Source organism: Theropithecus gelada, chromosome 2 (assembly GCF_003255815.1).
Source record: "Theropithecus gelada isolate Dixy chromosome 2, Tgel_1.0, whole genome shotgun sequence".
Classification (NCBI taxonomy): domain Eukaryota; kingdom Metazoa; phylum Chordata; class Mammalia; order Primates; family Cercopithecidae; genus Theropithecus; species Theropithecus gelada.
In genome coordinates this window covers 130,715,136-130,859,314 of record NC_037669.1, presented here as the reverse complement: position 1 = coordinate 130,859,314, position 144,179 = coordinate 130,715,136, and the positions used below count along the sequence as shown (strand labels likewise).

At 39.3% G+C, this 144,179-nt stretch overlaps 1 protein-coding gene across 2 annotated transcripts; it reads left to right on the top strand.

Annotated features, from left to right (window-relative positions):
* Window positions 1–43,462: 43,462 nt before the first annotated feature.
* Window positions 43,463–73,157, top strand: NMD3 (NMD3 ribosome export adaptor). Of its 2 annotated transcripts, XM_025376972.1 has the most exons (17): window positions 43,463–43,602; window positions 44,179–44,234; window positions 47,095–47,229; window positions 49,387–49,483; window positions 53,431–53,511; window positions 54,798–54,926; window positions 55,218–55,308; window positions 58,468–58,546; window positions 59,070–59,166; window positions 61,356–61,473; window positions 62,799–62,944; window positions 66,629–66,741; window positions 67,544–67,616; window positions 69,770–69,876; window positions 70,555–70,625; window positions 71,086–71,196; window positions 73,060–73,157. In XM_025376972.1, the coding sequence occupies exons 2-17, from the start codon at window positions 44,191–44,193 to the stop codon at window positions 73,155–73,157; spliced, it is 1,590 nt and encodes a 529-aa protein (XP_025232757.1). In that variant the 5' UTR covers window positions 43,463–43,602; window positions 44,179–44,190. The 2 variants fall into 2 exon arrangements, with proteins under 2 accessions (XP_025232757.1, XP_025232758.1); XM_025376973.1 differs by lacking the exons at window positions 43,463–43,602; window positions 73,060–73,157 and having other exon boundaries at window positions 43,755–44,234; window positions 71,086–72,598.
* The last annotated feature ends 71,022 nt before the right edge of the window (window positions 73,158–144,179 follow it).

Sequence of the window (144,179 nt, the reverse complement as noted above, 5' to 3'; positions counted from 1 at the left end):
CAAACCTGCATGTTCTGCACATGTATCCTGGAACTTAAAGTAAAAAAAAAAAAAAAAGAGACATGCCTATCACTCAGGAAATTACAAGGGGTTTAGAAGTTCTGTGCCAGGAATGAGGGACAAAGACCAACTATTTATTTTTTATTATATTGCTGTAATCTAACACAGAACATGGTTTTAGAAAGACTGAGGATGATGACAAAGGGATCCCAGAGTGACAGTTATGCAGCAGGCTGGAAAGCAGCCAGCCCAGATCAGAATAAGGATATGTAGGCCTCTGGGATGAGAAGTGGGGTAAAGGGAGATGGAATTGGTAAATTATCTGCTTTGTAGGACCATTTAGAAAATAACAGCAGTAGGTATCTGACACATATGATGGAGCATTTAGAAAACATTAACAATAGATTCATAGAAAACAAAAAAAAAAAAAAGGAAAACAAAAGAAACAATTATTCACTACAGGAGAAAAAAGGCTATTCAAAAAAAGAAACATAATCATAGAAACGTACTTGGCCCTGTAGTGAACAATATTTACACTATATAGTAACAACTGAATGTTGATTTAATTTAAAATTGTGCTATCATAACTATATTAAAGAAAGGGGTGAGAAAAAGTGTGCAGAAGGGAGATGTAAGAGAGTGATAATCTTATCCTCCACTGACAGGTAATGGCTAATTAAAAATAGTATTTGGCAATACAGCTTATTAGCAGCATGGCATATTATTTGATTTTTTAAATGGTATCCACATCTTACACTGATTAAACTAATTTTTTTTATTTTTTTGAATTTTATTTTTATTTATTTTTTTCCCACTGTGAGAAATAAATTTTGTTTTTAGAGACAGGGTCTGGCTCTATGGTCCAGGCTGGAGTGCAGTGGTGCAGTAACTGCTCACTCCAGCCTCCAAACTCCTGGGCTCGAGCAATCTTCCCACCTAGGACTAGGATTAGGACTACAGGTGTGAACTACCATGCCCAGCTAATTTAAATTTTTATTTTAGAGGTGGCCTCTCATTATGTTGCCCAGGTTGGTTTTGAACTCCTGGCCTCAAGTGATCCCCCTTCCTAGGCCTCCTAGAGCATTGGGATTACAGGTATGAGCCACTACACCTGGTCCCTAAAATAAAATTTTTTTACAAAAATAAAAAATAATCCAACAAAAGATGATGAAGCTCAGGTATAAGCCACTATTAAGTATGGATAGAAAGAAAGTTGAAATGTGCTGGAGACTTTCCAAGTAGAATGGGTACAAATTAATATTTCTAAATTATCAAATGATGTACATCATAAGATCATGAGCTCTGCAGATCTGCATAATTTGACTGGAATTTCTATTATCCCCGCTAATCTTTGGTCAATGGTTTTCCCATGTAAGAACAAAATGGAAACAATAATATATACCATCATCCAAGTAATGTATCTGCTTGGTATTTTCCAAACATTTCCAAATACCATGCAGACACACCTTTCCTCTATATATTGATTACTTAATAACGTCTTATTAAGACAGCTTTTTTTTTTTTTTACTTCTTCTGCCTCCTTGAACTTACTAGAATTTTAAGTAGTTTTCATTCATAACAAGAACCTCAAAAAGATTTTTAACCTTATTTTCAACTGGATTATTGACAAAAACTTTTGACAAATGTGTCTAATTTCTATATCAAAGAGATAATCAGCAATGCTATGTTTCTCCTTGTTAGTGTGTCAGAAATTTGTTTTTTTGTAATTAGTAGGCTTGGGGGAGATATTTATCTTATTTTTCTTCTCTTCCTTCACACTCTAGTTTTATTGATTTTTTTGAGTTAATGTCAGTGAAAATATATTTTCACTAATTCAAACTGAGTTTAGAAAGAGTGTAACAAAAAATTCAGAAATTCACTGAAAATAACCTTAAAACTCTGAAAGTAAAGTTAAACATATTTTGTAAAACTCATTTGTTATCTAAATGTTTCTTTTCAGATTCCAAAGATTTGTTTTTATTTTGGAATTTCCAAACATTGTACACAGAGAATATATGAATCATAAACCAAAAAAAAAATCACAATTTTTTACAAACGGAGTAAATAAGAAATAAAACATAGAAAAAGAAAATAGATTGAAAGATGAACATAAAATTGTTAATCATGATTTTCTTAGTTTCTTGGTAGGAGGGACACTCAAACCTGAAATGTACCATCCATCCTTTCACTCACTCAAATGATATTTATTATCACCATATTATTACCTTCTGTGAAACACCTGGACTACTCCAAAGATGTCACTGCCTAAAGAACAATGTCTTGGGAGACAGTGAAATCCCAGGCCCTTGAATTATCCAGGTAAAAACCAGAATATCACTTGCTAGGGTAATGTATGAGGGACTCGAGCATCTGACTGAAAATAGAAGTGGGCAACTTCTTGGGACTCTTCTAAATGTTGAGTGCTGCCTTCTGGAAAATACAACCAAAATAACCTGTTGATAAAACAAAATTGAGTTTATTGCTTTAAATGATAAAGGGTAATACTGCATTAAAAAGTCTTAAGCAGTGTTTCAGAGTGGGGAGGGCAAAGGCAAGATATTTTATGAGCTCTTTTTTAGGGTATTGTGGGCCTTTCACTGCAGGATGTGGTGACTGAAGGAGAAAGTTGGGGACTTTTGGGGATAGGGTGAAGGCTTGATTATGTTTGGCAAGGTCAGGACATAATAATTTGCAATTGGTAGATACAGAGAGGTTAGGGTTAATTATAACTTTTGGGGGGTAAAGAAGATAGTTTATTACATATATACAGTTCTTTCACATTTACTTCCAATTCATGCAGGTTATGGGCAGAACTGTTTCCCTTCACCCCCAAGTTCAGATATTGAAGCCCTAATTTCTAGTACCTCAGAATGTGACTGTATTTAGAGACAGAACCTTTAGAGAGGCTACTAAGTTAACATGAAGTCATCAGGGCAGGTCCTAATCCAATATGACTGATGTCCTTAGAAGAAGGAAATAACATGTGAAGAACAACAAGAAGGTGGTCATCTGAAAGTGACAGAAGAGTGGTGTTAGGAAAACTACATTTGCTGAAACCTTGATCTTGGACCTCTAGACTCCAGAATTCTGAAAAAAATACATTTTAGTTGCTTAAGACATCCAGTCTTTGATCTCATGTTATAGCAGCCCTAGCAAACTAGTACAGTGCAAGCTACATAATTAACTCTTCTCTTCAGTATTGCAATTGAAATCTAAGTCCAGAACTTTCTCACATTCTGAATATGAAGTTTGCCCTTGAAGATCATCATGGAGACATGGTGATGTCCAGAACATGGCTCCTGATCATGATATCTTTAACAACCTTCAGGCAGACAGTTGCAGACAGTTTTATTTTGAAGCTCATCAAGGGAATTCGGGATTTCGACTGCATTTCTTATTTATTTATTTATTTATTTATTTATTTTTTGAGATGGTAAAAAACCTCTGTCACTCAGGCTGGCATGCAATGGTGTCTTCTTGGCTCACTGCAACCTCCGCCTCCTGGGTTCAAGTGATTCTCCTGCTTCAGCCTCCTAAGTAGCTGGGATTACAGGCTCCCACCACCAGGCTTGGATAATTTTTGTATTTTTAGTAAAAACGGGGCTTCACCACGTTGGTCAGGCTGTTCTCAAACTCCTGACCTCGTGATCCACCTGCCCCAGCCTCCCATAGTGCTGGGATTACAGGCATGAGCCACTGCAGCCGGCAACTATATTTCTTATTTGGTTAAACTTACAGATTTTGCTGTGTTACTGAACTGTATTCCATTTTGAAGGAAGATCAATAGTTTCTCCTAAAAGTCAGAAAAGGTCTTTGATAGACTGATGGTCAGCATCTGGTGATAGTCCTTCATGAAGTGTGAATGAGTCATACCTCTCCTGGCCTTAAAAGTTCTATGACCTATTGCAAAAAATCCAATAATTCCTTCAGCCGTTTGATAGCATTTTCTGGTATGTGACAGGCAGTTATTTTGTGCTAGTATTAGGGACAATAAGAAAGACAGCTTTATCCATATGTGGTCATCCATTTAGTGGCTAATATTTACCCTATGTAGTATATACTTGTTTTCTGCAGCTCTATCTGTATTCGTTGGGTGCACAATTTTTGAAGATAATTTAAGAAAATTAGGATTGTCATTAGGTTAAAATTTAACCTTAAATGTGTTTATCAATGCCAACTTGCTACTCAGCTAGCTACTATTAATAACAACATATTTTTCACTTGTCTGGTCATTCAAAACCAAAAGCCTTTGCTAATTTATTCTGTAAAAGTGGTATTTCTTCATTTGATGCTAAATGTAAGATGCATTTCAATTTTTACTATGCTTGATCTTAGCCAAAAGGCCGAGCAATGATTGCATTTCAATTTTTAGATAAAATGTGAATAAAAATAGATATCTTAGGAAAAAGAAATTTTAAAACATCAGGAAAACATAATAAGCCCCAAGCTGAGTGTAGTCATTTGTTTTCTAACGAGGGTGTGGAGGGGAAGGATGTCATAATTCACATCAGCAATATGTCTCCACTTCTGTCTTCCTTCCCCTCAAAGACTGATGGGGAAAGAAGAAGGGAAAAAACTGAAATTTCAAAGCCCCTGCTCGTTTTTCTCTGCAGATAGTCAGGACTCTGGAGCCAAAGCCTGTAATTGTAGAAGGCCAGCATTTAAGCTTCTGGAGAGTGGAAATGTCTTTGATGCACCAGAGCCTGGTAGTGGATGGAAAACTTACTTGTTCTGCATCATAAAATAAGGAAAATTTAGTTTGTTGGGGGTCTAGGGGAGAAAAGTGTCCAAAGGGGAGAAGCACGGAGTGTGAATTTGAAGGAAGTAAGAAACTATGGCAGGAGGCCAGAGCCTGCTGGGAGAGAGGTGCCCAGTGGGAAATTCCAGTCAGTAGGGTGGCCAAAGGACTTTAATCACAAGGATATTTGAAGTTCAACTTTCAGTTGTTTGCCATGTGATGCTCCCATGTATCCTGGCCTTCATACACATCATCCCAAAAGTCAGAAAACTGCTACTGTGCCTGATGTTTGTAAAGGGTAAGAGGTCCGTCACCTCCCCCTTCTCTTCTCAAAGGGTCTCCTGGAAATAGAATGGACCCGAGTTTTTATTGTAACTCTTTGAACATGGATAAATCTCCCCACTGGCTAGAGAACCCACATTTCTTGTTTTACTAAGCAGAGAGAAGTCTCCAAAGTCTAGGCCTCACCAGCCCTTGAAATGTGAACACACACCCCAGGACTTAACCTAAAAGCCTATCTTGAGATATAACTAGTTGTCTCCCAAGAAGGTAAGAGACATTTTATTATTTTTTCTTCTGCTTTACAGAATTAATTGTGTGGAATTTCATCATGAGAGCTTTGGGAGGCCGAGCATGATTTTTGAGGTCAGGAGTTCAAGAGTTGGGCAACATAGACCTCGTCTCTAAAAAAATAAATAAATAAAAAATAAAAAAATTAGGCACGGTGGAGTTCACCTGTAGTCCTAGATACTCAGGTGGCTGAGGCAGGAGTGTTATGCCTAGACTGTTTGTTCCCCAAAGAAGACCACCAGAGACCAGAGTCAAAGCCAAGCGGCAAGGATCTTTACTACAAGTTTGAACCTGGTCCCTCCATACCACAGCATACAAGAGGGCCCCGAACAATGCGAGCGTTTGCTTTTTATAGCCCGAGAGTTACAGGGGAACAAAGGAATTCTTTTGGTTCCCGTGCTTTCAGTAAAACCTTGAATGGCTGTCTCCTTATCGGAGACTTTCCAGGTGGTGTTTGTACTGGGCTCAGGGAGTTTGAGAGATATATGGCGATATGTGGTGGGATGGGAGGATGGGATGTGTTTGTACTGGGCTCAGGGAGTTTTTAGCCCGGGGCTGAGGAATGTGCCCAGCTCCTTTCATTCCCCCCTTCTTTTCAGGCATCTCTAGAGCCAATCTTGGGTCTTATAAGTCTGATTCTGTTTCAGCATTTACAGGTTGGTATTGGGCTCTGAGGACCATGAGTTGTACGGTGTCAAATCTCTCCCTAACAAATTGTAAAATTCTGTTAACAACACAAGGTCCTACGGTAAGCAGAAATAGTAGACTTAGCAGGGGTCCAAGGAAGGGGGCTAACAGAGAAAACATAGAGGAATTCCACCATTGGTCTGCAGCTGAAGCAAACTGCCATGTTTTTACTTCAGTGCTTAACTTGCGTAACTGTTGGACCCGGTCCTCTACAAGCCCTGATTCATTTATGTAGAAACAACAGTCTTCTTTCAGAAACATACATGTACCACCTTTTTCTGCAGTGAGTAGGTCTAGGGCCCTCCGGTTCTGCAAGGTTACCTGAGCTAGGGACGTGAGCTGCCGCTGAAGGGAGGCAAGGGACTCAGCCGACTCCTCCATAGCAACGGCAAATTGTTGGTACAACTTGTTGCTTTCTATGAGGGTGTGACCTAGGGCTCCCCCCGCCAGTCCGGCCGCCATGAGGGATGCGGTGAGGGAGATTCCCGCAATGAGGGGGAGAAATATGGCTCGTGCAGGTCTCAGTCTAGGGACTGGGAGAATAGCAGTACTAGTCCAGTTACCGGTGTACCCTAGGAACTCACCAGCAGTTAGTAGAGTCAACCGGGGAACTAATGTGACAGGAAGACACAGTAGGTTGGTAACAGAGGGACTAGGTAGGTTCTTAGATAATGTTCCATTACACCAGAAGAATATGCCCGGCGGAGCCTTTAGGGTGATATTAGGGGGCATTGCAGTGATGCTGTAGAGGCTGGAATTGGTTCCTGAGAAACAGTAGGGAAACTTCTCCTGACTGGGGTTTAGGTATAAGGGCACGTTTAGGATAGGAGCATATGAGAGGTTTCGGAGGTTGTTAGCTTGGGCAGAGGTAGAGGATCCCCATGGCAGAGGGACAGCGGTTAGCGGTGGACGCCCTAGAGTGGCACACAGAAAGCAGCCAGACAGGCTGTGAAGTCCTGTAAGGTTAGCAAGTTCTAGTCCTTCTTGTAATAATTTAACCAGGAGAAAGGACGTAAGTCTTGTGTTAGTCTGTTTTCCTGTCGTTGGATATTCCCGTGGACCAGGGGCAGTACTTGCACTAGGCCTCGCCACAGATAGAGGTGACTGCTAGGCCATGTGGAGGAGGGGGAGTAGTATACAGCCCCATGTTGAGGCGTGGTCCAGCGGGAGTTCCAGGGGTCTCTAACTATCCATGTATATGAAAAGTCTCTATCCCGTCTACGATGGAAGGGCCACTTAGGGTCTAACTGTTTTTTCTCTCCCCAATAACGGGGTCTATGGATGTTACAATAGTTATAAGGACAGCCGGCATTTTGGTGCCACCAATAGTGTTTACAATTGTATTTAGTCTGATCAAACTCAAAGCATATTATTGGTGTCACAGGTTTGGCTATTTGAAAACCAGTAAAATTTAGTAGAATTGGGCTGTTGCACCCTGAGGAGGGGCAATCAGCACTGGCCAATAATTTCCCGGGCTTATGAGGTTGCCCAGGGTGGGTTCGGTTTTCATAAAGCCAGAATCTCCAGACAAAGGGATTAAGAGCTGGTTTTGTGATTTCTCCAGCGGCCACTAGGGCGACTAACGTTAGGGTTAGACTACCTAACTGCATGTTTGCAGTGAGCTATGCTGCCGGCGCAGGGTGAGTTTTAAGGGGTTGTTCCTAGCTCTGTCCACAGTCCACGTGTCCGGTGTTTCAGCCGCCGCCGTGATTGGTCCCAGGAGGTCGGAGGTTGGGTCCACCGGCTTGACGTGGGTGTAGTGGATCCATGACGCGATGCCTTCTACCTTTAGGGCGGTGGGTGTGGTTAGGAGTACCTGGAGTGGTCCTTTCCACCTGGGTTCTAGGGTCTCTTGTCAGTGTCGCTTGACCAGGACCCAGTCTCCCTGCTGGTACGGATGGGGTGTCGGCGGGGGACCGGTCTCATATAGTTCCTTCAGCTTGGGCCAGATTTCTTGATGAATTTTCTGCAAGGCTTGTAGGGAAAATAAGAATTCAGAGACATTTTCTGTTTCAGACTTGAGCAGATCATCTTTTAGGCTGGGAACTAGGGGTGGGGGTCAACCATACATGATTTCATAAGGGGTAAGGCCCAGTCTCTAAGGGGTATTACGGGCCCGGAACAGAGCGTAGGGGAGAAGGACCACCCAATTAGCGCCAGTCTCCATAGTTAATTTAGTTAAGGTCTCTTTTAAGGTCCGATTCGTTTTTTCTACCTGTCCTGAACTCTGGGGCCTGTAAGCGCAATGTAGTTTCCAATTTGCCCCAAGGATGGAGACCAAATCCTGACTTACCTTAGTGACGAAGGCCGGCCCATTATCTGACCCTATCTGGATGGGGAAGCCATACCTGGGGAGGATATCTTCCAGGATTTTCTTTGCTACAACCTGAGCAGTTTCCTTTTTGGTGGGGAATGCTTCGGTCCACCCTGAAAAAGTATCTACAAAGACAAGTAAGTACCGATACCCGTATTTTCCTGGCTTTATCTCAGTAAAATCTACTTCCCAGTAGATACCGGGCCTGGTTCCCCTGAGCCTTGTTCCCGTTGCAGCCTGGGATTGGGGGTAGGTGTTGTTAAGCTGGCAGACTTTGCAACTGGTCACAATGTTGCTGGCCGTCTCGGCTGTATGTCTGAATTTGAGCTTAGAGCGTCTGATCAGGTCTATCATCCGCCAAGCACCCATGTGGGTGGTTCGGTGGATGTGTTCTAACACTTGTTGTCCTAATTTTTCTGGTAGGATGGTTTGGTCATTAGTATCAGTCCACCACCCATTCTGGATCTGTTTCAGGGGAAGCTTGTCAATCCACTGGAGATCTTGTTCTGAATAATCAGGGAAATATGGCAAGTCCTGGGGGCCCGGGTCAGGGAGCTAGAGTGCAAGGAGTTGGCTGGGAGCCTTCGCCACCTTTCTTGCAGTTTGGTCTGCCAGAAAGTTGCCTTGAGCAGTTGGAGTAGTTAGTTTCTGATGCCCTGGGCAATGCACAATGGCTAACTTTTCTGGCCTCCATAGGTCTGTTAGCAGGGCTAGGATTTCTTGCTTGTTTTTTATCTCTTTTCCTTCAGCCGTCAGTAACCCTCGCTCCCTGTAAATGGCCCCATGTATATGCGCCATTGCAAAAGCATATCGGCTGTCTGTATATACCGTCAGCTTTTTCCCCGCCCCTAAGGTAAGAGCTTGGGTGAGCGCTATCAGTTCGGCCTTCTGGGCCGATGTTCCCGGGGGCAGGGGTTCCGCCCAGATTACCTCAGTCTCTGAAGTCACTGCCGCTCCAGCGTACCTCTGGCCCTGATGCATGAAGCTGCTCCCATCAGTGAACCAGATGAGGTCGGCATCAGGAAGTGGGCGGTCCTGCAGGTCTTCTCGAACTCCGTGCACCTGAGCTAGTATCTCGGTGCAGTCGTGGAGTGGGGCGTCCAGGTCCGGGTTGGGCAGCAGCGAGGCAGGGTTTAAGGTCGTTGGGGGCAGGAAAGTTATCCTGAGAGGATTTAGTAGTAGTCCTTGGTAGTGGGTGAGCTGGGCGTTACTCATCCATCGATTAGGTGGCTGTTTGAGTACACCTTCGATGGCATGTGGAGTAACGACCCGCAATTCTTGCCCCATGACAAGTTTGTCAGCATCTTGCACCATCAGAGCCGTGGCTGCAATCATTCGGAGACAAGGGGGCCACCCGGCAGCCACTGGGTCTAACTTCTTTGACAGGTAGGCAACTGGCCTCCGCCAGGGGCCTAAGTTCTGAGTTATTACCGCCTTGGCGACACCCTTATTCTCATCTACGTATAAGTGGAAGGGCTTGGTAATATCAGGTAGTCCCAGTGCAGGCGCGGAGAGTAGGGCAGTTTTAATCTGTTGGAAAGCCGACTCGGCTTCGTCTGTCCACCTAAATGGCTGCTGCCCCCGTGTTGCCTGATACAAGGGTTTAGCCAGTTCTGCAAACCCAAGTATCCATAGTCTGCAAAACCCCGCCGACCCCAGGAATTCCCTCACTTGTCGGGTGGATTGTGGCCTGGGGATCTGCAGAACAGTTTGTTTCCGGGCGTCTGTTAACCAGCGCTGCCCTTCTTTAAGCAGGTACCCTAGATATGTTACCTCTGGCTTACAGATTTGAGCTTTCTTTGCCGAGGCTCAGTAGCCTAGATTTCCCAGAGCTTGTAAGAGACCCTTGGTCCCTTGGATGCAAGCTTCTTGGGTCTCAGCAGCAATCAGGAGGTCATCAACATACTGTAGTAAGGTTATTTCAGGGTGTTTGCATCGGTACTCACCCAGGTCTTCATGGAGGGCCTCATCGAACAGGGTAGGAGAGTTTTTGAATCCTTGCGGCAGTCTGGTCCATGTCAGTTGGCCACTTATGCCCCTATCAGGGTCATTCCACTCGAAGGCGAAGAGCTTTTGGCTCTGAGGGGCTAAATGCAAACTGAAGAAAGCATCTTTCAAATCTAAAACAGTGTACCATTGATGTTTAGGGTTTAGGGTACTCAGGAGGGTATACGGGTTAGGCACAGTTGGATGTATGTCCACAACCCTCTTATTGATTTCTCTTAAGTCTTGTACAGGTCTGTATTCTCCACTATTAGGTTTTCGTACTGGCAACAATGGAGTATTCCAGGGTGAGTGACATGGGCGAACGACCCCTTGGTCAAGGAGCCGGCGGATATGCGGGGCAATTCCTTTCTTGGCCTCTAGGGACATCGGGTATTGGCGTACCGCACGGGGTCTGTCCCAGGCTTAAGTTCAACAAATAAGGCAGGACGGTGTTTTGCTAGACCTAAGCCCCCCATTTCCGCCCAAGCTTCTGGATATTGCTGGAGCCAGGTTGCTATGTCCTGGTCAGGGGCCGCTTGCTCCTGGTGGAGCCGGTACTCATCTTCTAGGGTTATAGTCAGGACGGACACGGGTTGATTGTGGGAGTTGGTCACGACGGGCCCCTCAGGGAGGAAATGGATCTGTGCTCCCATTTTAGTTAGCAGGTCTCTCCCCAATAGGGGACAGGGGCTCTCAGGGATGACCAGGAAAGAATGGGTTACATTCTTGGCTCCGAGGTTTACTGTTCTTTGTGTTGTCCATGGGTATTTCTTAACTCCTGTGGCCCCTTGTACCCATGAGGACTTGGAGGATAATTTCCCATTAGTTTTAACTAAGACTGAGTGCTGTGCTCCCGTATCGACCAAGAACTGGACCGGGGACCACTCCACTTGCAAAGTTACCCTAGGTTCGGGGAGGGGATCCGAACCCCGTCTTCCCTAGTCTTCATCTTGAGTGACTAGTACGGGTGTAGACCTAGGGGGTCCCTGTCCTCGTTGTTTCTTTTTGGGGCAGTCTCTTACCCAGTGGCCAGCCTCCTTGCAGTAGGCACATTGGTCTTTTTTCAGATTATCATGCCTGGGGAGCCGCCTAGGTTGGGTGTACTCTGGCTGTAGATGCTCTTTCTGTACCACTGCTGCCAGGACCTTGGTCATTTTTTCAGTGGCCTTAAATTGCCTTTCTTCTGGAGTATCTCTGTTATTGTAAACCCGCTGGGCTATCTGAAGGAGGTCCTGAATCCGCTTTCCTTCCAAGTCTTCTAATTTCTGGAGTTTTCTTTTAATATCTGGGGCTGCCTGATTTACGAAAGACATTACAACAGCTGCCTGACTTCCTGGAGTCTCTGGATCTATGGGGGTGTACTGTCTAAAAGCTTCCATTAATCTTTCTAAGTAGGTAGCTGGGCTCTCTGTCTTTCCCTGTAGAATAGAATATACTTTCGCCAAATTAGTGGGCTTGCAAGCAGCTGCCCGGAGACCTGCCATTAGAGTCTGGTGATAAAGGTGTAGCCATCCCCTACCTTCTGCCATGTTGTAGTCCCACACCGGCCTGGTCAGAGGAAAGGTCGTGTTTATGAGGTCGGGGTTGGCAGTCGGTTGACCGTCGTCCCCCGGGACCAGCTTTCTAGCTTCTACCTGTACTCTCTCTCGCTCTTCCGTGGTGAACAAGATTCGGAGGAGCTGCTGACAATCATCCCGAGTGGGCTGGTGGGTGAACATGACACTATCCAGTAAAGCCAGTAAATCTTTGGGGTTGTCTGAAAACCAAGCACTCTGAGTCTTCCAGTTATACAGATCACTGGTGGAGAATGGCCAGTACTGGAGCCTGGGGATTCCTGTGTCATCTGGGGGTCCTATCTCCCAAAGGGGTAAAGCCACCGTGGAGTCAGGTGGCTGGGGGGGGGCTAGTCCGCGAAGTGCGCCCTCGCGTCCGCCCCGCCGGCCCTTCAAAGTTACTTTCCCTTTCAGCGGACCCATGTGTGCCGGCTGCCTCCCGTCCACCTGCTCCCTCCCACGGCTCAGCCCGGGGGTGGGTCCAGGTGCGTCGGCCGCCTCCCGTCCGCCTGCTTCCTCCCGCGGCTCAGCCCGGGGGGCTGGGGCCTGGGGCCCGGAGGGGTACGGAGGGGGTTCTGTGAACAGTGGGTCCCCGCTGTCAGGTACAACAGGTTGGGGGGGGCAGTTGGTTGCTTGGATTTTAGTGGTCGAGCAACCAGTGCCTTAGAGGGTTCAGAGGCTAATTGGAAAGGGGACAGCCAAGGAGGCGGGTTCTCAACAAGGTCCTGCCATATGAGGATATATGGGATATGATTTAAGTGGCCCGCATGCCCAGGTAGGAAAATCTTGGACTTTACCCTAGTGATGACAGCAAGTCGGAAGGTCCCTTCGGGTGGCCACCCCACATCAAAGGCAGGCCATTCGGAGCAACACAGAGTAATTAGCTTTCCTTTCCTGATTTCCATACCAAGATCATGGCCCCTTGCTCTAACTTCTTTGAAATTACTTGTAAGGAGAGATAGAGGAGTGCTCTGGGTATTACCCATCCTGTAATGATTTGTAGTCTCTTCCTGCAAAGGAATGTGGGTTAGAATCCCTGTAAAGGAAATCTGATCTGACTTATTAATGATATCTAGTCACAGGCGCGCTCCGGAAGCCCAGGAACCGGGGCAGTTCAGATCGCGAGCGCGCACCGGAAGCCAGAAGCCCGGGAACCGGGGCAGTTCAGATCGCGAGCACGCACCGGAAGCCGGAAGCCCGGGAACCGGGGCAGTTCGGATCGCGAGCGCGCACCGGAAGCCGGAAGCCCGGGAACCGGGGCAGTTCGGATCACGAGCGCGCACCGGAAGCCCGGGTCAGAGTTAGCTGCCTGGGTCGCGATAGCGCTAGGGCGGCCCAGATCAAAGACAGCTGCTGCCCCGGGAACCGGGGCAGCTCAGATCGCAATTTAGATCAGAGGAGAGCCAGGGGACGTCTCCCACCGGTCTCCACTGGCCGTCCTATAGCGTGTCCGCCAGGACTGTGCCAGCTCCAGTTTCAGACCTCGTGAGTCACAGATTCAGATTCAGAACAGACACACAGACACAGACAGACAAACGGAGACGAGCCAGCTCACCTATCAGTAGATCGATCCTAGCAGATCCGTTGACCAGGGGTCTGGTGGGCTTGGGGAATCCCGGACGGGCCCCCAGATGTTATGCCCAGACTGTTTGTTCCCCAAAGAAGACCACCAGAGACCAGAGTCAAAGCCAATCAGCAAGGATCTTTACTACAAGTTCGAACCTGGTCCCTCCATACCACAGCATACAAGAGGGCCCCGAACAATGTGAGCGTTTGCTTTTTATAGCCCGAGAGTTACAGGGGAACAAAGGAATTCTTTTGGTTCCCGTGCTTTCAGTAAAACCTTGAATGGCTGTCTCCTTATCGGAGACTTTCCAGGTGGTGTTTGTACTGGGCTCAGGGAGTTTGAGAGATATATGGCGATATGTGGTGGGATGGGAGGATGGGATGTGTTTGTACTGGGCTCAGGGAGTTTTTAGCCCGGGGCTGAGGAATGTGCCCAGCTCCTTTCAGGAGTATCACTTGAATCCAGGAGTTTCAGGTTACAATGAGCTATGATCATGCCACTGCACTCCTGCCTGGAAAATAGAGCAAGATCCTCTCTCTAAAAAAAAAAAAAAAAAAAAAATCATCCTGACTTCATAGTGACTCACAGGCAGCCAGTACACATGTACTCTGTTGTGCTTATTCAGTAATAAATCTGTTTCCTTCTTTCTACATTAATGTGAAGAAGTCTTTCTTTGTTAGTAGGAATTTTATTTTCCCAAAACGTGCAAATTATTTATTTTATACTTTAGAAGGAAGTCAAGAAGGAGATTCGACCTATGTGAGAAAGTGCTCTGGAGAACAGAGACAGCATCAACAGGAGGACATCTTTACATGTAAATGGTTCATCAGAAGCAAAAATTTGGAGTCAGAGAAGACAAGGAGAAATGTAGTCATCTCCCCACCCCAACACACTTACAGCTTAACTTGGAATGGTTGGGGGCATGCGAATCAACTGACAGGATAAAAGACAAGGTTTGTTCACAAGGATGGAAGCACACAGTAGGGAGCACCTTGGTGAACAGTTAGGAGTAACAGCCTTTATATCAGTTTACTTAAGAAAAAGTGGGGGTGTTTAGGGCTTCAGTGGGAAAGTATCGAAAGTTCTATCAGGTTTTTTTCATCCTGATACGAATGGACAGTCTCCTTCCTGGTTGGAAACTCCCCTAGAGGGAGATGTATGGTAGCTGAATTTGTACCTCCCCAAAGAGTCAGTCTTCTTCCAAACAGGAAGCCCTCACAGGAAGTTAAATGGAAGTTGTATTTTCGGGAGGCTCTGCTTTAGTGAGCTAAGAGAAGTTCAGGGAAGCTTTTTTTCTGCATCTACAGCAACTCAAATGTTTTCCATTTAAAGTAATTTTTATACTAGTGAGTTTTAATCCCTTCATCTCTTCATAGATATAGTTAGATATACAAAGAAAGAATATACATATTTTTCTGAACCATTTTTTTCCTATGACATTTACCCTAAAATTTCAGTCCATTTTCTAAGAAGAAGGGTATATCACTTATGTGCCCATAGTTCAGTTATCAACTTTAGTAGACTTAACATTAGTATAATACTTTTTCTTAATCTACCATCCATATTCCAATTTTGTCAGTTGACCCCATAATGTATTTTATAGCATTTTTTCCTGTGTCTAGCATGGGCTCCAGTCTAGGATTAGGTATTATATTTTGTTGCCATGTCTCTTTAGTCTCCTTTAATATGGAACATTTCCTTGTCTTTTTTTGTATTAAAAAAATTTTTTTTCTATATAGGATGAACGGATGGATGTATGAAAGGAAAATAAATCTTGGAGTCCCCAAATCACTAAGCTAAAGGGAAAAGTCAAGCTGGGAACTGCTTAGGGCCAACCTGCCTCCCATTCTATTCAAACTCACCCCTCTGCTCGCTGACACAGAGGCATATCTGATTGCCTCCTTTGGAAAGGTGAATCAGAAACTCAAAAGAATGCAACCATTTGTGCCTCACCTATCTGTAACCTGGAAACTTCCTCTCTGCTTCAAGTCTTCCTGGCGTTGCTTCAAGTTGTCCCACCTTTCCAGACCGAACCAGTGTACTTCTTACATATGTTGATTGATGTCTCATGTCTCCCTAAAATGTATAAAACTAAGCTGTGGCCAAGCACCTTGGGTACATGTTGTCAGGACTTCCTGAGGCTGTGTCACGGGCATATCCTCAACCTTGGCAAAATAAACTTTCTAAATTAACTGAGATCTGTCCCAGATTTTCTGGGTTCATAGATTGACAGGTTTTTTTTTTTTTTTTTTTTTTTTTGAGACAGGGTCTGGCTTTGTCACCCAGGCCAGAGTGCAGTGGTGCAATCTCAGTTCACTGCAACCCCTGCCTCCTTGGCTCAAGCCATCCTCAGACCTCAGCCTCCTGAGTGGGACTACAGACATGTGCCACCACTCCCGGCTAATTTTTTTTGTATTTTTTGTAGAGATAGGGTTTCACCATGTTGCCCAGGCTGGTCTCCAACTCCTGCGCTCAAGCGATCTGCCTGCCTCCGGCTCTCAAAGTGCTGGGATTACAGGTGTGAGTCACTGTGCCCAGCCAGCATTTCATTGTCTTTTATGACATTGCCATTTTTGAAAAAACAGTCCCTTTAAAAAAAACTAGAATATTCCTTATTTTGAATTTGTCTGATACTTCCTCATGATTAGTTTCAGAGTATGCATTCTGGCCAGAATAGCACATTAGTGATGTTGTCCTCAGGGAGTCACACCCAGAAGAATACAATCTGTGTGTCATCTGCTCCTTATTTGTGATGTTAATTTTGATCTGCTGGTCAAGGTATTGTCTGAGTTGTTCAAATGATAGTAGTTTTTTTCTCTTATTCCTAATAAGCAATCTATGGGAAGATATTATAAGATCATCCAAATATCCTGCTCCTCATCAAAAATTTATCTCTAGATTTAGCATCTGTTGATAATTTTTGCCCAAATGAATCAATATTTACTGTGTTGGCCAAAAAAAAATGAAGATTTTCCAGTTCAATTCCTCTTCACATTTACAATTCAGCACTTGGCATTCTTGCATAAGCAAGAGTTCTTCTCTCTTTACTTATTTATCTACATGTTATTAGCATGGACTAATGAAATTACTAGGTTTTGTTTTTGTTTTTGTTTTCCCAATGGTTGGCTCTCAAATTGTCCCATATTTGATAAATGGGAGCCCCTTCAAGCTGGCTCCTGTGTTCTTGTGTCATGCCCTATCATTTTGAGCAGTTCCTTACTCCTTGACATAATAAGTTGCTTCAGACTCACCTTGTACCTTTTCTGGCCCACCTGTTTTGTCCAAGAGCCTTTGAAGAAAGGCTCTTTATTAGGGAATGGTGTCAGAATCCAACATCTGAGTTCTACGTCCTAATAACGTTTTAAGGATAGATTCTTAGGATTATAATTTTTTTTTTTTTTTTTTTTTTTTTTGGTCAGCGTATAGTTTTGGAGATTCTTTACATATATCACCAAACTGCTTCCTGGAAATGTACTGATTTGTTCTCCTACCTGCAGCGCATAAGAATGCACTTCTCTCTCCATGCTCACTAACATTACCTTTTTCCTAACTTTTCAGGTAGAAAAGTGTATCGTAATTTTTGTTTCCTAGATGATGATGATGATGATGATGATGATGATGATGATGATTTGAGACACAGTCTCACTCTGTCGCCCAGGCTGGAGTGCAGTAGCTTAATCTCGGCTCACTGCAACTTCCACCTCCCAGGCTCAAGTGACTCCCCCAACTGAGGCTCCCAAGCTGGAAACATAGGTGCCACAATGCCTTGGCTAAGTTTTGTATTTTTTTGCAGAGACAAAATGTCACCATGTTGCCCAGGCCAGTCTTGAACTTCTGGACTCAACCATCTGCCTGCCTTGGCCTCCCGAATCTTTCCTAGATTACTAATAAGGTTTGTTCATTTATTACCTGTTTTCATTAAATTATCTGTTCAGGCCAGGCACACTGGCTCACGCCTGTAATCCCAGCACTTTCGGAGGCCAAGGCGAGTGGATCACCTGAGGTCAGGAGTTTGAGACCAGCCCGGCCAACATGGTGAAACCCCGTCTCTAATAAAAATACAAAACTTAGCCAGGCATGGTAGCCCACACCTGTAATCCCAGCTACTCTGGAGGCTGAGAGAGGAAAGTCACTTGAACCCAGGATGTGGAGGTTGCAGTGAGCTGAGATTACGCCACTGCAACTCCAGCCTGGGCACCACAGATCAAGACTCAGTCTGAAACAAACAAAAATAAATAAGTAAGTTTTCTGTTCATATCATGCCTACTTTTATCAGAGCTTAGAGTTTTATATCTGTATGAAGGGTTCTTATATTTGGGACAATGATGTTTCTAGCTTATTTACATTTAAATTTTCTTTGTACTTTTACTTTACATTCAAGTATTTGATGTTTATATTGAGTCAAATCTATCCATCCTTTGTGATTTTTTTTTCCATTGCTGTAATGCTTAGGGTATATTTTTATAGAGCAATAATAAATATTTTAGTGTTAATTATCTTCTTGTTGCCCAAATTTAAAAAGACTTTTTTTTTGTGGAAAAGATGGAAAGGAAGAGTGTTGATTCGTTCCAAAGAGAATTTCATAGTAACAGTATTACTACTGTAACTGTTAATGAAAAAGATGTGTGTGTGTGTGTGTGTGTGTGTTTCTTAAGAGCTCTGTTAGCATCAAGGCCATTCCTTGACTTTCTCCTTAAGGTCAGGTATAGTTAAAAGGTAAAATAATATTAAGCAAAACAGTGTTATTTTTACAAAAGACTAAATGGGGTAAAGATGCCCTCTAGTGGAAGGTTAGGTCCTCTCTACAATCAAACTGACAGCACAGAAAATCTAGTATCCCTCAATTTATAAAATGCTCCACATATTCAATTGTTATGTGGGGCTTTTGCTTTTTTATGAATAATAGCATCAATAACAGAGTTAAGAAATTAATTTCCTCATAGTTCATATGTTCTTTTTGAAGGGATTTTGCTTACTTTGATTGCTTCCAAGATGCATTATCCTATAAACAGGAACAACCAAATTATCATGGTCACCAAATTCTATTTTCTCTGTTCAAAAAAGATATTAGTTATTCAATCTACTCTTTCTGGTAAGCTCACACAAGTAAATATTGACTTGTTCAATATATAATCTGAATGTGTTATCAGAATCTGCTTTAATGTTATGAAAAATTGCTTTAATATTACGAAAGAAAATATTTTACAAAGTCATCAAGATAACTAATGTTAAAATAAATATCTAAAAAAGGATGAGAGAAATGCTTATTTTATGACTTTCAGAGTTAATGTTCTTGAAAAAGAGATTGCTCTGTAGCCTTATAGGCTACCCCAGCATCTTGTTCATAGTGGAAATCAATAAACATTACTGGTAGGAGGGGAGACAAGTTATTTCCTAATCATCTGATGTAAAATCTCTTTTGGATAAATTATTAAGATGATTGGAGTGGCAAGATATCTGTAAAATGCTAAAGTTCACTGCTTCATTTATTAAAAATATCCTATAAGATTCACACATAGACAGCCCCTTGGTTATGACAAAAGTACAAATAGCACTAAAGTACAATAGTAAAAGCATGGCGTTTTCAATAAATTGTTCTGGGTCAATTGGATACCTATATGGACAAGAAAGGAATCTTAGCTTCTGCATCACACATATACAAAAATCAACTCCAGGTGGATCGCAGATCTAACTGTGGAAGGTAAAACAGCAAAGCCTCTGGAAGAAAACAGCTAGGGGATGGCAATTATTTCTCAAACAGGGCACAAAAAGCACTAACCATAAAGCAAAAGATTGCCGCATTGGACTAAATGAAAATTGAGAGCTGTTTTACATAGAAAACACTGTTAAGACAGTGAAAAGGCAACTCATTCACTGGGGGAAGATATTAGCGATACATATATTCAATTAAGGACTCTTACCATGAGTATGTAAAGAATTCCTACAAATCAGTAAGAATAAAACAGTAGAAAAATGGGCAAAAGGACTTCACAAAAGAAGACATTCTAGTGACCAATAAACTCATGAAAATGTGTTCAACTTCTTTGACTAAGAAAATTCATATCACAATGTGACCACTACAAATAGAGGTGTGCTGGTAAATGTTTAACAGTGGGGTTTTCCAGAGGGGATAGAAAGGTGTGTATGCATGTAGCACAAATTTACAAATAATAATAAAACATATAATATCCTTTATGGTAAATTCCATATAGCCAGTAGCCAGTTAATTCTTCTTCTTTTTTTGTTTTGTTTTGTTTTGAGACAAAGTCTTGCTCTGTCACATAGGCTGGAGTGCAGTGGCACCACCATAGCTCAATGCAGCCTCAACCTCCTGGGCTCAAGCAATCCTCCCACCTCAGCCTTCCCAGAAACTGGGACCACAGGTACGAAGTACCATGCCCAGCACGGGGGGTCTTACCATGTTGCCCAGGCTGATATTGAACTCCTGGACTCAAGTGATCTTCCTGCCTTGACCTCCCAAACTGGTGGGATTATAGGCATGAGCCACAGTACCCGGCCTGCCAGTTGATTCTTATACATGTTTTTGTTGATTTTTGCTGAACCCTTGTATCTGTATCTAAGGTTGCAATTCAACCATGCTTTTACAAATTTTTTATTTATGCTAGCCACAACATATCAGCTACAAACATGGCACTTGAAAGTTTAATCTGCATTATTAACATTTTCTATATCACTTTCTTAAGTCTGCATAAATCAACAAAATAATAAATTAAGCCTTGAAATTAGTAGCATTTCACAGTTTCCATGGTGTAAATACTCCATTGTGGCCATTGTCAAGTTAGCCACATGCCATTGCTGTAGGGATGCAGAACAGCACACCATGATATAGCATTTGCACCACACAGATACGGTTGATGTAAGTAACCTTAAGAGCATAGATAATAGACAAATGTAGCGTGAAGGCAATGAATTTCAAATACTTATTACTTTTGTAATATATAATATAAATAAGTTGTATTATGTATTATTTAACAAATATATTGTATTTTTGTGTATATCTATATTATATATAGTAATATATAATATATAACATTTAAATTTATATAATTTAATTTTTAATAATGTGTTTAGCAACCAGCTCACAGAATTCCTGAAAATGTAAGCATTGGTTCCTGAGGGACAGTATGAGCCAACTCTCACACACCATTAAACCTACCAAAATGAAAAGATAGCCAATACTAAGTGAGGCCATATGACCTGACAATTCAATTCCTAGATATATGTCCAGCAGAAACATACAAATATATTCACCAAAAATGTGTACAAGAATGTTCATAGCAGCGCTATTTGTAATAGCCTTGAAATGCAAGCAATCCAGAAGTTCATCAATAATAGAATAGATAAATTATGATCTACTCAAAAACACGAATGAACAAACTATTGTCACATGTACCAATATGGATGAGTATCATAAACATAATGTTGAATGAAATAAGTCAGACCCAAAGATATACATGATGTATGTTTGTATGTATATAAAGTTCAAAATAGGCAAAAGTAATCTACAGTATGAAAGTCAGGATAGTGGCTCCTTTTGGAGTCAGAGTCCAAGGGGGCATCCAGTGTCCTGGTTATGTTAATATTCTTATTTTGGTAGTTATAGGTATTTCTAGTTTGTGAAAATTTATTAAACTGTAAAATTTAAGATCCATGCATTTTTCTGTGGTTGTTACATTTCAACAGTTCACTTTAAAACACTTAGAGCACCACTGGTTAAATTTTAAAAAATAAAACTGACCTAAATGACAATTCCAAGCTTTAGTTAGCTAATTTAATTATATCTTAAGGAGTAGAAGAGTAGAAACCAGTAGGTTAAGTAACGGGGTACCATTATTTCACTGTGAGACCCAGTACAAAAAATTTTATGCCTTTCATGACTCAATCTTTTCTAACGCAAAACAGCAGTATTGGTGGGCTATACAAACCAGAAAATGGTTGAAAGAAAAATCTTACCAAATATCTTTATTAATCTTAAAATTTTCAGTACAGAATCAATGACAGATAAAAAGAAAATAAAAGAAAAAATGAATCCAAGAAATAGTTAAAACTTTCATGCATCTAAATTGCATCAGAAAGTAATGTATCTAATAAAATTCTACATTTTCCCCATATGAAATTAATGATAAGAATGAAATAGCCTTTTAAAAAATTTTCACAGACATAATGTCTTCATTTTTTTTTTCTTTCCGCCTGAAGCCACAGAGAGAAAACAGCTGCAAGCTAATAAAATGGTGAGGAAAGGAGTGCTTTTTAGTAAAAGTTATGGGTAAATGGTTAAATGAACGGTGGAAATGGAGTGAGGAACCCATCAACCATAAACTCAGTAGAAGGGAAAGAGTAGCTTTCTGCTGAGTAGGAGTTAATTTAACATTATATATTGCAGATAAAAATATTTTCCCGAGATTATTAATTCCCCTAGATCTAGATGTAGGTTTTCAAGTTAGTATCAATTTACTTCTGAAGGGTTTTTCCCTTCATACAGAGTACACCAAAATATTACATACAAAAGGACATTAGCCACTGTTACCACACAATGATCTCCTCTTCTAGAAGCTTTACTGCTACAGCACATTTCACATTTCATAAAGTTTATGCCTGTTTTGCCCTAGACGTTCCATCCTATGTGAGTTACTTAGCAGAACTTAGTTAAAGGATATGTGGAAATGTCTAAAAGAGTAATCATGTTAGATGGATGTGAAAGAAAGAAAGCCTTTCTTCAGGGTTAGCTTTACATTTTGGTTAAGGATGAGAACCATTGCTGGACATCAGCTTGGCAATAAATCTACCTATCTCCTTTGAAAGGAGTCTTTAATCAGCAATCAAAGGTCATAGAATGATGGTAGATATTTCACTCAGCACATATACCATTTTGACAAATATAAAAAATTGGTTCAAATTGACTGAACAGACAAAGACATTACTTGGGTAAATCAAACAAGGTTTACATATCTAAATGTGCAGCATAAAGTCAGATCAGTTAGGATATGTAGCAGATAGATCATTTCTCAATCTTTATTAACAGACATAAGTGCTTACACTCGAGAATCCCTCCGATGGGCCACATCAGCAGATACACAATTATGGATGCTAAGTTTGAGCAAGTGAAGCTCACATTAGACCTTTTGAAGGTCAACTGCCCCTTCAGACCTAGTCTTACATACATGATGCTAAAGCAGTCCTGGTACATGCTGGCAACAACTGCACCCTAGTCAGGTGTATCTCATTCATTGCAGAGTATACATGATACACAATACACTTGCAGGAACAGGTAACAGAGTACTTGTATGCCTAAATAAACTTCTTAGTCTTTACTCTCAACCTCTTCAAGCTAAAGCAGCTTGGGCCAGATATGACCTTCAATACCATGCTGTGAAGTTAGAGCAAGCACCTATTCCCCAGATGGCCCTGGGAGTTATGGTAATGCACCCGTTGGACCAGCTCTAAGACCTAATCTGCAGGCCTAGATTTACTCATTTTGGCAACAAATATGTATGAAATTCATTAGTTAAAAGAAGAACAAAAAAAAAAGCCGTGCAAAATATCTTCCCAGTCATTGACTGTCCAATTACGTAGTCACTTAGCATAAAAAGACAATTCTATATCATTATTTTGTGTGCTGTTTTGTTGTGTTTGTTTTTACCTTCTAAATCTATGCATTGAGATATGAAGAGATTTATATCTAGCCATCTTTCATCACTTTAAGGCATCCTTTCTTCAGGTGAAATGCTTAGTTGCTTTGGACATGTCCTTCCTTTCAACCCAATTTTGAATGATTGGATGCCAAGTTATAGTGTCTCAGTGGAATCTCAACACTTTGGGCCTAACAATGGCTTAATTCATAATATCTGAACCTGCATAATAATGCTAGAAGTTACACATTTCTGCCTAACGCTTAGCCTACCTTAACTACTCTTTCATGATGAAACTCTTCTGCATCCCGGGTCACTCCGCGGAGGCAGAGAGCTGATTTGGGTCAGGAGACAGGCTCAAACCCTGGCTTTAACACCTGCTAGCTTTGTAATCTCCATTAAGTCCCATACACTTTGAGCTTTGCTTCTTTCATCAGTAAAATAGGATTGAGTCTACCTCATAGATTTATAGGACAGTTGAGATAATGTTTGTAAACTTGTAAAGAACAGTGCCTGACACATAGTCTATGTTCAATAAATATCAATTGAGTCTAAATCTGACAGATGTAGTCTGTTGGAATTTAGCATGTGTAAACATTTATTGTCTATAATCTTTACTGCCAATGGGTTTCATTTTAAAAATCTCTAAATTTCGGCAGTAAATTAATTGCTAAAATTTTAGAGGATGGGTTTGTTGTATCCTAAATAGAAATAAAAATTCTTGCAGCTAAAAGCATTTCCTTGTATATGAAATTAAGGCTTGTGACTACATGCCAAGCAATTCGCAAGTAAGTATCTTATTCTGGGATGCCACTTACCCTCTTGGAAGCTTTCTGAGACAATTAATGAGCTTATCCAAAAATTTGTGGAATTCAAGTAAATTTTCACTGGGCTGTTTGATTGCTCACTCTGTTGGGTGGATTACAGTTTACTGGAGGGGGGCCATAGTTGACAGTGCGACAGTGCAGCTGATGTACCAAGAAACAGGGAAAGAAAATCACCCCAAATAGGTATTAAGATTTTAATTGGTTTCACAAGGCATTTGGCAGACTCTATTCAGGAGCTAATGATGAATTTTAAAGAAATACCAGACAAGTGCCATCATAACCATTTAGGGATTTCTATTTTACATTCATAAATATTAATTGGATACATTACCACTGTCTAAAAATGGTCTGATAAATATTTACCACAACAGCCGGCTATTAGACTTCTTAACCTAGCGCTTCCTACTGTTAATTTTGGCAATGAATGTGCAAATTACTAAGATTGCTTGGGGATTCTAAACTTCAAAAAGCAACGGTGGGAGAGTAGGAGGACATTATTTGAAAATTAGCAAGAAAGGAAGAAGCCAGCAGGAATCAGTGACTTAACTCTCTCTTCATCTCTACTTACTGCCCATTATCCTTCATCTGCTCATATGATCTAGGCCCTGCTGAATAGATCTGCATGCCTTGAACTTCTGAGCTAATGATGCAAAGAAGCAAGGACAGGAGAGCCTTACAGTGGTCATATAGGGGCCTCAGTGGAGCAGGGGATGTTGTGCTAGCAGCAGTAGATGGTGCCCGTGGTTCAGGCTGTAGCATGTATCCTGCAAGAGTGATGTCTGCGTGGCCTTGACTGGATGACTTGCCTCTGCAGTGTGATTTTGGGTGCTATTCCTGGTTACATGCCCTGAGTCTTGTTGTCCAATCCTTCTTGGGATTGTGGGGCCTACCAAAAGCGTACTCATGAATTCCTTCTGCTAAATAAGCCAGAATCAGTTTCTCTTGCTTTAACTAAGAACATTATGTGATAGAATGATTAACTAAAGTTCTAAGAAGCGAAATGTTAGGCTTAAAAAATTCCCATGGATTGGATTTGATGCATGGTGCACCAAATTTGAAACCTCCCTGATAAATTATAAATTCCTTCATGTATAAAGTGGGAGAGGAGAAAATATAAACAGAGCCCATACTAATTAGGTTTCTTCATTTTTTTCTCCTACTTATCAAAGTACTACATCATTTTATCTTTTAAAAATGGTAATTTTAACAGAGGAATTTTAATAAAATAATTCTTTGACAGAGTGTTATAGGTTCAGGGAAAAGGTAGGGATCAAGGGTGGAGTGGCTAGTGCATAGGGCACATCTAGTTTGCCTTAGATCTTGACACACCATAACAAGCTGGCTGGAAAATGCATATTTCATAGTACCTAAGACAATAGCTTTCCTGGGGAGAAAGAGCAATGTCTTTCCTTCAGACACAAAGGAACCTTTTTCCTTGCCTTCTTTTAATACTAATACCAATCAGTAAGTTTCTACTTTGGACAAAACATTGTGCCAGAAGTCTGGAGAAAATTAAAGAAATATGAGTCACCTGACTGACCTTAAAGAAAATATATTTGTTCATTCATTCATTCATTTTTCAAATGTTTATGAGAGTCCACTAGAGCCTACAGATTGAAAGACGTACAAGGTATGTCCTTGTCCTCTGGGGCTTATGGTTAATAGGTATTATTACAATTTACCTGACTAAAGACCTATGTGGCCTCATGATACACAGAAGCCTACAAGATATGTTTATTAGATTATTTATTTACTTTTAGTTAACATTTTAAGCATGTATAAACAATCACCATAACCTATTGGATTTTTTTTGTTAAAAAAATTAGTATTCACTTCTGTATCTTGAGTCCACAGATATAAGCAGTATATAATCAGAAAGTTATAAACAAACTCAGATTATATAGGCAAAGGTGTGTTCCTAAAAATGACACATATGCATACATTAATTAAAAGGTTGCATCTAAAATTATGACCAAACTATTTTTAGAATGCGGAAATGTAAAATTATACCTTTAAAAATGAAGACATCATTTATATACTTCAAAAAAAAATGTGATACAGCAGAGATGAATGATCTTTATAGGATTGTATTGGTTTAAGAGAACATGATTTCTAAGAAAAAAAAAATTATCATTGAAAATATATTACCTGTAAGGATGTGAAAGAAATCTAGTAAGAATTTAGGGGAAAAGTTATGAAGTTGAAAGCCAATTACCTTAATATTTTTCTTATTCCTAAACAATAAGAACAACATTAAAGGAAAACTAGCTTGCATTTTAATTGTCTATCTGGCATGAAGGAGGTTCTGCAAAAATGTAATACAACTGGAAGGATTCAACTCCAAATTAAAAATCTTCTAGGCTCAGATTAAAATATGGACTGTTCCATATGAAAAATAATAAAGATGCAATTGGCTTATTGGATAGAATAAAAACTTTCTTTGAAGTTTGGAACAACTAAATTCCGTTTCTCTGAATATTTATTTGTATTGTTTTCTCCCAGTGGTGCAAATTATATTAAATATAATAGCTTACAAAGTTATTGTCTATAAAACACTTGTATCTTTTGTTATTCAGATACAAGGAAAACCACCTTGTGTTAATGATATATGTATTTTCACCAACATTTAATATGACAGATATCTCATCATTTTTCCACTAAAACCGGTATAGTATTTTTGTTCTATCAGTACCGCATTTAAAAAATCTTGGCCAGATGCAGTGGCTCACGCCTGTAATCCCAGCGCTTTGGGAGGCTGAGGCAGGCAGATCACGAGGTCAGGAGTTTGAGACCAGCCTGGCCAATATGGTGAAACCCTGTCTCTACTAAAAATACAAAAATTAGCTGGACGTGATGGCGTGCACCTGTAGTCCCAGCTACTCAGGAGGCCGAACAGAAGAATCGCTTGAACCCGGGAGGTTCACTTAGTTGTAGTGAACTGAGATCGGGCCACTGTACTCCAGACTGGGCAACAGAGTGAGACTCCTTCTCAAAAACAAAAAAAAAAAGTGTATATATACACACACACACATACACACACACACATATATATAAAATAAAAATAATGATGTTAGAGACAAAGAACCATGATTTTATTTAGCAATTCAATATATTTTAAACCTCTTACAAAAGAGAAGGCCTATGAACAGAATGCAGGATTTCTTGAAGTTTAAATGTTGAAGAACTCCAAAAAGGAAATCCAAGCAACTAATTTAGCAGCCTGGGAGGAGGTTAAAGACGCTTAACTATGTTAAAACCTGAGTCAGAATCTGGGCTTCCCTTTTTTTTTACGTACCTTACCTTTACTAAGTAACAACTTCTCCGAGCTTTTTTCTTTTTTGAGATGGAGTCTCACTGTGTCACCCCAGCTGGAGTGCAGTGGAATGATCTCAGCTCACTGCAACCTCCACCTCCCAGGCTCAAGTGATCATCCCATCTTAGCTTCCCCACTGAGTAGCTGGGACTGCAGGTGTGCCCACCACACCTGGCTAATTTTTTGTATTTTTGGTGGAGACAGAGTTTCACCATGTTGCCACGGCTGGTCTCAAACTCCTGAGCTCAAGCCATCTGACCACCTAGGCCTCCCAAAAATGCTGGAATTGCTGGCATGAGCCACCGTGCCCAGCCTTCTCTGAGCTTTAGTTATTTCACCTGTCAAGTGGGGACTAATACCCACCTCTAAGATTGTTGTGAAAATTTACTCATGTGTGTAAGGTGTCTGGCATGTAGTAAGTAACTCAACAAAACTTATTTCTTATCTCTTTTTTCACTTTTTGAGCTCTAGTTGGGAAGATACGCTGTAAACCTATGAAGAGGTAACAAAAAATCCAAGAGTTAAGTCACAATTCACATGCACTGAGGTGGCTGGAGAAGATGATCTCTAAAGCCCCTTGCAGCTCTAAACATTGATTATTCTATGACAGCTGTGTGAGAAGCATCAGGGGGCAGTGGATGATGAATTGGCAATTGGAAGGTGTGGACAGTAAGTGCTCTTAGGTTGAAGAGGGGAGCCACTGCCTTGGGCTGGAATGGTTTAGGAAAACCATTAAAAAAAATTCTGAGCTGTCTGAACTACAACAAAAACTCAATTCAATTAGGAGAGTGACTGGCAAGAGTCTAATTATAATACAAATTCGGGCCAAGCTGAGGAGAATAAGAAACAAAATACTGGTGAGAAAGGAGAAAGGAAAAGGCAGTATCAGCAATTTGGTTTCTGAAACAGACAACATCTGTTAGAAATGTGTTTGCCAACATAATAGAAAACCTGGTCATCAGTGGCTTAAACAAAGTCTTTTTTTTTTCTCTCTCTCTTAACTAGAGAAAACCTAAAGGTAAACAATCCAGAGTTGGTGCTTCTGCATAATGACACTATCAAGGCTCTTTCTTGCTCTTTCTAGCTAGGCACTTTCTGGGTCTCTGTCTCACCATTGTTAGAATGACGGCATTTGCGCTTATACTTTTGTTGCCTTATGCTCATTTGATGGCTGATATACCTCTGAGTATCACGTTTGTACCCCATACTGAAAAGAGACAGAAGGGCAAAGGAGCAGAGAGTGTGGGCAGATGGCATACCCATGAATCTGAGCCTTTTTATTAAGAGAGTTAAAGCTTTCCTGGAAGGTTGCTCAGGAATTGCAAGACTTTCTCTTGAAATTTTCCTCTGACCAAAATTGTGTCTCATGGCTTCCCACAGTGGGAGAAAGGGGATGTGGATAGGGTTAATCAGCCAACCCACACTGGAGACAAAATTGCTGAGGCCTTGTAAAATAATGAGTACAAAAGATAAAACCAGCGAATTGTTTTCCTTAATCAGGAATTTTCAACTCATTAAAAAAATTAAACTTTTAAAAATTTTGAGATAATTTTAGATTCAAATGCAATTGTAGAAAATAATATGGAGCGATCCTTTTCCTCCAATAATAACATCTTACAAACTATAGTACAACGTAAGTACTGAGATATTGACATGGACAGAGCTAAAATACAGAACATTTCCATCACCATAAAGATTCCTCATATTACCCATTCATAGATATAGCTCTCACACCTCCTGTCCCTTCTTAATTTTTGGCAACCACTAATCCATCCCCCTTTTCTATGAATTTGTCTATTCAATAACTTTATATAGGCCAGGCAGGGTGGCTCACCCCTGTAATCCCAACACTTTGGGAGGCCGAGGAGGGTGGATCTCTTGAGTTCAAGAGCTTGAGACCAGCCTGGACAACATGGCAAAACCCATATCTACAAAAAAATACAAAAATTAGCTGGGCATGGTGATGCATGCCTGCAGTTTCAGCTACTTGGGAGGCCTAGGAGGGAGAGTCACTTGAGTCAAGGAGGTGAGGTTGTAGTGAGCTGAGATTGCATCCCTGCACTCCAGTATGGGTGACAAAGTGAGGACTTGACTAAACAAACAAACAAACAAAAGAATTCATGGTAGGGATGTACTGCAGTTTGTTTAACCATTCACCCACTGAAGGATATCTGAGTTGTTTCCAAGTTGTTTCCAGCTTTTGACTATAATGAATAAAGCTGCTACCCTCTTCATGTACAGTTTTTTATGTGCAAGTTTTTATTTCCCTGGGATAAATACCTAGGGGTGCAATTGCTAGGTCATAAGGTAGTTGCATGTTTAATTTTATAAGAAACTGCTAAACTTTTTTCTAGAGTGACTCTACCATTTTACATCTTTGCCAGCAATGAATGAGTGATCCAGTTCTCTGTGTTCTTGCCATTTGGTGATATTAGTATTTTTTATTTTAGCCATTCCAATAAACAGGCAGTGATATTTTATTGTGTTTTTAATTTATATACCTCTCATGACTAATATTGTTGAACATCTTCAATTATGCTTGACTTCTGTATACATTCTTCAGTGGAATGTCATCATATCTTTTGCTAATTTTCTAATTGGGCTGCTTGATTTTCTACTGTTAAATTTTGAGAGTTCTTTATATCTATTCTATTAATAAATACTAGTTCTTTGTTGAATACAGTTTGCACATATTTCTGCTACTCTTTGGCTTGTCTTTTTATCTTTGTAACAGGGCCTTTAACAGAGCAAAAGTTTTTAATTTTGATGAACTCCAACTTGTCAGTTTTTCTTTTGTGGATCTTGTTTCTGAAGTCAAGGCTAAGAACTCTTTGCCTAGTCCTAGATGGTAAAACTGTTCTTTTTTTTTTCTAGTTTTACATTTTGCTTTAAATTCATGGTCTAAGAACTCTTTGCCTAGTCCTAGATGGTAAAACTGTTCTATTTTTTTTCTAATTTTACATTTTTAAATTCATGGTCCATTTTGAGTTAATTTTTATGTAAGATGTGAGACTTAGGTTGAAGTTTATTATTTTGCCTATGTATGTCCACTGGCTATAGCTGAAAAGGCTCTCTTTACTGACTTGCTTGGCACTTTTGTCAAAATCAGTTGGACATGTTTTTGGAGGGTCTCTTTCTGGGTTCCCTGTTCTCTTCCACTGATGTGTGTCTATCCTTTCACCAATTCCGCACAATCTTGATTACTATAGTCCCATAGTAAGTCTTTAAAACTAAGTTGACTAATTTTTCTCACTTTTTTTTTTTTTGAGACGGAGTCTTGCTCTGTCCCCCAGGCTAGAGTGCAGGGGCTGGATCTCAGTTCACTGCAAGCTCCGTTTCCTGGGTTCACACCATTCTCCTGCCTCGGTCTCCCAAGTAGCTGGGACTACAGGTGCCCGCCACCACGCCCGGCTAATTTTTTGTATTTTTAGTAGAGACGGGATTTCACTGTGTTAGCCAGGATGGTCTGGATCTCCTGATCTTGTGATCTACCCACCTCAGCCTCCCAAAGTGCTGGGATTATAGGCATGAGCTATTGCACCTGGCCCTTACTTTCTTCTTTTTTAAAAAAAATGTTTTAGCTGTTGTAGTTCCTTTACTTTCCCATGTAAATTTTAGAATAATCTTCTCTACATTAAAAAAAATTGCTAGAATTTTGATAGGAATTGCATTAAAATGACATCAAATTTAGGAGAATTGACATCTATGATGGTTAATATTAGGTATGAACTTGATTGAATCAAAGGATGCCTAGATGGCTGGTGAAGTATTGCTTTTGGGTGTGTCTGTGAGGGTGTTGCCAGAGGAGACTGACATTTGAGTCAGTGGCCTGGGAGAGGGGAAGACCCACCTTCAGAGTGGGTGGGAACCATGTAATCTGCTGCCAGTGGCTGGAACAAAGACAGAAGAAGCGGGATGAGTAGCTCGCTTGCTGAGTCTGCTTGTGCTCTCTCTCTCCTGCTGTTCGGTGTTAGATGCTTTACTTCCTCTCCTCCTGCCCTTGGACATCAGACTCAACCTTTGGACTATGAGACTTGCACCAGCAAGTGCCTCATTACAACCCTCCAGCATGAACGTCAACACAGACCTTAACTTTCATAAGAAACATGTACAATCTATTCTCTCTAAAGCCCGCTACTGGGACGCATCATCTCCCTGGTAAAACCTAGGTCTCCACAACCGCTTATTGTAATCCAGATATTCCATTCTATTGACAAAAACTTTTTCAACCAATTGCTAATCAGAATATGTTTAAATCTACCTATGACCTGGAACACCCAGCCACTGCCACCACCCCGCTCCCCACGACCTCTCTTCAAGTTGTCCCGCCTTACCAAATCGAACCAATGCAAATCTTACATTTGTTAATTGATGTATTATGTTTTTCTAAAATGTATAAAAGCAAACTGTTCCCCAGCCACCTTGGGGACATGTCATCAGGACCTCCTGAGGCTGGGTCATAGGTGCATCCTTAACCTTGGCAAAATAAACTTTCTAAATTGAGACTTGTCTCAGATATTTTTTGGTTTAAAACTTACTCATTGAGAATCCTAAATCTGAAAACCCCCAGTCTGAAATGCTTCAATGGCCGTTTCCTTCAAGTTCATGCTGGTGCTCAAAAAATTTCAGATTTTGAAGCATATTGGATTTTGGATTTTTGGATTATGGATTAGAGATAGTCAACCTATATACAGTATTATTCTCCCCCATCACTAACATGTAAAGGTTAGAGGTTGTTCAGTGATTACATCTTTTAAAAATTATAATAAAATATTATAAATTCAGTTTCATATTTTGGAATTTGTAATAATGGAGAAATTGCACAAGTATTATTGTAATTTTATTTCATCTTTTCTATTGTATTTACGGGATTCTATGTTAAGATATTATTTGTACTTTTAAAACTTTTTGTTGAAGGAAATACACAGGCAGAAATAGGCACAGATTGTAATGTATAGCTAAATGAATCTGTTACAGTGGTAATTAGGCATGAGCTGGACAGGAGATGGCTTCCCTTACCCACCAGGAATGTCAGGCAACCATCAGGCTGTCTGGCAGTTGTCACATCACCTCTCTAAAAATAATAATTGGTTGCAGGCACCAGGGAGAGGCAATTTCCCAATGGATAAAAACATTTGAAATTGGTAATCAGCAACTTCCAATAGAATCTCAGGAATTGGGTGAGTGGGCTTGAGTAAGTGCATTGAAAGGTAAAATGGCAGACTTTAACTGGTTATATACCTTTCCGGGGGCATTCCGCCAGAAAAGGGAAAAAAGCCTCAGGTGGCCATGCATACAACTTCTTAAACACACTGTGCCTGCTCATCTCTCAAGTGCAAGGACAGCACCATGCATGTGGGCTGCCCACTCTAAGGGAAGAATCGTGAAAAAAGGAACGCAAGACACCCAAAATATGCCAACATATAAAACCCCAAGTCAAAAGGCCAAACACCACATTGGACCTCCACAGTACTTGCTTGGGTCTCTTCCAAGTGTAGCTTCCTTTCTTTCCTGCTCTAAAGCTTTCAAATAAACTTCTACTCCTGCTCCGAAACTTGCTTCAGTCTCTTTTTCTGCCTTATGCTCCTCAGTCGAATTCTTTCTGCCGAGGAGGCAAGAATTGAGGTTGCTGCAGACTCGTATCTATTTGCCACCAGTAACTCAGATATTCACCACCCCTAACAAATTTTACAAAGTGAACACTAAATTTTTATTTCATTTACTAAATGATTTCTTTATATTGTAAATTAAGGGTGAAGCAGAATCGCAGGTGTAATGTTTCAAATTTGATACATTGGCTGTGTCAGATACAAACCATTTCTTATTGCCTCACTCAATTCCTACTAAGGATCTTCACCAGAGAATAACAGGGCCTGCATTCATTATAGTATTTTGCAGTTTACTAAACACTTCTATGTACCTTATCTCAGTTAATTCTCATAACAATTTTCTGAGGTAGGATTATTACATAATTTCAGAAAGGAGGAAAGGAGCCTTTAGAAAGGCTCAGAGTGGTAAAGCAAATCCTTAGGGTCACAGAGCCTATCAGTCACAAATCTCAGACTTGAAACAAGGACTTTAGAGTCCGTGTCTTCTACCGACTCTCCTAGGCACACTGCTTTCTACATGGCGTGTGCTGTGGCTGTGAGATACTGCCCAGATCCCCCTCAAGGAATGAAGTACTTATCCCACAATAGCAGGGAGTGCTGCTGGCAGAAAGCCCTCAGTTTCATCTACTTCTGGGACTGTCTTGGCTGAAGAGAGAAACATCACCCAATGCTGTGTCCTTTTCCTGGGACAGTCACATCCAATGACTCATTGATGAGCAAAGTCCCCCCCGGGAAAACTCAGAATGGTCATTTCAACTTCAGAACTTCCCACAGGGCTAGCTGAGGCTTCCACTAGACTGCATGGCAGCATAGCTCCCCTCTGCCCAATGGTGCTTCCTCTCTTCTCTTCCACAGGTGTTGATTCTAAGATGATACCCTAATACATCTCCCTTGCACTAATCTCCAATATTATTTTGACACCCCCAAATGTGCTATTACATTTGACAGCGTGAAAAATATCACACTATGCATTTGAAAGTTCTGTGTAGAATTTCATTATTTCATTGATTAGCAGAATTTTTTTTTTTTTATTTTTTTTATTTTTTTTGAGACAAGGCGTCTCTTTGTCACTCAGGCTGGAGTGCAGTAGTGCAATCTTGGCTCACTGTAGCCTTGACCTCCTAGGCTCAAGTGATCCTTCTGCCTCAGTGTCCTGAGTAGCTAGGACTACAGGTGCATACCACCATGCCCAGCTAATTTGATTGTTTTGTATTTATTTCTTATTTTTTAGAGGTGGAGGTCTCACTATGTTGTCCAGGCTAGCCGGGCCTCAGGTGATCATACCACCTTGGCCATCCAAAGTGTTGGGATTACAAGGATGAGCCATCATGTTCAGCCAGGAATTCCATTTTAATACCATGGTCAAACACATAGAAATGAAGTTTGTAAACATATACTAAGGCTTAGATTTGAATACAGATAGATATCCTCAGTGTAAGGACTATGGGAGTTGAAAATAATCTCGCCTATTATTTTCAGGTGGAATTTGGGGATTAAATAAAAAGTGCAAAGTGAGTTTCTCTCTGGTATTGTTTGCCAATATTATCCCACTCGGTCCAATCTTAGCAAGCTCATTCAGGCTCATGACAGAGGTAGCTGAAATTAAGAACTTAATTCTGACATCTGGAAATCTTAGCAGAGAGGGCTGGGAGATGAAGAGAAAAATATAGGTGCCCTCTACTGCAGGAGTATTTCATTTATCAAAAGGCTGTGGATAGGAATAGATGGCCTCAGCCTCAGAAGGGGAGGTAGGCTGCTATGGTGAGGGTCTGGGTTCAGAAACAAATTGTATTTCACGTCCCAGTTCTATCAATTTGCTATAGGACTTTCAACAAATTGGCTAATCTAATCCAGCCTCATCTGTAATATGTAAGGTCCATGAGGGCAGGGACCATGTCTGTGCTGTTTATTATCATATCAAGTGCTTAACAAGCCTGGCATTGCCAAATCAAATAATTGTTGAAGGAATGTGTTAAAAAATGAACAGCCTTTGACATTTAGAAGCTGGTCTGGTACTCACAGCTATGCCATGATATTTTCCCATTAGATATAAATAATTTCACAGAATACTAAACTCAGACAAGATTACTTTGAAACCATGATAAAATGAGGCAAAGTAAGGTCACTTCATAATTTTGTTTAAGCACAGACCAAAACAAGTTCACTACCACCCACAAAATACCAAACATTTTCTTTCTTCACCAAAATGAGTGACTGCTACTTCTTTGCTAATTGCAGCTTTATTCTACTGCTTCCCTTTGTGTAAATAAGATTTACTGAGACATCCAATCACAGAATTGCTCCTGCTTTCTGATAGCATCCAATTCATAGAAAAACCCCTATTTTCTTAGGGCCTCCCCAAAAACACCCCCCTAAGGCCCCAATCCTATGATAGGTTTGTTCTAAACACCCACTTACTGAGATATCCAAATGGTCTCCATGGTGTGTGTCTGAGATCACTTCAAAAGATAATAAATAGACACAAACTGCTTAACTACAGCTGTGTTCCTAGTGGTGTTTGGTTGAGGGCATAGGCAATGTGAACAGAAACAATGGGGAGAAAAACACTGTCTCTTCAGAGTTGTCATGGGTATTAAATGGATAATTAATTTGCCAACATATATTGAGGGTCTGTTTTGTGTCAGCTACTGTGCTAGGTGCAAGGAATACCAAGAACAAGACCCGAATTGCTCTACAGGGTTTTGAAACTGCAGGGCATGCAGAGTAGAAAATTTATGATCCAATTCAAAGCACTATTATAGAGGCATATACCTTCTATAAAGGTTTTATCACAGAACCATATATAGAGAAGGAGCATGTAACTCCTCTGGCCCTTAGGGACAGAGGGAGTCAGAAGAGAGGATATATGGTGGACAGGATAATGGCTCTGCAAAGATATCCTATTCCCTGAAATCTGTGAATACATTACCTAACATGGCAAATAAACTTTATAGATGTGATTAAATTTCTTAAGATGGGGAGATTATTCTGGATTATCTGGTTGGGCCCAATGAAATCACAAGTGTCCTTGCAAGAGGGAGGCAAGGGGGTGAGAAAAGGAGACCTGACTGCAAAATGATGTGGGACCACAAGCCAAGGAATGTGGGCAGCATGCAGAAGTTGGAAAGGGCCATGGAATGGATTTTCTTTCACTCACGTCCGTGTGAAGGGACCACCAAACAGGCTTTGTGTGAGCAACAAGGCTGCACCTGGGTACAGGCGGGCTGAGTTCGAAAAGAGAGTCAGCAAAGGAAGATGGGGTGGGGCCATTTTATAGGATTTGGGTAGGTAAAGGAAAATTACAGTCAAAGGGGGTTATTCTCTGGCAGGCAGGGGCAGGGGTCACAAGGTGCTCAGTGGGGGAGCCTTTGAGCCAGGATGAGCCAGGAAAGGAATTTCACAAGGTAATGTCATCAGTTAAGGCAGGAACAGGCCATTTTCATTTGTTTTGTGATTCTTCAGTTACTTCAGGTCATCTGGATGTATATGTGCAGGTCACAGGGGATATGATGGCTTAGCTTGGGCTCAGAGGCCTGACATTCCTGTCTTCTTATATTAATAAGAAAAATAAAACAAAATAGTGTCGAAGTGTTGGGGTGGCAAAAATTTTGGGGGGTGGTATGGAAAGATAAGGGCGATGTTTCTCAGGGCTGCTTCAAGTGGGAATAGGGGCAACGTGGGAACCTAGAGTGGGAGAGATTAAGCTGAAGGAAGATTTCGTGGAAAGGGGCGATATTGTGGGGTTGTTAAAAGGAGCATTTGTCATATAGAATGATTGTTGATGACCTGGATGCGGTTTTGTATGAATTGGGAAACTAAATGGAAGACACAAGGTCCAAATTAAGAGAAGGAGAAAAACAGGTATTAAATGACTAAGAATTGGGAGGACCCAGGACATCCAATTAGAGAGTGCTCAAGGGGGTTCTGCATAGCCCTGCCAGCAAAGATTATTTATTTACTTTAAAAAGGAGTTAAGAGTGGCAGTTTGGGGATAGCACCAGGAGATATCAGCTGTGATGGCTTGGAGAAACAGTGTAAACCGGCAGTGTAAACAAGAGCAGGGCATTTATAACTAGTTGAGAAACGGTGAATACGAGTATGACTAGACAGAAGATAGTAGGGATGACAAGTTTTTTGGGGTGCAGTCCAAGTTGGTCTGGTGTCTGGAATGAGACTGGGGCCTAATAAAAAGAAGCATCTATACAGGAGCTCAAATGGGCTGTACCCTGTAGCATTCTGAGGACAGACCCGAATTCTGAGAAGGGCAAGTGGTAAAAATATTGTCCAGTCCTTTTTAAGTTGGTGGCTGAGCTTGGTGAGCTTGGTGAGGTGTGTTTTTAAAAGGCCATTAGTCCGTTCTACCTTTCCTGAAGATTGAGGATGGTAAGGGATATAAAGGTTTCACTGAATACCAAGAAAACTGCTCGGGTGATTCGACTAATAAAGGTCGGTCTGTTATTGGAGTATATAGAGGTGGAAAGGCCAAACTGAGGAATTATGTCTGACAGAAGGGAAGAAATGACCGCAGTGGCCTTCTCAGACCCTGTGGGAAAGGCTTCTACCCATCCAGTGAAAGTGTCTACCCAGACCAAGAGGTATTTTAGTTTTTTGACTCAGGGCATGTGAGTAAAGTCAATTTGCCAGTCCTGGACAGGGGCAAATCCCTGAGCTTGATGTGTAGGAAAGGGAGGGGGCCTGAACAATCCCTGAGGGGTAGTAGAATAGCAGATAGAACACAGAAGTGATTTCCTTGAGGATAGATTTCCACAATGGAAAGGAAATGAGAGGTGTTAAGAGATGGGCCGCGGCTTGTAACCTACATGAAGGAGGTTATGAAATGATGACAGAATAGAATGGGCCTGTGAGGCTGGAAGGAGGTATTTTCCTTGGTCTAAGAACCATTTGCCTTGTGTGGGAAGAGATTGATAGCTGGACATTTCAGCGGGGGAGTAGGTGGGAGTGACCAATGTGAAAGAGAAAAACCAACTGTAAGGGACAGAAGTTGGAATACTAGCTGCTTTTTTTTTTTTTTTTTTTTTTTTTTTTTTTTTCTACCTTATCAGCATAAGCATTGTCCTGAGTGATGGGATCTGATGCCTTTTGATGGCTGCTTGCAGTGAATGACTCTGGAAGTAAAGAAGCTTTGAGAAGAGTTTTCATTAAACAGGCATTAATGATGGAGGACCCTTGCATAGTAAGGACATTTCTTTCTGCCCATATAATAGCATGGTGGTGCAGGATATGGAAGGCATATTTAGAGTCAGTATAAATATTGACACGTAGTCCTTTTGCAAGAGCAAGAGCTCGAGTTAAGGCAATGAGTTTGGTTTGCTGAGAGGTAGTAGAGGGGTGGGGCAGAAACTATATGCATCAGATGTGAGGAAGAAAATAGATTTTGGAAGTTATGAGAACTGTACAGAGTGAGTTGAGTGTAGTTTGTGATTTTGAGGGCCTCTAAAAGTATTAAAGCCGTGGCAGCCACCACACACAGACTTGAGGGCTAGGCTAAAACAGTAAGGTCAAGTTGTTTGGACAAAAAGGCTACAGGACACAGTCCCAGTCCTTGTGTAAGAATTCCAACTGCACAGCCCTGCACTTCGGCTATGTGTAATGAAAAGGTTTGGGATGAGTCAAGGAGAACTAGTGTGGGAGCAGTCTCTAAATCTGTCTTCAAGGAATGGAAAGAGAAATGGGGAAAAGATTTAGGATCTATGGGGTCAGCTAGGTTTCCTTTTGTGAGTTTATATAATAGTTTTGTTAGGATGGCAAAACCAGGTATCCAAAGACAAAAGTATCCAACCATGCCTAGGAAGGAAAGGAGTTGTTGTTTTGTAGAACGTGTTGGGGTTTGAGATATCAGTCGGACACGATCAGCAGGGTGACCACGTGTTTTTTATAAAGAATTATGCTGAGGTAGGTAACAATGGAGAAGAAATTTGAGCTTTGGAAGGGGATACCTGATATCCTTTGGAGAATAAATGTTGAAGGAGCAGGAGGGTGTCTCGTTGGGAAGATTCAAAGGAGGGGCTACAAAGTAGAAGGTCATCCATATATTGAATAAGGTGAGAAGTGGAGGGGTGGAAAGAAAGTAAATCATGAAAAAGAGCTTGGCTGAAGTAAAGAGGGCTGTCCCTGAAGCCTTGCGGCAGCACAGCCCAGGTAAGTTGCTGGGATGATGGGTGTCAGGGTCAGTCCAGGTAAAAGCAAAGGGAGGCTGGGATGAGGGGCGCAGGGGAATAGTGAAAAAAGCATCTTTAAGATCAAGAATGGAATAGTGAGTTGTGGAGGAAGGTATTGAGGACAGGAGAGTATATGGGTTTGGCACTACAGGGTGGATAGGCAAAACAATTTGATAAGGCAGAGATCCTCACCTAACCTGTAAGACTTGTCCAGTTTTTGGACAGGTAAAATGGGGGAATTGTAAGGAGAGTTTATAGGTCTTAGAAGCCCATGCTATAACAGGCGAGTGATAACAGGCTTTAATCCTTTTAAAGCGTGCTGTGGGATGGGATACTGGTGTTGAGTGGGGTAAGGGTGATTAGGTTTCAATGGGATGGTAATGGGCATGTGATCAGTTGCCAGGGAGGGAGTAGAGATGTCCCATACTTGTGGGTTAAGGTGGGGCTATACAAGAGGAAGATACAAAGGAGGCTTTGGGTTGGGAAGAAGGGCGGCAATGAGATGTGGCTATAGTGCGGGAATAGTCAGGGAAGCACATAATTTGGTTAAAATGTCTCTGCCTAATAAGGGAGCTGGGCAGGTGGGGAAAACTAAAAAAGAGTGCATAAAAGAATGTTGTCCAAGTTGGCACCAGAGTTGGGGAGTTTTAAGAGGTTTTGAAGCTTGGCTGTCAATACCCACAACAGTTATGGGGGCGAGGGAAACAGGCCCTTGAAAAGAAGGTAATGTGGAGTGGGTAGCCCCCACATCAATTAAACACGGGACGGATTTACCCTCCACTGTAAGAATGACCCGAAGCTCGGCGTCCATGATGGTCCAGGGGGCTTCTGAGGCGAGCGGGCAGCGTCAGTCTTCAGCCGCCAAGCTGAGGAGATCTGGGAAGGAGTCAGCCAAGGAATGCTGAATTTGGGCTCCAGGGACTTTAGGAGCAGCGGCGATGTGAGTTGGACAGTCTGACCTCCAGTGGGGGCCCATACAGACAGGGCACAACTTAGGAGGAATCCTGGGCTGCGGGCATTCCAAGGCCCAGTGGCCAGGCTTTTGGCATTTGAAGCAAGGTCCATGATGAGGTTTTGAAGGAGCCCCTGGGAGCTGTGGCTTGGAGGTTCTGAAGTTTTTGTATGCTGGAGACGTGGTTGTGGGTTGTCTTACGGCAGAAGCAAGTAGCTGTAACTCAGAGATGCATTGTCATTTGGCTGCTGCTTCTCTGTTATTGTACACCTTGAAGGCAAGGTTAATTAAGTCCTGTTGTGGGGTTTGAGGGCCGGAATCTAACTTTTGGAGTTTTTTCCTAATGTCAGGAGCAGATTGGGTGATAAAATGCATATTAAGAATAAGGCGGCCTTCTGGCCCCTCTGAGTCTAGGGTGGTAAAGCGTCTAAGGGTTGCTGCTAAGCGGCCATGAACTGGGCTGGGTTTTCATCTTTACCTTGGGTAGTTTCTTTAAGCTTGTCATAATTAACAGCTTTGTAAACTGCCTTTTTAAGCCCTTCAACTAGGCAGGAAATCATGTAATCTCGCCTAGCTATACCTGGGGAATCTGCCTGATAGTTCCATGGGGGATCGTCTTGGGGAACTACTCTAATGCCTTCCCGGAGGTGTGGCTCGTGGAGCTGGCGGTTGTCAGCGTGAGATTGGGCTAGAGAAAAAACTCTTTGTCGTTCATCTGGGGAGAGGGTAGAAGTCAGGATGACATTTAAGTCACTCCAGGTTAAATTGTAAGACAGAGTTAGATATTGGAATTCCTGTATATATTTAGTGGGGTCTGATGAGAAAGAGCCTAAATGCTGACTGATCTGAGACAGGGCTGATAGAGAAAAAGGCACATGTACCCTGACTATGCCTTGGGCTCCAGCCACCTCTCTAAGAGGAAATTGTTGGGCAGGTGCGGGAGAGCTAGTCACGGAACTAAACTGTAAGCCTAAACTGTAAGCCGGACCGGATGTGAGGAGGGGAGGTGACAGAAGGATTACAGGGTGGAGGACTGGAGGCTGAGGAAGAATTGAGACCTGACTCGGCCTGGCAAGGAGCAGCCTGGGGAAGAGGGGAAAGGTCACACGGGTCTGTAGAAAAGGAAGATTGAAAAGACTCAGCAACGCTTGGGGTTGGGACTGAGGGGACAGGCGGGAGGGACAGAAGGAGGATTTGGGAGGAATCGCATTGGGAACAGAGACTAGGGAGGGAACGAAGTGTGAAAAATGCCTGGATGTAAGGCACCTCAGACCATTTGCCCATTTTTCAACAAACATTTTCTAGGTCTTGTAGGATGGAGAAATTGAAAGTGCCATTTTCTGGCCATTTAGCGTCATTATCAAGTTTGTATTGGGACCAAGCAGTGTTGCAGAAGAAAATAAGGCATTTAGGTTTTAGGTTAGGTGTGAGTTGAAGAGGTTTTAGGCTTTTAAGAACACAGGCTAAGGGAGAAGGGGGAATGGAGAGCCGAAGGTTACCCATAGTGAAGGAGGTAAGTTTAAAGAGAAAGGTAGAGACACGGAGAAGGGTGTGGGTGAGCAGCCCTGGGCTGCATTGTCGGTGAGCAGCCAAAGCAGGCGTCCCCGCAATTGACTTGCCACCAAGGGAATGTGGGTGAATGACCAAGGCAGGCATCCGCGCGGTGGTGAGACACCAAGGGAAGGCTGTCTTCCCGAATCCGTGACCGGCACCGGAGTTTTGGGTCCACGGATAAAATGCATCTCCTTTGTCTCTACTAGAGAGGAAAAAGAACTGGAATTGGAAGGACGGGGGGATTGAAGGGTAGCAAGAGAAGCTGGAGAAGAGAGTGAAAAGACCGCTTAACCTGATTTGAAATTGGTGAGATGTTCCTTGGGCTGGTCAGTCTGAGTGTAGGATCTTTCCCATGGAGCAAAGAGCAGGAGGACAGGAGATTGATCTCCCAAGGGAGGTCCCCCCGCCCCCGCCCGATCCGAGTCACGGCACCAAATTTTACTCTAGTCTGTGTGAAGAGACCACCAAACAGGCTTTGTGTGAGCAACGCAAAGGCGAGCTTAGTCCGAAAAGAGTGTCAGTGAAGGGAGATGGGGTGGGACTGTTTTATAGGATTTGGGTAGGTAAAGGAAAATTACAGTCAAAGGGGGTTGTTCTCTGGCGGGCAGGGGCAGGGGTCACAAGGTGCTCAGTGGGGGAGCCTTTGAGCCAGGATGAGCCAGGAAAAGGAATTTCACAAGGTAATGTCATCAGTTAAGGCAGGAACAGGCCATTTTCACTTCTTTTGTGATTCTTCAGTTACTTCAGGCCATCTGGATGTATAAGTGCGGGTCACAGGGGATATGATGGCTTAGCTTGGGCTCAGAGGCCTGACATTTTCTCCTAGAGCCTCCAGAGTCAGCCCTCACCATCTGTTTAGACCTGTAGCTTCCAAAACTGGAAGAGAACAAATTTGTGTTTTTTTAAGCCAACTAAATCAGTGATTACTTGTTAGAGCAGCACTAGGAAACTAATTCAGGCTTAATCTTTACCGAGTCCTGGGTAGAAGCAAAGGAAGACTATTTCCTGTGAGACCTGCCAGTTGGTTTGCATGGTTTGGGAGTACGTGTGGTTGGGAGGAAGACAGGATATGTGGAGATCAGATCCTGAAAGGTCTTCTTTCCACGCAAAGAAACTGGAAATAATGCTGAAGGTAAGCAGAGGCCACTGAAGGATTAAAAGCAGGGGAGTGTGACAGAATCAGAACTGCATTTCAGAAGGATGGATTGGAGTCTGCAAGTAGGGAGAGCAGATGAGAGGCTACTTAAGTATTCTGGGCAAGAAATGATGAGAGGCTTTCTCTGATCACCCTCTACAAAACGCCCTTGCTTATTCCTTGACATTTGGGATGAGGGGATTTAGAAAAAAAAATGGTTGTACTCTTCAAATATTTGAAAGGCTGTCATGAGACCGATTAGACATGGTCTGTGCTGCTCCAAGTTTGAGGGATAAATCAGTCATACGAAGATATTAAGTGTACTATCCGGAATCATATAATTAATAATTTATCTAAAAATCGCATAGACTTCACAGATAATTATGCTTTACATTTCATTCTTTCAACAAATAATCATTTCAGCAGTTAGGGTGTGGCAGACATCAGGCCTGTATAGGATGGTGAACCAGACAAAGGCGCCGGCCTGGATGGAGTTTCTCTGCCTGAGGTACTGTTTACAGATAACTTTTATATAACATAATCGTTTAATCGAGAAGCAAGCTCACAGTCGGGATAGCTGAAAAGAGACTAATATACGGGCGAGGTTGGTTTCGAGTGAACTCCGGCCTGGGAAAATCGAGACGATAACTGAAAAGCAGTCGCTAAAGGCGAAGGAGCCCCCCGGACTGCTCTCCGCGGGCTTTCCCAGCCTCCCGGCAGCTCCCCTCACCCTTCCGCCCGTGGGTGCCGCCCCTTTCCCGCCCCCACCCGCCCCCACCCGCCCCTACCCGCCCCTTTCCGCCCCTTTCCGCCCCTTTCCACACTTCACTCAGGCCGCGGGATTTCGAGCATTTCTCTCGCGAGATCCTCTCTGTGGCGGAGACGCACGGGTTGGCAGCTGACAGGACTGCTGGGTTCTATTTTGTTGCGGGTTTTCAGCAAATCTAGTGCTGATCCGGAGAGGCGAAGTAGGTTCCGGGGTCCGAGACCCGGGCTGTCGGCACGGGCCCCTGAGTAGCGGGCGGGGCGGGCTCCCTGGGCTCGGGTCGTGCTCAGGCCGCATGAGCGCCGCATGCCCAGGACCCGTATGCGGTCGCGCCCCGGGGTTGGGGGTCGGCGTGGGTGACCTGCGGGCGCGGGGACTTCATCCGGGGACTCCTGCGGCGTAGGTCTGAGGCGCGGCGGGCCGGTGCGGTACGTGGGCTGGTGGAGAGCGGGAGGGCCCGGGCGTCCGCAGTCCCGAGCGGTCTGACCTCGCCCTAGGTCTTCCAGGGTTTGGAGGCCAGGTGAGATGGAGGTCAGCGGCAGAGCTGGGTGGACCGAGGGTCTTGCGGCTGGGAAACTCAGTAAATCCCGTGGTCTTCATCTTAAAGTTCTTTTTTCCGAACTTACCCAGTGGAGTTGGCTTTCCTTCTTCCCTGCTTTTTCGAAGTTCCGTGAATATGTTAATTATTCGGAGAGACAGGAGGAAGACGTAAAAAGAGACCAGACAAAGTGATTTAAATTCCAACATTCTCATTTTATTTATTTTTTTTAAACTTAAGGCGTACAGAACGATGGAATATATGACAGAATCCACCGACCGCAGCCCTGGACACATGTGAGTGCCACACTTCTTCCCCCTTGCATGTGAAAATCTTCAATGAGCCCTGGAAACTCACTATGGGGAACGCTTGAGGGTGGGTGGGAAGGAGCTTCTATTGTCATAAATGGGAAAAAATAAAAGCCTTATTTCTGTAGAAAATCGAATTAGTTTCTGGTTATAAAGCTTGTTCTAGTAAATACACGCTCTAAGAGGGTTAAAATATTTTTCATACATTCTTTTATATCGGCCCTGTCCAATATGTAGCCATTAGCTACGTGTGGCTATTTAAATTTACCTTTTACTTACATTTCCTTACTTTTTTTTTTCTGAGACGGAATCTCGCTCTGTTGCAGTAGTGTGATCTCGGCTCATTGCAACCTCCGCCTCCCGAGTTCAAGCAATTCCCTGCCTCAGCCTCCCGAGTAGCTGGGAATAACTTACTGTTTTTTATTGGAGATTATAGTGTGTAATTTTTAAATTTTGGACATCTTAAAACTTAATTATCAATTTTTAATTTATTGCATTTAAGTTCAAATTAACTTTTTTTTTTTTTTTTTTTTGCTGATAAATAGGTTTAATGATACAGTGCTCTTGAAAGAGATGACTACAGAGACTTTTAAACGATAATCTTGGAATCGTTCAGCACAGACCAATCAGCTAAATCTAAAATAAATTGGCATCTTACCACAACTACCCTGTAAACATTGCAGTGCTTCTGTCTAAAATGACCCTAATCTCACAGGAAAACAGTAACTGTGGAGAAACTAGCTTTGTGGCCAAAAGTAAATACCAAAGGAAAAATAGGAATTCAGTGGTTAGCGAAAGCAGAAACTTTGGCCCCCTTCCCTGTGATGCTTTACTCTTCCCTTGTCCCTCAGTTAGCTCTGGGTTTGAATAAGCCATCTGAAAATGTCTTTGGAGCGCAGCATAGTGCTGATCTTCCTTATTCTGTCAGTAGCTTTTAACAGACACTTGTCGAAGGGCTCAGAGCCCTTCACAGAACTCTTTGTTAGAATGGGTTGTTTGACCATTATACTTCTTCTGTGCCAGACAACTAGCACTTCTGAAAGAGCCTGGTAAGCTCTGTCAGGAACTGCTTGCTTTCCAGGTGGTACCGCTGGCTCCACTGTTAACATAAACCCCAAGCAGTTTAAGTTGGAAGTTTCCTAAATTAATTTAAATGAAATAAAATTAAATACTTGGTTGCTCATTTGTACTAGCCATGTTGCCACATGTGGCTCCTGGTGGCTACCACTGGACATGGAAAATTATAGAACTTTTATTTTGGACAATGTTGTTCTACATTGGGGGTTCTCAGACTTTTTGTGCCCCCAGTACATCTCGAATTATGATAGTTCGTCATTTATACTGAGTCTCTAGATGTTGATAGACTTCCCATCCTGTTAAAAAAAAAAATTCTGCTTTGCGTAAATGTTTATATTTTAGGAGTCCTTATGCTTTTTTTTTTAAATTGCCTTTGGAGTATGTTGGTGTCTAATTCTGTTAGAAATGATTTAGATATTAGTTTCTATTGGTGTAATCCAGAGATATACTTGAAGAAATGTTCATTAGCGATAAGTAGACAGCTGTAATCTTTTAGTGTAGTGACACCATACATTTCACCTGTATACCCTGAATAAATACATTTTTAAAGGCTTAGTATTTAGAGATGAGGTGGTTGAATTAAAAAGAGACAAACTGATCTTACATATTCTTGATATAGGATTTTCTTTTTGGTTTTTGCCATCGACACACTATTGCCTTGTTAATTGATTCTTACTTGGTTTTCCAATTTTCAATAAGGGATAATGAATAACAGTGCTTCTCAAATTTTTCCCAAGTTTGTTATTACACTTGCGGTTAGGAAGTTTATCTGTTTATTTGTAAAAGTTAATGTGAATGTTTGTGTCTGCATAGAAAATGTTTGGAAGGATATATACAAATTGTTAATAAATGTTACCTTTATGGATAGTGTTGGTTGGTTGCGGTAAAGAGCACGTTCACGTTTTTTAATTGTATTTAAGTATTTAAAATTAAAATTAGTGCAAGATTTGTATTCATCAATATACCACCGTTTGTTTTAATGTGACAATATAGTTTCACTTGCTTTTAATAAAAAAAGACTTGTTTAGACCCATACTGGCTATTTAAATGTAGATCTGAATTTTAAAAAAAAAGGACATTGAGTTTCTCAGTTGTACTAGTCACTTTTCATGGCCCAGTTTGCCACATGTGGCTAGTGGCTACCTTGTTGTACAGACCAGAATAAAACATTTCTATCATGACATGAAGTTCTGTTGGACAGAACTGACTCTCTAGAAGCTTTAGGACATCGGCCTTGTATTGAGGATTTTTAGAATTATAGCCATTTTTGGTGTTTTTGCCCCTGTATTACAGGGTTATTCTTTATCTACTGCATCTTTGAAGATTGCTTTGTTTCTTTTTTTTAAGACATCGTCTTGGTCTGTCACCCAGGCTGGAGTGCAGTGGCGTGATGTGGCTCACTGCAACTTCTGCCTCCTGGGTTTAAACGATTCTCGTGCCTCAGCCTCCCAAGTAGCTGGGATTACCAGCATGTGCCGCCATGCCTGACTGATTTTTCTATTTTTAGTAGAGATGGGGTTTCACCATGTTGGCCAGGCTGGTCTCGAACTCATTATCTCAGGTGATCTGCCTGCCTCAGCCTCCCAAAGTGCTGGAATCACAGGCGGGAGCCACTGCGACTGGCCCAGGTTGCCTTGTTTCTGTCATTTTTTAAAAAAGGGCAAAGATACTATGGCCTAACATGAAGGCTTTTGTTTGTTTGGCATCTAAAAAAAAAATTTAGTGTATTTTAAAAATCTAATTTGAAAAATGTATCCTTTATTTATTAAAGCTTGTGCTGTGAGTGTGGTGTTCCGATAAGTCCAAATCCTGCCAATATTTGTGTGGCCTGTTTGCGAAGTAAAGTGGACATCAGCCAAGGTATTCCAAAACAAGTCTCGGTTTCATTCTGCAAACAATGTCAGAGGTACGGTGCAGTACAATTTTGCTCTTTTTAAAGTTGGAATTTACATTTAGAGAACCACTGAGATATGCTGAGATTACACGAAGGTATATGGAGTAAAGTGCATGCAGTTAAAGTTTAAATTTTCTGTTGGTTTCGCCAAAGATTTCAGAATTTGCAATTTTATAGTGTACTTTTCTAGTGTGTCCTTCTAATCTGGTAAAGATAGTGTAAAGGTATTTGACTCTGTCCTTCTGTTAAAGGATCTAATAGATTTGATATATACAATTAATAGGTGGGAGTTGATGTTTGTAAGGGTGAGAGCAGATTATTGAGGACATATTCTTGTTATTATGAGGTTTTTTTTCTTTAGTTATTAGAAGCCATGTATGATAAAAAGCACCTTATGTTTGTAGTAATTTAGTAATATGTTTTAAAAACTCTTATAACGTTCACGTGTAATTAAAATAACTATTGTTGATGGAAAAGAAGCTCAGTAAATCATATCTGGAATGGCCTGAAATAAAGATTGTATTTGAAGGCAGAAGACTTCTGAAAGTTAATGTTTCATTCCTCTTGATTTTCTTTGTTGTGATAAATAGCTTACATCTATTAGGCCATTGAGAAACATAAAACTGCTTAATGAGTATAAAAGTATATGCCTGTGATTTCCAAAATGGGTTAAGACCCTAACTTTTTGAGTGTGTATCTCTAGAGGGGTGGTTCATGGACTCCTTTGAGAATTTGAAAACTGTATCTCTCCCCCCAAATATTTGCATATATATATTTATATGAACAAACACATGAAGCTTTGTGTACTTTTTCGGGGAGTTTACAATATACAAGCTTAGCATGTGTGAAGGTTAATCTGTTGTAACTATTTGCTATTATAAAGCCTGGTGGAGTTAGAAAAGTACTGATAAAGAACTAAACAGACTTAGTTTGTCTTGGCTTCCTCACAAACTAGCTGTTTGAAACTCTTGGCCGTTTATCATTTCTGGGCCTCAATTTCCTCATCAGAATGAAGGGTTTTATTAGGTGATATGTGAAGCCTTTTCTAACTCTAAAAGTATACTCATAGGCCAGGCATAGTGGCTCACGCCCGTAATCCAAACACTTGAGGAGGCTGAGGTGGGTGGATCACTTGAGGTCAGGAGTTCGAGACCAGACTGGCCAACATGGTAAAACCCTGTCTCTACTAAAATACAAAAATTATCCGGGCATGGTGGGGCATGCATGTAATTCTAGCTACTCAGGAGGCTGAGGTAGGAGAATCACTCGAACCCAAGAGGCAGAGGTTACAGTGAGCCGAGATTGTACACTGCACTCCAACCTGGCCGACGGAGTGAGACTCTGTCTCAAAAAAAAAAAAAAAAAAAAAGAAGAAAGAAAAAAAACCCAATAAATAAGTAAATAATTATGTACTTATAAACAAAGGGGGACCTGTGTAATGTTTTTGATTGAACCTTGAAAAGTGAAAATCAAAACTCTCTGTTATTTAACAAGCATGGCAAAAAGGCATTCACATAATACGTTTGGAAGTATTTTATATTTAACAAGCATTTATTGAATACCTACTATAAGATGTGTCTGGCATTGTGCTAAGCCCTGGATAGGCGGGACTAAAAACCTTAAAGCACATGTGTGAGATTTAAATTTTGTTTTAGTCAGGTTTTACCTAAGATTTTAAACATTGTTTTACAATTTGAAATTTGAAAAGGACTTGAAATGTAGATGAATAGACTGAACTATTGCGATTCATAGTGTTGTGAGGTACTAATGTACCTTTTTTTTGTGAAAAATAAGCAGTTCTCAGGCATTTTAGAAGTACATGATAAACAATTTTAATGCCATTTTGAGATAATTCTCACCTGTTTTTCAGAGCATAACTTCAAGAGACTCTGAACATTTTAGTAGTGATTTGGTGATTGAAATAATAAGATCACTTTAGTAGGTTACTTCAGATTGGCTTTCTCAGTCAGAATTTTACCTTTTTAGTTAAAGCTACTAGTCTAGTTGAAAGTTTTGGAACCATTAAAGTATTTTTGAGTTATGTGCTTCATATCATCCTTGGGTTTTATTATGCCTGGTTAATAATTTGGGTTATATCTGTATATTCAGATGGAAATTTCTGTGTTTCCTGAGAGATGTTGGATTTCAGTATGTTATCTTCTCTTTTAGGTATTTTCAGCCACCAGGAACTTGGATACAGTGTGCTTTAGAATCCAGGGAACTTCTTGCTTTGTGCTTGAAAAAAATCAAAGCCCCTCTGAGTAAGGTAAGTTAAACAGCTAAAATCAGTATTTATAGGTATGTTTTCATTGATAGTCTCATTTTCAGAAAATTCTTGTGAGTAGGTTTTTCAAAAGTAACTTTTTTTTTTTTTTTGAGATGGAGTCTCACACTGTTGCCTGGGCTGGAGTGCAATGGCGTGATCTCTGCTCACTGCAACCTCTGACTCCCGGGTTCACACGATTCTCCTGCCTCAGCCTCCTGAGTAGCTGGGATTACAGGCGCACACCACCACACCTGGCTAATTTTTTGTATTTTTAGTAGAGACAGGATTTCCCGATGTTGACCAGACTGATCTCGAACTCCTGACCTCATGATTCGCCCTCCTTGGCCTCCCAAAGTGCAGGGATTACAGGCATGAGCCAGCATTCCAGCCTCGAAAGTAACTATTAAATGTTAACTATTGTTACCAGTAGCACCCCACTACAAACAATTTTTAAAGTTATGTATATTATTTTTATGAAAAGTAAAAATATCTTTTTGCTTTAAAAAGACTTACAGAATTTAATTTTTTTATTTGTTATTGAGAACCTCATGTATAATTTGTAACGGAAATTTTTATGTAAAACCATCACTAAACATAATTGAGATTATAATATTAGAGCTATGTTACTTAGTTTCTTTTTATTGTCATTATTGCTCTGGAAAGAAAATACTTGTGCCTGTTACTGAAAGTCAGTGCATAAATGTATTCAACAAACAAACAGAGTTTGTTTAAAGTACAGTTTATTTCCTGATATAAAATTGAAAGTGATTGACACTTTGAGTTTTCTTTATTTTAAGCTTTATGACTCACTTCTACCATGTTTTTAAAATTGACGAGTTAATAGGTGCAGCACACCAACATGGCACATGTATACATATGTAACAAACCTAAATGTTGTGCACATGTACCCTAGAACTTAAAGTATAATAAAATAGAAAATAAATAAATAGCTACATAGATAAATGGAGAGAAATGCCTTCTTTGAAAAGCAATAATAAAATTGAAAATAGCATCAAAAAAAATTGACTCAGATCGAAGACTTTTCTGATTCTCCTTTAAGCTCTAATAAAATTTCATGTAATAGTTTTTTGAAATTTTCTGCCTTTATTTTCCTACTAGGTCCCAGCCAACCCCACAAATTTCTGATGGTCACTTGTTGGCCCTCCTGGCATGAAACTTTGTCTTTTTCCCTTCATATTTTAAAAAACCTTTTTAGTTTTTTTTTTTTTTTCGCTCCCCTGTGTTCTTGATGATTTTTACTTTATCTTCCAATCTTTCTAATGAATTGTTTTTTTTTTCCAGTAGTAATGTTTTTAAGTTCTAGAGTCTTTCATGTTCTTGATGCATTTTGTTTTAAGATTTTTTGAAGATTTTGATAATAGGAATTTTTTTGTTTGTTTCCTTCTGTTCCCTCATTTGTCTGTTTTTTTATGAAGTCAGTTTTTTGTGTATCTTGGTTTTTTGCTTATACTTGGGGTTTTTGTCAAATGTCTAGTGAGTCTTAACAGTTCATTAATTAATTCATCAGATGTTTATTAAGTACTAGCTCTGTGCCAAACTGCTTTTGGTGCTGGGGATATGTGAGTAAGTGAATAAGTGAGTAAGACAATCCCTGTCTTAGGAAGCTTGTATTCTAATTGCACACTAACACGCCAGTGTGGAGCAACATGTTAGTATGCAATGATCAAAATAGGTAGATATATTACATGGTATATTAAAAGGTATAGTCTGTGGAGAAAGGAGCTAGGAAGAGGATAAGAACTGTGCATGGAAGAGTTGAAATTAAAGGTGTTTAGGGGAGGTCTCACTGATAAGGTGACATTTGAGTAAACATTAAAGATGGTAAGGAAGGAAGCTGTGCAGAAATCTGGAAGAAGAGTATTAGGGGTAAAGAAAACAAATGTAGAGACCAAAAGCAAGCACATACTTGTGTGAATAGAACGGAGTGGTGAGGGGAAAAGTAGTTGGGAATAGAGTCAGAAAAGTCATGGAAGGCCACAGTATGTCTGACCTTGTAGGCCCTTAATAGAGGCTGTTTCTTATTCTGAGTGTAAGCAGTATGGAGGGTGAAGGGCAGAGTAGTGAGATGACATGACTTACTAGTATTCCTCTGGCTACTCTTTTTAGAATGGATGTAAGGAGGTAAAGGTGTAAGTCATTGTAATAATCATGAGAAATGGTTTTGGATCAGCAATGGAGGTGGTCAGAAGTGGACAGATTTTGGATCTATTTTTAAGGTAGTAACATTTACTGATGTAGCTGGATGTGTTAAGAATGCCTTCCACTGTTCGTGACCTGAGCAGCCAAGTCACTGGGTAGGGGATATCAGAGTTCCATCTGTAACTGGTATTTAGATGTCTACTAGACACTTAAGTAGAAATATTGAGTAGGCAGATTGATAAATAAGCCAGTGAGTGGTCCAGTCTAGAGATAATGAATTTAGGATATAGATAGTATTTAAGGTCATGAATCGGATTAGATTACTTCAGGAGTTTACAGAGAGAAGGAAACAAACTGGAGAACTGAATCCTGGAATCATTCCTTTAATGGGTAATGAGGAAGAAATAACTAGGTAATGGAGGAATCAGCAAAGGAGATTGAAAGGAGCTACTAGGGAGGTAGGAGGAAAATTAGGTGAGTGTGATGTCCTGGGAGGAAAGGGAAGTGTTTTAAGAAAGGAGTGACTAGCTATGTGATTTGCAGTTCATGAGTCAAGTCATGAGTTCTGTAGATTTAATAATGTGGACGACCTTAATAACATGGACAATTTCTGTTTAGTGGTGGTAGTAAAGATCTCATTTAAATAGAAATGAAAATGGGAGAAGGAAGATAGACAATTCTTTTGAGATTTGCTGTAAAGGAAAACAAAGAAACAGGGCAGTGGTTGAAAGGGAGGTTTGAGAAGGGACACATGTCTTTTTATTTTATTTTTTGGAGATAAGGTCTTGCTTTATTGCTCAGGCTAGAGTGCAGTGGCGCTGTCATAGCTCACTGCAGCCTCAAACTCCTGGGCTCAGGTGATCCTTCTGCCTCAGCCTCCCAAGTAGTTGGTACTACAAACATGCACCACATCTGGCTGATCTCTCTCTCTCTCTCCCCCCTTGTTGTCTAAGCAGATACTTGAGCATCATTCTAGAGTCTGTTCTCTATTTCCTATATCCAGTTACCATTAAATCTTACAGATTTATTTTCTACATCACATGAACTGTGCAGATAAACCTAACAGATTTTTATCTCCTAACTAGCCCTTGAATCTGCTTTTGTTATTTCCAGTACCTCTCAGTTCAGATCATCTACAATCTGCCCGAATGATTACCGCAGCCCCCATTCTTGTTCTCCCACCCACCCCTTCTCCCCAAACACCCATTCTGGCCATTCTTGAGTTATATTCAGATCTTCACATATAGCAAACTGTTTTTGGGCTATGCAGATGCTGCACATTTAGTAATGAGTTATAGTTGTGGATTTAGTATTCAGTGCATTAAACTTCTCTGATGAATGTCAATTCTTAAAAAAAAAAAAAGTCACAGAATATAGAAAGAATAATCCAAGTGGAAACTTTTGTTCATGAAGTTACTAATAGATAATGAGGTCACCAGGTCTTTGCTTTCTTCTGGAAAATATAATTTCCTTTTAAAGGACAGTGTGCTCTTTTTTTTTTTTTTTTTTTTTTTTAAGGGGAAAAGAACTTTTTTCCTATGCAAATACTTTAAGTTTTGCTTAAATTATATCAGTTGCATTAATATAGTCATTGGGTTATCTTTTGATTTGCTGCTATTGTTACATAACTGATGATTAATCTTTTTTGTGGTGATGGTATGTAGTGATGCTGATCACAGATTCCTTAAGCATCTTATGAAATCTGTTTATTGATGATTTGTTCTTTTGCCTTTTTTTTCCTCCTCAGGTGAGAACTTAAGTTTCTTTTTGTTTGTGTTTTATTAAAGGTACGGCTTGTAGATGCAGGCTTTGTTTGGACTGAGCCTCATTCTAAGAGACTTAAAGTTAAACTGACTATTCAGAAAGAGGTAAGCGGTACATAATTTTCTCAGCATGGTTAAAAGTACAGGTAGTGAAAATGAGGACCTAGTGATAAGTTATTTTATGGCTTGAACAGCTTAAAAGAAAAAGAGTACACTCAATTTTAGCTGTTCGTTTTCTTTTGAGCATCTGTACAAATAGATCACAAGTAAGAGTAGTCATTGCTTCTGATTAGCAGACTTACTGATCTTTTCCAGAGTTATTTTTATTAGGAAAAGGACTGAAGTGAAAACATGGGCTAAGGTACTGATTCTCAAACTTGGCTAATCATTGTAATGACTCATCATAACTGAAGCAAAAATTCTCTGTCTGTGAGGCCTGGGAATCTGTACGTAGGTTGAGTATCCCTTATCTGAAATGCTTGGGACAAAAAGTGTTTCAGATTTTGGATTTTTTGGATTTTGGAATTTTGCATTGTACTTACTGGTGGAGCATCCCTAATTCAAATACAGAATGTTCCGGTGAACATTTTCTTTGAATGTCAATTAGAAACTGAAGAAGTTTCAGATTTTGAAGCTGAAATTTCAGGTTTTGGGTTTTTGAATTTGGAATGTTCAATCTGTATTTAAAAAACTTCCCGTGTGATTTCTGATCAGCTATGTTTGGGAACCATTTAATTAGGGAATTTTTTTTTTTTTTTGATAAGTTTTCCTTATTTTTTTCTTCTAAGGATGATTTTTCTATATAAACATGTATAGGCTGGGCATGGCGGCTCACACCTGTGATCCCAGCACTTTGGGAGGCCAAGGTAGGCAGATCACTTGAGCCCAGGAGTTCGAGACCCCGTCTCTACTAAAAATACAAAAGTCAGCCAGTCATGGTGGCGTGTGCTACTCAGGAGGCTGAGGTGGAGAATCACTTGAGCCCAGGAGGCGGAAGTTGCAGTGAACCAAGATCGTGCCAGGCTGGGCAACAGGCAGAGTGAGACCCTGTCTCAAAAAAATGTGTGTGTGTGTGTGTGTGTGTGTGTGTGTGTGTATATATATGTATGTAAAATATACACAGAATATTCTCACAACCACTTCAGCTAAAGAAAAATTTGAAATGCTGATCTAACAAATCATAGGAATTAAATCTATATACCGTTCTTGAAATAGTATAACTGGTTTTTATGACTTTAAATTTGAGGACATTTGATTGATTAATGGTAAAAAAAAAAAAGCAGTAATGGAAAAAGTTTTCAATTAAATATTAAAGGTTCTTCTTTTAAAGAAAATACTCATTATTAAGCAAAACCAAAAGAATGAAGGAGTGTGATTGTTTTCTTTATCAGGTGATGAATGGTGCTATCCTTCAACAAGTGTTTGTGGTGGATTATGTTGTTCAGTCTCAAATGTGTGGAGATTGCCATAGAGTAGAAGCTAAGGATTTCTGGAAGGCTGTGATTCAAGTGAGGCAAAAGGTAATGAGAGAAGATGATGAGTGAGTCCTACATCTTGTATTTCATCTTTGTCAATTATAAGATAGCTAGTAAAACCTCTTTCCCTTCTTTCTACATCCTGTGGGTACCAGGGATAGTCTGGTTCCCTGAGCATTCACCTTTGGAAATAGATCTTTATTACATTTTAGATAATCTTTAAAGATTGTTATTGTTTGAAAAATCAGTGTGCTGTATCTGTAGATGGTATGTGTGTCCTATACCTATAAATGGCTTTTTGTGGGGCATTTATTGATCAAATAATTTATATTTTAGACTTTGCACAAAAAAACTTTCTACTATCTGGAACAGTTAATTCTGAAATACGGAATGCATCAGAATACGCTTCGTATCAAAGAGATTCATGGTGAGTTAAAACTCAAAAGCATTTGAAATGATGTCGGATTTTTATTTCAACATACCTAAGTAATCTTATTTTTACTGATAATATCTGGATTAATACTGTCCAAAAGAACTTTCTGTTAGAAAAAAAAGAAAAAAAAGAAAACTTAGTTCTTTATCTGCATTGTCCAGTATGGTATAGTCACTAGCCATGTGTGGCTGTTGAGTACTTGAAATGTGGCTAGAGCAACTGAGAAACTGAATTTTTAATTTTCTCCTAATGTCAAACATAGTTATCTTTTTGTGTTTCATATCTAATAATATTTCTTGAGGTTTCTCTTCAAGCCTGTAATCCCAGCACTTTGGGAGGCCGAGGCGGGTGGATCACGAGGTCAGGAGATCGAGACTATCCTGGCTAACACGGTGAAACCCCGTCTCTACTAAAAAAAATACAAAAAAAAAAACTAGCCGGGCGTGGTGGCGGGCGCCTGTAGTCTCAGCTACTTGGGAGGCTGAGGCGGGAGAATGGCGTGAACCCGGGAGGCGGAGCTTGCAGTGAGCCGAGATCATGCCACTGCACTCCAGCCTGGGAGCACAGCGAGATTCCGTCTTAAAAAAAAAAAATAAATAAATAAATAAATAACATATATATACATACATACTTCTGTCCAATCTTGCTCTCAGTTATGTGAGTGACATTGGAAAGAGTTAGAAAGCTTGCCTTCTTTCTACCTAGCGTTTAATTAACCTCTTGAAGTTTTTTAAGAACTTGCCCATTAAGCCATCCTATTTGATATCTCTTAGGGGATGTCTTTTCAGTTTCTTTTATGATATTCACCTCTCGAGTATTCTACCCTTTGAGTCAATTTTAATACCCTTTTCCAAGAAAAAACATTTCATCTAGCTTTTTAGATTCTTGGTATAAAATTGAACAAATGTAATAAATCTCATCTGTAACTGTAGTTATGTCTTCTTTATTGTTCCTAATGTTTATCTTTTCTCTTTTTCTACTCAGCTCACCTTAGACTTGCAACTTTTATCTATTATGCTTTTTCAAAACACTATTTTTAGTTTTATTTTAAACAATCTTTTTCTCAATTTTGGTTTTTAACACTAATCCCTTCAACTCTCTTTAGTTCTGTTTTGTTTTAATTAATTGAAAGCTTAGTTTATTTTTAATTTCTAGTAAATATGTTTAAGGTCATAAATTTTCTTCTGAGCACCATAATGGGTCTGTAGCTGGTACTTATAGCTACCTTTTTCCACTGCCCATTGTGTATTTTATTTGACCTCAGCTGTTTCATGCTTTTGGGTACATACTTAGGTGTGGAATTACCAAGTCATATGGTAAATTTATGTTTAATATAAAGAAACTGCCAAACTGCTTCAGAGTGGCTGTACCATTTTACATTCCTGCCAGCAATATTTCTCCATATCCCCCTCAACACTTGTTACTATATTTTTGTTTATAGCCATTCTAGAGGGTGGTATGAAGTGGTATCTCATTGTGGTTTTAATTTCCATTTTGCTAATGACTAATGATGTTGAGCATATTCTGGATACAAGTCTCTTACTGCATATATGGTATGCACATATTTTCTCCTAGTGTGTAGGAGAAAATTCACACCGGATATTCTTAATGGTGTCCTTTGAATTGCAAAAGTTTTAAATTTTGATGAAGTCCAGTTTATCAAGTTTTTTCTTTTAATTGTGATTTTGGGGTTATGCTTAAAAACTGTCTAATCAAGGTCACAAAGATTTTCCCCTATAGTTTAGGTCTTATATATTTAGGTCTTATTTGAGTTAATTTTTGTGCAGGGTGTGAGATAAGTGTCTAAACTCATATTTTTCTGTGTGGATATTCTTCGTCCCAATGAAAACTCTGTCCTTTCCTCAGTGAATGCCTTGGGTCTTCTGTCAAAGATCTAGTGACTGTAAATGTAATGGTTTATTTCTAGAATCTCAAGTCTACTCCCATTGATCTATATATCCATCCTTATATTAGTACCATGCTGTCTTGAATACTTACTAAAGTTAGTGAGTTTTGATATTAAGTGTGTAATGTTCATTTTCTTCAAAATTGTTTTGGCTATTCTGGGTACTTTTAGTATTGGCTGTTTTGATAATTGTATTTAGATGAGTTATTTGCAAGAATATGTTTAATATTTCTCAGCTAGGTAGGTTTGCCTTTGACTATTCCTTTCTCGATGATTCCTAGTGCTACTGCTTTGTGATGAGATAATGTTGTCTTTAGTAATTTCTACTGTTTAGGATTTGTTGAAATTGTTTTTCTGTTTAAAATCTTAATACATGTTTTTTAAATGAATGTTTTATGAATGTTTGAAAAAATATGTATTCTTTCTTAGAACTGTGTTCTATAATCTCAGTTAACTCGACCTTGATAGTTGGTTATTCAAGTTCTGTGAATTGTTACTATTTTTTGTCAATTTTATCATTTTGGTTTTGAGAGAGTCCTATTCTAGTCCTTCACAATGATTGTATGTGTTAATATGTGTTAATTTTTTTCTTTTCTTTTTCTAATAGTTTTTGTTTTCTGTATCTCAGATAGTTTCCTGTTATCTTCTTGGTAGATTAATCCATTTATTACATAAAATAACTTTCTTTTTTTTTGAGACGAAGTCTTGCTCTGTCACCCAGGCTGGAGTGCAGTGGTGCAATCTGGACTCACGGCAACCTCCGCCAGTTGGGTTCAAGCAATTCTCCTGCCTCGGCCTCCCGAGTAGCTGGGATTACAGGCACGTGCCACCGCATCTGGCTAATTTTTTATATTTCTAGTAGAGACGGGGTTTCACCAGGATGGTTTTGATCCCCTGACCTCATGATCCACCTGGCTCAGCCTCCCAAAGTGCTGGGATTACAGGCATGAGCCACAGCACCCGGCTGTTCATAAACTTTCTTTGTTGTTTTTCTGTCCCCCTTGGCCTTGAGTTTTATTTTTTCTAGAATTAAAATTATGAGTTTTATTTTCATTTGCTGATTTATTTTGTCTGTCTTTTTGCCAAAGAAGTCTTAAGTGATATCTCTAATCTGTTGTGACTACAATAGAGTTTTCTAATAATTTGATTTTGTTTAAAACAGATATAATGTATAATATAGTCATGTTAGTAGAGGAGAATTCTATTTTGCATAATTATTTTCATATGGCTTTTTTTTTTTTTTTAAGATGGTCTGGATTTTTATTATTCCTCAAAACAACATGCTCAGAAGATGGTCGAATTTCTTCAGTGTACAGTTCCCTGTAGGTATGTTTGGGACCTGATTGTGACTAAGTCTAAGGACCCGGGAATGGATGTGGATCACATATATTCTTCAGGCTCAGACAACTTCTCTTTAAAATTGTAGTAGAGATGATACTTACACAATCAGGAAGCATATATTGGGTTAACCACACACTCATAGAGGAGGTAGGACTTGTGCTCCAAAGATCGGGAAATTTTCATAGCTGGAGTTTATATTGAAAGGTACTATTAGTGTGAACAGACTTGCAGTGGGCATTAGTGTGACTTTCAATAATGCTATATAGAAAGTAGATTGGTCTGAGCCAACAGCGTGTTCTAGAGGTTTGGTAGAAAAGGTAGGGCTTAGTCAGAATGGTGAAGGTTTTGAAATGCAAGTGGAGGACACTAGGTTTTATCAGAGGAGGCGTCAGGAAGCCATTTTAGACTTTGGACAATGATGGTTTGATTTAATGAAAATTGATATTCCTGAGTCTATACAAGTTAATGACCTTTGTCTTTATATTATTACTAACTTTTTTCTTAATAGATACAAAGCATCACAAAGACTGATCTCTCAAGATATCCATAGTAACACATACAATTACAAAAGCACTTTTTCTGTGGAAATTGTTCCAGTATGCAAGGTATTTTTTTTTTTTTTCATTTAATCCATGTCTGTAAAAGAGTACAATTAATTAATTGGTGTATATGTAATTTGTAGCTCCTGGTTTTCGTCTAGGGTTGGTTAAAAATTTAGAATAAGTTCCTTAAGTGATTTCTAACATATTCAGCCTTGTTAAAAGATATATGTTTTTAAAAAAATCATGCTTATAATTATGAATTGACATGCCTTTTATTTTGGTGTATTAAAATGAAAAGACCTGGTTACAGTTGATAAAAGTCCATATTGTTTAAAATTTGTGATCCCGTGAGCCTATGTGATAGCTCAGTGAAATTGAATAAAAGAAATGACATTAAAATCATTATTAGTGAGCCACTTTGTGGAACATATACAAACTAAATTTTGGCAAGAAATTAAAGAATATTGGGATAATGTGAAAATGAGATCATAAAATCATTTTTATGATTTTAAAACATAAGCTGAATAAAACATTTAAAATGTAGATTATTTCATTTTATTGTACTAAGATAAAACTCTGCTTCAAAAAATATACGAATTACAATTCAATAAATAGTTGTTGAGCATCTATTGTATAGAAGGCTGTGTACTGAGGATTGTATAACTATAGGTCTCTGCCATGTAAGAATTTATATGTCAGTATTAAACCACTAATAATAACTGCCATTATTTATTATGACCATTCTGCATAAAGTTAATGTAGATACTTTAGTGTCTTTCACCTCATTCTCATCTCATAATAACTGAGGTAAGCTATATCATTTTGAAGACGAGGAAATTGAAGTTTGAAGAGGTTAGACAATTTGCCCAAAGTTACATGATCACAAAATGATGAAGCTAGGATTTGCACCCAGGTCTGTGTCTCTAAAGCTTTAAAGCTGCTATTGCTGTTTTATAGTATGTACTAGGGATGAAATGATAGCTTAAAATAGGGTCAGCAAACTTTCTTTGTAAAGAGCCAGATGGTAAATTTTTTTAACTTTTAGGCCGTATAATCTCTTTTGCAGCTACTCAGCTTTGCTATTGTTGTATAAAAGTAGCATGGGTAATATGTAAAGGAATGTCAGGGCTATGTTCCGGTAAAACTTTATTTACAAAAACAGATGTTGGGTCAGATTTGTCCTGAGGGTGGCATTTTGCCAACCTCTGGTTTAAAACAGTGAATGTTTCCCTGATACAAAGCTTGAGCAATATGAATTTAGGTGTGAGGGCATATTTAGGCCTTGTGTAACTGAGTTTTACACATGTAAAAGTTAACATATGTCTTACACTATGTAAAAAAGTATATTTGTTTATCTTTGGAAACTCATGTATTAAAAAACAAGGACTGGACTAATAGCTGTTATGATTGTGAATAGATACACCTTAAAATATAACTCAGATCTTTTTTGTATTTTAATTCAGTTTAAAAACATATGTTGCTGCTTCATGTCTCCCAATATAAATGAATACGTGACTTTTTTGGGCTTAAATCTTTGATTGTATATTGGCACATGTAGCCATGTAAGAGAAATATGTTCCTTTGAAGTTTATTTTTAATGGAGATTGAAAGAAGTCACAGGTGGATTTATAGAATCACTCTCCTCCTGATGTTTATAGTACTCTGTTTAGAATGTACGCTGTATTAACATGTAGAGTGATGAGGCATTTACACTGCAGTAAAATGGAAATAATAATAGCTTGGCGAATAGGCCCTGGATTTCTTTCTTTTTTTTTTTTTTTTTTGACACAGTTTTGTTGTCACCTAGGCTAGAGTGCAGTGGCACCACCTCAGCTCACTGAAGCCTCGCCCTCCTGGGCCCAGGCTGTCATTCCACCTCAGCCTCCCAAGTAGCTAGGCCCATAGGCATGTACCACCATGTTTGGCTAATTAAAATATATATATATATGTGAAAACAGGGTGTCCATATTGTCCAGGTTGGACTTGAACTCCTGGCCTCAAGGGATTCTCCCATCTTGTCTTCCCAGATTGCTGGAATTATAGGAGCGAGCCACCGTGCTCAGCCAGGATTTTTTTTAAAGCATTTTTATTAAGACAAAATGCCTGTCATAATTAAGGTCTGATTCTTTAGTCTCTTTGTTGATTGGTAAATTGAAAATAACGTTTTGGTTGATCAAGTGCAATTGGATTGGGTGTTTATTGAACTGTTATTTAGGATATGCCTCATTCTAAATGTTAGTTCTTATGCCTAGGATAATGTTGTCTGTCTGTCTCCAAAACTGGCACAAAGCCTAGGAAATATGAACCAGATTTGTGTGTGTATTCGAGTAACCAGTGCCATTCACCTCATTGATCCAAACACCCTACAAGGTAAATTCTGGAAATGATTTGCCTTGACAATTTTGTTCTGTATGATGAACAATAATAATTCGTGTTGTTAGTTTTTCAGGCATTCTTGCTAATATTGTTTTGAAACGTTAGTTAAAATTTGTGCTATTGTTTAATACAAAACACTGTGGAAATACAAGACTTTGATTAGTTACTCTTGTATTTTTTATTTAAAGAAACAATTCTGTTAACTTTTACATATTTACTGGTTTATTCCATTGATTTTTACTGAAATTGACTTTTTTTGTTTTTTGAGATGGAGTCTAGCTCTATCGCCCAGGCTAGTGTGCAGTGGCGCAATCTTGGCTCACTGCAACCTCTGCCTCCCAGGTTCAAGCGATTCTCCTGCTGCAGCTTCCCAAGTAGCTGGGATTACAGGCGTCCACCACCACGCCCAGCTAATTATTGTATTTTTAGTAGACACTGTGTTGGCCAGGCTGGTCTCGAATCCTGACCTTGTAATCTCCCTGCCTTGGCCTCCCAAGGTGCTGGGATTACAAGTGTGAGCCACCACCTCCAGCCTGAAATTGATTTACTTACCTCATTTAATTTTTGGGACTATTAAGTCCATTGCCAAAATTTGGTGTCTAGCAGTTATTTTAAATTTTGGAACATTTGGCTTTTTGTGGCCCATTGGAACATTTAATTTGAATATGAATTTTAGCTGATTTTGTTATTACTGTAGATCATTTTTTAACATTCTCTATAGAGTAAATTATTTTTTAAGACCACATTTTAGTAGGTATCTTAGTATTTGGATGTATCTTCTACTTGATCTTTTTCATGTATTTTCTGTAATATAAGTTTCCTTTATGCAAAAAGTGAGTTTATTTTGATATTTTTCTGGAAAGTCATTCATTATCTTTATCAGTTAGGATTCCTAAGTTAAAGATCTGTTTGCAATATTGAGATGGACATTCTTTACCTATCTGGTAGAACTAGGCTTTATTTCCCGTAAACTAAGCAGCTAAGATGACAGATATGTTTCTAAAATAAAGTGCCAGCACATGAAACAACTATACCACTGATTGGATCTGATCTTATTTAAAAGGCACTTAGCCCTGTGGCATTCTGGTTATAGTAACTATTTAAGATATGTTTGACATCTGATATATTTTTCTTGTGCTTTGAGAAGTTTGTGGTTGGTTTATAGGAGTAATTGATGACCCTAAGGAGTGAGTTGACACTAGTTCTGTTGACCTGCCACTTCCCAGTTGGCATCTACCAGTTTCTTCTTAGTTAATACATTTGATGACTCTGAAATATATAGTTTTTCTTATGTTTTTGTGTTCTATCCTTATTTTTAGTTGCAGATATTGATGGGAGCACTTTCTGGAGTCACCCTTTCAATAGTTTATGTCATCCCAAACAGCTAGAGGAGTTTATTGTGATGGAATGCAGCATAGTCCGAGATATAAAACGTACTGCAGGTGCTGGAATGATATCAAAAAAAGTAAGCTACATCCTACCTGCCAGTGAATTTTTTTTTCCTCAGTTATTATTGTTTCAGTCCCTCTTTAAAATAAAAATTTGTTGGTGATTCCACAGTATGGAATCCAAACTTAGCACCACATTAGGACAAAAGTTCTTTCTTTTTTTTTTTTTGTCTTTTTAATGTGTGGCCTTTGTGGAAATTATTAGACTTAGAATGTTAATTTATTCTCTTTTGTGTAGGAAAATCTTTTAAATGTTTACTCCGTTATATAAAAAAGAGGCTTTTCTTTGCTTTATTTTTATAGAGGAGGACCTTTATTTTTGTAGTGGTTATCTTGACTTTTAAAAAGTCATCACCAAATACTAAATACTTAAGTGTGCATCTCTCACACACAGAAATATTTTTCTACATAATGAAAATATTGTTACCATACCTATAAAACATGTAGTCTACACAGTATTCTGCTCTTATCCAAGGGGATACTATCATTCCAAGACCCCCAGTGGGTTTTTGAAACCACAGTAGTACCAAACTCTACGTATATTGTTTTTTCCTATACAAACATACCTATGATAAAGTTTAATTTATAAATTAGGCACAGTAAGAGATCAACGATAATAATAAAATAGACCAATTATAACAATATACTGTAATAAAAGTTGTGTGAATGTAGTCTCTTTCTCAAAGTTGTCTAATTCTACTCTACCAACCTATTTTTGGATAGCGATTAACTGTGGGCAGATGAAACCTTTGAAAGGGAAACTGTGGATAAGGGGGGATTATTATATTCAGATTTCCTCATTTGTCCCGAAAGTGTCTTTTATGCCTTGTTCAAACAGGTATTCAATTGGAGATCACATATTAAATGGGAATATTATACCTTTTTAGTCTTTTTTTTTTTTTTTTGAGATGGAGTCTCGCTCTGCTGCCCAGGCTGGAGTGCAGTGGCCGGATCTCAGCTCCGCCTTCTTTTTTCTTTTATTGGTTATGATACCAACTTCCTTAGACAACTAGTGCATTTATCTTGTAGAATACTCCACCTTCTAAATCTATCTTGTTTCCTCATGATGCCATTTAACTTGCTTCTTAATTCCTTGTATTTCCTCTAAACTGGAAAGTTGATCTAAAGGTTTGGTTAAGTTTACGTTAAATTTTTCTTGCCAGAACAGTTCAGAGGTGATGCATGTAAAAGAGACAAGTAATGTCTGACTGTTTCACTTGTTAACATAGCGATAGATTCCTCCGTTGTAATGTTAGGATTTTTTTTCCTTTTGACCAGCAAGCAATCTGTGGCTTAATACTGTAATAATATGCAAGTATTGAGTTCCTGTTATCTCTCTTTTTTTTTTTCTGGCTTTAGCGTCTGTTGATAATTCTTGCCCGTAAATTAATTATTTTATTTAGGGTTACAGAATCGTGCATTTTCTATTTGTATTCTACATTTATTAGCTGTCATTCTTAAAGAAGAGCTTTTCATTATTAACTAGGGGCTATGTAGCATTCCTGAAATGCTCATCTGCATGCATTCTTTTAATTAATTATGATCTTGCCATGTTGTTTCGGCTGGAGTGCAGTGTGGCTTCATAACTCGATGTAGCCTCAAACTCCTGGGCTCAAGTGATCCTCCTCCCTCAGCCTCTGGGCTCAAGTGATCCTCCTCCCTCAGCCTTGTAAGTAGCTGAGACCACAAGTATGTGCCACCATGCCCAGGTAATAAAAAATTAGCTAATTTTTTAATTTCTTTGTAGAGATGGGGTCTCCATGTTACTCAGGCTGGTCTCAAACTCCTGAGCTCAAGCAGTCCTCCTTCCTTGGCCTCCCAAAGTGTTGGGATTACAGGCATGAGCCACCTCCTCTGGCCTATGCATAAATTATTAATTCTTTTAGTAAATATTTTTAGAGTAAAGAGTTGATCTAGGAGTCATTTCCAGTGGTGAATATTAGCTTACACATACAGGTGGTGTCTCTGTGACTATCATTATGATCTCATGAAGTATAAGTATTATATATTTACTGTATTTTCTTTTGTTTTCTTCTTCTCCCCTCCTCTCCCTTCGTCTTTTCTTTTCCTTTTTTTTTTTTTTTTAAAGACACAAGGTCTCACTCTTTCTCTCAGAGCTGGAGTTCAATGGTATGATCATAGGTCATTGGGACCTTGAGCTTGTGTGCTCCAGTGATCCTACCACCTCACACCTCAGCATGCTGTCATACCTGTCTAATTTCTATTTTTTAATTTTTTGTAGAGTCGGTCTCACTGTTTTTTCAGGCTGGTTTCAAACAATCCTCCTGCCTCCCTTATAGGCATGAACATGAGTGCCTGGACTTTCTTTTTTTAAAAATCCTCATATTGCCCCAAATTTTTTCAATGGGAGCCCCCTCAGAATGGTTCCTATTGTTGTTTTGACATAACTTTCCTAGTCTTTGAAAGCATCCTTGATTTCTGGCACAACACAGCATTCAGGTGTTCCAAAATCACATGTATGGTTTCTAACCCATATCTGAAATCAAATGTTTCTTCAAAGATGAAAGTCTGGCTTCTTTTAGTGTGAAATAGTATCTAGAGACTCCCAGGATAAGCGTGTGTGTGTGTGCGTGCGCGAGCTAATAATGCTTCTTGAGACAAAAATAACTTGTGATAATTTGGGGAAAATCAATGGAAATGGAAGACAGATGACTTTCTGCATTTTATTTAAAAATTAAGGTAATATACTTAAGGGCAAACTTTTCATTTATAATAAATGTAGAGTACCACTTCCCCTCAGGCAGACAGAAAACTAGATGTTATATTTTCTTGGTTTTTAAAAGACAGCTAGAAGAGGTTAATAAATTTCTTACAAGTAGAAGAAGTCTAATATTTAGAAAGTAAATCCTGTTAAATAAAATTTAGTTTCCCTATTAATTGACTTTTCTTTTGCAGTTCTTAAGTTTGAGACTTGTCTTTTATTTCAGTTTCTCCTTCCACTCTATTTCTTCTTTTTTTTTTTTTTATTTCTTTTTCTTTGACCAACTGCAATAAGAAATACTGATTCTTTTCATAACTTTATTTTGAGATTCCTTAATTTTATTTAAAACTGTTAGTATTTTGCTCTTGATCTCACTTTAGTTGGAAAGGTAATTAATAGTTTTCTAGTTTAAAAATTGGGATGTTGTTTCTGCAATATGTGTGTATATATATATATATGAATGATTGTACTCTACACTAGTAGATACTTTAAAAACTAATTCGATAAAGATTTGGCTTCTCTAGTGGTTTACTACTAGGATTTCTAGGCTGTCTTGTCTGAACCCTTGTGTCAAGAAAGAGTTTGCTTGGAATACTTTCTTGCTTTAAGATTCCCCTACCTTTTCACTTATTTTGTTCACTCTGCCTATATTGGCCCATCTTCCTGTGAAGACATTTCTTTTCAAAATTCTACATATATATACATTTTTAGGGAAATTGTTAATGTTTCATGAAAGTCTTGAATAAAATCTTAGAAAAAGTCAATGATTTATTTTTATGAATTGCTTGTGAGTCTGTCTGTACTCATGATTCAGTAATTTGTTAATTTTGACTGTGTTTCACGTATCAGAAAAATAAAAAAAAAATTTCTGTCTTTAAAAATTAGAAAACCAAAAATCAATATTGTATTTAACTTTTCTCTGAGATGCTTTTAGAGTTACGTTTAGATTATTGAAGAGTACATTTTCTTTCCTCTTAAGCATGCCCTCGGGGAAGTCTGGGTACAGAAGACATCTGAAATGAATACAGATAAACAGTATTTTTGTCGTACTCATTTGGGACATCTTCTAAATCCCGGAGACCTGGTGTTAGGGTTTGTATTATTTCATATTTTAAACTGCCAAGTGGGATTGCAAATTTCCTTTGGGAACCAGCAAAACTACCTAAAATACTAACATTGCTTACTCTAAAAAGATCGAAGGGTTCTTAGGAACCTTATAACTCATTTTATTGTTGATAACTAAATTAAACTGCGGGTTGGACAGAAGCCCATAGTTACTCCATTTTGGTTATAATCTTAAAGAGTAATTTGTTCTAATATTTTGTTAATTGAACCTTGAAGTTATGTGGTTATATCCATATTTAGAGCTGCTTTTGCAGATTGGGTTGTTTTTTATTGTGCATTTGCTACTGATCAGGTAACTCACTTTTAAGATATGGCAACTATTTATACAAAGGCTTGTAAAGGCATACATCAGTTCTTTCTGAATCAGAGCTTATCAGTGAGTGTCTGATTAAATCCTCAAATATTACTTTTGCTTTTAGGATTTCAGTTTCTTTTACCAGAGAATGAAGTTTTTTTCTGTTTTGTTTAAAATAAACTAGAAGGAAGCATCTAATTGAGTTCTAAAGTTGGACTGATATGTAAGTCTGTTTTGCTTTTACAGATGTATGGCAAGGTGGACAATAATTGATTATAAATGAAACTTGGAGTTCCTTATTATCTTTACCAGCATCTACAGAAGCATGTTCATTGTGTAATAAATGACAGAACTTTTAAAGTGGGAAGCGTATTAAATGTTTGATTTTTAGGAAGTTTTAGGTGATATCCATAAAATAAAAAGTTACACACAAAGGGTAAATGGTCACTGAGTTTTTCATTGTTTACATTTCAGGTTTGATTTGGCCAATTGTAACTTAAATGATGAGCATGTCAACAAAATGAACTCAGATAGAGTTCCAGATGTGGTAAGGCTTTAGATTTTTCCCTTTTTTCCTGTGTTAAAGAGGATGAATGTAACTCTTAGGGGTACGAGGTAGGTAGGAGTTCATTCACACTTTTGAAAATAACAAATCAATTTAGAGATTTCTGAAACTGCAGATAAGGTATAATAGCAAAAGTCTTTTTTTTTTTTTTTTTCCTTAAAGAAACGGAAGGCTGGGTGTGGTGGCTCAAGGCTGTAATCCCAGCACTTTGGGAGGCCTAGGCAGGTGGATCACCTGAGGTCGGGAGTTCGAGACCAGCCTGACCAACATGGAGAAACCCTGCCTCTATTAAAAATACAAAAAAATTAGCTGGGCATGGTGGTGCATGCTGGTAATCCCAGCTACTTGGGAGGCTGAGGCAGGAGAATCACCTGAACCCGGGAGGCAGAGGCGGAGGTTGCAGTAAGCTGAGATTGTGCCATTGCACTCCAGCCTGGGCAACAAGAACAGAACTCTGTCTCAAAAAAAAAAAAAAAAAGAAAGAAAGAAAGAAAGAAACGGGAGTCTTGCTTTATTGCCCAGGCTTGCATGCAGTCATGATCGTCACTCACTGCAGCTCAAACTTCTGAGCTCAAGTAATCCTCCCACCTCAGCCTCCTGAGTAGCTGAGACTACAGGCACATGCCACCACTCCCAGCTAATGTTTAAAAAATGTTTTGTAGAGACGGGATCTTGTTGTGTTGCTCAGGCTGGTCTGGAACTCCTGGCTTCAAGTGATCCTCTGACCTCAGCCTCTCAAGTAGGTGGAATTACAGGTGTCACCTATCATGCCTGGTTTCATTTTAAATAATTTTTCTTGGTGGGGTAAATCCAAGATTTATTGTGATTTTTTGTTCCTCTTCTAATCACATTTGCATTCTCTCTCAAAATACCTGATATTATCTGTAGAGCAAAAATAAATTTAGCCGGGTGCGGTGGCTCACGCCTGTAATCCTAGCACTCTGGGAGGCTGAGGTGGGCAGATTGCTTGAGCTCAGGAGTTTGAGACCAGCCTGGACAACACAGTAAAACCCCATCTTTTAAAATATAAAAAATTAGCTGGGCATGGTAGCATGCACCTGTAGTCCCAGCTACTTAGGAGGCTGAGGCAGAAGAATTGCTTGAACTTGGGAGGTAGAGGTTGCAGTGAGCCAAGATCACGCCACTGCACTCCAGCCTGGGCGACAGAGCGAGACTCCATCTCCAAAAGATAAATAAATAAATTTGCAGCTAAAAATGGTGACATTTAGCATTTATTCAGGTTCATTTTTATTAGGCTCACTTCGTTTCACATATATTGTTCAGTTAAGAAGGCATTTAGAGTTAAGGCTGTTATTCAAAGCTGAATAAAATGTCAGTGAAAAATAATCTTCACAGTATCAAGTCTTCGAAAAAGACTATTAATTCTGAAAAATCTGTTCTAACATGATGAGGTTAAGGATCATGAGAAACAGTGAATGAAATTAGTGTGAAAGACCCTGTCTTCTATACTTGCTTAATCTTTTAGAATAAACATTGATATCTTTAGCAGTGAGCAAAAAAAAAAAAGAGCCATGACAAATCAAGGACTCCGACCACCTGCCCAGTTGTGCTTTTATTAGTTGATAAATTAGGAATAACAGCATGGTTGGAGTGTAAGTCTAAATAGGTATTTCTAACAAGGTCATGAGAGGAGATCATGGCAATCTTACAAGATTTTGTGTTTTGTAAAATTATTTTCATTCTATAAGCATTCTAAGATACGTTGTGAAAGTTATATATAGTTTTGTAAATGCTTATTGGTGAGAATAAGAGAAAGAAAAAGTATCTACTTGTGATATTCAGAATGATTTATATGAATGGTAGCTGAAAGCTGAAGTTTGAGTTAAAAGAAAACTGCAGTTTTTGTTATTAAGAAAAATAGTATTCAATCACTGAAAACCTTTAGTAAATTTTAACAATTATACAAATAATGCTTGAATCCATTCTCATAAAAAGTTAAAATACATGGAGAAAAATTTTAAAATTTTTCTATTGACACTGCCTCAACATCCCTTCCCCTTTCTCCTGAGGTGTAACCACTGTCATTAGTTTGGTCATTTTTTAGCTTTACTGAATTTTGTGGCCTCACTGTATAGTTCCCATTCTTTATAACTTTACAAGTATTTATCTTGCAGGTATTAATCAAGAAGAGCTATGACCGGACCAAACGTCAGCGTCGTAGAAACTGGAAATTGAAAGAGCTTGCGAGAGAGAGAGAAAACATGGATACAGATGATGAGAGGTCTCGCTTTTCTTTAAATCTCTTATGTTGTCTCAAAGGAAATATTTATGATAAATACTTTTTATGTTGTAAAGAAATAGGCATCACATAATTGATCCTTGCACACTATTATAATCTTGGATTCTTATCAAGGTATTAATGGAATCAGTATAAGATGATGTAAAGACATTTAACACAGATTTAGTAATTATCTCCTGGTTTATGACCTAATAATTGTAGTGTTAATGTAAAGAATTCATTTGAAAAGTTAAAATATAGTCATACTTTGCTTAACAGTGGGCATACCTTCTGAGAAATGCATCATTAGGTGATTTTGTTGTGTGAACATCATAGAGTATGTGGCACATGACTTTATAACAAATAATTACATTATGAATATCACAAATAGCAGATGAGTACTTCTAGCTTGAGATAAAAAGGAAACAGCTCATTGATGCCAAGTGTGTTATTTCTCAAATAATTTAAGCAGAAATGAAGACAATGTTCTAAAACAGTTTATTGAATGATTCAAAAAGTGGCTTTACTGATGAAGATGCCAATGTCTAAAAAAAATGAGTTTATATAAAATTGTATCATGAAATGTGAGTGGGAAACAGCAGTATGTCTACATAGTCCTTAAAATGAAGAAAATGTAACTGTATATTTTTGCTGATGAAATATTTAAATGTTTATTTAAAGGCAATACCAAGATTTTCTTGAAGATCTTGAAGAAGATGAGGCAATTAGAAAAAATGTCAACATTTACAGAGGTTGGTGTTCTAGGAGTGTTTAAGTCATTTGTTCTGTATATAAGTATACTTCCTAGTGTGAATATTTTGGTATCTTAAGCTTTGATTCTCATAAATGTCTTCAATTGTTTTTTCAACTACTCTAGTCAGACTTCTACAGAAAAAAAACTTGCAAAACAATAAATAAAACTTTATAAAATACTGTTTTGTATATTACAGTTAATATTATTTGCATTCTAGCCTGATCGCTTAAGTTGCTCACTCCTATAGTGGTGGAAGTATATTCATACAGTTATTCAGTTCATTTGTTCAGTGAATATAATTTGAATGACTGCTGTAAGAGACAAGAGCTTCTGATACAATATAGTTACATAATAATGGTAATGGTAGATATTTGTATATTTTCAAATATACTTATTTAATACTTTGTATACATATAAATACTTTGTATTTATTTTATTCTCTTTGTATTTTTTTTTAGATTCAACCATCCCTGTGGAAAGTGACACAGATGATGAAGGAGCACCTCGAATTAGTCTGGCTGAGATGCTCGAAGACCTTCACATTTCCCAAGATGCCACTGGTGAAGAAGGTGCATCAATGATGACATAATGAGATGTTGTAGACTGTTTCCACATACATGGGCTTAAGAAGTTGGACAAAATTACCTTAAGTGTCTACTCTCTATGCCTCCAGATTTCAAGAGGAGAAATTTAGTTTTAAACCTGAATAAACATGATTGTTTTGAGTGCTCACTCAAACCACTGAAAAAGATGGATGACTTTGAAGTTTTAGATAATAAAAGATTATGGAGAATGTAATTACTATTGATATTTAGGCTATTTTACATGTGGAATTTTATCACTGTGCTTTTTTATATGAGGCACTGTAGTATTTTCACATAGTATAGTACTCTGGATGTAAAAGCTCAAAAATTGTGATTCCTTGAACATTCACTAAATATTCAAGCAAAAACACATTTTTACATTATTTTTACATTGATTACTTTAGTAAAAAACCATATGAAGAAGCATTTTTAATATTAACTTGGTACATACTTTGATCCACTTTACATCATTTTTATGTTCTTAAGATAGGAAAATTAGGGTTCAGTTTATCACTGGACATTCAGGAGGCAAGTCAATCTTTTTTATTTCCTTACGAAGTTAACTCTTCAAAAGCTGTTAGAGAGTTACCTTAATTTTTATTGCAGTAGGAGGAAATACATTTAAAATGTCTGTAGATTTATAGCAAATAGAGACTCATTATTTAAAGGTTAAATAACAATTTGTTCTTTTGTTATTTTTGCCAGTTTAGGGTAGTAGCTGCTTTTCTCATATAAATATATTCCTACCACATCAAAAATGCTGCTTTTAAAATTTTTGTTTATAAATTGAGAAGGAATTTTCTCTCTATAAATTTCTGTCATTGAACACATCACCATCAAAAAGAATATTAGAATCCAGCATGAAGATAATGACTAATAAAAATGAGGTACATACTTTATAAAACCATTATTAATCAGATTTGAATGAGGAATGCTTTCCACATCCTTGAAAGACAAACTGGCTTAGGTTTTAAAGTATTCTGAGAATGAATTATTAAGATCCTATTTCTATAAGTAAGATCAGACTTACTAAGTATGCCACAACTAAGAGCTAATTCATTTATTCTGTGTGTGCCATTAAATAAAGAGATTGAGCAAGTGCCACTGTGTGAAACATTTTTCTTTTTTTTAATACTGGACTTTCCAATTTTGAAATTATGAATAAAGGCCTAAGTTTTCTATAGTGGCTTCTTTTCTGTCTGCATATTTTGTTAAAATTGTGGATCTAAAAGCCATATGCTGTCTTTGGTGGTGGCCTAGTAGGAAAGGCTTGTCCTAGTTCTTGAAAGGTAAGATTGACCAAAGCAGGTTCTCATTGGTGGTCTGTGTTTACATCTTCCATGTCAAGATATTTTAAAGCATGAAAATAAAGCCATCCTTGCCCTTTTTCGTGTGTTTGAAATGGTTGCATCGTTGTCATATTTACATGAGAAAGCATGCAGTTTTCCAGAGTAGAATTGTTAATGTTATTTGAGTACTTTTATAATCTTCCCACTGAAAAATATAGTTTCCCACTAACCTTATTGAGTCTTATTTAGTCTTACTCATTTTGATGCTCTACTAAGTATTGAAATTTTTCGGTTGAAAGACTATGACAGGCAAACGAATGTAGCTAGGAGAAAAACTCATCCAAGAGCTTGCACAAAGTTAAATAACCTTGATAAATCTATACTGTAGTAAGGTTCCCATACTCAAGAGGCTTGTGGGTCACCCAGTATTCTTAATCATGTTCCACAGTTGTTATGGCTTGGGAAGGCTGGTATTAATCAAATGCACAAGAACATGATTTATAACCAATTTATAAATACAACTAATTTACAAGTCAGTATGGTCATTATTTTTTTGTAGCCAAATCTGCACTTGAAGCTGCTGATTTAGAGTCAAAAGTCACTGAGGGGCCAGGTGCGGTGGCTCATGCCTGTGATCCCAGCACTTTGGGAGGCTGAGGAGGGCGGATCACTTGAGGCCAGGAGTTCAAGACCAGCCTTTCCAACGTAGTGAAACCTATCTCTACTAAAAATGCAAAAATTAGCCGGGCGTGGTGGTGCACACATGTAGTCCCAGCTACTCGGGACACTGAGGCAGGAGAATCGCTTGAACCCAGGAGGCAGAGGTTGCAGTGAGTCGAGATCTCGCCACTGCACTCTAGCCTGGGCGACAGAGTGAGACTCTGTCCCCCAACTCCCCCAATAAAAAAAGTCACTGATGAGCAAGAAAAGATCAGGGGTAGAGTTGCTTGTGTAACTGAGATGTTTAACAGCATCAAGCTAATTATTTGCCTTAGTAGAACCCAGAAGCTCTGGGCCGTGTGCCAGGAAATGCCTCCCTGGTCAGTACTTAGTACCAGAGTTTCCCCTAGATTCTTTAATTTTAGTAAATGTGCTCACATTGAGTCAGTCCTTACATAACTGGGTATGTTATTTCCAGCCTAAGGAATGTTTATTTTTAAAAATATTTTTATCCATAATTTCAGACTTACAAAAAGGTTGCAAGCATTCCCGGATACCGTTTATCCAGATTTGCCAAATGTAAACAATCTACCTCATTTGCTTGCTTTCCCCTTCTCACTAATTATTTTTTCCTCAACCATTTAAGAGTAAAATGCAGATATGATGCTGCTTTATCCTCTAAATATTTCCCCCGTCCAAAAAACAAGGAATTCTCGAATCACAGTGCAGTGATCACTATCAGAAAATTAACATTGACACAAAACTGTTATCTGATAGGCCATATTGAGATGTTGTCAGTAATCTCAATAAAGTCCTTCATAAAAATAGTAAATCTAAGATTCCGTGTTGTATTAGGTTCTCATATCTCTTCAGTCTTTAATCTGGACCAGTTCTGAGTGTAATGTTTTATGTAATTGACATTTTTGAAGAGGCCAAGCCAGTTGTTTTGTAGAGTGACCTCAATTTGGGTTTGTCTGATGTTTTCTTATGATTAATTTTAGGTTATGTCCTTTTGGCAGGACTATGCCAGGAGTGATGCCAAATTCTCAATGCATAGTATCAGGAAGCGTGTGCTGTTGATTGGTTCAGAAGTTCCCAAACTTGGTCATTTGTTGGTTTTCTGTTGTAAGGAAGAGCTATCTCTTTTTTCATATATTTGCTTATTCAGTTGTTTTTGATGTCATTGTGGACTCTTGAATTTTTACTTTAATACAATGGGATCTTGCCCTTTGCAATAGTTATTTTTACTTGATTTTTTAAAAATGTATTTTCAGTGTACAGTGAAATTTCTCTTTGATGTACAGATCATGGCTTTTAACACATAGATCATGTAATTACTACAGTTCAATTATAGAACAGTTCTATCACATCCACCCCCAAAAAATGTCTTTTTGTTGTTGTTGTTGTTTTCAAATCCTCACATCCTTAAACCCTGGCAATTTCTGATCTGTTTTCTAACTTCATAGTTTGCTTTTTTCAAAATATATAAATGAAATCATACAGTATGTAGCCTTTTAAGTCTGATTTCTTTCACTCAGCATGGTGCACTTGAGATTCATCTAAGGTGTTGTGTAAATCAAAGTCCGTTCCTTTTTGTTTCTGAGTAATATTGCATTATCAATATCACAGTTTATTCATTCCTATGTTGAGGTATGTTTGAGTTTCTAGTATTTGCTGATTAGTAGTAAAGCTGCTATCAATGTTTCTATACAGGTTTTTATTTTACTTGGGTAAATAATCAGGAGTGGAATTGTTGCATCCTATATTTAACTTTGCAAAAACCTGTCAAACTGTTTTCAAAAGTGGCTTGTGCCATTGTGCTTTCCCACCAGCAGTGTGTGAGTGTTTCACTTACTCTGCATCCTTGTCATCTTTTGATATTGTCAGTTTAATAGGTGGATGGTGGTGTCTTTTTGTGATTTTTAATTTGTGTTTCCCTAATGGCTAATAATACTGAACATCTTTTCATGTGCTTGTTATGTATAGCTTTTCGTCAGTAAAATGGCTGTTCAAATCTTTCATCTATTTTTAAGAACTGAGTTGTGTTATAGTTGGGGTTGCTATAACAGAATACCATAGACTAGGTAGCTGAATAAGAAAGCAAACGTTTTCACAGTTCTGGAGGCTAGGAAGTCTGAGATCAGGGTGCTAGCTAGCATGGTCAGATTCTGGTGAGAGCCCTCTTCCTGGTTTGCACATACGTGGCTGTCTTCTTGCCATCCTCTCACATGCAGAGCGAGAACTCTCTAGTATTTCTTATCTCTTCATAAGAGACATCCAGTCCATAGCAGTTTGGTGGTTTTCTTGTTTTTTATTTTGATGTTCATATTGTTCCAGAATTGGCCAGTGGGTACCCCTTCAAGCTGGGGCTTACGTCCTTTTGACAGGTGCTTCTCTGTATTTGATCTTGTTCATATGCTGATATAACTTTTTGGGCAGGATTTGAATTTTTCTTGTTCAGGCCCCACATTACTCTTAGCTTATTTTGCATCATGAGGAACGAATGTACTTAAAAATAGGGCAGTTTGAATTGAGTCATCTGTGATTTAAGGAATCATGAAATGGCTTCATAAAAAAAACACCGATGTCAGTGTTACGCATTCTCAGCTTATCAGTTCTGTCACATGTTGAAATAACTTGATCAGTGGGGTAGTGAGCCTTGATGACAGCAAGAAATCAGTCTAGGTATCTTTCTGTACTTCAAAATAATGTGATAAGAAAATTGAACTTTAGTTGATTGACTTGGTACATTTTGAAAACTGCGTTATTGTCTAGGGAAAAGACATGATTCAGGGTGACAAAGCAAGATCTATAGTAATTAAAGGTTATTTGGAATAGGTTGGGCAGCCACTACGTTTCTGTAGCAATGTTGCTTGTATTGTTTTATGTGATGGCAATTTTATTTTGTTTTTGTTGGAGTCAGCACTTCAGTGGTGCCTGTTAGACATTTTCCTTCTGACACAGTTTCACATAAATATGGTCTTTATCACCTGCTTCACAGCATTGTTGTTGTGAAGTACTCTAAGGTAAAGTATGTACTAGAACTAGTTTATTAAGTGCTAGACAATTCTTGGGAGCTGTATGATGAAAATGAAAATGTTTTGGAATCAGCTTACCTGTCACTTATTAGCTACATGACTTAAACTTTCTGAACACCTGTTTCTTCAGTTTGTTAAAAGGGATTGCTAAAATTCTTAGCATAGTCAGTGTGCAACAAATTGTAATTCAATAGTTTCTGCTTTTAAAATTTTTAAACAGTTTCAGTGTTTAGTATTTAAACAAGTTGAGAAATGACTTGTTACTTGTTGCATTTTGTATGCATACACTTTTAGAGCAGCATAGAGTCATAGAGTTTGTTCTGGAAAATTCATGTGGTATAGAGAACCATAAAGACAAATGTAGAAATTACACATAATCCTACCACAGGGATTCACTGTTAACATTTTGATATTTTTCTTTTTTTAATAGGCATTATTTTCTATTTAGTTTTACATTTAGCAGAAAAATTAAGAAAACCCTACAGGGAATCCCCATATACTCCATACCCAGTTTTCCCTATTAACATTTTATATCAGTATGATATAAAACATTATTATATGCTCATTATAATTAATGAGCCAATATTGATACATTATTACTAACTAAAGTCCATATATTTAGAATTCCTTAGTTATTATCTAATTTTCTTTTCCAGGACCCCATCCAGGGTGTCACATTACGTTTAGTTGTCGTGTTTCCTTATGCTCCTCTTTGTAGTGGCAGTTTCTCAGATTTCCTTTGTTTTTGATGATCTTAACCGTTTTGAGGAATACTGCTCAGATATTTTATAGGATGTTCTGCTATTGGAATTTGATGTTTTTCTCATGATAAGACTGGGGTTATAGGTTATTGGGAGAAAAACTGCAAAGGCAAAGTGCCATTTTCATGACATAATTTCAGTGGTATTTACTATCAACATGATTTCTCACTGTTGATGTTCACCTTGATCACCTGACTGAGGTAGAGTTTGTCAGGTTTCTCCACTGTAAAGTTACTCTTTTTTTCCCCGTTTCCTTACTGTACACTTTGGAAGGAAGTCACTGTGCACAGCCCAGAGGCGTGAGTTATACTGCCCCTCCTTAAGCATGGGATATCTATGTAAATTATTTGGAATTCTCCTGGATGGGAGATTTGTCTCTTTGTAATTTGCTAATTATTTCAGTCATGTTTAGCCATATGGAGTCATGAATATTTATTTTATACTTGGTGTTATAATCTGATACTATTTTAATTGTTTTGTTCGAATTGTTCTAGCTTTGGCCGTTGGGAGCTCTTTCAGTTGTCTCCTTTGGGTGTATGGTCCTTTGACATACCCCCATCATTGTGTTATGATGTGTGTGTGTTTGAGCATTTCCTTACATTCTGGTACTATAAGGTGTTACAGACTCATCTTGTGTATTTATTGCCCTAGAATTGGTCATTTTTTTTAAGGAACTCTGGTTTTATTTATTGGAGAATGGTTATGGAAACCAACATCTAAGTGCTAGGTATGCTTGCTGCTACTGAGAGGTTGTTTCATTTAGTTCCTCTCAGCTGACAGAGTAAAAAAAATGCTGTTTTACTAACCTATGTATTTATATATATTTATAAATATTTCTATATGTATCAAATATATCTCCATTAAAGTACACATGAAGTCATACTGATGTCTCCAATTATAATTAATTACTACATGGGTCAGTCTAGCTACCTGTCCTTGTTTATCTGTGAACTCTCATTCCAACAGTGTAAAACCTGATTTCCACCATCTGCCATCCATTTATACTGATGTCTCCAATTATAATTAATTACTGCATGGGTCAGTCTAGCTACTTGACCTTGTTTATCTGTGAACTGCCATTCCAACAGTGTGAAACCTGATTTCTACCATCTGCCATCCATTTACTTATTAAATTCCAGTATACAAGTATAGTAGTACGAGAATTATTAACCTACATCCTGTAAAAAATAACTTTATTAACTACAGCAAATGTTTTATGTGCAGTTCCCTTTCACCCTTAGTCTTACAGACTGTTCTCATTTCCAGAGTTATTTCGGTCAGCACCTTCTCCCCATTCCCTTTAGTGCAGTTGTTTCATATACTTGTAAAAGAGTTAGTCTTATCATAGTCTTCATTTCTTCCTGGGATGACCTGACCTCCTAAATGATTTTTTTAAATTTACTTTTTGTGTTGTAGATTTCTACGGTTTTGACAGATGGGTAATGTCTTGTATCTGCATTACAGTATTAGATAGAATTTTACTGCCCTAAAAATCATCTGTGTTTCTCCTATTCATCCTAAACCCTAAACTCTTAGCAACCACTAATCATTTTACTGTCTCTGTAGTTTTGCCTTTTTCAGAATGTTGTATAATTGAAATCATATAACATGTAGCTTTCCGTACTGGCTTCTTTAACTTAGTAATGCATTTTTAATGTTGTATGTATTTTGTGGCTTCTTAGCTCATTTCTTTTTATTTGCTGAATTATATTTTATAGTATGGATGTACCATAGTTTGCTTATCCATTTATCTATTGAAAGACATCTTGAGTACTTCCAGCTGTTGGTGATTATGAATAAAGTTGCTATAAACATTCATGGTCAGGTTTTTCTGTGAACTTAGGTTTTAAAATCAATTGGATAAACACCTAGAATCATGATTGCTGGATCTTATAGTAAGATTGTTTAGCTTTGGAAGACACCACCAAACTGTCTTCCAAAGTGACTGGATCCTTTTGCATTACCACCTTCAGTGAATGAGAGTTCCTGTTGCTCTGCATCCTTGTCAGCATTTGGTAGTGTCAGTTGTTTTTAGATTTTAGCCATTCAAATAGGTGTGCAGTAGTATCTCATTGCTGTTTTCATTTGCAGTTCCCCAATGACAAATGATGATAAATATCTTTTCATATGCTTATTTGCCACCTGTATATCTTGGTGATGTATCGGTTCAGATTTTTGCCCATTTTTAAATTGGGTTGTTTTCTTGTTTTAAGATGTGTATTTTGGATAATAGTCCTTTGTTAATATGTATTTTACAACTGTTTTCTCCCAGTCTGTGGCTTGCCTTTAATATATATATATATGGGCTGAGTGCTGTGGCTCTTGCCTGTAATCCTAGCACTTCAAGAGGGGGTGGATCACCTGAGGTTAGGAGTTTGAGACCAGTCTGGCCAACATAGCAAAAGCCCATCTCTACTAAAAGTACAAAAATTAGCCAGGTGTGGTGGAGGGCGCCTGTAATCCCAGGTACTTGGGAGGCTGAGGCAGGAGAATTGCTTGAACCTGGCGGGCGGAGGTTGCAGTGAGCTGAGATTGCACCACTTCACTCCAGCCTGGGCAGAAGAGTGAGACTCTGTCAAAAAAAATTAATAAAAAATAATATAATAAAAATATATATGAAAATAATTTATGTGAATTATTTATATGTAATATAACTTACAGATGATTAGTGGTGAGATCATACTGTATATATAGTTTTTGTGCCTTCTTTATTGTTATAAAATAATAAGCCCTTTCAAAGCCATTGACAATTCTTTGTAAATATATTTAATAAAACAATATCACATTAGTAGATCACAGAATATCCCCAATTCATCACTCTTCCCTGTATCTAAGTCTTTTATCCTGTAACTTATAGTAGGATCAAATAAATATTTAAGGCTTTGGACGTTATATGGTCTCTATCACAACTACTCAGCTCTCCTGTTGTGGCATGAAAGGGCCATAGACAATGTGTAAATGAGAGTGGCTGTGTCCTAATAATGTGTTATTTTAAAAAACAGACAACAGACCTGCTGACCCTGATGTCACTTTGTTTTTTGTTTTTAATTTTTAATTCTTATCTGTATGTATGTCATTGATATATATATTTATGGAGTATATGAGATATTTTGATATGGACATACAATGTATAAAAATCAAATGGGAGTAAGTGGGATATCCATCACATCAAGCATTTATCCTTTGTGTTACAAACAATCCAATTATACTCTTGATTTTTTTTCTTGTTTCACTTAAAGTATCTTGGTTGTTTTAAAATGTACAATTAAATAATTGACTATACCACCCTGTTGTGCTATCAAATACTACATCTTATTCTTTTTTTTTTTTTTTAACCCATTAAAACCATCCCCTCCTCCCCATTACCCTTCCCAGCCTTTGGTAACCATCATTCTCTCTCTGAGTTCAATTGTTTTAGTTTTTAGCTCCCACAAATAAGTGAGAACATGTGAAGTTTGTCTTTCTGTGCCTAGCTTATTTCACTTAACATAGTGATCTCCAGCTTCCTCCATGTTGTTGCAAATGAAGGATCTCATCCTTTTTTATGGCTGAATAGTACTCCGTTGTGTGTAAGTGCCACATTTTCTTTATCCATTCATCTGTTGATGGACACTTAGGTTGTTTCTAAATCTTGGCTATTGTAAATAGTGCTGCAGTAAACATGAGAATGCAGATATCCCTTTGATATACTGATTTCCTTTCTTTTGGGTATATACCTAGCGGTGGGATTATGGGATCAAATGGTAGCTCTGTTTTTAATTTTTTGAGGAACCATAGTGGTTGTACTAATTTACATTCCCAACAACAGTGTATGAGGGTTCCCTTTTCTCCACATCCTTGCCAGCATTTGTTATTGCCTGTCTTTTGGGAAAAAAAAAGCTATTTTAACTGGAGTGAGGTAATATCTGATTGTAGTTTTGATTTGCATTTCTCTGATAATCAGTGATGTGGGGTACCTTTTAACCTGCTTGCCATTTGTATATGAAATGTATATTGAGAAACGTCTGTTCAAATGTTTTGCCCATATTTTGATTGGATTATTAGATTTTTTCCTATAGAGTTGTTTGAGCTCCTTATGTATTCCGGTTATTAATTCCAGATGGATAGTTTGCAAATATGTTCTCCCATTCTATGAGTTTTGTCTTCACTTTGTTGATTGTTTTCTCTGCTGTGCAGAAGCTTTTTAATTTAATGTTATTTGTCCATTTTTGTTTTGGTTCCCTGTACTTGTGGGGTATTACTCAAGAAATCTTTGCTCAGGCCAATGTCTTGGAGAGATTCTCCCATGTTTTCTCTTATTAGTTTCATAGTTTGAGGTCTTAGATTTAAGTCTTCTTTTTTTTTTTTTTTTTTTTGTATGTAGTAGGAGATGGGTCTAATTTCTGTCTTCTGTGTGTTGATAATCCAGTTTTCCCAGCACCATTTATTGAAGAGACTGTCCTTTCCCCAGTGTATGTGCTTGGCACCTTTGTTAAAAATGAGCTCATGGCAGATGTATGGATTTGTTTCTGGGCTCTCTTCTGTTTTATTGGTCTGTGTCTGTCTTTATGCCAGTACCATGCTGTTTTAGTTACTCTAGCTCTGTAGTATAATTTGAAGTCAGGTAATGTGATTCCTCCAATTTTCTTCTTTTTGCTTCAGATAGCTTTGGCTATTCTGGATCTTTTGTGGTTTAATGTAAATTTCAGGATTTTTTTTTCCATTTCTGTGAAGAATGTCATTGATACTTTGATAGGGATTGCATTGAATCTGTGAATTGCTTTGGGTAGTATAGATATTTTAACAATATTGTTTCTTTTAATTAATGAACATGGGATATCTTTCTATTTTTTTGTGTCTTCTTCAATTTACAAACTACATCAACTTTTTATAGTTTTAATTGTAGAGATCTTTCACTTTGTTTAATTCCTAGGTATTTAATTTTATTTGTAGCTATTGTAAATGAAATTACTTTATTGATTTCCTTTTCAGATTGTTTATTGTTGGCTTCTAGAAATGCTACTGATTTTTGTATGTTGATTTTGTGTCTTACAACTTTAGTGAATTTGTTTGTTAGTTCTAATAGATTTTTGGTGGTCTTTAGGTTTTTCCAATTAAAATATATCATTGGCAAACAAGGATAATTTGACTTCTTTCTTTCCGGTTTGGATGCCCTTTATTTCTTTCTCTTGCCTGATTGCTCCAGCTAGGACTTCCAGTACTATGATGAATAACAGTAGTGAGAGTGAGCATCCTTGTTGTGTTTTAGATCCTAGAGGAAAGGCTTTCAGTTTTTTCCCATTTGGCATGATACTAGTGGTGAGTCTATCATATATGGCTTTTATTATGTTGAGGTGTGTTCTTTCTATACTCAATTTTTTTTAGGGTTTTTATCCTGAACAGATGTTGAGTTTTATTAAATGCTTGTTTTAGCATCAATTGAAATAATCATTTGTTTTTGTCCTTCATTCTGTTAACATGGTGTATCACGTTGATTGATTTGCATATGTTGAACTATTTTTGCAGCCCTGGGATAAATTTCACTTGGTCACGGTGAATGATCTTTTTAATATGTTGTTGAATTTTGTTTGCTAGTATTTTGTTGAGGATTTTTATATCAATACTTATCAGTGATACTGGCCTATAGTTTTGTGTGTGTGTGTGTGTGTGTGTGTGTGTGTCTGGGTTTGGCATCAGAGTAATAATGGCCTCATAGGGTCAGTTTGGAAGTATTCCCTCCTGCTTTATTTTTTAGTTGAGTGGAATTGGTATTAGTTCTTCCTTAAATGTTTGCTAGAATTCAGCAGTGAAGCCATCAGGTTCCAGGCTTTTTTTGCTGGGAGACTTTTTGGCTTTGATCCTGTTATTTTTTTATTTGTCTGTTCAGATTTTGGATTTCTTCATGGTTCAATATTGCTAGGTTTTGTGTGTCTAGGAATGTATTCATTTCTTCTAGGTTTTCCCATTTATTGGCACATACTTGCTCATTGTAGTCTCTAATGATCCTTCTAGTTTATACAGTATTAGTCATAATGTCTCCTTTTTCACCTCTGATTTTATTTATTTGGGTCTTTTTTTTTTTTTTTTCTTAGTCTGGTTAAAATTTTGTTTATCTTTTCAGAAAAACCAACCTTTTGTTGATCTTTTGTATTTTATTTCAATTTCATTTATTTCTGCTCTGATCTTTATTATTTCTTTTCTTCCACTAATTTTTGGTTTGGTTTGGTCTTGCTTTTCTAGTTCTTTAAAGTGCATTGTTAGATTGTTTTTACTGATGTCACTTTGTAGTGCCCTTTTACTTTTGTTCTGACCTTTGGAGATTAGAATGAGGAGCAAGTTCTGAGCCTGAGCCTCAGAGAGATTGCATGTTTCCTCTCGGGCCTCTGCCATTGCTGTAAGAACATGTTTAGTTAAATCTGTTGGAGGAAGCGAGGGAGAACAAACACAGGTTGCCGTAGCTGAAGCCAGCTAACCCTCAGACATGTGAGCAAGCACAGCTAAAATCAGCAGAGCTGCTAGCAAACCCCAACTCACCCCAGACACAGGAGCAATAAACTTGTATGCCCCTGATGATTTGTGGTTGATACAGAGCATTGTAACATTAGACAATTGATGCTCTGACATACCAATACTGAATTAACAATTTTTGTAGCTGGGCATTGCTAGGTTTTTCCTTTTTCTTTTTTCCTGTAAAAATTGGTTTCATTTCTCATTATTTTCTCAGAATATATATGTAAGATTGAATTTACTGTGTCAAAGAGCATATAAGAATCTCAGTACACAGAAGAATCCTTTTCAGAAAGGTTGTACCTACCATGTAATGCAGTTTATGAGATTGTCTCTTTTACAGTCTTACTGTTCTTGATGTTTGGCATGTTTTCTCTTTTAATGTTTTCTAGGCTCATTTCTGGTGAAGCCCAGTCTATAGTGATCTATTAGATGAACTTCTGTAGCAGTTATAATCTGTCCTTCATGGTTAGGTTTTGTAAACCTCCTGAGTTATCATTGCCATTTTTATATGTATGTATGTCTTTCTCTTCAACTAGGCTATATATTTCCTTAGGGCAGCACAAATATAGCACAATGCCTAGGTCCTCAAGTATGTAGTTAGTAGTACAATCGGATTTGAGCTACATTTTGAAAAATGAGTGCTCTTTTTGGTTGGGTATTGCTTTGCTTTAAATAACTCTTTGAGAGTCCATTGATGAAGCAGGAAGTCAAGCAGATTTTTAAGGCTTTGGAGATGTGGTAAATAGAACTTGTAGAGAGAGTTGTCCATATTGATCAAGACTTTACTTTGTTTATAGAAGCCAAATCTGCATCTAATCCTATATATTGTTAAATTTTATATGAGTAGTGCTGTGTCTGGAGTTGGTTCCTTCTGATGGGTTCATGGTCTCGCTGACTTCAAGAATGGAGCGGTGGACCTTTGTGGTGAGTGTTACAACTCTCAAGGATGGCACAGACCCAAAGAGTGAGCAAGATTTATTGTGAAGAACAAAAGAACATACCTTCCACCGTGTGGAAGGGGGGCTGAGTGGGTTCCCACTGCTGGCTGAGGTGGCCAGCTTTTATTCCCTTATTTGTCCCTTCCCATGTCCTGTTTCTGTCCTATCAGAATGCCCTTTTCTCAGTCCCCCTTGCGATTGGTTACTTTTTGAATCTTGCTGATTGGTCCATTTTACAGAGTGCTGATTGGTCCATTTTACAGAACATTGAGTGGTGCATTTTACAAACCTCTTGCTGGCTATAGAGCACTGATTGGTGCGTTTTACAATCCTAGCTACAGAGCGCTGATTGGTGCATTTTACAATCCTCTTGTAAGAAAAGTTCTCCAAGTCTCCACTGGACCCAGGAAGTCTAGCTGGCTTCACCTCTCAGTGCTGGTCAACCACAGAAGTCTGATATTGTAGTATTAGTACAGACTGTTCAGTTTTAATGCACAGTAAATTATTTTCTTTCTCCAGAGAACTTTATTGCGTATAATGTCACATATGTTATTTATAAATAATGTGAACAACCACAAATGACCTATACAGAGAAGAAAAACTATTGGGGAATATTCAAGAACTAGAAAATATGTCTGGTAGTTTTCCTGTGTTTATGAATTTGGACCAGAATAATGCTAATGGGCTGACTACTCAACAAAGGACAAGATAAATCAGTGTACATCTAGATTCAAGAATGTTCTATACTAAGAGGGCTGTAGAAGTCTCCATGGAATGGTACTAGATTCCTGGGATGGTGATACTGAATAGTCTGGAATGTGGCTTTCTTTGTCTCAAAGAGAGTCTTTAAAAAAATCTGTGTTCTGATGGTAGAGTTCCAATTTTGGCATTTTGCCTTCTGTGATAATAGATGGACTTTGACGCTAGGCAAATTTGTGATGGAGCAAAAGTTCGTTTGGGGGTTGTTTCATTTACCCCTTACTCTTTGCCCTCCCTAGTCATGTTTGTCTTCTTTTCTTTGTTTATAAGAAATGGACTGATACTCATAGTCAGGAATAAATAAATAGTTATGGATTAAAATAATATTCTTGAGAGTATTTTCATCTTTGTCAGGGAACAAACATGGTTATTTGTACTTGAGTTCTTGTCCTACCATCATCACTGGAAAAACATCTCTGCGTAGTCACTGTCTCCCCAAACTGGACTCAGGATGGAACTTTTGAAGCAGTGTTACCTACCCCAAACAACTCAAACCCGTAAGTATAAGAATAAATGATTATTATTTTAAGCCACTGAGTTTTGGGGGTGGTTTCTTATGCAGCATTATAGGTAATAGCTAACTGATCCTCTCTACATCTTTAAAATTCATTTCACTGTGCAACTTCTGACGGGTAATTCTTATTCTGATTGTAGAAGTAGGACAACCCTCTTTCCCCAAACACCTACTAAGGTTAAAGTTCAGATGATAGTAGATGTACCCCTATCGATTCTTTTAAAGTAGCTTGACTTTTTCTGCTACTATTGTCTTGAGTGGGTTAGTTAATCCCCATACATTCTTTCTACACATTACAGGTTTTACTGGTTTTAATAGTACTCTGGAAGGTGGCTTGAGGTGGAGGAGTGACATGGTTTGGCTCTGTGTCCCCACCCAAATCTCATGTTGAATTGTAATTCCTGATGTTGGGGAAGGAACATGGAGGGAGGTGATTGGATCATGGGGGAATGATTTTCCTATGCTGTTCTTGTGATAGTGAGTGAGTTCTCATGAGATCTGATGGTTTTATAAGTGTTTGGCACTTCCCCCACCCCACTTCTGCCACCAAGTAAAGAAGGTGCTTGCTTTCCCTTTGCCTTTTGCCATGATTGTAAATTTCCTGAGGTCTTCCAGTCATGCTTCCTGTTAAGCCTGTGGAACTGTGAGTCAATTAAACTTCTTTTCTTCATAAATTACCCAGTCTCAGATAGTTCTTTATAGCAGCGTGAAAACCGACTAATATACAAGGAGGGATTGGGGAGGCTAAGAAGACATAACTCCAAGTGTTCTTAGTTTTACTTCAGGCTGGGCCACCTCTTATTTTAGATATTGACTTGTGGCAGTGTCAGTTTCCTAGTTTTGATCCTGTACTATGTTATGTGAGATGTTACCACTGGGGGAGGCTGGGTGAAGAGTACAGTTGACCCTTAAACAACACACATTTGAACTGTGAGGGTTCACTTGTAGGTGGATTTTTTCAATAAATATATTGGAAAATATTTTGAAGATTTGCAACAATTTGAAAAAACAGACAAAACATGTAGCCTAGAAATATCAAAAAGTTAAGAAAAAGTTAGACATGGCATGAATGCATAAATGTATGCTAGTCTATTTTGTCATTTACTACCATAAAGTGTACACAAATATAGAAAGTTAACATTTATCAAAACTTAGGCACACAAACTCTTCTTATACATGGCGCCATTCACCATCGAGAAATGTAAACAGATGTAAAAATGATTTATTCAATCTTAACTTCATAAAATTAACTGGAATAACACTGTACTATTGTAATAATTTTGTAGCCACTCCCTGCTGCTATTGTAGTGAGCTCATGTTGGAAGTATCCACTTAAAATTCCATGAGACCCTAATCATCTCGGCATGAGATCACAGTAAAAAGTGATCTCTCTTGGTTCCTGCATATTTTTTATTGTGTTCAGTGCAATACTGTAAACTTTAAATAACACCATGTGACCCCTATGAAATGCCACTAGTAATGCTGGAAGTGCTCCCAAGAAGCAGAGAAAAATCATGACAAGAAAAAGTTGAGTTGCTTAATATGTACTGTAGATTGAGGTTTGCAGCTCTGTCCACTATTTCAGACAGATGGTTCACCTTGTAAATAGATGATGTAAAGTTACAGTATTGATAAATACAACACAGTACCATAAATGTATTTCCTCCTCTTGATTTTCTTAATAACATTTTCTTTTCTCTAGCTTACTTTATTGTAAGAATACAGTATATTATATATATATATATAAAACATACAAAATACGTGTTAATTGACTATGTTATTGTGAAGACTTCCAGTCCACAGTAGGCTGTTAGTAGTTAAATTTTGGGGGATGATACATGGATTTTCAATGGTGTGGGTGGCAGGCATCCCTAACCCCCATGCTGTTCAAGGATCAATTGTACATTCAGTTTTTTTTCTGTGCATCTATAATTATTTCAGAATAAAGTTAAAAGTTAAAAGTATCGCCATATTATATAATGCTAATATCAGAGGATTATGTATTAGCTAATATGTATATCTTTTAAAATATGTATTATATATTTTTCCTCTTACATTAGCTAGTATTACAATCCTGTGTTTACATAATGTATACAAGGTGAATAATATATATACTACCTAATATAAGCTAATGTTAGAGGAAAGGATATAATTCTTCCTTTGTTATATGATTTATTTAAAGAAACTTGAGTGAATATTGGCAGTTTATTGAGCAATCTATCCATCATTGATCTCTGAGGTGTTCTTTAGAGAAAAGTTAATGTGACAGAAAGAGTGTGTGTATGTTTATTCAGTTCCATCTAATCTAATTTAGAAGAGTTCCATGAAGGGACACATTTTTTTTTTTTTTTTTTTTTTTTTTTAGTTGTTACTGCTAATGTTAGCAAAAGGGAAGAAGATGATATTAGATAAAGGAAAAGAGAAAAGCAGATCCTCTTTTATGTGAGGTTATTGTTAGGAAGGTGGCACATAACAGAGGACTAGCAATTTTCAATTTTGGCAATCCAGAATGACTTCTGTCTTAGAAAATGAAAAACAATTTATTTTCATTAGGAGTGTTTAGCACTGTGAATGTTCACAGAAACATGCTTGCTTGCTGTCAGGTATGTGGGAATTAGCTGAAGCCCATAAAATTTGGATGGAGACTTAGCAACTTGAGAAATAAAATATTCTGACAGTTTCTAGCTTTGGACTTTAACCTATTTCAGTGATAGTAACATCAATGTCCTATACTTTTCCCCGTGGTTCTGTGGTTTTTTTTTTTTTTTTTTTTTTTTTTTTTTTTTTTTTTTTTTTTTTTTGAGACAGAGTTTCACTCTGTTGCCCAGGCTGGAGTGCAGTGGCCTGATCTCAGCTCACTGCAAGCTCCGCCTCTGGGGTTCACACCATTCTCCTGCGTCAGCGTCCCGAGTAGTTGGGACTACAGGTGCCCAGCACCACGCCCGGCTAATTTTTTGTATTTTTTGGTAGAGACGGGGTTTCAGCATATTAGCCAGGATGGTCTCGATCTCCTGACCTCGTGATCCGCCCGTCTCGGCCTCCCAAAGTGCTGGGATTACAGGCTTGAGCCACCGCGCCTGGCCAGAAATTCTTTTTTAAAGGATAATTTTAAAGGTTGTGATATGGCTTGTCTTAGTACTTCTTTTGGTATTTCAAAATACCTTATGATAAGAGACAATCTAACATGAGAGATAGTGAAACCACCTTTGCAAAATTATAACTGAGGAAATTATGATAATGAAAGAAATCAGACATAAGTGACTCCATCTTGCTTTCAGTCTTTAAGCTGTCCTTGTTCATTCCTGGACATAGGCCGAACTAACCTTGGGAAGGAATTCAGTTCATGGTTTGACTCTGAAACAAAACTGATAAAAATTTTGTTTCCCAAAAAGACCCCTTTCTCACCTGAGGGCCAGTCTGCCTTTGCAGGACTAACAAATTAGCTACAGGATTAGAAATTACAGTTCAGGGGTCATGCAACCTCTGGCTCCGAGAGTCTGAAACTCCCCAAATTGCTCCTGGGGAGAGCGTCACTACTATAAAACCTAAGGTCAGTGCTTGAGATATTTTTCAGACCCTGTACTTAATGGATCAGCTGATACCATCCAGACTGGTAATCTGGCTCAACCAGTTCTGCCATCCCACCCAGTAACAGAAGACAGCAAGAAAAACTCACTTCGACCCCCTATGATTCCATCTGCAACCTGGCCAATCAGCACTCCCCACTTCCCAAGACCCTACCCGCCAAATTATCTTTAAAAACTCTGATCCCATATGGGGAGACTGATTTGAGTAATAATAAAACTCTGGTCTCCTGCCCAGCTGCTCTGTGTGAATTACTCCTTCTCCACTGCAATTCCCCTGTCGCGATAAATTGGCTGTCTAGGCGGCGGGTGAGGTGAACCCATTGGGCAGTTAGAATAGGTCTGATAATATCTTCACGTATTCTGGCACGCCCCACTGACTAAACTTTGGAAAGTTTAGCAGCAGATCTATGGTATGACATATGGAAACTTACTTAATTTTACCCCAGCATATAAATGAATTTATCAAGAAGGGAGACTGGTTATGTCACTTTATTTTATAACTATTTTGTCCTCATTTTCCTTTTTCTAAGGAATGAATATTTACTTGAAAGGCCCACAGACATTATTTTGCTATCTTTACCATGCATTTCTTTCTTTTAATATGGTACCATGTGGAAGTGTAGTATTGCTCTACTCATACGCTTGTGAAAGAAAGCATAGCGAATATGACTAAGTGCATGGGCCCAGGAACCAGATGCCCTGCGTTTAAATCCCAGGTCTTACTGTGACCCTCAGGCAAGTACCTTCTTTTAACTCAGTTTCCTCATCTGTAAAACAGGAATTTCATTGTCTAAAATTGTGGGGTCCAATTATTCTGAGGTTAATAGTAAAGCAGTATTTTTCAGGTGCTCTGACCTAAAAGGGCTGGAAGTGCAAAAAGAAAGACAAATGAGACTGGAGCAGTAACATGGAAGATGAAGGGGTGATATCCAGAGACCAGAAGTTGGAGATGCCCCTGGGCTGGCTGCTGCAGCATTGGAGGCATGGTTAGAGTCAAGCTTGGATCTGCTGAAGAAGTCTCACTTAGCCAAAGGGTGCTCCTCTGCCCTAGCTGGTCATCTGGATTCACTTCATTCACATAGCAGCAAGAGTATCTGCCACCAACTACCACACAGTTGGAGTCAAGAGCCTTTCTCTCTCTTTTTTCAGCCTTCTCAGTTCCTTTCTGTGCCTAACAAGAGAGGCAAGAGATCCTGGAAATGTAGTTTGATACCTCCCAGCCCTAGATGTTCACATTATAGGAGGGTAGGTGGACTAGAAAACAACAGGTAAATAACCTGTACAAAGACTTCATACATGTGCATTTATCTTTTATGGTCAGTAACTGGCTATCTCTAGCAAGGAGAACTCAGGGGCTGGAACATAGCCGTGGAGGGATACATTATTTTTACTCCTGGTTTTGGGGCTTTGTTTTTAAGGCCTTTAGATCCATAAAATTGCATTGATTATGCTCATTCTTTTCTCCCATTGTCACTCATGCCATGGATGTCTACTTCTCATACTTCTATGTAGATACATTGAAATCTGTCTCTATCTATCTATGTATCTATCTATGTATCTATCTATGTATCTCTCTATCTATCTATATGAAATAAAATCTTCACACTGTTATTTATGGTTTAAATTTAAAGAAATACTCTTTTGGTATCCATTTTTCCATTGTTGGGCATCTAAGTTGCCTGCAATTATCTTGCACAGTGCTGTGATAAAGAGCCTCATCTCGGCCGGGCGCGGTGGCTCATACCTGTAATCCCAGCACTTTGGGAGGCCAAAGCAGGTGGATCACGAGGTCAAGAGATCGTGACCATCCTGGCTAACACACTGAAACCCCGTCTCTACTAAAAATACAAAAAATTAGCCGGGCGTGGTGGCGGGCGCCTGGAGTCCCAGCTACTCGGGAGGCTGAGGCAGGAGAATGGTGTGAACCTGGGAGGCGGAGCTTTCAGTGAGCAGAGATTGTGTCACTGCACTCCAGCCTGGGTGACAGAGCGAGACTCCGTCTCAGAAAAAATGGAAAAAAAGAAGCCTCATCTTTTCTTTTCTGTTCTTTTGAGGCTTTGTTGAGAGTTTCTGGGATACATATCCAGTGTGGTAGGCAGCCTCTAAAATGGCTCCCAGTGATTTCTGCCCCCTGATATTCATGCTTTTGTTTAATGTCCTTCCTTTTAATATGCACTAGGTCTGGTGATTTTTTTCTAACAAAGAGAATATGTCAAATGTAATGTGATGTCACTTCTAAAATTGGTTTACAGAGAGACTGTGACTTCTGTCTTGCTCACCATTTCTCATTCTCTCTTTTTGGAGCTCTTGCTCTGGAGGAAGTGAGCTGCCATGTTATAAACTGCCCTTAGGAAGAGGTCCATGTGGCAAGGAACTGATGTCCCTGGCCAACAGCCAGTGAGGCCCTAAGAGCTGCAACAATCTGAGTGAGCTTGGAAATGAATCTTCTGAGCCTACCAACAACCACACTGATCCTTAAAATGGCTATAGCTCCAGGTCCTTGATTGCAGTCTTTCAAAAGACTGTGATTCAGGGCATTCAGGAAAGTCATGTTTGAATTTTTGACCCACAGAAACTTTGAGATAATAAGTATTGTTTTATTATTTATTTTTAAGCCACCAAATCATGGAGTAATTTGTTACACAGGAATAGAAAATGAATACATCGAGGAATGTGACTCTTGGGTTGTAGGATGCATATGTAGGTGGAAAATAACTCCCATACGTTTGTAATCAGAAAAGATCCCTGTTACAAAAGACAGATTAACAAGAAAAAAACAAGTTTATCAACGTGTATATTTCATATGTACAAAGGAGATACCAATGAGTAGTTCTCAAAGAAGTAGCTTTGAATTCTAGCTTTTATTTTATTTTTAACAAAGAAGAGGTAGCTTTGAATTCTAGCTTTTATTTTATTTTCAACAAAGGAGTAAATTTTTAGAGAAGTGACAGCACAAAGGAAAAGGACTTGGAGTCTCTACAAGCAGCAACTTGTGGGGAAGGCAAACGAATGGCAGATAAAGGTTAGTAAAGCTTGTGAAAATAAATTTCCTCTGGTATCATTTCAAGGCTAATGGGGGTCTATAGCCATATTCAGTGGTTAACCTTTGTTACCTGTGGTAAAGAAGGGGTGGCAGGATACCTTTTTTCTTATAAATCTATGTCTTGCTTTCAGGCAGATAGAGGGAGGGCAGAGAGCTCTCCTGCATCTGCTCCTTCTTTTTTTTTTTTTTTTTTTTTTCCTGCAGCCAGAGTCTCGCTCTGTCACCCAGGCTGGAGTGCAGTGGCGCCATCTCGGCTCACTGCAACCTCTGCTTCCCGGGTTCAAGTGATTCTCGTGCCTAAGCCTCCCAAATAGCTGGGACTACAGGCGCCCGCCATCATACCCGGCTACTTGTTGTGTATTTAGTAGAGATGGGGTTTTACCATGTTGGCCAGGCTGGTCTCAAAGTCCTGACCTCAAGTGATCCACCTGCCTGGGCCTCCCAAAGTGCTGGAATTACAGGCTTGAGCCACTGTGCCTGGCCCATCTGCTGCTTCTTAATAGTCTTTAGCTCAACAATCTTTTATTTTTATTCTGGTCTGCCACAGATAGCTAACTATAAGGACTGTCAAATTTCTTTCCTACCAGCAGTACATGAAGGTTTCTGTTTCCTCATAGTTTCACTAACAATTGATAATATCAGTCTTTTTACCCCTAATTTTTGATAGGTATAAAGTGATACTCTTTTATATTTATTTCATTACATGCTGAGTATCCTTTCATATTACTCACTGGTTATTTAGGATTTCCATCCGGGTCAGTATTTTTTCATATTTTTTGATTTTCCTTTCATATTGATGTGAAGAAATTTCTTATATAATAGACTTTGTTGGTTTTAGACATGGAAAATATATCGTTTGTTGAGTTGTGTACGATGTCCTTTGCTAAACAAATATTTAACTTTGATGTAGTTATAGCTGTAAGTTTCTTTTTTTTTCTTTTTTTGAGGCAGGTTCTCATTGTCACCTAGGCTGGAATATAGTGGCACCATCACAGGTCACTGTAGCCTTGACCTCCTGGGCTCCAGCGATCCTCCTGCCTCAGCCTTTTGAATAGCTGGGACTACAGGTGTGCGCCACCATGCCTGGCTAATTTTATTTTTATTTTTTGTGTCGACGGGGTCCCACCATGTTGCCCAGGCTATTCTTGAACTCCTGGGCTCAAGCCATCCTCCTGCCTCAGCCTCCCAAAGTGGGATTACAGGCATGAGCCACCGTGCCTGGCCCATAAATTCTTTTTCTTTAAGGTTTGTACTTCTCTGAGTCTTGTTTAGGAAGGACCACTGATGCCATAATTTAGATTTTTTAAATAAGTAAAGACCTTTGCTTTAAAAACTGTTGAATGAAGTGCCTTTAAAAATATGAACAAGGGCCGGGCGCGGTGGCTCAAGCCTGTAATCCCAGCACTTTGGGAGGTCTAGGTGGGCGGATCATGAAGTCAGGAGATTGAGACCATCCTGGCCAACATGGCAAAACCTCGTCTCTACTAAAAATACAAAAAATTAGATGGGCGTGGTGGCACACGCCTGTAATCCCAGCTACTTGGGAGGCTGAGGCAGGAGAATTGCTTGAACCCAGGAGGTGGAGGTTGCAGTGAGCTGAGATCGTGCCACTGCACTCCAGCCTGGGCAACAGAGTGAGACTCCATCTCAGAGAAAAAAAAAATATATATATATATGATTGAACACTGATGATCTCTTATTGCTCATTTTATCGGAATTTTCTTTGCATTACCTCTGTAAAGTACTTATTTTACAAATAATGTGGTAACTGTTAACCTATTCACAAATCTGGATAAAGATGAGATGTGGTCTTTTAGTAAGTGACTCGAGTCAGGTTGACTGGGGAATCTAGTAAGGGTGAATTGATATATTGGTCCCCAAGTTTCAGAAACTGTAAAATAAAGTATGTTGCAAAATAATAAAAATATGTTTTCCTATTTTTTTTCCCCCAGTGAGGGGGAAAAGCTTCCAATTCTTTTAAACAATAATTTTAGATTTAATTAAAATGGCCACCAGGTGGCACCAATGCCTGATAAGTACTTCTGAAAATCAGAAGCATTATTCTCATACTTAACATCTGTTAAAATTGACAGTATAATTAAGGATATAATTCTGGTCCCATCCTAATTAGTCTTCAGTAAACTCTTTTTAGGCTCCAAGTTGGATGAAGTGTCTTGTCTCACTCATTACTCTGTAATTGTTTACTTGAGTCTGTTTCTACTCGAGGTAGAGATCAGGACATTTTCAGTCTCACTAGGTCCCGAATAATGTGGCTTTTATTTATTTTTCTGGTAAACATTGGGTTATGAGTTAAAGCTAGGTTTGGGAGAAGTAAAATCTAAAATGTAGACTTTCCAATTTAAATAGCTCTTTCAATACTTATAAAATCTACAGGCTTGGGAAAATAGTGAAAATAAACATTTCATTGTTTGAATTTTATATTTTGAATTGATAATGAAAAATATAGTCAACATTCTCTCCCTCATTCACTGGGCTGATCCACAAGTCCCCTTTCCTTTTGGGAAATGGGCTTAGAGACACTTACGACTCTTGAAAAATGAGTTTTAGGAATGAATATGTCTAAGGACTACAAGGCTGACTTCAAAGCAACAATCTGGACTCCAAGTACGAAACTTTAAAACAATCATTTATTCTAAATCGCACTAATGAGACTCACGCTGTGTCTGTGATGTCTGAGTATACTAGAAAGTCTCTCTGAGCTCCTTCCCTTTTATCTTCTTAGAGATAACATCTTTTCTGTGTGGTTCGTGCATTGAGAGACTCAGACAAGTATCAGGCTTTCCATCCATGGAACACATGTCTCCAGAACTTTCTAGCTGTTCCCTTGTGACCAATACTCAGAATGCCTTTACTATTGAATACACTTTTAAAAATGGTCAATACCAACATTTCCCGAAGTGTGATTAGTGAAGTGATAGTCCTTCAAGAAATTACCTGTACTTGGGGGAAAAAAAGTATCCTATCCTTGTTTCTGCCTTTGCAGCTTGTATTATCCTATTAAAGACTCAGAAGCCCTCCAGCAGTGGTTCTCAATGGAGTGGTACCACCCCCTAGGGGACGTTTTATAAATTTGTGGGAGTGTTTTTGTTGTCACAATGATTGGCCAGAAGCCATGGATACATGCTAGGTAACATTCAGTGCATCCAACAATGCTATAGAAGCAAGAATTGTCCTCCAACCCTTGGGACTTTCACTTTTGCTGACAATCATGTAGCTAAAAATCTGTATCTAATTAAGCCTACTACTAATTTTGTTTAACATATCAATACAAGGTTATTAGGATTTTGTAGACACTTGAATGTCTTAGGAATACAATGACAATATAAATCAAGGAAAGACTGTATCAAAAATAATTTTTTAAAAAGACATGCTCTTGAGGCCTGCAGGGGAAAATGGTGAACAGGAGGCAGGACTAACTTGTAGCTCCCATTTGGATGGACAGAACAGCATGTGGAGACCACATTGTGAACTTTTGCTCCAAGGAGCATACCAGGAAAACAAAAAATTCACAGACCCTTTGAGATAAGTGGCTTGCCACTGCAAACTCCAAGAAACAGCCGAAAAACTGTGAGTGCCCAAAGTGTGAGAGGGTGAAAGTCTGCCTCTGAACACACATCCTCACCGGGGAGCTTGAAAATCTGGATGACGGGAGACGGATTTAACTTTATCTAGAGCTGAAACGAATTTAGAGAGTGGAGAGAAATATGAAAGTAGAAGAGGCAGCAGGAAAGGCCTGTAGGCACTTCTGGCCTCCAAGGAAGCCCAGGGAACCCATTTCTGACTTTATGTCACAGGGGTCTTTGGGGAGGACTGCCAGTGGAATTGCGGAAAGACCACAGGAAGAAGGAAACTTCCAGCTGAACTTTGTAGTAATTTCAACCAAGTGTGAATTTTCCAGGGCAGAAACCAGGATTGGGGGCAAACGGGAAATGCAGATACAGGCACAGAAGCCACAGCGGGAAGGGCGAATCCTGAAAGACTTGCTTGCTTTCTCAGAGGAGAGGCTTGTAGCCTGGGGCCAGTTCCAAGCCCTGCTCACCACCTGCCTGGATATAAATTCGGTGTTGTTGGGGGTGCACAGTGGGAGTGAGACTGGCCTTTCTGGCTACCTGGGAGCTGGGTGAAGCCTGTCACAGCTGGCTTTCCCTCACTGACCTAGAGACTTGTATGATGCAGCAGAGACAGCTATAATTCCTTTGGTATGAGAAACACACCCATATCTCCCACAGCAGGTGCAGCAAGCCCCACCCAAGGAGAGTCTGAGCTCAGACACACCTAACCTTGCCCCTACCTGATGGTCTTTCTCAACCTGCCCTGGTAGCTGAAGACAAAAGACATAATCTCATGGGAGCTCTACGGCCCTGCCCACCACCTGAGAAACCCGAATACTTATCTACGCGACCCTAGGGCAAGCTTGTGTCCTCCCTATACTACCACAACTGATGCTGTCTTGAAAGTGCCACCTCCTGGCTGGAGGCCAACACAGCAACTCATAAAATAACAACCCTGCGCCCCAGAAGGAAAAAGCAACAGCTAACTCCACTGCCTGTAACATCTTGGCTAACCAGAGGTCCTAAGTCTGTCCATGTGACAACTTCACTGCCAGCACAACTAGCATTCGTGAAAAGTTGCACACTAAACAAAACTACAACCAAGGTCCCACACAGAGTCTACCTTATTCCCCTGCTACCTCCATCAGAGCAGATGCTGGTATCCACTGCTGAGAGACCTGAAGACAGACGACATCACAGGACTCTTTGCAGATACTCTCCAGTACCAGCCTGGAGCCTGGTAGCTCTGCTGGGTGGCTAGACCCAGAAGAGAAATAACAATCACTGCAGTCCAGCTCTCAGGAACTCCAATCCTTAGGGAAAGGGGGAGAGCACCACATCAAGGGAGCACTCCATGGGACAAAAGGATCTGAAGAGCAGCCCTTGAGCCCCAGATATTTCTCTGATATAGTTTACCCAAATGAGAAGGAACTAACAAAACAATTCTGGTAATATGACAAACAAGGTTCTTTGGTACCCCCAAAAAATCACACTATCTCACCAACAATGGATCCAAACCTAGAAGAAATCTTTCAGTTGCCAGAAAAAGAATTCAGAAAGTCAATTAGTAAGCTACTCAAGGAGGTACCAGAGAAAAGTATGAATTTAAGGAAATTTTAAAAATTTTACAGGATATGGATGGGAAAATCTCCAGAGAAATAGATACCACAAATCAAAAACAATCACAACTTCTGAAAATGAAAGACACACATAGAGAAATGCAAAATACACTGGAAAGTCCAACAATAGAATAGAACAAGTTGAAGAAAGAACTTCAGAGCTTGACACAAGGATTTTGAATTAACCCAATCTGACAAAGACAAAGAAAAAAGAATTTTAAAAAGTGAACAAAGCCTCCAAGAAGTTTGGGATTCTGTTAAATGACCAAGCCTAAGAATAATTGGTGTTCCTGAGGAAGAAGAGAAATCTAAAAGTTTGGAAAACATATTTGAGGGAATAATTGAGGAGAATTTCCCTGACCTTGCTAGAGATCTGTGGGAGTTAAGGCAGGCTGGTGGGAAAAATTTTAAGGATAGTTATAAGAAATAGACACAAACCTTCTTGGAAGGCTGGGGGATTTGCATAACTTCAGTAATAGATCTGGCTGAAGGCAGCCTAATCCTCTTATCTTAAGTAAATAGCTTAAAGTAGGTACAAAGGAATGTAAGAGAGTTTACCTAAATCACTTGTTTACTCATGTGGTCCTAAAACTAACTTTTGATCATTTGCAGGCAGGAGGCTCTCTCCGGGGGAGGGCAACCAGGTTAGTTACCCTCTAGTGGTGTTGACTCAAAGCCTTTGACATTTAATGCATGCTGAATAAATTCCAGCAGGGCCAGTTAGTCAGGGCCTCGGCTGCTACAACTCTTTTGGTCAGTGGCTTCAGCCCTTAAGCCCGCTCTTTCACTGAATATCAGTGTCTGAGTACGTTATTCATCTGTTGTGCAGCTGGGATGTGTGGGATGGACCCTGGCAGAGATCTGGACATCCAAATACAAGAACCCCAAAGAACATCTGGGAAGTTCATCACAAAAAGATCATCACCTAGGCACATAGTGATCAGATTATCTAAAGTCAAAATGAAGGAAAGAGTCATAAGAGCTGTCAGGCAAAAGCATTGGGTAACCTATAAAGGAAAACCTATCAGATTAACAGCAGATTTCTCAGCAGGAACCCTCCCCCTCCAAGCTAGAAGGGATTGCTGTCCTATCTTTAGCCTCCTTAAACAAGACAATTATCAGCCAAAATTTTATATCCAGCAAAACTAAGCCTCATAAATGAAGGAAAGATACAGTCCTTTTCAGGCAAAAACAAATGCTGAGAGAATTTGCCACTACCAAGCCAGCACTACAAGAACTGCTAAAAGGAGCTCTAAATCTCTACATCTTGAAACAAATCCTCAAAATACACCAAAATAGAACATTCTGAGAGGATAATTTTCACATGACCTATAAAACAATAACAATTTAAAAAAAAAGGTATTCAGGTAACAGCTAGCATAGTGAATAGAATAGTACCTCACATCTCAAGACTAATGCTGGATGGAAATGGCCTAAATGCTCCACTTTTTTTTTTTTTTTTTTTTTTTTGTGACAGAGTTTCACTCTTGTTGCCCAGGCTGGAGTGCAATGGCACAGTCTCAGCTCACCGCAACTTCCACCTCCTGGGTTCAAGCGATTCTCCTGCCTCAGCCTCCTAAGTAGCTGGGATTACAGGCATGAGCCACCACGCTTGGCTAATTTCGTATTTTTAGTAGAGATGGGGTTTCTCCATGTTGGTCAGGCTGGTCTTGATCTCCCAACCTCAGGTGATCCACCCACCTCGGCCTCCCAAAGTGCTGGGATTACAGGCATCAGCCACCACACCCGACCAAATTCTCCACTTAAAAGGTACAGAATGGCAGAATGGATAAGAATTCACTAACTAAGTATCTGCTATCTGTAAGACACTCAACACATAAGGACTCCCATAAACTTAAGGTAAAGAGGTGGGAATAGACATTCCATGCCAATGAACACCAACAGTGAACAGGAGTAGCTATTCTTATATCAGACAAAACATATTTTAAAGTGACAATAGCTAAAAAAGACAAAGAGGGACATTATATAATGATAAGAGGTCTAGTCCAACGGGAAATATGACAATCCTAAATATACATGCACCTAACACTGAAGCTCCCAAATTTATAAAACAATTACTAGTAGACCTAAGAAATGAGACTGATGGCAACACAATAATAGTGGGGGACTTTAATACTCTACTGACAGTACTAGACAGGTAATCAATACAGAAAGTCCACAAAGAAACAATAGACTTAAACTATACCCTAGAACAAATGGACTCAACAGATATTTACAGAACATTCCACCCAACAACTGCAGAATATACATTCTGTTTATAAGCACATGGAACATGCTCCAAGATAGACCATATGATAGGCCGCAAAACAAGTCTCAAAAAATTTAAGAAAATTGAAATTATATGAAGTACTCTCTCAGACCACAGTGGAATAAAATTGAAAATCAACTCTGAAAGGAACCTGCAAAACCATGCAAATACATGGGAATTAAATAATTTGCTCCTGAATGATCATTGGGTCAACAATGAAATCAAGATGGAAATTAAAACGTTCTTTGAATTAAATGATAATAGTGATGCAACCTATTAAAACCTCTGGGATACAGCAAAAGCAGTGATAAGAGGAAAATTCATAGCATTAAATGCCTACATCAAAGAGTCTGAAAGAGCACAAATATTGGGGGAACCCCCACCTCTGATATTCAACGTGGGATCTTTTCTATTTCCCCAAATGTCAGCTGGTCTGAGAAATAAAGGAAAAGAGTACAAAAGAGAGAAATTTTAAAGCTGGGTGTCCAGTGGAGACATGGTTTTTGGTAGGTTCCATGATGCTCCTTGAGCTGTAAAACCAGCAAGTTTTTATTAGCAACTTTCAAGGGGAGGGAGTGCACGAATAGGGTGTGGGTCACAGAGATCATATACTTTAAGGGCAACAAAAGATCACAAGGCAGGAGGTCAGGGCGAGATCACAAGGTCAGGGCGAAACTAGAATCACTAATGAACTTCCATGTCCAGCTGTGCATGCATTGTCATTGATAAACAAGGTTCAAGAGCAGAGAACCAGTCTGAACATAATTGGCCAGGCTGGAATTTCCTAATCCTAGCAAACCTGGGGCACCGTAGGAGACATGGAGTAGACATGGAGTTTCACTATGTTGACCAGGCTGGTCTCGAACTGACCTTGTGATCCACCTGCCTTGGCCTCCCAAAGTGCTGGGATTACAGGTGGGAACTACCTGCCTGGCTGACAACAAGATTTTTAGCAAAGATTTGCTTAAAATTTTTTAGTAAAAAATTTTTTTTGCAGCAAGATTGAAATGGCAATTTTAAAAAAGTCAACAAGAAAAAAAGTCCAGGATTATCAGATTCATAGCTGAATTCTATCAGACAGTCAAAGAAGAAATAGTACCAATCTTGTTGGCACTATTCCAAAAGATAAAGAGGGAATCTTCCCCAAATCATTCTAGGAAGCCAGTATCACCCTAATACCAAAACGATGAAAGGACATAACCAAAAAAGAAAACTACAGACCAATATCCTTGATGAACATAGATGCAAAAAATCTCGACAAAATACTAGCTAACCAAATCCAACAGCATAAAGATAATCTACCATGACCAAGTGGGTTTCATACAAGGCATGCAGGGATGGTTTAACATATGCAAGCCAATGAATGTGATACACCACATAAACAGAATTAAAAACAAAAATTACATGATCATCTCAATAGATGCAGAAAAAGCATTTGACAAAATCCAGCATCACTTTTTGGTTAAAAACCTCAGCAAAATTGGCATAGAAAGGACACACCTTAAAGGAATAAAGGCCATCTATGACAAACCCACAGCCAACATTATATTGAATGGGGAAGAGTTGAGAGCATTCCTTGGGAACTAGAACAAGACAAGGATGCTCACATTCACCACTTCTATTTAACATAGTACTGGAAGTCCTAGCCAGAGAAATCAGATAAAAGGAAGAAATAAAGGGCATCCAAATCAGTAAAGAGGAAATCAAACTGTCGCTGTTCATGGATGATATGATTGTATACCTAGAAAACCCTGAAGACTCATCCAAAAAACTTCTAGAATGGATAGATGAATTCAGTAAAGTTTCAGGATACAAAATCAATGTACATAAATCAGTAGCACTGCTATATGCTAATAGTGACCAAGCTGAGAATCAAATCAAGAACTCAACCCCTTTTGCAATAGCTGCAAAACAAACAAACAAACAAACAAACAAAAACCTAGGCATATACCTAACCAAGGAAGTGAAAGATCTCTACAAGGTAAGCTACAAAACACTGCTGAAAGAAATCGTAGATGACACTAACAAATGGAAACACATCCCATGCTCATGAATGGGTAGAATCAATATTATGAAAATAACAATACTGCCAGAAGCAATTTACAAATTCAATGCGATTTCCATAAAAATACCATCATCATTCTTCACAAAACTAGAAAACACAATCTTAAAGTTCATATGGACCAAAAAAGACCCTGCATAGCCAAAGGAAGACAAAACAAAAAGAACAAATCTGGAGGCATCACATTACCCAACTTCAAACTATACTTACAAGGCTATAGTCACCAAAACAGCATGGGTACTGGCATAGAAATAGGCACATAGACCAATTAAACAGACTAGGGAATCCAAAAATAAAGCCAAATACTTACGGGCAATTGATCTTCAACAAAGCAAACAAAAACATAAAGTGGGGGAAGGACACCCTGTATTAGTCAGGGTTCTCAAGAGGGACAGAAATAATAGGATATATGTATATATGAAAGGGAGTTTATTAAGGAGAATTGACTCACATCATCACAAGGTGAAGTCCCACTATAGGCTGTCTGCAAGTTGAGAAGCTAGGAAGCCACTCTGAGTCCCCAAACCTCAAAAGTAAGGAAGCTGACAGTGCAGCCTTCAGTCTGCGGCTGAAGGCCAAAGAGCCCCTGGCAAACCACTGGTGTAAGTCCAAAAGTCCAAAAGCTGAAGAACTTGGAGTCTGATGTACAAGGGCAGGAAGCATACTGCAAGGGAGAAAGGTGAAAATTGAAGACTCAGCAAGTCTGTTCATTCCACCTTCTTCTGCCTGCTTTATCTTGCTGCACAGGCAGTCGGGGGGATAGTGCCCATCCAGATTACAGGTGAGTCTGCCTCTCCCAGTCCACTGACTCAAACGTTAATCTCCTCTAGCAACACCCTCACAGACACACCCAGAAACAACTTTGCATCCTTCAATCCAATCAAGCTGACACTTAATATTAACCAACACAACACCTTATTCAACAAACAGTGTTGGGATAATAAAAAATAACCAACACAACACCCTATTCAACAAATAGTGTTGGGATAATAGTTTTATTCCTCTACAAGCTACATGTAGAGGAATGAAATTGGATCCTCACATCTCACCTTATACAAAAATCAACTCAAGATGCATCAAAGACTCAAATCTAAGACCTGAAACCATAAAAATTCTAGAAGATAATGTTAGAAAAACCCTTCTAGACATTGGCTCAGGCAAAGACTTAATGACCAAGAACCCAAAAGCAAATGCAATAAAAACAAAGATAAATTGATGTGACTTAATTAAACCGAAAACCTTCTGCATAGCAAAATAAGTAATCAGCACAGTAAACAGACAATCCACAGAGTGAGGGGAAAATCTTTGCAAACTATGCATCTGACAAAGGACTAATATCCAGCATCTACAAGGAACTCAAACAAATCAGCAAGAAAAAAAGCAAAGAATCCCATCAAAAAGTGGGCTAAGGACATGAATAGACAATTCTCAAAAGAAGATATACAATGGCCAACAAACATGTACAAAATGCTCAACATTACTAATTATCAGGGAAATGCAAACCAAAACCACAATGAGATACCACCTCACTCCTGCAAGAATGACCATAATTAAAAAATTAAGAAAATAATAGATGTCGGCATGGATGTGGTGAAAGGGGAACAGTTTTACACTGCTGGCGGCAACATAAACTAGTACAACCACAGTGGAAAACAGTATGGAGATTCCTTAAGGAACTAAAAGTAGGCTGGGTGTGGTGGCTCACGCTGTAATCTTAGCACTTTGGAAGGCTGAGACAAGCAGATCACTTGAGGTTATGAGTTCGAGACCAGCCTGGCCAACATGGTGAAACCCCATCTCTACCAAAAATACAAAAATTAGCTGGGCATAGTGGTGTGTGACTATAATCCCAGCTACTCAGGAGGCTGATGCAGGAGAATCACTTGAACCCAGGAGTGGAGGTTGCAGTGAACCAAGATCACACTACTGTACTCCAGTCTGGGTGACACAGCAAGACTCTACCAAAAAAAAACACCAAAAAACAAAAAACAAAAAAAAAAACCAGAACTAAAAGTAGATCGGCAACCCCACTACTGGGTATCTACCCAGAGGAAAAGAAATAATTATATGAAAAAGACACTTAAACATACATGTTTATAGTAGCACAATTCACAACTGCAAAAATATGGAATCAGCTCAAATGCCCATCAATCAAGTGGATAAAGAAAACGTGGTATATATATACCATGGAATACTACTCAACCAAAAAAAAAGTTATTTGCATTCTCGATCGAATTGGAGACCATTATTCTAAGTGAAGTAACTCAGGAATAACAAACATCGTATTTTCTCACTTATAAGTGGGAGCTAATCTATGAGGACACAAAGGCGTAAGAATGATACAGTGGACCTTGGGGACTCAGGGGAAAGAGGGGGGCGAGAGGAAAGACTACACATTGGGTACAGTGTACACTAGTTGGGTGATGGGTGCACCAAAATCTCAGAAACCACCACTAAAGAACTTATCCATGTAATCAAACACCACCTGTTCCCCCAAAACTATTGAAATATTAATAATAATAATAAAAGACATGGTTATGTTATGGTGTCTAGGCTGAATTGCAATGGTTATTCACAGGTGTAATAGTAGTGCACTGTGGCCTCAAACTCCTGACCTCAAGTGATCCTCCTGCCTCAGCCTCCCAAGTAGCTGGGTGTATTTTGTTTTGTTTGGAGCTTTGCAAAAATTGTTTCTTATTTCAGAAAGGCATATCGTGAACAGACACCACCGGTTGTATTTGAGTAGCTGATATAGCACAACTGTGTAGCCTATGTTTGTAAGCTGTCACATTCACAGTTATTCCACATGTAGATGCAAGCATATGACTACTTGTTTTTTGGTTTATACATGAACAAGCATTTGCATATTAAAATACACATTATGTTGTTGTCAGCCTTTCTGGAAATTATGTTTGTGTAGGACATATCTATGAATTTTGTTTCAGGATGGTAAAGGAGGTGGTGTTACATTTCTGTACTGCTGGTGCATAGAGAAACCCAAGCAAGTATCAGGCTTTCCATCCGTGGAACACATGTCTCCAGGACCTTCTAGCTGTTCACTTGTGATGGAAACTCTGTATGCCTTCACTATTGAATACACTTTAATAATGATCAATACCAACATTTCCCAAAGTGTGAAATGTTTACAAAAAATGTATGTTGGGTTTGTTAGGGCTAGAAATTGTTATTCTAAGTAAAGAAACTGGAGACTTTTCCTAATCCAGCTAAATTTATTCAACAACAGAACAGTTTTATTTGATGCCTGCTGCTAAGTTTAAGTTATTTGCTAGGTTTTCCATTTGTCCCTCTGATTTTAGTGTAAACTTATTACTCATCCAAAATGTAGACCAATGCTTCTTTTCAAGCTTGTCCTAACTAATTAACAGAAACCAGAGTCAAGGCAAAGCTACAAGTGGAACAGTGGTGGAGAAGGGTGGAACATGTCACGGCTTGAGGTAGTGATGAGCATGTGGGTGAAGTGAGGAGAGTGAGACCATAGGGGAAATACTGCGGCCAAGTGGGTGTGTGTCTATGGAGGGCATGCATGTGTAGGGTTGGGCACTGGGCACTCCCCATATAACCACGAACAGATTAAAAACTCTGGTATTTTTCCTGATTCCTTAAAATAAGGGAATATATGGAATTTTGAATAAGTCTCAGTTGTGATGAATTGCTCCTCAGTTGTGATGCATTGTTTCTACAATTAAACAAATTGGGATTTGGAATATTTAAAAGCCTGTTATACAATGTACAAATTCAGTAGCACTTCTAAACTTCTTTTTTTTTGAGTCAAGGCCTCACTCTGTCACCCAAGCTGGAATGCAGTGGTGCAATCTCAGTTCACGGCGACCTTTGCCTCCCAGGCTCATGTGATGCTCCCAACTCAGCCTCCCAAGTAGCTGGGACTACAGGCATGCATCACCAAGCCCAGCTAATTTCTGTATCTTTTGGTAGAGATGGGGATTTTGCCACGTTGCTTAGGCTGGTCTGTAACTCCTGAGCTCAAGTGCTCTGCCTGTGTCAGCTTCCCAAGGTTCTTGGATTATAGGCATGAGCCACTGTGCCCTGCCAAAAATCAGTAGCACTTCTATATATCAACAACATCTAAGCTGAGAACCAAATCAAGAATGCAGTCTCATTCACAATAGCCACAAAAAGAATGAAATACCCAGGAATACAGTTAACCAGGGAGTAAAATATCTCTACAACGAGAATTACAAAACACTGCTGAAAGAAATCAGAGATGACACAGACAAATGGAAAAATGTTTCATGCTAGTGAATAGGAAGAATCAATATTGTTAAAATGGACATATTGCCCAAAGCGATTTACAGATTCAATGCGATTCCGGTCAAACTACCAATGACATTCTTTACAGAATTAGAAAAAGTTTTTTCTAATTTAAAATTCATATAGAAGCAAAAAAGAGACCAAATAGCCAAAGAAATTCTAAACAAAGAGAACAAAGCTGGAAGGATCACATTATCCAACTTCAAACTATGTAACAAGTCTACAGTGAACAAAACGGCATGGTACTGTACAAAAATAGGCACATAGACCAATGGAACCAAATAGAGTGCCCAGAAATAAAGCTGCGCACCTGCAACCATCTGATCTTTGACAAAGTCAACAAAAACAAGCAATAGGGAAAGGACTCCCTATTTAATCAATCATGCTGGGATAGCTTGCTCGCCATATGCAGAAGATTGAAACTGGATCCCTACCTTTCACCATATACAAGAATTAACTCAAGATGGATTAAAGACTTATATGTAAAACCTAAAACTATAAAAACTCTTGAAGAAAACCTAGTAAATACCATTCCAGACATAGGACCTGGCAAAGATTTAGTGATGAAGGTGCCAAAAGCAATTGCAACAAAAACAAAAATTGGTAAATGGCACCTAGTTATACTAAAGAGCTTCTGCACAGCAAAAGAAACAATCAACAGAGTAAACAGATAATTCACAGAATGGGGGAAAATATTTGCAAACTGTGAATCTGACAAAGGTCTCATATTCAGGATCTAAAAGGAACTTAAACAAATTAACAAGCAAAAAGCAAGCAACTCCATTAAACAGTGGGCAAAGGGCATGAACACTTTTCAAAAGAAGACATAACAAATGGCCAACAAGTATATGAAAAAATGTTTAACATCACTAATCACTAGAGAAATGCAAATCTAAACCACAATGAGATAGATATCATTTTCCACCAGTCAGAATGACTATTATTAAAAGGTCAAAAAATAACAGATGCTGATAAGGTTGTAGGAAAAAGGGAACACTTATACACAACTGGTGGGAATGTAAATTAGATGAGCCCCCATGCAAAGCAGATTGGTGATTTCTCAAAGAACTTAAAACGGAACTACCATTCAACCTAGCAATCCCATTATTGGGTATATACCCAAAGGAATATAAATCATTCTACCATAAAGATACATGCATACATATGTTCATTGCAGCACTATTCACAATGACAAAGACATGAAATCAACCCAGATGCCCATCAACAGTAGCCTGGATAAAGAAAATGTGGTACATATACATATGGAATACTATGCAGCCATAAAAATGAATAAGATCATGTCCTTTACAGCAACATGGTTGGAGCTGGAGACCATTATTCTAAGAAAACTAACACAGGAACTGAAAACCAAATGCTGTGTGTTCTCACCTATAAGTGGGAGCTAAACATTAAGTATATATGGACACAAAGAAGGGAACAATAGGCACTGGGACCTACTTGAGGGTGGACAGTGGGAAGCAGGTGAAGATCAAAAAACTACCTTGGATACCATGCTTATTACTAGGTGATGAAATAATCTGTACAGCAAACTCCTGCAACACACAATTTACCTATATTACAAACCTGCACATACACTCCTGAAACTAAGTGTTTTTCTTAAAATTAATATAAAGATAGTTTGCTTTACATTCCTCTTACTACACGCAACAGGGAACATGCATCATAAAGAAAAGAAATAGGCTGGGTGCGGTGGCTCATGCGTGTAATCCTGGCACTTTGGGAGGCTGAGGTGGGCAGATCGTTTGAGCCTGGGAGTTCAAGATCAGCCCGGGAAACATGGTGAAACCCAGTCTCAACCAAAAAAATTAAAAAAAAATTAGCCAGGCGCTGTTGCTTGCACCTGTAATCCCAGCTGCTTTGGAGGCTGAGGCAGGAGAATTGCTTGCACTTGGAAGGTGGAAGCTGCAGTGAGCCTAGATCGCTCCACTGCTCTCCAGCCTGGGTGACAGAGCAAGACTTTGTCTAAAAAAAAACAAAAACAAAACAAAACAAAAACCATTAAGTGCTTTAAATGCTAAATAGTCAGCTATAGCATTTTGTTACCGAAGAAAGTCAAATGGAAGCACCTGACAGATGAAAGCTGGAGATGGCTAAATAAAAGCAGTGATCGTAGAGATTTTCCCAGTGATTATGCTCGACCAGGATTAGAAAACCTCAGGATCGGGAATCAGGCTTTCTCGGGCTTGCCTTCTGCTTTGCTGTGAAACCTGGGAATGTAGTTAACCTCTCTGTCTTACCTGTTTTCCTGTCTACCTCAATAGGGATTATGAATATTATATACAATGACAAATGGTAAAGTATCTTGAAAATGGAAACTTCTGTGCTATTTAAGATGTTGTAGTTACTAATTAATTCTGGCTTATGATGCAGTTTAAATGAAGTTCTTTTTTTTTTTTTTTGCAAATGGATTATTTCCTCTGTTATGATAATATTCTATCGATAATATTTATTTAATCAAAACATCATTATTTGTCCACAGACAAATAATGTCTGTGGGGTCTAGGCAACTGGGGTCTAGGCAACCTGATTCACAACATGGGGTACTTCCCCAGGGTCTTCAGGTCAACTGAATTTAGTGCTGCCTGGAACCTCACTTCCTCTTTAATTTTGCATAGCTAGACTCCTGCCTAGCAGTGTTGCTATTATCTCTTTGAAATAGTGGAGAGACATGACTGATGGCTCTAATGTATTCTCATAGCTTCCTTACTGGTGATGGACTTTTTCTTCCCATTTGGGACTTTTTCATCCCAGCCTATATCCTAGAGATTATATAGATGGCTGCAGGTAAGAAGGTGTTCCCTAGTTAATGTCTACAACCATTTGTGTAGAATAGCCTGGATCTCCAGGGAAGCTCTCTTCTCTGGTGGCCTCGGGAGCTGGCAAAGTTACCACGGAGATCCTTGCCTGGAATGACCATGAGAGCCAGCCACACCAGAGGCTCAGGTTGTTCCAGGTTTTTTGTTTGTTTGTTTTTTGAGAACGGAACCTCGCTCTGTTGCCCAGACTGGAGTGCAGTGGTGGTATCTCAGCTCACTGCAACCTCCAGCTCTCAAGTTGAAGCGATTCTTGTGCCTCAGCCTCCTGAGTAGCTGGAACTACAGGCACGTGCCACCACACTCGGCTACTTTGGGTATTTTTAGTAGAGATGGGGTTTTGCCATGTTGCCCAGGCTCGTCTGGAACTCCTGGCCTCAAGTAATTTGCACAAAGTACTGGGATTACATGTGAGAACAACCACACCCAGCTGGTTCCAGGCCCTTTCTAAGGCACCAGACATTTCCATCTGCATTCTGACTCACGTAGTCAGACTTAAATCCCCAGGGTCCACCAAGAATAGCCCAGAACTCCTTGAGGGAGCCCTAGAACTGACCAGTGTTCTGAGGCATCTTCCAGGCTGCTCCCCATCTATTTCCATGGGGTTCTTCTTGGGCATCTCCAGTGTGTTGTGGAGCATCTGTGATAGAGGACTGTTGTCAGCAATCAGCTCTGTTTGCCAGAGGGGCACCAGCAGCTCTTTTCTGAGGAGGAGGCTGTCCCTCAAGGAGTCTTAATTGTGAGGCCAATTTCATTCTCATCATTATACTTTCCTTTGAAATGCTGCTTCCTATTTCAAGGCCCAGCTCAAATGTCACTTTTTCCCCTGTAGTCTCCCAATTTGAACAGAATAATTGACTCCATAAGGTGCTGTCTGTGTGCCATAGCATTTTTTTTTTTTTTAAAGACAGCGTTTCACTCTTGTTGCCCAGGCTGGAGTGCAAGTACCATAGCATTTTATCTACATCGATAGTGAAACTAGCATTTTATCTACATCAGTAGTGAAACTTAACACACAAGCATCTAAAATGTGTCTGCCTATGTGAATAACACATATTTATTGACTTAATTCCCTCAAAAAACAGTGTGATGGAGATCAAAGACAGACACTCTAATTATTTCCACAAATTTATTGAGAACCTACTAACGGGTTAGACACTGGCATGTCCTGAAGATGCAATTGTGAATAAGACACACGTAATTCTTGCCTTCAGGGAGCTTTCAGTCTTTTTCACTTTCATGTCTTGGTTCCTCAATTCACTTATGCTTTCCCTGATAAATCAAATGCTGCTTCAGGTGATGGTGAGCCAAGTCAGACTATTCGTTCTTGCTTACCCGAGAGGTGAATGAACACCCAGGGGAAAGGGCTGCTGGTGGTGGGAGAAGCAGCAGGTAGCATGGCAGAATTATGTCCTCCTTCTGATTGCACTCGTGATTATTGTAGCATGTCCAGTTTTTTCAGTTCTCTCCAACAGGAACCACAGATGATCTCAGTGGTGGCCTTGTGCATCTGGCTAATCACAGGTTGGGTCTTGTGAGTGTAGGCTTGATCTCCTGGAGTAGGTACCCAGAATGGATAGAGCCAGGGGGCAACAGGAGGCCAAACCAAAAAAGCCAAGTCCATTTCAGATCCAGTGGGATGAATAGTGAGGGGCAAATTTCTAAGTTTAGAGGCAATATTGGACAAGGATGAAGCTTGGAGTTGTAGGAGAAGCTGGAGATTAAGAATTAGGTAGTTAGTGAATCCAAGAGTTTTGTGGTAAAAAGAACAAGACCTGGGATGTCCAGAGCTCTCTGTTCTTCAATTGCTGGGCTTACTTAAAGAGACAGGGCTATGGTCAGGCATGGTGGCTTGTGCCTGTAATCCCAGCACTTTGGAAGGCTGAGGCAGGAGAATTGCTTGTGCTCAGGAGTTCAAGCCCAGCCTGGGCAGCATAGCAAGACCTGGCCTCCAAAAATAATTACAAAATTAGCTGGGGACATGATGGCATGCACCTGTAGTTCCAGCTACTCAGAAGGCTGAGGCAGGAGGATTCCTTGAGCACTAGAGGTCAAGGCAGCTTTGGGCTAATATTGTGCCACTGCTCTTCAGCCTGGGTGACAGAGCAAAACTGTGTCTAAGAGAAAAAAAATACAAGGCTAGGTCAGACAATGGTGTGTAGTTCTGTGGGTGCAAACAAAGAGTCATAAAATGTTGTCCCTGCCCCTTAAGGAACCTATAGTCTAGCTGTGAAAGAATAATCACATTTTAAAAAAAGAATGGAGTAAGATGAGATTACATTTAATCAAAGACTAGAGTACCAGAGTACCGGTCTTTCTAGAAGAGGGTTGGGTCAGTGTGAGCTAAAGGCTTGGGAAGGCCTTGTGGGCCTCAGGGCGCAAGCAGGGTTCAGAGATCCTGGCTCATTCACTGCCAGCATTCCATGTAATATAGTCACCTCCCATGCCAGAAACCACAGTGAAGTCTGTGCCCAGGCTACAATTAATGTGAACAAAGCTAAGGACAACAGTGGAATACTCAGAAGAATGCCATCTTGGCCTTAGTCAATTCAACTTTTTCTTTCTGAATACGGAATGAAGAAATCTCATTTATCATGAAAATATTCCCAGCTGTCATAGTTGAGTACGGGAAAGTCAAGAGCTCCCCAGACCCTATTGTGTGGCAAGGAGTGGTGCACAAAAGTGGTTGCCTCAGATGCAAGGCTGGCATTTTGCCACATTTGGATGGTACAGGTGGATAGGCCTTTGGGTCTGGGCAAGTTTCCCAGCTCCACCTGGGGTCTGACTCACGCTGTCTGCCTGCATTGTCCTTTCTGTGGAATGTTTTCTGTTCTGCTAGATTACCTTTCACTGGTTGAAAAGACAACCTCTCATCACTGAGATTGAAATGTTTAAAAAGACGTCATCTCACCACTGAGACTGCAGGCATGCATCTCTTGGTACTAGATGGAGCCCTGTGTCTCCTGGTGTCTCTCCTCAGAGCACACACCTCCTCAGGTTCTGCACATTCCATTCTTGCACTTGTGTTAGGAGGCATGGAATTTTGAGTTTCTTGAGGCATGAAGGAAGATGTGCTCATCAATAACTGTCTTTCCTGCCTTTACTTTGCCAACAGAAGGGAGCTGAATAATAAAACTTGTGATTTATTTGGACCAACTGCATTAGGAATTAACAGTGGCGATTTAATTCCAGTAATGCTTTACCTCTTCTTCTGCATTTTGTCTGTTTCTTCAAACTGTGCCCCTTCTATAAGTGACTGATAATCACTAATTCTAAACTTGCTTAAAGAGTATAAAAGGGGCTGGGTGCAGTGGTTCATGCCTGTAATCCCAGCACTTTGGGAGGCTGAGGCAGGTGGATCGAGACCAGCCTAACCAACATAGTGAAACTCCATCTCTACAAAAAATACAAAATTAGCCAGGTGAGGTGGCACACGCCTGTAATCCCAGCTACTTGGGAGGCTGAGACAGGAGAATCGCTTGAATCCGGGAGGCAGAGGTTGCAGTACTGGAGATCGTGCCATTGCACTCCAGCCCAGGCTGGAGCAATGGAGCCTGGGCAACAAGAGTAAAACTCTATCTCAAAAAAAAAAAAAAAAAAAAAGTATAAAGGGTACATGTCACCTAAAATCTCAATAGAATTATATTTGTCACCACATAATTTTTTAAGACTTTCAAAATATTTCCTGAATACCAGACGACTGAAAAGTCCAGCCAACTTGCTGGCTCATCTTTTGACTGACTGTCTTACCTTTACAAGTGTTTTGAGGGGATCTTGCAATTGTAAAGTGATGAGTTTGTTGTTCAATTAATTAATTCACTTAATGCATTTATTGAGTATCTACTCTGTCATGCTCTGTTCTAGCTGTTGGGAATAGAGCAATGAATAATACGGAAACTTGCGCTCATTAAGGGGAGACAGATAAAGAGAAAACAGAGGGCAGAAAGTAAGTGGTGATTTGAGCATGAGAAGGACTGTGGAGAAAAATCAGGGAAGGGGATGTAGGCTGCTTGTATGGGAAAGCAAGTAGGAAAAACTTTTCAGTTTTAAATATTGTTGTATGGAAAAGCATTGCTGAGAAAATGACATTAGAGCTGTCAGCCTAAATAACAGAGAGGCTCTCTAAGAAAAAATGGTATTTATTTGGAAACAGAGCATTGCAATGGGAATATAACTGCCATGGTAAACTATTGTGCATTGAGGGAGATAAAGGCAGACATGAGTTTTTTTTAAAGGAAAAATGAGCAGGGTTACATAATTTTTTTGTTTGTTTGTTTTTTTGAGACAGAGTCTCACTCTTTTGCCCAGGCTGGAGCGCAATGGTGCAATCTACAAGGTGGTTATAACTACCTTATATCCTGTTAGAAATGGGGAGTGATGGGTGAATACAAACACAATTTAAAAGAAACTGCAGTGTACTAAGTAGCTTGGACCTGGGACGAAAGTAGCCTTGGCTTTTGAAAAAGCCACCCTCCAGCTTGACCTTGCAAGATGAGGGTTCCCATTTCTCCACTCTCCCTGCTGCAGCCTTTCTCCCCTTGCTTGTATTCAGGGTTCCCTCTGGAGCTGGCAGAAGAGGAAAGAAGCAGGATCCTCTGAATCCTCAGCCCTGACTACTGCAGCCCATGTGGCCACATAGCACGGCGATTAGGAGCATGCACTGAGATCAGACAAACAGTTCATACGCTGACCACCATCTACCTGGGGTCTGAGTTCTCAGCTCCATCTGTAAAATGAAGATAAAAAATAATAGCTACCTATTAAGGAGGAGGAGAATTAAGGAGGATAATGTTCACAGATAAAATGCATAGCACAGAGCTGATACATACAGACACTATGAAAATCTTGGCTGTTATTGTTATTTTTATTATTTGACATTCTTTAATTTAAAAAGATACACTGGACTTGATTAAGATCTGGCTCTTCATTGTCTCCAGTCAAATGTCCTGTGGGGACTCTGTGTGGTACTGACCCTTTATATCTTGGTTGGATATGGCTTACTGCAAATAAAACAAAACCAATATGAATAGTGAATAAATCCAACAACCACAGCCAGCTTTCCACTTCCTAAAAACCTCAGTAATGCTAAGGATGGGGCCACATAGAGATGCATGGAACACAGGACAGTGAGGAGGGAGCTGCATCAGGAACTACCCTACTTTGTAAGTTGATCCCCCTCCTCCCAATACCTTTGAGCACCTCTTCAGGTTCTGTTAGTAGAAAATGATGTAGCTAAGAGGATTGAAAAGTCCAATTACATATATTTTACTTAACCGTGTTAGAATAAAAGAAAGGCTTTTTCAAATAGCCCACATGTTTGATAATTTGTTTCTCACCATAAAAACATGTTGAACCACTGACCTTTGTGCAGAGAGAGGGTACAGTGGAGGGAGTGTACGGCGACGGACTCCCAGGTGCAGGCTGTATAAACTTTGGTCAGGTCTGAAGCTTCCACATCTGTACAATGAGGAGAACATTTTCCTCACAAGGCTGTTGAGAGGATTGAGGCACTTGGTGTGTCAGAGGGGTCCTAGCCAGAATAGGTTTTTAATGATGTTAGTGTGATTTTTTTTTTGAAGCCCTTTCTTCAATTTTTTCACTTTTTTGACACATCATTGGAACTGCTTAATTATTCAGGATTTTTATATCGAGTTTATGGATTATAGAAGCTCTTTGCTAATAGGTTTATCTCCTGCTGACTTTTAAAACTGCAATATAACTGCATATCAGCATGTCAATTACGAGAAACAGCACACAATTCAACATTGATACTGCTGAATGCCTTGGTAAAATGGTTTTTATAAAAAGGAGTTTGAAAGTATAGTTAAAATAAAACAATGTTTTTAATGTTTATTTGACCTATGAACATAGTTTGCAAGTTGGTAGTTTTTCTTATTTTTAACGTTATTTTTTTTTCTGATTATACCGTTATCACAAAAATGTGAAGATCAGAATAAAATCACCCATAATCTTATTGCCCAGAAATAACCACTCATAACTTAATTTTTTCCCTTTGATATGCATAGCTCTTTATATAACTTTTTCCACTTAAAAATATGTCTTAAGTATTTTCCCAAATTGCTAACATTTAAATTGCTTTCATAATGGATGTACTGTGATCTACATAATTATTTTCCTAATTTAGACAATAAAGTTTGCCTAAGCTTCTTTGCAAGAAATGCTTTTGAATGTGAGCTTTTGTCTGCATTTCTAACTAATACCTGAGTTTGAATTCCTGGGAGGAAAATTATTGGGACAGTCTTATTTATTTATTGTGGTGTAACAAACTACCTTAAAACTTAGTGACTGAAAACAACAGTAATAATTTATTTGCTCACAATTTTGCAATCTGGGAAGGGCTCTTTGGGGACAATTTGTTTCTGTTCCACATAATGTTAGCTGAAGTGATGACTTCACTGGGGCTGGAGACCCACTTCCAAGGTTGCTCACTGATAGAGCTGACAAACTGGTGCCGGCTGGTGGCTGGAGGCATCGAGTGCCCTCCAGATAGGCTTCTCTACTGGGTTCCAGGAGGGAGGAAGTGGAAGCTACTAGTTCTCTTAAAGGCTAGGCACAGAACTGGCAGAGTCCCTTCCACCATGCTCCATTGCTCAAAGTGGTCACAGGCCAAATTCCAGAGTGTGGTTAAAATAGGCCACACCTCTTTCTGGGGGATGTGTCAAAGGATTTGTGGCCATAATGAATTTCCCACAGAGAGCATATTGTTGAAGGGTCTTTATGCATATTAGTAAATCATTTTCCACAAAGGTTGTCTATTGTTACACTCACCCACATTAAATATTAAAAATTATAAAAATCTCTACTTATTCAATAGGTGAAATGTGGGATTTCATTGTTTTACGTTGAATTTACCTAGTGCACTTACACAGACTTGATAAAAATTTGTATTTCTTCCTTTGGATAAGAAAGAAACAAATTTCATTTTTGGAGCCAATTTGTTAAAGTGTTAAACAATCTTATAGAATTACAGGAGTTGTTTACATGTATTATTGACACTAAGAATGTGTCATAGTTGTTATAAATATTCCTTTCAGTTTTCTTAATTAAAAATAAAAAACCTTTTCCTCTTAATTGAGGAAAAATTAGACAAAACAATTTCCTATTAAATTCACATGATCTTATGAGTCTGGCTGCCATGCATTGATCTCAAAATAATGATACATGTTTTACATTTTAATAGAATATTTTGAGGCAATTTCAGTTTTACTCATCTAACGTGTCAACAGAAACCCAGAAATTAGTGTGATTTATTCATTACCTTCATTTTGGAGGAACGGAATCCAGAAAGTTTGGATAAGTTTATCAGAATAAAAACGGAGAAACAAAACTGTGTTATCATCCCTTAATTTGCTCTTTGTACCTTAGCTGCCCGGTGGGAAAGCCTCTAAACCCTCCTGAGCCTCGTGTTTTTAAACTGTAAAATAGGGTAATATCAGGGACAATTCACGGTGTCCTTAGAGAAGATATTTATGAGGGGCCTAGCGTGTAATGGTATGTAGTGGGCACCATCATTACTCACCTAAATTCTCCGTTGTGAACCTAGGAAAGGCCTTATTTCCAGAATATCAGAGAAAGTGCTACAGATGACTTTCCAGGTGGGGACTTGGGTTGTGTGAGTGCTGTTATCCAGCCCACTTCAGTTGGTGTCCATTACTCGGCGGTAGTCAGCACCACATGGTGTGTTGCACAGGGACACAAACTCGATGCCTTGTCCTAATGGCACATCACTAATGTCAGGCCACAGCTGGAGCAATTGTCTCTGGGATTGTATGATATACTCCTTGAGAATGACTCTCAAGGACCTTCTCAGAAGAATATGATGTCCAATCTTAATATTCTGAGAATTCCATGCTAGTATTGTGATGGATAATACCTTATACCACTTGTGTGCCACTTGATAGTTTTCACAGTACTTTATGTGTTTTGGTCTTCTTTGATCTTCACAGCCATCCTGAGAGGCCAACTATTCAGATATGACTTCCCTTTTTTACCGATGAGGAAGTCAAGGTTTGAATGGGTAATGACTTGCCTAAAGTTACAAACTGAGGAAGTGCCAAGCTCAACACCAGATGGTTCCCACAGGCCCCATCCAGAACGTTTCTATTTGATTGTATGCTGCCTAACTCCCCACCAAGGACAAAGTAACAGATGGTCCTGAAATGAGGAGGTCTACAGGATGGATTGTTTTTCTCTTTTGCATTAAAATGGGTTTGCAGACTGTAGTAGTCAGTGTGGATTCTGGAGTCATCTGGAGTCATTCTCTGCATTTGGATGCTGGCTCCATCAGTTAGCTGTGTACCCTTTCTTGCAAAGGAACTCAGATAAAACAAATGTAACTTTCTGAAGTTTCAAGACCAGAAGGGTCAATTTCTATGTTTATTCAAAAGAAACTTAACCACTCTATGCCTCAGATTCTCCATCTGTAAAACGAGAATAACACTAGTAGCTAACTCATAGGACAGTTGAGGGATTACATCAGAACCTCCATGCAAAACAAAAGCACAAGGCCCAGCACCAAAGCTAAAGCCTTGGTTCTTTCTTGGTATGTTCTGTGAAACCTTCAAATGTCTGTGCTACTGGCCTTTCACTGTGCTTTGTACTTCAGGCACTGGCTTCAGGACACCTCTGTTGTGAGAGAACTGTCCTCCATGAGATGAGAACGGTCCTTTCCATGAGATAGGCAGTCATTGACAAGTGTCCTCCAACATATTATCCCAGTTTATCATATTGGCACTGAAAGAACACTCAGGTAAGTATTAATTGACTTGAGATTAAAAAAAGAATTCGACCATTAACCACTCTTAACATTTTGTTGTATTCACTGCCCATTTTATGTAACCATTTCAAATTAGAATCATATTGTATAAAGACTTTTTGTAATTCGTTTTCTTTACTTCGTGTTTATATTATCTTTGCATCTTCTTAGTAATAAAAAAAAACTTGCTTTCGTGGTTGCATTGGATTCCATATGTGGAGGTACTGTTATTTATTACCAATTTGATATATGGGACAGTTAGTTTTATTTTCCTGTTATAAGTAATGCTATAGTAAACATCCTTCTACACAAATCTTTGAAATGTTCTCTCATTATATCCTTAGAATAAATTTCTAGAAGTGGATAACTAATTCAAAGAGTATATACCATTTGAGAAATATTGTTGAACTGCCTCCTAGAAAGTTTTAATTATTTTCTACTCCCACCAACAGTATATGTGAGTATCAGGGATCAATTCATTCCAGCCCTTCCATATTCTCTCATAACCAACTGTTCTTCCCACCCTTCATTCTAAATATAGTCCTATATGAAGCCGCTACTTTAGATCAGCCCTTGGTTTCAGCTACATTATTTCATCTAGTGCCTCCTAAACATCCTCTGTGGGCACCCTGTCTAGGCCTTCGCCTTTTTTATTTCTTTTCCTGGAAATGTCTTCTTTTTCTTATCTCTGCATCATATATCCTTAATTCAAGTCCCAATTCATATGTAAACTTTCCTGATTGTCTGATTTAGTAAATTATCTCACCCCTGAAATCTCTCAACCCTACATTGTACTCTGTCTTCATCAGTCATTTGACACTCATCACATGCTCCCTTATCTGTGAATTAACTTTGTATGCATTCTTATATTGGTTTCCAAAGGACTTGTATAGTACAGAATTACACTTAAAAATCCCTTGTATTGGCCAGGTCCAGTGGCTCACACCTGTAATCCTGGCACTTTGGGAGGCCACCTGAGGTCGGGAGTTTGAGACCAGCCTGACCAACATGGAGAAACCTCATCTCTACTAAAAATATAAAATTAACCAGGTGTGGTGGTGCATGCCTATAATCCCGGCTATTCAGGAGGCAGAGGCAGGAGAATCGCTGAACCTGGTGGGTGGAGTTTGGGGTGAACCAAGATCGCGCCATTGCACTCCAGCCTGGGCAAGAAGAGTGAAACTCTGACTAAAAAAAAAAAAAAACAACCTTGTATTGTTACTGAAATGCCAGGGGTTTGCTCTAGGTCCTACTGCTCACTGCACAGAAAGCCAGTCACTGAGACCATGAGTATTGCCAGGGAAGACGACTTAATCAGGTTCTGCAGCCGAGGTGATGGGAGATCAATCTCAAATCCATCTCCCTGACCAGCTAAAATCAGGGGTTTATATAGCATGGAAGAAATGTAACTACATGCAGGAAAACATGAACTCAGGAGGCATAAGGAAAAGGAGTTGGTCAAGAGGCATCTGGTGGTCAGTTAGGCAATCACAATGAGTGAAGGGACTGGCTTCTCATTGTCTGGATGTGTTGATCTGGTAAGTGTCAGTTCCTTGATACCATCTGGGAGGTCTTATGGTTGGTTTCTTGTGAAAGGAACTCAGATAAGACAAATGTAACTTTCTGAAGTTTTAAGACCAGAGAGTCAATTTTTATGTTTATTCAAAAGAAACCATAAACATCAGTTCTGTGGGGGCAATTAGGATGGTTTCAATATCACTCATAACATACATAAACATGGCTTTGCGTATAATTACTCTGTAATATATATGCATGTATAATGCGTATAATAGAACTCCAATGAGGGATCATAATGAAAACTTAAATTGCCTTTTGGTTAACTGCCCTACCAGATCAGACCCTTTCCATTGTTCCAGTCACCAACAAAAAACAGGTATCCTTGTTAGACCTGTCCCAGACATCTAGGAGGCTTAGATATTCAGTCTTCTTGAACTTAAACCTCCAATGTATTATGCTTATCTAAATAAGAAATGATAGGGACCCTTTCTCACATAGCACTTAGGGAATAGTAGGATTCAATTTTAAATCATAAAATTGTAATAAGAATAATCTGGTCAATGTCTACAATCAGGAATCAAAGTCAATTTGACAAAGTATGTATGTACACAAACAATGAAACTAAATATCAATCTTAAAAAATATTTAACCTGAAAGATGTAGGAAATCTTAATACTGTTAGTGATCAAAAATGATAGTTCTTTCAAGAAATGCTGAGATTGGGCCAGGTGCGGTAGCTCACGCCTGTAATCCCAGCACTTTGGGAGGCTTAGGCGGGTGAATCACCTGAGGTCAGGAGTTCAACACTAGCCTGGCCAACATGGTGAAACTTTGTCTCTAGTAAAAATACAAAAAATTAGCTGGGCATGGTGGTGTGCGCCAGTAATCCCAGCTACTTGGGAGGCTGAGGCAAGAGAATCACTTGAACCCGGGAGGCGGAGGTTGCAGTGAGCTGAGATCACATGACTGCACTCCAACTAGGGCAACAACAGTGAAACTCTGTCTCAAAAAAAAAAAAAAAAAAAAGGAAAAAGAAATGCTGAGATTGAACAAATGCTTGGTAAGTCACATTATATAAGTAAGTAGGTACATAATGCAAACATACCACAAGAAGCTAAAAATTCTATAATTCCATTAATTCCATGTTGCATTTAGATATAAAAATTGCTCTTCATCATTGGTTTTAAATGATCTAGTTAATATTACTGTCAATCTTAGAAGATAAGACATATGAAAAGGTAGTCATGTGACATTTATAATCTGTTACAGCTTATAGAGCACAGTTTATAGAGTCCATCATCCCACTGGAGTATCATGACCATGCTTTCAGATAGGCATTAATTGTACAAATAAATAATTGGAAATTCGAACTTGGTTAAAGCCATACAACCAATAAGTGGGGTCCCCAAGTCTCACACCTGGGTTTGTTTGGCTCTCAGTGTAGTGTGCACTCTGCTGTAACCTGTGCTTCTACTGCATGTTAAGAGCAAGTTTCAGGTTCAGAAGCCTTGCCCTGCATCAGGGTCTTTACACTGGTAGTTCAGTGTAACTACCTGTTACACTGCCTGGACTGTTCAGCATGCAGATGTGTACATACTTGTCTCACTCCCTTACGTCCTTAGTTCTCTGCTCAAATGGTGCTTTATTTGTGAGTTCTCTCTTAACTAGTTACAATACTAATAATCCCCACCTCTCCACACATACCTAATAATTTCTTCACTTTTTTTCTTGCTTTATTTTTTCTCAAAGCACTTATCACCATATGACATATTATATATTTACTTGCTAACAATAGCATGTAGGGTCTATAAGGACAGGAATTTTTATTCTGTGCCCTACTGTATCTCAGCCCTAGAGCAGTGTGGGAACCTAGCAGGCATTCAGTAAATATCTGTAGGATATAAACAAATTAAAAAAATAAATCCATGTACTTTCAAGTTTGAATTTGTAGCAGAACATTGGTATTGGTATTGTAGTTAGGTATGAATTCACAAATAAAGCAGCAATTGAGCAGAGAGCTAAGGAGGCTGAGGGAGTGAGACAAGACGTGGATGTCTGTGTGATGAACAGTCCAGGCAGAGAGAACTGGAAGTATAGAGATCCTGAGCCGGGATGAGGCTTCTGGGGCAGTGTAGTCTGAACTGCTTGATTTCTAGCTCTGAGTTCTTCATCCATCCATTTATTCATTCACCATGCTTTGCTTTTCTTCATACCCCTTATCACCACCCAAAACTTGGTTATATATATATATATATATAATGTATGAATACATTATATATATATAAATTTGTCTTTCTCCTTATTTGTCTTTCTCCTTATTTCATTATTTCTCCTTATTTCATTCTAATATAAGCTCCACGAGGGCAGGGGCTTTGCCTTGTAAAATGTCACATCTTTACATTGAGAACAGTGTCTGGCATAAAATAGGAGTCCAATACATATCTTTTATTAAATAAATAATTAATTAATATATTAATTTAAAAACATTAGTTGAGCACCTACTATATGCCTGGCATAAGCTTTGTCTTTAGACTCACGAGAGAGAAAAACAAGTCAACAGAAAATTACAGCACAGGTAAGATTTGCCATGGAAGGGGAAACACCTCTATAGGGACTCCTAACCCAGCTATGAAGGGTCAGGAGAACTTTAAAGGCAGGATTATCCTGAGCTAAGCTTGAAGAATGACAGCACTTGCAAAGGGGCTGGGCCAAGCAAGGACAGGCAAAGTCTTGGAAGTGGAAACAATTTGATATGTTGGCAGGCTGGGACTCAGGGTTAGAGTAGAAGTGTCCAGAGGAAGCCGGAAAGCCAAGGGGTTCATATGACATGCAGGCCCATTGGACTTTATTCTGAGCTCAGTGGAGAAATCTAAGCAGGGATTCAACATGAGCAGCTTTTCTTTATTATCCCACTGTCAGCATTTGAGAGAAAGGACAAGGCAGCAAAAACTAATCTTCATATCAGATCCACAAAGCCAGCAAATCGTAAGTTTGACACAACAAATGAGCTCTTCAGTTGGTTAGGCACAGGTATGAGATAGGACTTTACTTCCCAATTAACCTTTAGCCTGGCTGGCGAAGAAACCCACTCCTAGGCCCAGCCTTCCATAAATGGAGACTGAAATGTTCTATGATCAGGTGGAGACAGCCTAACCCCTGTACAAGCTCTTGGTGACAGTTTGTGGGTGTCTTTGAAATGCTTGACAGAGGCTTTCTCCCTAATGTAAAAAATGAAATGAAGTGAAGCTGTGAAATTGAAATATCTTGAAAAGGTAGTAATCCATACTCTAGATAATTCTAGACTAACAAAAAGATAAAACTCCTCCTTTCTTTACTTAAATTATGCATACAATTTAAAATAATACATGCAAATATTACATTTAAAACTTAGAACATTTTCTTTTTCCTTGGGAAGGATTCTCACTCCGTTGCCAGGCTGGGATGCAGTGGCTCAATCTCGGCTCACTGCAACCTCCACCTCCTGGGTTCAAGCAATTCTCCTGTCTCAGCCTCCAGAGTAGCTGGGACTGCAGACGCCCACCACCATGCTCAGCTAATTTTTGTATTTTTAGTAGAGACAGGGTTTCACCATATTGGCCAGGATGATCTTAATCTCTTGACTTTGTGATCTGCCCATCTTGGCCTCCCAAAGTGCTGGGACTACAGGCATAAGCCACTGCGCCCGGCTAGAAGATTTTTTTTTAATCAATAAGGCGGGTAAGCAGAAAATAAATGTGGTAATATAAATTGACTTTCACCAAATGTCTAGTTTCTTGAGACCTTATGCCAATTTGTGTCAGCAAAGTCAACCTCTACCTGAGTAGAGTAGAGAGAGAAATATTAGGGGGCCTGTGAATGTATGTTATGGCAGGGAGATATGTGCCTATGGGGGAAAACTCCAGCAGAGTGAGAGAAAAGTCCTGGTGAAGAGTACATATCCATCTATTCAGCTCATCTTTGGTTGGATGTTGGCCCTATGTGTGAAAAGCACAGTGTTAACTATATCCCTTCCAAGATAAAGGGTGTGTAGTTGAATGGTTGCATGTATTTGTACATGCAACTATTTTTTTTACATTCAACTATTTTTTTTTGATTGAGTGCAACTCATATAACATAAAATTAACTATTTTAAAGTGAATAATTCAGTAGCATTTAGAGCATTCACAATGTTGTAGAACTGCCATCTCTATTTCCAAACACTTTTATTGCCCCAGAGGAAATCCTGTATCTGTTAAGCGGTTGCTCCCTATTCCTGCTTCTTACCTGGCCCTGGTAGTCATCAATCATCATTCTATCTTTATGAATTTACCTGTTCTGGATATTGGTTTGCCTCTGTGTCTCCACCCACATATCACCTTGAATTGTAATAATCCTCACATGTGAAGGGCAGGACCTAGTGGAGATAATTGAATCATGGGGCAGTTTTCCCCATGATGTTCTTGTGATAGTGAGTGAATTCTCACAAGATCTGATGGCTTTATAAGGGGCTTCCCCCTTCAATCGGTACTCATTCTCTCTCCTGCTGCCCTGTGAAGAGGTGCCTTCTGCTATGATTGTAAGTTTCCTGTGGCCTCCCCAGTCTTGCAAAACTGAGTCAATTAAACCCCCTTTCTTTATTCCACTGAACAGAATAATTCAGTGGCATTTAGTACATTCACAATGTTATTCAACTGCCATCTCTATTTCTAAACACATTAACTGCCTAAAGGAAATCCTATATTTGTTAAGCAGTTGCTCTCTATTCCTTCTTCTCTCCCAGCCCTGGTAACCACCAACCATCATTTCATCTATATGACTTTACCTATTCTGGATATTTCAGACAAATAGAATTACATAATATGTCACCTTTTGTGTCTGGCTTCTTTCCCTTAACATAATGATTTTGAGGTTCATTTACCTTGTAGCATGTATTAGTATTTTATTCCTTTTTATGGTTGAAAATATTGCATTGTATGGGTATACCACAATTTGTTTTTGCATTCGCCTGTTGATGGGCATACATGCTGTTTCTACTTTTTGGCTATTGTGAATAGTGCTGCTATGAACATATGTGTACATACACTTATTTGAGTACCTGTTTTCAATTCTTGCCAGTGTCTACTGCCCAACTAATTTTTTTTGACAAAGAAGTGAAGCAATTCAATGGAGAAAGTATAGTCTTTTCAACTAATGGTGCTAGAGCAATTGGGCATCTATAGGCAAAAAACAAAAACAAACAAAAACAAAACAAAACAAAACAAAAACATGACTTAACCATTATACCTCATATTAAGATTAATCCAAAAGGGATCATGAATTTAAACACAAAATGTAAAACTATACAAAATCCTAAAAGAGAACATAGGGAAAAATCTTCTAGACCTAGGGCTAGGTGAATAGTTCTTAGATATGACACCAAACACACCATCCGTAAAAGGCAAAGTTAGTATATGGGTCTGTAAAAATTTAAAATGTTTGTGCAGCAAAATAATCTGTTAAGAGTAAGAAAAGACAGGTTATATAGAAAACATTTACAAACCATAAATTTGGCAAAGATCTTATATCTAGACTGTACAAAGAACTTTCAAACTCAACAGTAAAAAACTAAACAGTCCAATTGGAAAATGCACCAAAGACTAGAACAGCTATTTCACCCAAGAGGAGATACAGATGACAAATAAGTTTATAAAAAGATGTTCAACATTATTAGCTGTTAGGAGAAGGCAAATTAAAACCACAACAAGATATCACTGCTCACCTGTTAGATGAGGCAAAATAGTGATTCTACCAAATACTGGAGAGAATGCAGAGAAACTAGATTTCTCATACATTGTTAAGAATGTCTAATGACACAGCTACTATGGAAAGATATTTGGCATTTTCTTGTAAATCAAAACTTGTACTTACCATAATGACCCAGCAATTGCACTCTTGAGCATTTATCCCAGAAAAATAAAAACTTAGGTTCACACAAACATCTGTAAACAAAAGTTTCTAGCAGCTTTGCAATAGTCCCAAACTGCAAACAGCCAAACTCTAGTACACCTATACAGTAGAATATTACTCAGCAATAAAAAGAAATGAACTATTGATACATGCAACAATCTGGATGAATCTCAAGGGCATTATGTTGAGTGAAAAAAGCCAATTGCAGAAGGTTACTTACATAATGTATAATTCCATTTCTATAAAATTTTCAAAATGACAAAACTACAGTGACAGGCATGGGGAGTGGGTGTGAAGATAAAGGGAGAATATGGGGGGTTTCTTTGTGGTGACGGAACAGTTCTGAGTCCTGATTGTGGTGGCTACATAAATATATACATGGGATAAAATTGCACAGAACTACACACACACACACACACACACACACACACACACACAAATGAGTGAGCACATGTAAAAACTGGTGAAATTAAACAAGGTCTATGGTCTGGTTAACAGAATTATACCAAAGTCAATTTCATGTTTTGATATTGTATATCGGCTGTCACCACTAGGGGGATGCTGGGGAAAGAGTGCAATGACTATTTTGCAACTTCCTGAGAATCTATAATTATTTCAAAATAGAGTTAAAAAGAAACTAAGTGGTGCTTGGGGATGATGGCTCACACTTGTAATCCCAGCATTTGGGGAGGCTGAGGTACGAGCATTGCTTGAGGCCATGAGTTCGAAACTAGCCTGGGCAATATAGTGAGGCCCATCTTTAAAAACAAAAAACAAACAAGCAAACAAACAAAAAAACAAAGCCAGGTGTGATGGGGGCACACCTGTAGTCCTAGCTACTTGAGAGACTGAGGCAGTAGGATTGCTTGAGCCCGGGTTTTTGTTTTTTTTTTTCTTTTTTTTTTTTGAGATAGAGTCTTGCTCTGTTGCCCAGGCTAGAGTGTAGTGGTGGGATCTTGGCTCACTGCAACCTCTGCCTCCTGGGTTCAAGTGACTCTCATGCCTCAGTCTCCTGAGTAGCTGGGATTACAGGTGCATGCCACCATACCTGGCTTTTTTTTTTTTTTGTACTTTTAGTAGAGATGGGGTTTCACCATATTGACCAGGCTGGTCTTGAACTCCTGATCTCAAGTGATTCACCCACCTTGGCCTCCCAGTGCTGGGATTACAGGCATGAGCCACCACGCCCAGTTGAGCCCAGGGGTTTGAACCTGTAGTGAGCCATGATTGCACCATTGAACTCCAGTCTAGGTGATGGAATGAGTCCCCATCTCAAAACAAACAAAACAAACTGGAAATTAAGTGGTGAGTTAAAAATGCTCATGAGGCTGGGCGCGGTGACTCACATCTGTAATCCCAGCACTTTAGGAGGCTGAGGCAGTTGGATCATTTTAGGTCAGGAGTTGGAGACCAGCCTGACCAACATGGTGAAACCCTGTCTCTACTAAAAATACAAAAAATAAATAAATGAAAATTAACCGGGCATGGTAGCACATGCCTTTAGTCCCAGCTACTTGGGAGACTGAGGCAGGAGAATTGCTTGAACCTGGGAGGCTGAGGTTGTGGTGAGCCGAGACTGCGGCACTGCACTCCAGCCTGGGTGACAGAGCAAGACTTCATAACAACAACAACAACAACAACAACAACAACAACAACAACAAATGCTCATGAAAGTACTAGGATATAGCTGTATTTTATTAATATTTTGAATAAAGGCAACAATGATTTTGAACATAAAAACAGAAGTGTGATATTAGGTTTTGCTGAGCTTTCTCGGTAAGAGGAAATCCTTGTCTTTTGAGTGCCTGGGGGAGTAGGGAAGATAGTTTGGTAAACAGCACATTGTCTACTGGGAGGTAAGCAGATATAAGCAACCACCTATGATCCCTGAATCAAATGAATTGAGTAATTCCAAGCAAAGTGTGGCAGGAATTTAAAGGAAGGAGATTTTATAGTGGCCTGAATGGCTGGGGAAATATTTCCTGGAGGAGGTGACTTTTAAAGTGACCCTGGGAAAATGGATTTGATTCTGAAGATGAGAAAGAGAACAGAGAAAGCTTCCATGGATGTCTTATATATTTTATTTTTGGTTAATATTTTCTTAATCAAACTCCTACTTTATCTCAAAGCTTATTCTTTTATGCTTTTAGCCTCAGAAGCTGGATGTGTCTAGGCATCCAGCTTCAGAGGAGGTATGCAGGCACACCTTGTTTTATTGCACTTCACAGACATTGTGTTTTTTACAAACTGAAGTTTTATGAGAAACCTCCATTGAGCAAGTCTATTGGTGCCCTTTTCCCAACAGTATGTGCTCACTTTGTGTCTCTGTGTCAAATTTTAGTAATTCTCAATATATTTCAAACTTTAAAATTATATCTGTTATGCTGATCTGTGATCAGTGATCTTAGATACTCCTATTATAATGGTTTTGGGGCACCACGAACTGTGACCATATAAGACAGTGAACATAATTGATAAATGTTATGTGTGCTCTGACTGCTTCATTGACTGGCTCTTCTCCCATCTCTCTTCCTTTCCTCAGGCTTCCCTATTTTCTGAGACAAAAGAATAATGAAATTACGGCTGTTAGTAGCCTTACAATGGCTGCTAAGTGTTCAAGCAAAAGGGAGAGTCCCATCTCTCACTTTAAATCAAAAGCTGGAAATGATTACACTTATTGAGAAAGGCATGTTGAAAGCCAAGACAGGCCAAAAGCTGTCTTGAGCCAAACAGTTAGCTGACTTGTAAATACAAAGGAAAAATTCTTGGAAATCAGAAGTGCTACTCTAGGCCTCTTGAGCCAAACAGTTAGCTGACTTGTAAATGCAAAGGAAAAATTCTTGGAAATCAGAAGTGCTACTCCAATGAACACAAATGATGAGAAAATAAAATAGCCTGATTGTTGATATGGAGAAAGTTTCAGTGGTTTGGATAGAAGATCAAACTGGCCACAATATTTCCTTAAGCCAAAACCTAATTCAGAGCAAGGCTCAAACTCTTCAATTCTATGAAGGCTGAGAGAGGTGAGGAAGTTCCATAAGGAAGGTTTGAAGCTAACAGAGGTTGGTTCAGGAGGTTTAAGGAAAGATGCTATCTTCATAACATAAAAGTACAAGGTGAAGCAGCAAGTGCTGATGTAGAAGCTGCAGCAAATTACTCAGAAGATCTAGCTAAGGTCACCGATGAAGGTGGTTACACTGAACAACAGATTTTCAATGTAGACAAAACAGCCTTCCACTGGAAAAAGATGCTATCTGGTACTTTTATAACTAGACAAGAGAAGTAAATGACTGGTTTCAAAGCTTCAAAAGACAGGCTGACCCTTGTTAGGGGCTAATGCAGCTGGTGACTTTAGGTTGAAGCCAATGCTCATTTACCATTCTGAAAAACCTAGACCATTAAGAATCACGCTAAGTCTACTCTGCCTGTATTCTATAAATAGAACAACAAAGCCTGGATGACAGCACGTCTGTTTACAGTGTGATTTACTACGTATTTTAAGTCCATTGTTGAGACCTACTGCTCAGAAAAGAAGATTCCTTTCAAAAGATTATTGCTCATTGGACAATACACCTGGTCATCTAAGATCTCTGATGAAGATATACAAGGAGATGAATGTCATTTTCATGCCTGCTAATATATTTATTCTTCAGTCCATGGATCAAGGACTAATTCAACTTTCAAGTCTTATTATTTAAGAAATATATTTTGTAAGACTATAGCTACCATAGATAATGATTCATCTGGTGGATCTGGGCAAAGTACATTAAAAAGCTTCTGGAAAGGATTCACCATTCTAGATACCATTAACAACATTTGTGATTCATGGGAGGAAGTGAAAACATCTTAAGAGGAATGTGAAAGGCGTTCATTCCAACCCTCATAGATGACTTTGCAGAGTTCAAGATTTCAGCAAAGGAAGTAACTGCTGATATGGTGGAACTAGCAAGAGAGTCAGAATTAGAAGTGTAGCCTGAACGTGTGATTGAATGGCTGTAATCTCATGATCAAATTTTAGCGGATGAAGAGTTGCTTCTTACAGATGGGCAAAGAAGATGCTTTTTTGAGATGATATCTACTACTAGTGAAGACGCTGTGAGCATTGTTGAAATGACAACAAAGAATTTGGAATATTACATAAATTTGGTTGATAAAGCAGTAGAGGGGCTTGAGAGGATTGACTCCAATTTTGAAAGGAGCTCTATGTGAGTAAAATGCTATAAACAGCATCATATGCTACAGTGAAATCTTTCATGAAAAGAAAAGCCAATCAATGTGGCAAGCTTCATTGTTGTCTTATTTTATGAAATTTCCACAGCCACACCAACCTTTAGAAACCATCACCCAGATTAGTCAGCAGTCATCACCATTGAGGCAAGACCCTTCCCCAGCAAGAAGATTGCTACTCAGTGGAGGCTCAGATGATCATTAACATGTTTTCAGCAATAAAGTATCTTTTAATAAAGTATGTACATTGTTGTTTTAGACATGGTGCTATTGCACATTTAATAGACTATAATATAATGTAAACATAGCTTTTTATGTGCTCTGGAAAACCAAAATTTATGTGACTAATTTTATGACAATATTCACCTTATTGCTGTGGTCCGGAACCAGACTTGCAATATCTTTGAAATATGCCTGTATGATAAAAATGGACCATGGGGACTGGCACAAAATATGCGTATTTTGAAGCTTAAAGAGAGAGTTTAGACTTAGTTTGTAGCTCTTCCAAGGGAACTTCTCTTTGGAATGGGAGAGTTTGACTTTAAGTTTTGAGTCCTACTGCCATTTGCTGGGAGGCAGTAAGGTGAAGTCATATTGCTGGAAACTCTGCCAAAATAAGATTATTTCTTCCACTATAGTTTTTTGTCAGGAAGAACTTGAAAAATGAATTGAAACTGAAAATCAAGTACAACTGACAATAAAGAATATTGCCCTGGTAGGAACACAACAAACCATTTGCAGTTCATGGAGTCTCAATTCTGTACTTTCTTGCATTTAATTATTGAATTCTAGTCCAGAGAAGCCAAATTCAAAGAAAGCTAAATGCCAGATATGAATAGACCCTTGATCACAAGCAATTTATTCTGACATTTGTTGTAATATGGACTTACATTTTACTTGGTCCTCTTTACTTAATTGGCAAACATTAACTATCACATATTATTAATTAATAAAGTTATATGATCTTTGCAGAAGCTAATTCATACTTTAGGAGAAGATTGAAATAGCCATTTAAACTGTCTGTGGAGAAAAGATGCCCTCACTGAACCAGCTACTTGAGTGCCCTTTCAATTACATCAAGAATCCCAGCCATTTAGGCTAAAAAGAGCTCTGGAGATTCCCTTATTCAATAGCCTCATTTCACAGGTGAGGAAAACAAGACCAGAAGAAGATGCACCTCTTTCAGGGAATAAGTAGTTTTCAAGCTGTTCATTCATTCATTTGTTTGTTGCTTGTTCAATCTGAGCACTATGAGCCAGATATGTATTCTGAGTGCTGGGGATATCGGAACCTGCTCCCAGGGGGCTTACACAGTGTGTATGTGGAAGAGGAATTAGAAAATAAAGACTACACTTTTGGATTAACTAGTAATTTTGCCACAGTGGTAAGTGCACTAAAGAAAAGAAGAACAAAGAACAGAATTCTGATTGGTAGGAAGTGGGTGTTCAGGGATAACTTTTTCAAGGAGATGACATTTAGGCTGAGGCCTGAATGATGAAAAGTCCTCATCATCTTTGTTATGATAATGGGGGAGATTGCCACAGGTCGAGAAGAGCCAAGCCCTGAGGTAGGAGGATGACTAGTCAATTCAGAGTAGAACACAGCCCAGTGTTAGGTGAGGGCTTGGCATGGCAGAGTCTTGTGGGCTGAGAGAAGATCCTCAGTCTATGAAAGGTCTACAGAGGAGCTGAGGGATACAATTTATATTTTTAAAGTGTTTTGTTGAATGTGATGTGGAATGATGTGGACAAGGTGGCTAGTTATGGGGCCACCACAGCCAGCCCATATGAGAAGGATATGGTCTAGAGTAGGGTTTGTGGCAGGGCTGAGCAAGAGAAGTGAATGTGTTTAGGATATATTTTAAAGACAGAATTGGCAGGACTGTGGTTGGATTGGATGTGGGGGTGAAGATAAATGAGAGAGTGATTAGAAGGACTGAAGCTTTTGGTTTAAGCACATAGGTAGGGTCATTTCCTGAAATGGGAAAGTCTTGAGAGGTGCAGGTTGGAGAGGGTACAGTGAAGGATCAAGGGTAATGAAGAAATAAATGGGTACTGTACAGAGATTGGAAAAAAGAAGAGTAGGCTTATTTTGATAGGGCAGTCGATGAAGGCCTCACTCAGGAGTTGACATTTAAGGTGAGAACTGAAAGGTGTGAAAAGCCAGAGAAGAACATTTCAGATAGAGGGAACCGCAGATGCAGAGGCTCAAGGGAGGAAGTGGCTTCAAAACTCAGAGGGAACCCAAGGGAGAGAGGTAATCAAAGGAGTGGTTTCCGTGTTTCATATTATAACTTAGATGTGATGGAAGAAATTTGCCTTTTTTCTCTTTTTAGCTGACCTGATTTTTCTCATAGGAGTTGAGATTGAAAGAAGGTACCAGGACTTTAAACTTGCCAATGAATCCACCTCTTTCAGTTGACTCCATCACCTTTACACCCGTGGCTTCCTTTATCTGGAATATTTGGATGAACTGAAAGTCTGTCTCTTAGATGTATTCAATCTAAGAGTTTGTCCCTGGATATTTGTACTAAAATATACTAAAATCAAAAGTCAAAATATCATATTAGTTAATGTAAAATTGTTCTGATATGTGAAGTAAAAGGGATTTGAAAGCATTATTTTCAAATTGACTGTGGCACATATGTTTGGCCAAACATGAGTCCAACATTTCTCAACCAACTCAAGTCATTGTCTTGCACTTTGCTTTACATTTGTTCCAATAGGATTAGATGCTTTGGGTGTGGATGCCAAGAAGTGACAAAAAACAGAAGCTGGGATCATTGTGGTTAACCCAAGCATGTTGGAAACCAGAGAGGGACTGAATGCTGTCATACACAGACCCATGAACCCAATAATGGGTTGCAGTGTATTTTGAAATAAACTTCTACCCATTGGGAGAGGTGAAATGAAACAAAAAATTTATCAAAAATAAAACTACTAAAAAGATTAAATTTGAATTTGACCTAGAAGAATTTATCATAATTGAGGAATTTGACCTGTAGGGACGAATTGTTCAATTGAAGAAAGAATTAAAGAATTTGATCCACAGGAACATATCAGTCAATTAATCTGAATGTTCTTTCCTGGCTCTTCACACATTTTAGATCGCACCCTAAATATCAACTCCTGAGTGAGGCCTTCATTTAGGGCTGTAACAAAACGGCTTTTTTTTTTGAGACAAGGTGTCGCTCTGTCCCCCAGGCTGAGAATGCAGTGGTGCAATCGTGACTGACTGTAACCTGCACCTCCTGGGCTCAAGCGATCCTCCTTCCTCAGTTTGATAAATAGTTGGGACTACAGGCACATGCTGCCATGCCCAGCTAATTAAACTTTCTTTCTTCTTTTTTTTTGGTAGAGATGATGTCTTCCTATGTTGCCCAGGCTATTTTCAAACTCTTGGGCTCAAGCGTTCCTCATGCCTTGGCCTTCCAAAGTTCTGGGATTGCAGACATGAGCTACCACATCTGGCAGGATTTTTGTTTTCTCCTGATCTCCATATCTATTTATTTTTTCTTTTCATTTTGAGACACGGTCTCACTCTGTTGTTGCCCAGGCTGGAATGCAGTGGAACTATCATGGCTCACTGCAGCCTCAACCTTCTGGGCCCAGGTGATCCTCCTTCCTCACCCTCTAATGTAGCTGGGACCAAAGGCATGTGCCACCACATCTGGCTAAGTTTTTACATTTTTTGCAGAGATAGGGCCTCACTTTATTGCTCAGACTGGTCTTAAACTCCTGGCCTCAAGCATTCCTCCTGCCTCAGCCTACCAAAGTGCTGGGATTATAGGTGTGAGCCACCATGCCAGGCCTATTTTGTCTAATAAATAAATCTTTACCCCACCTGTACTCTCCCCAACCTGTTCCTCTCTAGACTTCCCATCCCTTCTCATCCTAAGAAATGGTCCTACCTAGTTGCTCAAGTTCTCTCCTTGGTCGTCTCTTCCTTAGAGAACTTTCGGACTTTATCTCTTCACCTGCTCCTCTCCTAGATGGATTGGGAGGCTCATGTGACCTCAAGATGGCAGAGAAGAGAGGCCAAGTTGTTCTATTGCACTCCAACCCCACCTGTCTGCTTGGTGATGCTGTTTGTCTGTCTAGTCAGGTGGTGGAGTTTGGGGGTGCTTTGCTGCCCTGCCTTTGGAGAACTTAGTCAGTCGGCCTGGACTTCGTTTCTGTAGACTCACTCTCTCCTCAGTTTCCTTGGTGCTGCTGTTCTTTCTTTCTAAGGTCTGAGGGGCCCTGGGACCTCCAGCTTAAGATTCTTCAGGGTCACCTCACTAATGATGTGTGGCATCTTTGCCAGCAGAAATATCAGCTTATTTTCACCACCATCATGAGGCAGGCGGGAACCTCTAGGTCTCTTCTGTGACACCCAAGAGCCAAAAAACACTCTGGGTAAGCAAGCCTTTTTACTATCTACCCTTACTGTGTTGCCTATTTTCACTTTGCTGTGGCCATTCATTGTTGTCCCTCTATGTGGTGACATCTTTCCAGAGTGAATCTGAAAGTGGCAACAGCACCTCTACTCTTGGCTTTCCTCTTGACCCTTGTCCCACTTGATAACAGCTTCTTTGAGCTTATGAGTTAGGGAGGTTTGGTAGTGATCCACAACATACACATCTGACAATTTGCTTTCTCTAAATCTCCTTCTTCTCTTTCTAGCAAGCTCCCTGAGCTGGAAGGGGTAGATTCTCCTCTTTCTCCTTATGGTGGTTTTAAAACAAGTCTGAACATTTTTTGAAACTAAAAAAGGTGCAGTCCATGTCAATTCCTTTGACCCTGGGTGGGCCTTTGTGACTTTCTTGATGAAAGGAATATGGCAGAAGTGATGCTGCATGCTATGCTTTGAGTTCGTCCCCACTGAAACTTATGTTGAAATTCGGTCCTCAACGTGGTGGCATTGGGAAGTGGGGCCCAGTGGGAGGTGTTTGGCTCATGGGGGAAGATCCCTTATGAATGCCTTGGTGTTACCTCAAGTAGTGAGTTCTTGCTGTGGTGATATTAGATTAGTTGCTGTGAGAGTGGGTTGTTACACAGTCAGGATGTTTCTAGATTTTGCCTTTTCACTCATACCCACTTCCCCTTTGACCTTCCGTCATGTTTTGACCTAGCTCAGAAGTCCTCACCAGAAACTGAACAGATGCTGAGATCATAATTCTTGAACTTCCTAGCCTACAGAACACAATGAGCTAAATAAACCCTTTTTCTTTATAAATTATCTAACTTCTGATATTTTGTCACAGCAACACAAAACAGACTAAGATACTGTGTGATGTCAGGTTGAACTAGGAAAGGCCCTGCCATTTCTACCAGTTTCTCTTAGGACTTGCTCTCAGAACTTTCAGCTCCCATGTAAGGAGTCCAGCTATCCTGAGACCTCCATTTGGGGAGACCATGTGGAGAAAGGATGAGACCTGAAGAGTGTATGCTATTAGCTGTTTAATTGCATCCAGCTCAGGAGCCGATGTGAGCTAAGAATCCTTAAAGATGATGCCAGCTCAGCCACTGTCTGATGGCAACCACAAGAGATACTCTGAGTGAGAACCACCTGGCTAAGCCATTCAATGCCCAGATTCATGAGCAAAATAAATGCCTGCCCTTGTTTTAAGTCATTCATTTGGGATGGTTTGCTAATAGGTGACTGAAGCATCCACTCTCACTACAGCTCACATTCTTACCATCCTGCTTCATTTCTTAAGTTGTCACTACGCTATGACTCATCATCAAACCTCCAAGTAGGGTGACCAGTCACCTGATTTGGATGGGACTGAGGGAGTTCTCAAAATTTGAGACTTTCATTGATAAAACTGAGAAAATCCTGGGCAAATCAAGATGAGATGGCCACCCCAACTTCAAGATTTGCTTTTTTTTTTTTTGAAATAAAAATATAGCTGAAATAGTTTAGAGATTTCAGAATTATTACTTCACTATAAATTTTTTAAAGAGATAGTGTTGGGCATAGAGGCTGACCCTTTTTTCTGAGTGCTATCTGCCCTCCTAAAGGAATAGATGCTATGTCAATGAGTGGGCTAGCAGAGTCAAAGATAATTATAGGATGTGAAAATGTACTTGAAAGTATTTCAAAAATATATCATAACACAGAGATGGGGAAACGATCCAGACAAGGTCACTGACTTGCCAAGGACAAACCATGACAAGGTCATGATTTGGAATGCAGATATTTGAACTTCAGTCTGGGTTACTTACCTCCAAATTTTATCAGTTCTCATTCTTACCAATATTCACCATGTAGGTAGGGTATAATATCCAACCCTAGAGAATACTTAGACTGAGGGAGAGATGTCTTTGCTGTAAGACAGTTCACCATCTTCCCATCTAGTTAGCACAGGATAGACTGAAATCCAATCTCAACCAAGACTGAGTAAACTAAGAACAAGAATATACATCTTACTTAAAACAAAACCCCAAACCAACTTCAGGTCTATTTTTGAAATGGAAGATTTGACAATTTCATTATAAATGTTAGTGCAAAATTGTAGGCTCTGGTACTGCTGTCTCAGAAGAAGCCCAGTTAACTGTGGGTCCAGATTTTAGGGCTCTTCAAGGAAGTGAAGGATAGGCAGGCTTCCAACAAGCAGCAGGGCTGGTATAACTGGATACAGGGAAAGGAGCCTTCCTGGGTGTGGTTTTTTGGCAAAGAAACCCAGACTGCCTCGGCAAATGATTAAGAGGCTGGTAACTAGTTGGGGGAGTGGGAGGAGAAGGGTGGAAAGGAGGGTGGGGAGGGAGAACATTACCTTGAGGTCTGATGTGGCAGGAAAGTCTTCTACTATCTGCTTGCCCCACCTCTGTTCAGAAAATGTGTGTGGTGTGTTTGTGTGTGGGTTCTGGGTGTACCTAACAAATAGAGTAGAGCTTTTTTCAAAGAAGCCAAATTGCTTACTACTATTACTCCAATGCCATGGCTACCCAATAACCAAGCCCATTTTTTCCCAAGAAGGCCAGGAGGAAACTGTCTGACCAGCACAGCTAATATGATGGTGGGGCCATGAGTCAGACACTGATTAGATTCAGCTGATATGTGAACAGCTGTGAGTTGCATTCATATTATGATTAAAGAAAAATTTCTATAATTTGACACAACCTTAAGACTCATTCATGCAAAGCTGAAAGTTAAAAAAAAAAACAATGAGTGAAAACTCTTGGGGTGGGATAACATTTCAAACTGTTAAACACTTGCTTTTATTCTGTATTTCCTCCTTTCCTTTCCTTCCACTCAAATAGGTAGTTAAGTCTGTTGTTTGCTTCCATGGAGGAATATAGTTGGGGCAAAAAGGAGAAATAGTCTACATGTCTTTCTGGCATTGGAAGAATAGGTGAGGCCAACATATTGGCCAGAAACCCACAAGGGAAAAGATTCCTCTGAGTTCAGAGCTGGAAGATTTCCCAGGGCTGGAAGGAGGGAACACAGAAGAACAGAGAGCTCTGAAGTTCTGGGGCAGAGAAGAAACATGCCCTTGTGAAAGTTGTCAGACTCAAAATGGAGTCACTAATGTTAAAACAGCAATAGCAATAATAACAACCCTGACAGACAAATAGAGCTGGGAAAAGGCTGTGAGGAGAAGGTATTCAATCTCGTATGCCTGATAACAAAACTATCACAAAACTCTGCAAAAACCTCGAAAAAGGTCATTGCAACTTTACACACACAAAAATATTTTTGCAAGGACATCTGCCCAGCAACTGTCTTTTAACCTTGGGTTGGTATCACCTTTTTGTTTGTTTGTTTGTGTTTTAGAGATGGGATCTCACTATATTGCTCAGGCTGGTCTCGAAATCCTGCGCTTAAGCTACTCTCCTGCCTCAGCCTCCTGAGTAGCTGGGACTGCAGGTGTGCACCACTGAGCCCAACTAATCCTTTGTTATTGACCTTTGTAGACAAGGATAATTTGTTTTCAAAATGATTATGTAATCCTCCTAATTTTTTCCTTTAAAAATCTTTATCTTCCTTTACCTCCCTGAATATACACATAGTTTACTATGGCAGATGTATTCCCATTGCAAATCTCTATTCTCAAATAAACATCATTTTTTCTAAGAGAGCCTCTCTTAATTTGTTATTTAGGTTGACGCTCTGAATCTTTCAACATTCATTCATTCATTCAACTTTTTTTACACCAGGCACTGTTTCAAGAGCAGTGAACAAATAGATAAAATCAGAACAATGCCCTCATGAAGCTTACATTTTAGTGAATATCAGAATGTATGAGATTCTTATGCCAGACATTATTCTAAATGCTTGGTATGTTTTCTTCTCACAACAACCCCTTGAGTTAGATACTATATTCCCAGCTTACAAATGAAGAAAGTGAGACAGAGAAAGAATATATAATTTGCTGATCTCACAGCTAGTAAGTAGCAGGGCTGGAATTAGGACCCAGATAAACCGGCTTCATTTCTTTTAATTGCTATGGTACTCTTGCTAAACTTTTAGGCAGGGTTTTGGGAGGTTGGCAAGACACTAGAGTTGCGAAGGCTGCTTGGAGCAGTTTTACAGAGACTTTCATGCCCCAGATAGGTCAGGGTAGGAGTGGAAAGACCCTGAAATTCCAGGGTCCTCCATTGTGGATGATAAATGTCTCAGAGGCAGTCTACCCTTGAATGTCTTCCACTGCCTGAGTCTGAGACAGCAGCTTGACCAGAGGGGAAGAGCTCTTAGGTCTGAGGTGTTTCCTCCCTGCTTAGCAGGATGTACACTCAAAATAGAAATTAGACTGTGTTAAAAGAATAGTGATAACAAAATAGAAAGAATTGTTAAAATAAGATGAAATGGCGGGGCACAGTGACACATGCCTGTAGTTCCAGCTACTAAGGAGACAGAGGCAGGAGGAACACTTGAGCCCAGAATTTTGAGTCCAGCCAGGGCAACACAGTGTGAGACCCATGTCTCTTAAAGAAAAAAAAAAAAAGATAAAACAGAATAATTTCTTTTTTGGATTGTGAGTTTGCTGACTAAGATCCTCTGGGAAGCATGGGATTAGAGAGCTATGTGTGGATGGCGGGTGATCCTAATCTCAATCTCACATTTCTCCCTCTAGGATTAGAGCACTGTTAAAGGAGGATCTAGGATTTCAATGCTGCTAAAAATGAAAGCTTAATCAAATAAGACTATTAACTCCTTTTTAAAGAGAAATTAGTTTGAATTTACATGACTGTGGCAGACTAAGTAACTATCAACATTTCACTAAAAAATAAGTGGATATTTATATGGATGTGGACCAAGATCGGGGACTAGAAAGCTCCACTAATCGCTCCCCCTGCAAGGATACCAAATTAACAACTATCTGCACGGAAGAATCACTTTAATGAGAACCAAAAATCAGATGAGCACTCGCAGTACCTAGTTTTAACTTCACGTCTCTGAAAGAGGCACTGAAGAGGTAGAAAAAACAGCCTTGAATTGCCAACACCAGGCCTGCCCCATCCCCTAGCAGTGGCGGCATGGTACTGAGAGTCTTTCTGTGAGCTAGGGGCGGGGGAACAGAGCAATTGTGAGGCACTGAACTCAGTCTTGCCCTATTACAGCAGAAAGAAAAACTGTACCAAACTCACCTGATGCCTGCCCGTGGAGGAAGCATTTAAATCAGCCATAGCCAGAGGGGAATCACTGATCCCAGTGGCTAGAACTTGAGTTCCACAAGCCTCACCACTGTGGGCTAAAGTGTTCTGTGGCTCTACATAAGCTTGAAAGGCAGTCTAGGACAGAAAGACTGCAATGCCTAGGGAAGTCCTAAGACTGAACTGAGCCTAGGTCAGTGGACTGGGCAGGGGAGGTGACATACTGAGATACCAGCTGGAAGAGCCAAAGGAGTGCTGCTGGCATCACCCTTCCCCTAAACCCACGCTGCACAACTTGCAGCTCCAAAACAAACAGCTTTCTTCCACTTGAGGAGAAGAATGGGAAGAGTGAGGAAGACTTTGTCTTGCATCTTGGATACCAGCTCAGCCACAGCAGGAGAGGGCACCGGTTAGAGGTGTGAGGTCCCCTTTCCAGGCCCTAGCTGCTGGATTACATTTCTAGACACACTCTGGGTCAGAAGGGAATCCTCTTCCTTGAGGGGAAGGAGTCAGCTGTGGCAGGATTCACCAACTGCTAACTGAAGAGCCTATGGGCCCTGAAAAACCAGCAGTAATACTCAGGTAATATTAATACGTCCAGGGCCTTGAGTGAGTCTCTGAGACTTGCTGGCTTCAGGTAATAACACATTCCTAACTGTGGTGCCTGTGGGGTGGGACTCCTTCTGCTTGAGAAAATAGAAGGAAAAGTAAAGGGGACTTTGCCTTGCACTTTAAATACCAGTTTGGCCACATCAGGGTAGAGTACCCAGAGGGGTCTTGAGGTCCCTGATTCTAGGATTTGCCTATTGGACGGCATTTCTGGACCTGACCTGGGCAGAGGGGAGCCTGCTACCCTGAAAAGTGAGTCTGATGCCAGGCAGCATTCACCACAAGCTGACTGAAGAATCCTCGGGCCTTAAGGAAACATCAGTGATAATCTGGCTTTACTCTCTGTGGGCCTGTGGTGGTGATAGCTATGAAGTAAGGCTCCTCTGCCTTTTCAAAGGAGAAGGAAAAGTGGGAACAACTGTGTCTTGTAGTTTGAATACCAGCTTATTTGCAGTACAGCACAACACCAGACATATTTCTAAGGTTTTTGACTGTGGTCTCTGGCTCCTGGATGGCAAATTTGGACCTTGCCAGGGACTAGGGGAACTTGCTGCTTGAAGGGAAGGATACAGGCTTGGCAAGCTTTGTCATTATGGATTGTAGAGCCCAAGGGACTTGAGTGAACATAGGCAGTAGCCAGGGAGTGGCTAGAGTAGGCCTTGAGTGAAACCCAGTGCTGTGCTGCTTAAAGTCTGACCCAGCACAGTTTTAGTGGTGGTGGCCACAAGGATGCCTGTGTCACTTCACCTCCAGTTCCAAGTGGATCAGAACAGAGAGAGACCCAGTGTCTTTGGGAGAAAGTAAGGGAAAAGAGCAAGAGTCTCTGCCTGATTATCCGGAAAATTATTCTGGATGTTTTCCAAGACCATTAAGTTGGTAACTCAACAAATCTGCAAGAACCACAGCATTACTGGGCTTGGGGTGCCCCCTAAAACAGATACAGCTTAGTTCACAACACCCAAGTCCTTTCAAAACCTTCCCAAGAAGGATGAGTACAAACAAGCCCAGACTGTGAAGACTACAATAAACACCTAACTCTTCAATACCCATCTACAAGTATCAAAACCATCCAGGAAAACATGATCTCACCAGATGAACTAAACAAAGCACCAGAGAACCAGTTCTGGAAAAACAGATATGTGACCCTTGAGATAGAGAATTCAAAATAGCTGTGTTGAGAAAATTCAAAGAAATTCACGATAACATAGAGAAGGAATTTAGAATTGTATTAGATAAATTTAACAAAAAGATTGAAATAATTAAAAAGAATCAGGCAGAAATTCCGGAGTTGCAAAATGCAATGGGCATACTGAAGAATGCATCAGAATCCTTTAATAACATAATTTGTCAAGCAGAAGAAAGAATTTGTGAGCTTGAAGACATGCTAAATAAAAATACACAGTCTGAGGAGGCAAAAGAAAAAAGAATAACAAACAATAAAGCACACCTACAAATGGCCTTAAAAGAAAATCTAAGAGTTATCTCCTTAAAGAGGAAGTAGAGAAAGAGATAAGGGTAGCAAGTTTCTTCAAAGGGATAATAACAGGTAACTTCCCAAACCTAGATAAAGATATCAATATCCAAGTACAAGAAGGTTATAGAACACCAAGTAGATTTAACCCAGCGAAGACTACCTCAAGGCTTTTAATAATCAAACTCCCAAAAGGTCAAGGATAAAGAAAGGATCCTAAAAGCAGCAAGAGAAAAGAAACAAATAACATACAAGGAGCTCCAATACATCTGGCAACAGACTTTTTAGTGGAAACCTTAAAGGATAGGAGAGAGTGATATGACATATTTAAAATGCTGAAGGTATAAAAATTTTTCTGTAGAATAGTATATCCAGTAAAAATATCCTTCAAACATGAAGAAATACAGACTTTCCCAGACAAACAAAAGCTGTGGGATTTCATCAACACCAAATCTGTCCTACAAGAAATGCTAAAGGAAGTACTCCAATCAAAGAAAAGGCTGTTAATGAGCAATAAGAAATCACCTGAAGGTATCTTAAGTAGAAAGGCTAAACAGTGAATCAATCAAAAATAATAACTAAAATAACTTTTCAGGACATAGACAGTACAGTAAGATACAAATAGAAACAACAAAAAGTTAAAAAGTGGGGGAATAAAGTTAAAGCATATAGTTTTTATTAGCTTTCTTTTTGCTTGTTTGTTTATTCAAACAGTATTGTTATCAGGTTAAAATAATGGGTTATAAGACAGCATTTGCAAGCCTCATGGTAAACTCAAGCCAAAAAACACACAAAGAATACACAAAAAAATAAAAAGCAAGAGAAACTAAATTATGTCATCAGAGAAAATCACCTTTGCTAAAAGGAAAACAGAAAGAAAAAGAAAGAAGGAAGAGAAGATCACAAAACAATGAGAATACAAACAACAAAATGGCAGGAATAAGTCCTTAGTTATCAATAACAACATTGAATGCAAGTGGACTAAACTTGCCAATCAAAAGACATGGAGTGGCCGAATGGATAAAAAACAACAATAGGAACAACAACAACAAACAACAGCAACCAAAAAATAAGACCCAATTACCTGTTGCCTTTAAGAGATACACATCACCTATAAAGACATACAGACTGAAAATAAAGGGATGGAAAGAGATAACCCGTGCCAGTGGAAACCAAAAAAACAGCCGAAGTAGCTGTACTTATATCAGACAAAATAGATTTAAAGAGAAAAACTACAAGAGGCAAAGAAGGTTACTATATTATGATAAAGGAGTTAATTCAGCAAGAAGATATAACAATTATAAATATATATGCACCCAACACTGGAGCACCCAGGTATACAGAGCAAATTTTATCAGCGCTAAAGACAGAGATAGACCCTAATACAATAATAACTTGAGACTTCAATACCCCACTTTCAGCATTGGACTGATCTGCCATACAGAAAATCAACAAAGAAACATTGGACTTAATCTGTACTATAGACATAATTGATATTTACAGGACATTTTATCCAGTGGCTACAGAATACACATTCTTTTCCCCAGCACATGGAACATGCTTCTCTTCAGGAGATGTAACTACTTCTGATTCCAGTAAGTGTTTCAATAACACCCTGTGCAGATTTCAAGCACTAAATTTAATTCATGTTATTGTCATTATTTATAGGTCTGTCTGCCAAACTGGATGTTGGGCTTTTCAGGTCATTTTAGTATCTTCTGTCTTTGTATCCACACAGCAAGTGTAGTGTCTGAGGCGTTGTGAGTCATTGACAAATATTTGTTACAGACATTCATTTATTGAGGAAAGAACTCATGTGGTTTATTTGATGACATAATGAGAGCTTTGTACTACTTTCTATTTTTCCTGGCTTGCCAAATAAGTTCAAGCCAAATTTTACACTCTGTGACAATAGCTATCTTATCCTAACTCTAAAAGATATTTTTAACTTTTGTTTTTATTTTAATTAAGCTAACTACATATTTTCATCTAAATGATCTCAAATGCATTTTGGAACTATAAGGAACATAAATTATAAATAAATACACTTAGCAAATTTTGGCCCATCTCTATGTTGAAGGAAGATCCAATCAATGCCTCTCACTAAGATGAAACATTAAGAAACATGAAGAAGTAATAACTGTTAGATAAACAGGCAAATGTGTTATGTATTATGCTTATGAATAGAAAAGGCAAATAGAGATTACTCAAAGAGTAGACTGGAGATTTATAAGCTATAAACAGATACATTTACATGGCTAGGGTTGCTGAGATGACTTGGCACTGATGGATATTATGCAGTGTGGAGAATCATGTGTTGAAAAAATTCATTTTACTTTTAGTTATGTATTGGTTGTTTTGCTACTTAGGAGAAAGACAAAGGGACATAGCAAATCCAAAGGATTTCTCAGAGGAGAAGGATACTATAAACCTGGTGAGACAGCTGCATAGTGGTCCAGTTACGAGAAAGGCAGAGGTCAGATGCAGGTACCAAGATCAGGTAACAGAGTCCAAAAGGTACACTTCTATCACTATAAGAGAAAAAGAGTATTCAATTTGAGATTGGAGAATCTCAATGGTCCAAGGAAATTATCAGTTGCCTTCGATAGTTACAGTGATATAAATCCATAAGAATATTATTTTGTGAAGTAAGGAGCATATTTGTTGTCAAATTACTCTTGGTTTTGCTACAGGCTTACCAAAAGGCTGAAGGTTAGAGTGAAATGGGAAGACAGAAAACAACAGGAGGAAAAAGGAAAACCAGAATGCATGAGGACAAGGCAGAGCTTTATTTATTAAAGTTATACTTGGGAAAATTTGAGAAAGTAAAGGAGTTGAGCATTTTCCTGAACTGAAAACAGACCATTGGTATTACTTATAAAGTAAATAGCACTTTCTAGATGAAAACAAACTACTGAAAGGATGAACAAAGAAGCAGTCATTTCACCATCAAAAGAGTCAATATTTGCTTTTTATTGTAACCAGAAATAGCTGGGTTTGTTTTTTAATTTTAATGGTATAAATTTTAATGACAAAGATTATTTAGCCTTTAGTGAAAAATTGGAAATTCCTACAGTAAAATTTGCTCTTGGAAATGGACTCCAGTTTTAGAATGAAAAGTGCCCTAACTTAACACT

Excerpts from the sequence above, each read along its gene's own strand:
- NMD3 (XM_025376972.1), top strand. The coding sequence starts at position 44,191 with ATGGAATATATGACAGAATCCACCGACCGCAGCCCTGGACACAT. Across the intron at positions 47,230-49,386 it reads TTCTGCAAACAATGTCAGAG|GTATTTTCAGCCACCAGGAA; the intron begins GTACGGTGCAGT and ends CTTCTCTTTTAG. Across the intron at positions 62,945-66,628 it reads CTGGAATGATATCAAAAAAA|CATGCCCTCGGGGAAGTCTG; the intron begins GTAAGCTACATC and ends TTTCCTCTTAAG.